The sequence below is a fragment of the Delphinapterus leucas genome, chromosome 1 (genome assembly GCF_059928025.1).
Source record: "Delphinapterus leucas isolate spDelLeu-1000000601 "Yukka" chromosome 1, BTC_Dleu_Yukka2, whole genome shotgun sequence".
Lineage (NCBI taxonomy): Eukaryota > Metazoa > Chordata > Mammalia > Artiodactyla > Monodontidae > Delphinapterus > Delphinapterus leucas.
This window is the reverse complement of record NC_143129.1, coordinates 172,897,223-173,039,156: the sequence shown is the minus strand read 5'-3', so window position 1 is coordinate 173,039,156 and position 141,934 is coordinate 172,897,223. Positions and strand designations below refer to the sequence as shown.

The 141,934-nt window shown below is 52.8% G+C and overlaps 1 protein-coding gene and 1 pseudogene across 1 annotated transcript; both read left to right on the top strand.

Moving 5' to 3' along the window:
- The first annotated feature begins 22,543 nt into the window (after nucleotides 1-22,543).
- LOC149750818 (ephrin type-B receptor 2 pseudogene) lies at nucleotides 22,544-26,101 on the top strand (annotated as a pseudogene).
- Nucleotides 26,102-54,102: 28,001 nt separating this feature from the next.
- Nucleotides 54,103-140,712, top strand: EPHB2 (EPH receptor B2). Its single transcript, XM_089915511.1, has 16 exons — nucleotides 54,103-54,187; nucleotides 55,823-55,888; nucleotides 98,362-98,517; nucleotides 99,667-100,002; nucleotides 114,746-114,870; nucleotides 122,748-122,910; nucleotides 125,181-125,289; nucleotides 126,176-126,243; nucleotides 133,257-133,379; nucleotides 133,962-134,209; nucleotides 135,176-135,391; nucleotides 136,156-136,305; nucleotides 137,360-137,553; nucleotides 139,030-139,185; nucleotides 139,735-139,837; nucleotides 140,593-140,712. The coding sequence occupies exons 1-16, from the start codon at nucleotides 54,103-54,105 to the stop codon at nucleotides 140,710-140,712; spliced, it is 2,418 nt and encodes an 805-aa protein (XP_089771637.1).
- Nucleotides 140,713-141,934: the final 1,222 nt, after the last annotated feature.

Here is a 141,934-nt window from a genome sequence, read left to right as displayed (position 1 = left end):
CAGAAGCTCTGGGGGCCACCTCAGCCAGTCCATTGTACAGCTGGGGAAACTGAGGCTCAGAGCAGCCTCAGGGCTTGGCTGCTGCTCCAGCTCACCGGCCGTGGGAGGGGCGTACACGTGCTCACTGCACATCTCTGTCCCTGTAGGCGCCTTGCTCAGTGTGTGTGAGGGGCAGCAAGTCACCATCTGTGTTTTCCAATAAAAGAAAATGAAAATTGAAGCACATTAAAAATAGCTCAATTGGGATTCCGAGCAGGGCTCTGAGGCCTGCTGTGGCAGAGATGCCCATCCTGCCCCCTCCCACACCTCCCAGCCTGGCAACGATGCCACCAGGAAGTCATCTGAGGCGAACGTCTCCTGGGAGGGGCCGGGGTGCAGGCAGCATCTTCAGAGCACCAAGGGTCTTTGGGGTCCCCCAGTTCTGGCTTCCTGGCTCCTAGCTGCTGGTGTCCAGGGTCTTGAGGTCCTATTGGAGGCCACAGAAGATGGATCTAGAGCCATATATCATCCTACTGGAAAGACTCTGGACCTAGGTCCCCAGGGACCTCAGCTGGGGCCCCTGCCTCCTGAGGAGGTCACAGGAGGGACACCCTGTGGCCGAGAGGAAGGTAGGCTCTGGGGCCTGGAGACCTGGGTTCACCACCCCCCCGACACACACACACTACCCCTGCACTGATTCACTGGGCCTTGAGCAAAAGCCAGGGCCTCTGAGGGCTCATCTCCTCGGCCCAGTGAAGATCTCAACAGGCCGAAGGGGTGGCGTGTAAGTGGGCTTCTGAAGCCCCGTGGCTAGTTGCAAATGAGGCAGGTTTAGGAGTTTCCTCCTGGGGACGTGTGAGAGGACAGCAAGCTCGTAGCTCTGTGCCCGGCACAGAGGAGTCTCCATGAATGGCCATGATGATCACTGTTCTCACGATGTGATGACGAGCTGTAGGAAGCCCGAGGGAGGTCATACGGATGCGAGAGGGCTTGCTTTGCACCAGCTGCAGCTGCTCACCTTGAGGAAGGCCTGGCATCCATCCAGGAGTGCTGGTTCTGTGATTCCCAGAGCGGCTCTTCCTTCTCTGAAGGGTCCATCTATCTCCAGGGCAACTGTGACCTTAGCTACCATGCTGAGACCTCTGTGAGTCAGACAAAGGGGCCCGACTCTCACCCCCAAGGCCCAGAGAGTGCTGGAGCAGGGGGGTCACCCCAAGTCCCCCAGCTCGGCCTGCAGCTGAGGTCCACTGCCCGGTAGGTCTGTCAGATCTGAGTGGCCTGGGGTTGGACAGGGCACTCAGGGAGGGCCAGAGCTGCCCATGCTGGGCCTGTGCAAGCAGAAGTCAGACCACATCATGCTGGACGGCTTTGGGCAACTTGCTCTGAGCCTCAGTTTTTTCATCTGCAAAATGGGACTGATAATAGTTCCCGTGCTTTGGGAAGATTGGGTCCTGGGCAGAGCTTGGCACATGGTAAGCACTAGATAGATGGTATCCCCAAGAGTAGCCCACCCCCATCCTGCTCTCCCATCTATCCTGAACAGAGACTGTTGCTGGGCCTATGGGTGCCCAGTTACCTGGGCCCAGCATCTGCCCTGCCAGAGCCCCAAGCCTCTCCCAGATGGGCACATGGGCCAGCAGGGCAGGAAATGCCAGAGGAGAGGGCTCTCCTCAACCACAGCCATGAACCCCACAATCTCCCACCACCTCCCTTTCTCAGCAAGGGGCTGGGCTTTTTCTCAGTGGCAGGGAGTGAGCATGTGGCATTCTTGAGGGTGGAGCAATTGCTGGGATGCGGGAGGTGACCGTGCTGGCTTAAAACAGCACAGATTTATGGTTACGTTATAGTTCTGGAGGTCAGAAGTCTGAAATGGATTTCACTGGCTGAAATCAAGATGGTGGGGAGCGAGCAGGCTGCACTCTCTCCAGAGGCTCTAGGAGAGTCTCTTTCCTTGCCTTTTCCAGCTTCTACAAGCTGCCTGCGTTCCTTGGCTTGGAGCCCCTCCCTCCATCTTCATAGTGCATCACTGCCACCTCCACCCCCATCCTCACATCTCGGCTCTTACTCTGACCCTCCTGCCTCTCTTAAAAGGATCCTTGTGATTAATTGGGCCCACCTGGGTAATCCAGGATAATCTCCCCATCTCAAGATCCTTAGTTTAATCTCATTTGCAGTCCCTTTTGCTAGGTAAGGTAACATTCACAGGTTCTGGAGATTAGGATGTAGACATTTTCACAGGGACCATTAGTCTGTCTACCACGGGTGGAAAAGCTGCCATCTGCCTTAGCCTCGACCAGAGGGGCCTGGCTAACGTTGATAGTAATGATATTGTAACCTCCATTTATTATTTTTTTAAATAAATTTATTTATTTATTTATTTTCGGCTGTGTTGAGTCTTCGTTGTTGGGTCTTCGTTGCTGCGCACAGGCTTTCTCTAGTTGCGGCGAGCGGGGGCTACTCTTCATTGCGGTGCGCGGGCTTCTCATTGCGGTGGCTTCTCTTGTTGTGGAGCACGGGCTCTAGGTGCGCAGGCTCAGTAGTTGTGGCTCGCGGGCTCTAGAGCGCAGGCTCAGTAGTTGTGGCACACGAGCTTAGTTGCTCGGCGGCATGTGGGATCTTTCCAGACCAGGGCTCGAACCCGTGTCCCGTGCATTGGCAGGCGGATTCTTAACCACTGCGCCACCAGGGAAGTCCGTAACCTCCATTTATTAAGTGACTGCTTTGTGCCAATTTGTGTAAAAATTTGAGTTATATTAACGATAGACAATATTTTACTGAGCACTGTATTTTCCTGAGCCCATGCGCTGGAGAGAGCGCTTTCTGGGCATGATCTCATTTATTGTCACGACCACCTGCAAGGCAGGTACCAATGTGATTCCCATTCCACAGCTCACGGACCTGTGAACTGTCACAGGAAAGGAAGTATCTGACCTGAGTGGGAAGTGGGGTTCAAATCAAGATCTAACTTCTGAACGTACACTCTGCATTCCCCGCAAACACCACAGCCTATGCTGCTTCCCTGCCATTTGGACCCAGCAACACCTGGGTTCCACCACCGGCTCCCACCACCAGGCTCCCGCTCTCCTGCCCATCTCGTCCCACCGCCCAGCGTCTGCTCACTGCTCTGGTGGCGGGTACCAGAACTGCTTGCTCAGTGTCACCCTGGCCAGTCTGTGGTTCCCCCGGCAGCGACTGTGGCTGTAGGTGTGCTGTGAGCGAGTGTGCTGCAATCAGAGCAGAGGACATGGGCAGGGGTGTTGAAGACCGCGTGTGGGAGAGCAGAGTGGGCGCGTATGCCTGAATAATCCTGCGTCTCGGTGAGAGGTGGGAGACTGGGAGCCAAACAATCTGGGCACCAGTTCTGGCCACGCCATTGAGTGGCCGATGCACAGGCTGGGCCCAGACCTTCCTTTCTGAGGCTATTCATCTGTTGCATCCTGTCCCCCACAAGGCCTTCAGAAGGCACCGGCCCACTGAAAACCTCACATCCACGCCTGTGAGCACCGTTACTCTCTGCTCGTCCCCGGGTCCCTTCCCCAGTTCTATCTTTCTCCCTCTCAACGAGCTTTCAGGGGCCCTTCTCTAGATCTGTCTCACCCATACACTGCTGCCTTGCCATGGGATCTCAGACCGATCCCCAGGCTGACTCAGTCTTTCCATCTCTACATCTGGTGCTATCTTTGTGGCTCAGCCCTTGGTGTGATCCTTTCACAGCCTCTGCAGGACAAGGAGCCTGCCCACCCTGGGACAGCCCCTCGCAGTCCCCCGTGCTGGCCTGGTCAGTTCCCTGGGGCAGGGGCAAAGGGGAGAGAGGCCCAGGAACAGGAAGCCACGTGTCCTCCATGCTCATTCAGTCCCAGGCTCAGGGAGCATTCCTTAGAAAGTCGCTGTTCTTGGCATCCTCCGTCAGGGTCTTCCCACCTCCCTGGAGAGCTCAGTTGTAACCAGAGGGAAATGGGACAGATAATTGCAACTTTAAATAAGGCCAAGTTAACGCTCCCTACCAGGCCCAGCATGGGGGACTTTCTGAGCTTTAATGGGAGGCAGCAGGAAGCCCTAGATGATGCTGAGAATCCCAGTGCTGCCACTAACTCCCTGGTGACCCCAGGCGAGTCACTGCCCTTCTCTGAGCCTCAGTTTCCTCATCTGTGAAATGGGGACCAAATGACATCACCCATGAAAATGAGCTAGCACAGTGCCTGGCACATATAGTAGTAGGTACTCAGCTAGAAGTCAGGATGCAGCTGCCCATCCCACCCCACCCCGGAGGTTTCTCTGGGAGCCGTTCTCAGCCCCATTCACCTCTGGGTAATGAGGGCGGTAAAAAATTGTGGTACTAACCCCTCCTGGGCTAAGCCGACCGTGCCAGGCCTGTGCTAGGAGCTTTGTATCCATAGCTGTGAGTAAGCCTTGCTTACTGCTCCCATTCCCCAGATGAGTTCACTGAGGCTGCAGACCCGGAGTGGGTATGGGGAGGATAGGGCCAGCAGGGAAGGGAGTGGGAGCGCCGGCCAGCATGCGGGTGCAGCAGGACCACCCACCACACACCTTAACCCCATCAGAGAAGCCTCCTATCCCAGCGCGGCGAGATGCTTGAGGTTCCAGATCCAATATCTTAATCAGAGCAGGAATTCCTGAGCCGGCTCCCAGCGTCAGCGTGTCTGCCGGGGCTACCCCAGGCTGCTGCCGCCACCACCGGTACCATGGAGTTCCTAGTGAACAGGACCCCCAGTGTGGGCCTGGAGAGCTGAGGGCTGATCAGGGCAGGGAGCTGGGCCTGACTGTGGCCAGTGGGCCTGTGGTCTCCAGCTCCCAGGCGGACCAGCTGAGTGGCACAGCCAGCAGCTTGAGGAGACTGCTCCTTGGCTCAGTTCTGAGGCGGGGCCGGGCCACAGACCACCTGCTTGTCATCTGACATGGCCTCTCCTTGCGTCTGCGGGGAGCTGTCTCCTGGCCACACTGGACACCAGGGGCCACCACGTTCCACCCAGGAGCCAACAGTGCAGGACTCCTGCCCCCATCTAGACACCAGGTTAGGAAAGGGCATCAGATACACTCTGGAAAATTGTTGCCCAGAGAAGGGGCATCTAACCCAGGCTGGGAGAGTGGAGGCGTGGTGTTGGTCAGGAAAGGCTTCTTGGAAGAAGAGATGCCTGATCTAAGTCTTAAGGGTAAAGAGGACTTTTCCAGGTGAAGAAGGTGGGCAGCGGAAGAGGCTTGGGCCGGTAAAGGAAGCAAAAGGAGGTCTAGAATGTTTAAGGGACTCTTCTTTCCTGCCCTGGGCCTCGCTTCTGCTGCCCTGCCTGCCTGCCATGGCCCTGTCTTTTCAGAGAAGGTGTTCCAGGCAGGGGTATAGTCAAGAGCAAAGGCTCGACAGTGGAGACAAGAAGACATGGGCTCTGACAGTGAACAGACTGGCCCCGTGGCATGGAGGGAGTCAGAGGCCAGGGCAGCCCACAGAAGGCCTTGCAAGTCAGGCTAGCCTGGGTCGTCCCCTCAGGGCAGGTGATGGAAGAAGCTGCCTGGCCCATCAGCACCTGGTCAGCTTCCCAGGGCAGCACTGGCCTGGAGGCCTATAAAATCACAGGTGAGAAAGCAGGGCTCAGCCCTCCCAGGACTGTGGCTGACTCCCCCTGGAAGCCTTCTGTGACTCCATGGAATGATCTCTCGCACAGGCAAGAAGTCTCCCCTGCCACCCCCTGCACCCTCCCCAACACGGAAGCCCAGAAAAGCCCACTGCAGTTCATGTGGCTGTCACAACCCACTTCCTGGGGCCGGCCATGCCCTCCTCCTGACACTTCTTAGGCTGCAAAGGCACCCACAGGTTGTGGTGGGAAGAGCACAGGACTGGGTGTCAGGTGGCCTTGTGCCCTGTCCACTCCCCCTCCCTGGGGACAGCCTCCCGCTTCCGGAGCAGACCTTGCCTGCTCCCTGATTCCATGCTGCCATGGAAGCCCCCACTTCCCAACCCCACCACCTGCTTCAACCCTCACCTGAGACTGTGGACTCCCAAAAGGCTTCTTAGGGTCATGAAAGGAGTTGGGTCACACAACCCAGAAATCAAACTCTACCTTCCTCACCAACTTGTGGGGGATCTCGGCCCACTAACTTGTCCTCACTGAGCCTCAGTTTACTTGTCTGCAAAATGGAGACTGCATGCCCCTGGAAGGGGCAGGGGAGGCTCAGATGAACTCAGATGCCCTCCTGGATGTCCCTTGCATGGCACAGTGCCTGGCATAGAGTAGGTGCTCAATACACAGTCTCCATGGTGATGGAGATGCTGCTGGTGGGGGTCATATTCCCTCACCTCCTGGCCAGACTCCTCCCTGCCTCTGACTCAGAGAGCCCTTTCCTTAGTGTCTTCTCCACCCTAAGGACCCTTCATTTCAAGTCCTGTCCCTTCTCAGGCCCTTCCACTGTCATGAACCTTCTGCGCCGTCATGTCATGAGCCGCGGTAGTGAAGAGCTCTCGGGCCCGCCTGGCTCTTTGTCTGGCATCGCCCCTCAGGAAGTCGGGGACGGTAAGGAACGAACGGTAACTGATGACGAAGATGCGGAGGCTCCGATCGTGAAGATGATGGTGGGGAACAGGGGCACATTAGAAAACGCCCCAGCAGAGCTGTGTCTGCTTAATCACCCGAGGGGCCAGGTGCAGCCGGCAAGTGAGCCCAGGCAGAGGGAGCAGGCGAAGTCTCGCTGAGCAGAGATGGCGCCCTGGGAGTTCTATCACCGTACTGGTGCGGCCACCGAGGGCCACGGGGGCAGAGCTGGAGGGGGAGTATTAGCATAGGAGGGATGCAGGCGTTCTGGAAACAGCTCCTCTGAGACAGCAGCTGCTTTCAGGATGAGCGAGGGCTTTGGAGCCATCAGACGTGGGATGGAGTCTTTGCTCTGCCCCTGACCAGCCGTGTGACCTGGGGCAGCCCTCTGCACCTCTCTGATCCCAAGGGTGCAATTTCCTCATCTATAAAATGGATCGGTTACACCAGAGAATGCAGTGACGACTGAATCAGGCCACCCGCCTTCGATGGCTCCCTGCTGCCCTCAGGCTGGTCTTGGCCGTTCGGCCTGGCATTCGAGGCTCTTTGTGGTGTCCGTAGTTCTCTTTCTCCCAGGACTTCCTCCTCCCCCGTGCAGCTCCCTGCAGGGGCCATGCTTGTCCTCTCCTCCCAGCCTTTGCACAAGCTGTTCCTTGTGCCCAGAACACCCTTCCTCCTCTCAGTTCTCCCTTTCCCTCCTTCCAGCCTGGCTGTCTCCTGCTCAGTACCTTGGGGTTCTGAGGTGTCACACACTTGAGAAGTCTCCATTGACTCCCAGGCAGGGTTAGGGTCCCTCCTCTGCTATGCAGTTATGTCTGTTTATGCTCGGGATCCCCCTTCCACACTGTGCAACAGGGGTTCACAGTTGGAGGTGAGGCTGGTTCTGGGCCCAAGTTCTCATTCATTGGGTCCTCTGCGGGGTGTGATGGGCCTCAGCCATATCCATGTCTGATATGATGGGGGAAGCCAGGTCTACAGGCCAAGGGGGGTGCCCAAGTGAAGGGCGTTATCTGGAGGCAGAGGGAAACCAGATTCAGAGGCAGCAGGACAGAACCCAGGATGTCAGCCTGAGCAAGGGGCCAAATTCAGGGGTAGAATGTGGAACTTGGGAAGTCCTTGGGAATTGGGGGTGGGAACCATTAAGGATTTAGAGTTTATCCCAAAGCAGCACATTTAGAGGTCAGTCTGTTTTTGATTTTCAATACTTAGCACAGCCCTGGTACATAGTAGGTGTTCAATAAATGCAGTCTGGATAGATGGGAGGAGATAGATAGGTGGCAGATTTTAGACGTGAGTGAGTGATGTGAATGGCCAGGTAAATGAATGGTCAAGTGGATAGATGAATGAAAAGAGAGAAAGGACAGGTGGGAGGTTGGCTCAGAGGGAAGATGGATGGATGGATGGATGGATGGATGGATGGATGGATAAATGAATAGATAGGCATGCAAATGGGTAAATAGGTAGATGGCTGGGTGGATAGATGGCAGGATAGTTAATGGAGGGTTATAAGGACTGCATGGTTGGAAAGATAGATAGATAGATGAGTAGGTGTGTGGGTCAGTGGGTGAATGAATGAACAGTAAAATTACACGTGGCTAAATGCCCGACATCTTGCCCAGAAGCAGAGGTATGGTTTGGGTTCTGGGATTTGAGTTAATTGTCCTTCACTGGGAGAAACCAGTGCCAGTGAGGCAAAGAGATCTAGTCCCAGCAGGTCTTGCAGCAGGCTTCCTAATTGACTCCAACCTGAGAGTCCCCAGCTTGGACTTACAGTGGCCTGTGTCTCATTGATTTGTAATTTATACTTCACACACATCCAAAAGGATTTGAGGTGACTTATAATGTTAAACCTGCATGCAACAGGACAGTTAAAAGTTAAATGAGGGCTTCCCTGGTGGTGCAGTGGTTGAGAGTCCGCCTGCCGATGCAGCGGACACGGGTTCGTGCCCCGGTCCAGGAAGATCCCACATGCCGCGGAGCGGCTGGGCCCGTGAGCCATGGCCGCTGAGCCTGCGCGTCCGGAGCCTGTGCTCCGCAACGGGAGAGGCCATAGCAGTGAGAGGCCCGCGTACAGCAAAAAAAAAGAAGTGTACCTGGTTCAACTCCTGGATCTGCTGCTTACTAGCTATGTGATGTTGGGCAAGTTGCTTTAACCTCTCTGAAGCTCATTTTCCCCCATCTATAGGAAGAAAAGGAGCAAGAGATGATGGAAGGAAAGGAAGTTGGTTTAATGGGGGAAATGTATGCCTGATGATTGGATACTTAAGTGGGAAGCTTGGTATATGGGCAGGTAGATGAATGGGTGGTAGGTTATAGGGCGAGTGGAATGGTAGACGGATGGTGTAAGTGAGAGCGTGGATGGATGAATGGATAGTTGGATGGATGATGGGTGAATAGGTAAATGGGGACAATAATAATTCTATCTCATAGGGTGTTACGAGCATCAAAGGAGTGACAGCACAGTCATTGGCACTAAGTAAGTGCTTTGAATTATATAATATATGGAGCCACCTTGATAACAGTAACCGTATTTCCTGGAGGAAAAATCCAGACACCCAGATGGTGTAAGCAGAAAAGAGCATTTGATGTCTGGGTAGGCTGTGGGGGGGTCGGGGCGAGGTGGGGTGCACGTGGCTTTAACAGAGGCTGGGGCTGTCACAGTGATCCAGACTCTGCCCTGCCCATGTTGTACTCACAGTCCAGGTGGGCTGATGAGTAAAAGTCTCAGGGCAGGGTGACAAGGGTGACAATGAGAGGTACACATAGGACTGTGGAAACCCCAGTGCTGGGGTCATCAGGAAGGGCTTCTAGGAGGGGGTGACATTTGAGATGGGTCTTGAAGGATGTGTATGAGTGTCCTGGGCAGGTCAGAAGGGTGAGGAATGTTGCGGGGAGAGGAACGCCTTGAGTGCTGGACTGCAGAGTGGGAGGTCTGTCCAAGGGGCAGAGGAGAGACGCAAAATATTTAGCAACCGCTCAGAAGGGGTGCCTACTGTAAACACCTGGGGTGCCTGGGCTCCTGCCTCGCTTAGCCAGCCCAAGGCGGGTCCCGGAAGTAACTGCCTACCTGAGTGTGTCTCCTCTTCTTTAAAATGGCTATGGCAAGGGGGACTTCCCTGGTGGCACAGTGGTTTGCCAATGCAGGGGACACGGGTTTGCTCCCTGGTCCGGGAAGATCCCACATGCCGCGGAGCAACTAAGCCTGTGCGCCACAACTACTGAGTCTGCGCTCTAGAGCCCGCGAGCCACAACTGCTGAGCTCACATGCCACAACTACTGAAGCCCGTGCACCTAGAGCCCGTGCTCCGCAACAAGAGAAGCCACTGCAGTGAGAAGCCCATGCACCGCAATGAAGAGTAGCCCCCACTCGCTGCAACTAGAGAAAGCCCGTGTGCAGCAACGAAGACCCAACATAGTCAAAAATAAATAAAATGCATTTTTTTAAAAAAATGGCTGTGACAGGGACTTCCCTGGTGGTCCAGTGGTTAAGACTCCATGCTTCCACTGCAGGGGGCACGGGTTCGATTCCTGGCTGGGGAACTAAGATCCCGCATGCTGCACAGTGCGGCCAAAAAAACCAAAATGGCTATGATACATGTTCCCAACTAATCAGTCACCGTTAGGGTCTCACGAGATAAAGTCAAAAAGTGCTCAGCACAGACCTGGCACACAGTAGGTGCTCAGTAATGCCTGCTGCCATCACTATATTTTTATTACCTACTTAATAGGTGGGAAGGGTCTGTGGATTTATTTAAGTAAAAGGGCCTTAAAAATTTTAAAGCATTGGGACTTCCCTGGTGGTGCAGTGGTTAAGAATCCACCTGCCAGTGCAGGGGAAATGGGCTCGAGCCCTGGTCCAGGAAGATCCCACATGCCGCGGAGCAACTAAGCCCGTGCGCCACAACTACTGAGCTGTGCTCTAGAGCCGGCGAGCCACAACTACTGAGCCTGCGTGCCACAACTACTGAGACTGCGTGCCACAACTACTGAAGCCTGCGCGCCTAGAGCCTGTGCTCCACAACAAGGGAAGCCACCGCAATGAGAAACCCGCGCACCACAACGAAGACCGAACGCAGCCAAAAATGAGTACAAATAAATAAATAAATTTATAAAAAAATTAAAAAGCATTGGACAAATGCTGGCTGTGAAAGGCAGCCTGGTGTATCAGGAAGGCTCAAGGGCAATAGAAGTGAGTTCAATTTCTGACTCGCTGTGTGACCTTGGCCAAGTCACCTAACCTCTCAGAGCTTCATTTTCCTTCTGTATAAAATGGGACCAGTAAGAGTAACAGGCATCCCTCAGGGTTGTCGTGAGGACTGACTGAGCTCTTCTGTGTGCAGGGCCGTTCCCGTCCCCGCTTCCCTTCTTTCCCTTCCCCAGAAAGCCCTGGTGTTCATTTACCGCCCCCCCCCCGCCCCCCAAGCAACCCCTTCCCAGACCCCCATCCATCATCCTGTCCTTTGCGGAGGTTAAGTGGGTCCCCAAGCAGCGAATCCAAACTCTCCCAAAGCCCCGGCCGCACAATGCGGCCTGCTGTTAGCGAGCACCCCGGCTGGCCCGGAGGATTGGGTTTCAGCCAGGCGGCCGGCGCTGGCGGATGCCCAGGCCAGCGGTGGGCAGGCGGGGGACAGAGTGGAGGAGCCGGCGTCGTGGGGACTCCTCCAGCCAGGCCTGAGAAAACAAGAACAGGATCCAGGCAAGCAACCGAGGCAGAGAAGGGCCTCCGAGCGGCAGGAGGACAAGTAGGGGTATGTGCTGGGAGAGTCGTTGGGCAGAAGGATTTTACATTAGCTGGGTCCCCTTTCCGTGAGCCTGGGGGCGGAGCAGGGGGCCCGAGCGGGAAAAATACCATGCTGCCTCTTGGCAGATTTCACCTTATAAGATCCATAGCCTTCTCAGGGCTGCTCTGGCATCACCACCGCCTACTTGGTTGCTTTGGACCAGTGACCCCAAGACCCTCTTAGCCGCTGTTCCTCACCTGGTTTTCAGAGGAGAGGCCACGGGAAACCCAGTGGGGCTGATAGTTCAAATCCAGCTTTGCTGCTTTTTGGCTGTGTGTCTTTAGGCAGGTCTCTTAGCCTTTCTGAGCTCAGTTTTCTCATCTGTACAATGAGGATAACAGCACAAACCTTGCAGGGTGTACAGAGTGCTCAAGACCTGGCATTGAGGGCATGGTACATAAATGCTCTGATTTTTTCCTCTCCCATTTGCGAGGCATCATAACCTGGTAGTTTCTGGGCTCAGACCGAACAGGTCCCATCCTGCCCTGCCCCTTACTGGCTGTGTGGCCTTGGGGGAGTCCTTGATCTCTCCAAGCCTTGGTTTCTCCATTACTTGCTCTGGGAGGTCAATGAGACAGGGTCAGTGAAGCCCACTGTCTTCCTCTGTGAGTGTTAGTGATTTTCACTGTTGCCTTCATATGGCCCAGCCTTTGCATTTTAGAAAGACCTTTGCACCCAGCTCCTCCTTGGATCCTCTAAGCAACTCTGGGAGGTACACAGAGTGAGAATGTTGTGATCCCCATTTAATAGATGAAGAGACTGAGGCTCGGAAAGGTGAAGTGACTTCGCCAAATTACCTAGCTTATCAATGGCCTTGAACTTTATCTGCTGATTCCTGACTGTGGCCTCCTCTTAGAATTCTAATATGGGTTGTGGAAAGAATGCTCCAACTCCCAGCCACTGATAGCCCAGGTCTGGCCTCCAGGCTGTGGCTAGCATCTCACCAGGCTGTGGTGGGGTAGACGGGCTTGTGTTTGAATCACCTCAGCCTCATTGGCCCCACCAGGGAGCAGCCAGAGCTGCTGGGAAGGGTTCAGAGCAGCATCTGAGGCTTGGGTCATGTGCCAGGCTGAAGGGCTGCCTGGGCTGTGGGCTGCTGGCCAGTCTGGGACAAAGACCCCAGGGAATAGCTACGAGGTGTCTGTCCATCTTCAGGATCGACCATGTCACTACTCTCCTCAGGGACCCTCTATAGCTCCCCATTGCCCCATTTTGGATCTTTGGGACAAGATTCAAACTCCTTAGCTCCACATTTGAAGCCCTACAGATCTGGCCCCATTCCAAGCTACCAGATCCATCCACAAAGTATTTTGCTCCCGTCCCATGGGACAGACACTCCAGCATGATACAGTGCTTAAGAATATGGGCTTTGGTGCAAGGCAGATGCAGCTCCACCACTGCCCGGCCATGAAAACCTTGAACAATCTCTCCTAATTTTAGTTTTCCCATCTGTAAAGGGAGATTCAATAAAGTACCTACTTTATCAATAGTTACGATGCCATGAGATAATGAATGGCAAACCCTTAGCCCAGAGCCCTGCATTGAGACCCCGTCCTCAGGTTTTACTGTTGCCCAAACTGCCCCTCAAGTTTCATACCTCCGTGCCTTTGATTCTTCACGCCCTTTACATGGCATGCCCTTCCCCTCTTCTCCCAGCTCAAATGCCACCTCCTTTGAGATGCCTTCGCTGATTCCCTGGTCAAAGCTAATCCTTTCTTCCCTTGGGTCTCCTGGCTCGCGGCCCGGACCAGCTGTTTCACTCTGCCTCTCCCTGTAGAAAGTTCACGTGTCAGGCACTAGTCTGGAAGCTCCTTGAGGGAAGGACCTGCTCACCTGTTTCTGCGTCCCCAGTGCTCAGCACAGGGCCTGGCTCACAGGAGGTAGAGTAGATGTGTGTTGAATGACCATGATCTTGTTACTTAACCCAGGAGAACTCGGGGACAGCTGCCAGGAAGAAAGAGCCTTTGAGTTAAGTTTTGGAAGAGAAGTTAGCCAGGCTGTAAAGCTGGAAGGGCCAGACATTCCAAGCACGAAAATCGGGAACAGTCAAGTCACCAAGGCCCAAGGAAACATAGTACCTTCTGCAAGCAGAAGGAAATTCAGGATGGCTGGACACTGCTGGAAGTTAATTAGCTGGCCCAGCCAGCAGGGGCCTTGAATGCATTGTTGAGGAGCTAGTACTTTATCTCGCTGACAGTGGGAGCTCTGAAGGGCATTAAGCTCAGTTAAGACATGATAGACATGGGCTTTAGAAACCTCACCCAGCTTCCATGTGCAGATCGAATATATCTACTGTGTATCAGAACAAGTTCTCGGTGCTAAGGTTACAGTGAGGGAAGCAGACACAGCGCTCCCCCAGAATGAGGGCCCTGGGAGACTGGAGATCAACAGGACTCACCTACATGATGTCACTTAATTCTCACGTGACCCATTTTACAGATGGGGGAAACTGAGGCCCAGAGAGGAGGACGATCTTGCCTGCAGTCACACACTAGAACTTGCCAGAACCAAGGTTCTAGCATAGACAGTCTGCCCCACTCCCCTGCTGCCCTCCGGCCTCTTTCCCCTCCTGTCCTTACACAGGGCCATATACAGGGAGAGCATACAAAAAGTCCTGGGGTGTGTGTGTGTGTGTGTGTGTGTGTGTGTGTGTGTGTGTGTGTGTGTGTGTTTTAAGGCTGTAGCTGCAGCCTCCTAAAAATAACACAGAGGAAGAATGAGACACATGTGGGTTCAAATCCTAGCCCTGCCTGTGAGCCTTTGTGTAGGCCGCTTCACTTCTCTGATGTCAGTTTCCACATCTGAAAAATGGGGCTAATAGCATGTACCCCGCTGGTTGCCATGAGCCTGAGGCCATACTTAGAGTGCCCAGCTCATAGCCTAGCACACAGTAGGCGTTTGATGAATGTTCCTCCTCGTGTCTTTGGAACTCTCACCTCCTGTCATTAGTGCAGATGAACGGTATCTGTGGCCCTAGAGACGTATGACCCAAGGGGGAGGTCGGACAGAGCTGACCAGGGGTGGGTCGGGGAGCAGAGGGCGACCACCTACCCCAGCCTGAAAACAGAGCCTCGCGAAGCCACCCTCCTGTTGGCCCAACGCTAACGACTTCATTGTGTCTCCCCTTTTCGCTCAAATATTTCTGAAATGTGCAGTGCTCATTCACACATAGCCAGAGGGGTCTTCGGGCCTCCCTGGCCTGTGCAATTGGGGCCTCCTGATTGCTTCCTTCTGTGCAGTCTCCAGGAAGCAGAGGGGGTGCGGGAGCAGTGGGGCAAGGGCCAAAGCCGCTCCCAGGGCCCAGACCCTGTTTTCCCACCCTGTTTTCCCACTCTGGGCTGGTGGCTGGAGGCCCTGGTTCCAGCTTTCAGCTGGATGCTAAGCACCTTGTCCACAGAGCCTCAGTTTCCTCATCTTTCTACGGGGATTTTTTAATGGTCACTTAGAGCATCCAGGGCTTGGGAACTGGACATTTGCAGGGCTAGCTGGGGTGGGAGTGCCCAGAGGTGAGTGGAAGGGCAGTGTCAGGCAGGATGGGGGGTGTGGATGGCACCAGGGGGGCTGGGAAAGATGTGGGCAGGTGGGTGTGGTCCAGCAAGGGGGCCTCCGAGAGCCACTGACCTTTACTGGGCAGTTCCTGCTCCAACTCTCCAGCTCAGTCCTCAGCTCCCACCACTCCCTGACCCCCACGCATCTATTCCCACAAACCATGCTGTTGTCTCCTCCGTACCTTTGCCTCTGTTGTCCCTTCTGCCTTGCATAACCTTCCCACTCAGCCTCTTCTAACTCCCTTCTAATTCATTCTTCAAACCTTTATCCATGTCACTTCCTCCAAGAAGCTGTCCTTGCATTGTTTGTTTTCTTCTCCTTCTGTACCCGATTCCCATCACACACAGTACCCCATACACATTCCCGTTGCGGTCTTTGTCACATCATGTGGTGATTAATCAATCATCTGTGTACAACAAAAGTGGCTTCCCCTCCACGCGGGATTGTCATTGTCACAGTGGGGATGGGGATGGGGACATTTCCAGCAGTTCACAGGCAGCTTGGTGGAGCCTAGTGGTCCCCAAACTGTAGGAAGTGAGATGATGTTAGCTAGTTTGCAGACGAACATTTTTAATTGTAATGGTCTTATGTTTATTTTCCTTCCTTTTATGGCAAGTGATATTGGTTTACCATTTGTAATAATGATAACTTTTTTCCTCTTTAAAATGCACTTAAGAGAAAAAAAAGAGTCAGAAGAAATTTTGTAATTAAATAACAGTGCAGGCTGTAGGTGGAAACAGCTGAAGTCATGGATGGTGTCCTGATGGAGCATGTGTTCAAGCCGTACAGTTTTAGGGGAGGGAAGGGGATTTCAGCCTTCAACTGAAGACCTACTAAGTGTGAAGCCCTGTGCTGGGTCTCGGGGCAGGTAAAGAAGGTGTAGAAGGGGAGAAGATCAGAAGGAACAGTGTGTGTGAGCGAGTACCAAATAATCTGCAGCTGGAGCACCGCGTGTGAATGGAATAGTTGTGTGACCTTGGGCAAGTTCCTAAGCCTTTTTAAGCCTCAGTTTTCCCATCTGTGAAATGGGACAGTATCAACTATCCCTTGGCATCATTATGAGAATGTTGGTAAGGGTTTCTGGCTCCTAATGGACAGGGTCTCTGTCTCAGTGAACATGAGTTCTCTCCCTCTGTAGGTTTTTGAGATCAGAGGAGCAAAGTCTGGGGTGTTACAGGGAGGAGGGAAGTGCTGGTGATGGAAACAGGGCTTGGCTCTTTGAACCCACCCAGGTTCCTGAGGCAAGAACTACTGACCGCAGATTCCCCGGGAAACTGAGTTTGACTTTGGGGCTTGGTTTGAGAGGAACAAAGAGGAAACCAGGGCATCCCAGGAAAGCAGCATCAGACGGACCAGGAGGGGCTCCCCAGAGGCTGCGGCCCTTGAGCGAGAGGCTGATGTTTGTCAGATGTTGGCAAGCATGGTCTGGGGTGTGGCGGGAGCTGCTTGGACTCGCCTTCACTTGCAGGGGCCACCTAACGAGCCCAAAGGAAACGCTGGGTGTGTGCAGGCGCTGGGTCGGCAAAAAGCACCACACTCAGTCTAAGAAAGAATAGCCGCCACTTACTGATGATCCGCTTTGCGCTGGGCTGCGAGCTAACAGACCTTCCGTCTCCTTGCGTCCTCCTGTCCACCCTCGGAGGGTATTATGGCCATTCTCCAGGTGAGGAAACTGAGGCTTACAAAGGTTGCCTGTCCAGGGTTACAAGGCAAGTGGGTGGCAGAGCGGGTATTGGAATTGAAGTCTGACCTCCCGACCCCAGTTGATATGCTCTGCTTAGCTGCCTCTTTTGCAGAGGGTGGAGGGAGGTGTCGGCATGGAAAGGCAAAAGGCCAAGGGGAAGTTGTAGGGAGAACACCCCGGGGTTCCCTCCTGCCACGGCCCCAGGGCTAACAGCTTTCCCAGAGGCAGCCTTCAAGGCAGAGCCCAGGATCAGCTTGGTGGGAAGGGAGCCCAGGAGGGGCCGGCCTTCTGTGTCCTTCCCAGGGGACATGCAAGCTGGACCCTCCTTTTAGCCCCTTCTTGCTGTGAACCAGCCTGCCCATGGACTTCCTGTCCTTCTGAGATCCTCCCCTTGCTGGTTCCAGATGTGGTGGGAGGCTGAGGGGGGGAGGGCAGTGGAACCCCCAAGCCTGAGCTCCCTGGGAGCCCAGAGTTTGAGGACCAGCCTTTAGCGCGTGACTTTCGGCAAGTCATTTGCCCACTCTGGGCCTGAGTTTCCACCCAGGCGATGGGGATGTCAGTTCACAGGCCCTCCTCTGGGCTGTGGAATCCTCTAGTGCTTGGCCTCTGGGTCAGCCCAAGAATCCAGCCAAGGGGTGGGGCCACCTGCTTGGCGGCTTGCCTCCCCCGCCCGACCCCTTTCTGGTCCCAAGCAGAGTCTCCTCTCTCCCTTGTTCCACACGGCTCCCAGCAGCTGTTCCTCGGGCCCAGGCAGAGAGCCCGGCTTGGCGCGTCTCTGGCTGAGGCCGATGAGAGAAAACAGGTTAAAAGTTCAGCCCTTGTTCTCTCCAGGAGGAAAAATCTGTAGCATTCGGAGTGTGAAAAGGAACCCTTTTTTTCAGCTCCAAAGCAGCACAATACAACTTCCCTCCAATTTGCCATCAGAAAGATGCCCTTGGCACTGGACTCCACCGTCCCTGGTACCCTCCTCCCTCCTCACCAGCCCCCAGTGCAAAGGGACACAGTGACCGCAAACACAAGCCACAGGCGGTCATGAGGACACTGCCACATCCTCCCTTGTCAGCTCACAGGTCTGACTGGGGTCACCTCTGGCTAAATGCTTCCTTCTCTCCCACCCTCCCATCCATACCTCCCCTGCCCTAGTTCAAGAGCTTGTTACTCCCATTTCGACCTTCACAGAGGCCTGGACACTGTGTACCCTGCCCCCACTCTCTCTGCCCTAGTTCATCCAGCCCAGGCCATCAAACTAAGTGTCTAGAAGTTTATAGGGTAGGAAGCAGGAGACCCTCACCTCCCACTCTGCCACCAACTCCTGTGTGATCTTTAGGAAGTCTCTTCCCCTCTCTGTGCCTCAGTTGCCCTATTTCTAAAATGAGGCAGTTAGGCTAGACCAGGGATAGCATCTCAAATGGTGGGTGTTAGTTTCCTGGAGCACTGTGGTGAGAAGCATTGTGTAGCCACAGAGTGTGGGGATTGATTAGTGATGTGTCCTGGGCACAGAATTGGAGCATAGCAGCAAGCATGCCTCTCACTCAGTCTCGCTGATCTAGGTGGTGTGGAAGGTCCAGCTGTGATCCGCTGGGTCTCTCCGCCTCCCCTCTCACAACTATTTGTAGTCATACCCCATCTCCACTAGCAGACTGTGAACCGCTCCATGGTAGGGCTTTGCTAGTCACCATTTTTTCCCTCAGGGTATCCAGTACAGTACTTGGTACATAATGGGCATCAGGATATATCTGGTGATTGAATACTTGAGCAATTTAAATCTTCTCAGTGCATTGCAGTTCAGTTCAAAAAGTATTTTGAATCCCCTGTGGCAGGAAAGGGGTAGAGGGAGGGGTGCTGAGCCTGATCTGGGGGTGATTGGGGATCTCTCTGGCCCTGTGGGTCTCCTTTGTCATTGGCTGTATGGTTCTTTTCCTCCAGCTTCTGGAATAAGGGGAGGCAAGTGGGGCCTGGCTGGTTCAGAAGCTGATCTGAGTTTCCTGAACCCCCAGAGGGCAGGTGATGGTCTGGCCCCACTGGATACAGTGCTCACCCCTTAACACCCCTCCATCCCCAGGGCCCTATCCTAGGGGCAGAGTTGGCTGAACCCTAGGGGAGGGGGCCCAGGGTTGAGGGCACAGTGGAGAACCCCAAGTTCCTGGAGAAGGAGGAAAGGTATCCCTCACAGGAGGTGTGGGCCAGAGGGCCAACGTGGGATAACTGATGCGGCTTGGCTGGGACCCAAGGGAGGCCCCTGTAAGGCCAACATTCCAGTTCTGAGAATTTGATGCAAGTAGAAAAGCGAACAGAACCCTAAGTCTGAAGTTAAAATTTGAGATTTCCTGAGGACTCTCTGAAACCCATCCAGGAGACCCCAGATTAAGACCCTTCCCTACCAGTAAAGGAGCAAAGGGGCAATACCTAGGTTGGAGGGATGTGATTAGCTAAGAGGGTGGGGCATAACCATGTGTGAAAGGGCTGGAGTTGGACCTTAAGGGGTGGAGTCTAGAGGAATAGAATCAGATGATTGGCTGGAGTGTGTGAGTGGGCGGGATTATGGAGTGAGAGGCAGGAGCTAAAGGGAGGGTAGTCTATAGGGTTAGATCCTGATGATTGTTTGGAGCAATGGAAATAGCGCTATGTAGAGCAGGCCCTCAGGAGGTAGGTTCTTGGTGATTGACGGTGCTTCATAGGCAGCTCAGTGATGACTCTTTGCTGTCTCCACAGAAACGCTGATGGACTCAACCACAGCGACGGCGGAGCTGGGCTGGATTGTGCATCCTCCATCAGGGGTGAGTCGGTGGTCCTCAAACCCTGCCTGGTCTCCCAGGATACCTCGGGTTCTGCTGCAGGGCCCAGATGCCCCGCCTCCCCCACCCCCGCCGAATTCCAACCCCTTCTCCTCCTTCAGGTCCCAGGACGTGGCCTCTCATTGCCCCACCCTGCTGGTCCCCTACCATTGATGGAGTGCTAGTTACCATGACAACATGCTGGATGCTTTCAGACTTTAGCCCATAGAATTCTAAACGGGAGGCTGAGGGAATTCCCTGGCGGTCCAGTGGTTAGGACTCTGCACTTCCACTGCCGAGGGCCTGGGTTTGATCCCTGGTTGGGAAACTAAGATCCCACAAGCCACACAGCGCGGCCAAAAAATAACAAATAAATAAATAAATAAAAGCGAGGCTGAGAAGTGGTACACGCACTACCCCCATTTTATAGATGAGGAAGGTGAATTGTCATTTCCTGAGCACCTACTGTGTGTCGTACTATATCAAAGCACCTTTACATCATCTCCAGTCCTATGGGGAGGAATCCCCTCCACTTTACAGGTGCGGAAACTGAGGCTCGGAGAGCTATAGCCACCTGTCAGGGACCCTATGGCTAGTAAGTGATGAGGGCTCAGGTTTGCATCCAGGGCTGTGACCGAGTCTTCTGGGTCCCTTTTCTGGGTCCCCATAACACTAGGCTCCCCCTTCCTGAGCTCTTATCATCCCACTGCCTTGGGTCCAGTGGTCTGAGCCCACGGAGGCTGCGAGCTTCCCGAGAACAAGATCAGGCACAATTTGAGATTCCTCTTTCTTCACATAACAACCAGCCCAGCAGTTACATAGAGACTGTGGGGTCAGACACTCCTGAAATTCTGTCCCAATTCTGCCACTCACCAGCTGTGTAATTTTGGGCCAGTTCCTTAACCTGTCTGAGCTTTAGTTTCCTCATCTATAAAATGGTGATAATAATGTCTTCCTCTTAGGACTGTTGTGAGGTTCTCCTGCAACATGTCTAGCACGGTGCCTGATGTAGAGTGGGCTCCTAGTGACAGGTAGCTATAGTAACTGTCACCGTCATCATTGTCAGTTCTAGTATCATTCCCTCCTCATCCGCCTGGTCTCTGGGGAGGGCTCTGGGCTCCCACGGCCCATCCCTTCCCTTCCCCCCATCCCAGCTCCTCCGCTGGGACTCAGCTGCTACCCCAAGGAGCTGCATCCCCCCACCCCCCTCAGGTCTGTGCTCTCAATAGGCAGGGCCCCAGGGTCAGGCCTCTTTCTGTGGCTCTTTCTTGTCACCAATTTTCCATCTGTGAAGGCGGCTGGGCGCACATCCCCACCCTGCCAGTAATGAGGCCAGGCTGGGCTGCAGGGCCCCCGGACGCAATTATTTGGGGTGTTTAGGCTGCAGGGCCTCTGCATGTTAATTAGAGAGAGGGGAGAAAGGCAGACTGCTCTAATTAAGTGCTCTAATTAAGTTCTGAAGAAGAGCAGTGATTGAAACAAGGGGCTGACTTTGTCACATGGTGCCACCAAAAAAAAAAAAAATTAAATGCTACATAGGGAGCTTCAGAGCCACCATTGAAGGAGCGGCTGGGCCAGCTCAGCCTTCCCCACGCACACTTGCCCTTCACAGCATCAGCCCTCCCTGGGCTGGCAAACACCACCCCGCCCTGTGCAGACTTGGCCTGGAGAATCTGAGGGAGGCAAAAGGACAAAGAGGGTGACACCTCTCCCACCACTTGCCCCCGCCCCCCCCAAAGTCACATTTGGCAGTTGGGGAAATAGAGCCCCAGAGAGGGGCAGTGACTTGCCTAAGGCCACACATCAAGTTAGCAGAGCTGGGACAAAACCCAGGACTCCTGGGCCACTGTTGGGTCCTCATGTTTCAAGACAGTGTGGACAAGCATGGGTCTGGGTCTGGGTCTGGGTCTGGGTCTGTGTGACCTGGGTCAGGTGACCTCACTTCTCTGGTCTCTACTCCCTCATCTAAAATAGAAATAACCCTACTTACCACATGTGATAATCATGACAAAGAAATGAGATCCTGTTACAGCACCCACCCTTGGCCCAGCATAGGTGAGTGGGGTTCACTCTGCTGTTGGATCTACCCCAGACGCAGCCAGCCCAACACCAAGGGGGGCACAGGAGAAGGAGGGGATGGGTGGCTGATCCCAACAAGCTCTCAGTCCCACTGTGGAGACCAGACCAAGAGGGCCAGGGGTGCCCGGCACTTGTCCAGGCAGGTTGTCCCCGAGGGCCCAAGGGAGAGTCGGTGCATGCGAACACTGCAGCTGGAGGGAGAGCCCGTGGCAAGAGGTTCCAGAGGATGGACAGAGAGATGAAAGGTGCTCGAGGGGTCACAAAAGTGTGAACAAAGGCTCAGCCTATGAGTGAGCTTGGCCTGTGAGCGTCTGTGGAGGGAACATGGCCTGTGCCCTTCCATTTCCAACTTTCCATGGCCCTGCCCAGCCCCTTCCAGCCAGGGGGCTTGGGAACTCGCAGCTGGGTGAGAGCCCAGGCTGGGGCCCAGTGAAGCGCCGAAGTGCGGACCCCAGGTGGGAAGGCGGGAAGGTGTCCCTCCAGGCACTGTCTTAGCCACTTAAGGCCCCAGAGCAGAGCTGCTCTCATGGGGGAAGGCCTTGTCTTCCTGTTATGGGGGTGAGGGCTCTTCTTCCATTGGACTGGGAATCCCCAAGGGCAAGGACTGTGTCTCCCTGATCAGACAGGGAGCTCCCATCAGGCAGAATTCCTGTGTCCCCCATCAGACTGGTAGCTCCCCAAGCACAAGCTCTGTCTGCTTTCAGACAGGGTGGGCCTCTCCCTGATTTCCCTTCCAGGTGGGAGCTTCCCAGGAACAGGGGCCACGTCTTCTTTATCAGATTACTTACCCCTGGGGGTAAGGGTCACATCTCCCACGTTGACTAGGGCAATACCAAGAGCAGGGTGTGTGCCCTTCCCATCAGATTGGCATGTCTCCCTCATAGACTGGGGGATTCCTCAGAGCCAAGGCTATGTCTCCCGCTCAGCTTAGAGTTCTCTGATGGTAAGCATCATGTCTCCATCATCAGACTGGAAGCTCCCTTAGCTAGGGTCTGTGCCTCCCCCATTAGACTAGGAGGCCCCTGATGGTAGGTGTTCTGTCTACCCCCATCAGACTGGAGGATTCCCTAGGGAAGAGTCTGTGCCTCCCCTCTTAGACAGGGTGTTCCCTGGGGCTAAGCCCCTACCTCCCCCACCTGACTAGCATTTCACCCGCAGTGGGAAGAGGTGAGTGGCTACGATGAGGACATGAACACGATCCGCACGTACCAGGTGTGCAATGTGTTTGAATCGAGCCAGAACAACTGGCTACGGACCAAGTTCATCCGGCGCCGTGGCGCCCATCGCATCCACGTAGAGATGAAGTTCTCGGTGCGTGACTGCAGCAGCATCCCCAGCGTGCCTGGCTCCTGCAAAGAGACCTTCAATCTCTATTACTATGAGGCCGATTTCGACTCGGCCACCAAGACCTTCCCCAACTGGATGGAGAACCCGTGGGTGAAGGTGGACACCATTGCCGCCGACGAGAGCTTCTCCCAGGTGGACCTTGGTGGCCGGGTCATGAAGATCAACACCGAGGTGCGGAGCTTCGGGCCCGTGTCCCGCAGTGGCTTCTACCTGGCCTTCCAGGACTATGGCGGCTGCATGTCTCTCATCGCCGTGCGCGTCTTCTACCGCAAGTGCCCCCGCATTATCCAGAACGGCGCCATCTTCCAGGAGACTCTGTCAGGGGCTGAGAGCACATCGCTGGTGGCTGCCCGGGGTAGCTGCATCGCCAACGCGGAGGAGGTGGACGTGCCCATCAAGCTCTACTGTAACGGGGACGGCGAGTGGCTGGTGCCCATCGGGCGCTGCATGTGCAAAGCGGGCTTCGAGGCCGTGGAGAATGGCACTGTTTGCCGAGGTAAGGGCCACGGCGGGGCACGTGCCCCTGCAAGTGTGTGGAGTTGGTGTTGGCTGCAGACTTGAACCTGGCAGCTGGGAGGGGAGGCTGGTGAGCACAGAGGCCTGGAGCTGACCATGAGGCCCTCTGTGGCCAGGGTTTCCAAATCTACAGCCGTCGTTCAGCTTCTTAGAGGGAGGCATTAAACAGCACTTCTTGAATGGTGGTATGTGTACGTACTACAGGGGGGTATGCAGGCTGATTTTAGTTGAGGATAAATGGTTCTCATTTTAATTATTATGTAATGATGGCAGGTGGTACTTTATTTCTTCATTTACAAAAGTGATGTGGTTTCCTTTTTAAGAAAATGTATAAGTCATAGTAAATAACATTTATAAGAGAACCTTCATTGAGCTTTTGCTGTATCAGTCAGTATAGGCCAGGCCACGCTGAAGTGACAAAACAATAAAAGTTTATTTCTCACTTAATGCTACATGTACATTGTGAGTCAGCTTGGGATTCCTCCCTCTGGGAGCCAAGCAGATGGAGGCGCCACCATTTGGAATGTTGTGATCACCAGGGCAGAAGGAAGGAGCAAGTGTGACAGATTGTATATGGGATCTAAATCTTCCCCCCCAGAATGGCTCAGATGTCACTCCTATGCACGTTTCAGTGGCCAAGGCAAGTGATGTGGTTACTTCCAATTCAAAGAGATGGGGAAGTGCAGCTCCACTGTGAGCCAGCCCTCCTGATTATCATGCTTACTGTGTGCTGAGCACTTTACATGTCTAACTCATTTAATCCTCATAAGAACCCTATGAAGGAAAGTGCCATTTTATAGGAAGAAATCACAGCTCATACACAGTTCATACAGTGAATAAGTGGAGGTAGCACAGAATCTTACCCAGGTAATGTAATTCCAAACTACCCTCTTAACCACTGTGCCCCTTAAGTTAATTTAAAGAAAAATATTAAGTAAACAGTAGTACAGGTAGTATTTGATTATGGCCAAGAGTCACCAAGGTGGTGTGTAAACATAAGAAGTTTGTACGAGGTACTGCATGGTGGTGAGAAGGCCGTGAAGGTAGACAGACCTGGGTTCAAATTCCAGCCCTGCCGGTTACTAGTTGGACGTCCTGATCCGAGTTGTGAAACCCTCTTTCATAGGGTAGTTGTGAGGATTCAAGACCTTAAGACATGTAAAGCACTTTTGATGGCTTCTAATATACAGTAGGAGGTTAATAAATGTTAACTAAATGAGATGCTACATATACAGCCCAGCGTGGCACAGGTTCTCTGCAGTGTGAGCTATGGTGGTGATGGTGGTGACATAGGAGACTTGAAGCCTGCTTGTGCCACTTCCTCTTGCCTTCCCAATTGGAATTGGGTCCTGGGGTGTTCCAGATGCCAGGCTACGAGTTTGGGCCTTTTCCAGGGGCCTCGAAGAGCCAGTTAAAGTTTAGCCCAGGGTAATTGCAATGATCCTCACCTTTATGAAATTTTGTCGCATCCACCATCCCCATGGCTCCTCCCTCCAGCCCTCTGAAGCAGCATTTTAAGGGTCCTGGGAGGATAAGTGGGTATATAAGAGACAAGAGCAGTGGCCTGTGGGGGAGCTGCTGCAGTGATCTCAGGTGATGATGGCTGCATGGACTGGGCGTCCACAGTGCTGGGGAAGAGGAGGGGTGCAGTCAAGGGACGTTTTGGCAGTGAGTCAGATGAGATGGGGAGACAGATTGGAAAGGGAGGAGGGAGAGGAATCAGAGGGAACCAGGAATTCCAGCTTACAGGGCTGTGATTGTCTTGGAAAAGAAATGGGGGCATTGGGAGAAAAGGCTGGTTTCTTAGGGAAGACAACAAATCTGGTTTCCTTTACTTGAGTGTGAAAGTGCACAGCCCTGGGACATGGCAGGGGTGAGACAGGCCATGGGGAACAGAATCAGTCACTCATTGCTTATTGGTTATTCACTCATCAACCCTGTACCTCCTCTGTGTCAGACCTTGTGCTAAGCACCAGGTAAGACAGAAGAGAATCCAACTATGGCCTTGCCTTCTAGAAGCTCACAGTCTAGCAGAGGAGACCGACTGTAAATGAACAAGGGTGGGAATGCGTTAGACTTGTTTTAATAGGAACTGCTCAGGCTGAGGTGGGCACAGAAAAAGGGAAGGCTTCACAGAGGAGGTGACATTGGAGCTGAGTCTTGGGAGAGGTGTACATTAATCAGGTGGCCCAGTCCTTCTGGAGGTTGGATCAGCATCAGCAGAGACCTAGGGACATGAATCTGTGTGCCTCATTAGGGGGACTGGTCAATTGTTTGGTGTGGCTGTGGCTAAGGGTGCAAGGAGAGATGTAAGAAGAACTGTGGCTGGAGTGGTGCCCAGATGAAGAGGTGTATTAGTTATCTATTGCTGCATAACAAGTTAGCCCAAAATTTAGCAGCTTAGAACAACAAGCATGTATTTATTTATTTATTTATTTATGGCTGCATTGAGTCTTCGTTGCTGCACGAGGGCTTTCTCTAGTTGTGGCGAGCAGGGGCTACTCTTCGTTGCAGTGCACGGGCTTCTCATTGCGGTGGTTTCTCTTGTGGAGCACGGGCTTCAGTAGTGAACAACAAGCATTTATTATCTCAGTTTCTTAGAGTCAGGAACCAGGCACGGCTTAGATGGGTGCCTTTGGCTCAAGGTCTCTCCTGAGGTTGCAAGCAGGCTGTAGGCTGGGGCTGCAGTTTCATCTGAAGGCTTGACCAGGGAGGGATCTGCTTCCACATTCCCTCATGTGGTTGTTTGCAGGCCTCAGTCCCTCCCACGTGGGCCTCTCACACGTGCAGTGGCTTCCCCCGAGCACATGATCCGAGAGAGGGAGCGTAAAAGAGAGAGCACTCAAGACAGAAGCCACATCTTTTTATAATCTCATCTCAGAAGTGACATCTCATTACTTCTGCTGTATTGTCTTCATTAAAAGTGAGTCACCAAATTCAGTCCATGCTCCAGGGGAGGGAATTACACAGGATGTAAATGCCAGGAGGTGGGGCCCCTGGGGCCATGGCAGAGGTGGCCTGTCACAGAATCAGAGTCTGAGCTGCTTCTTGCAAGGGGTGGGCATTCGAGGTAATGCTGGGGCAGAGTGTGTCCAGCGCTGGCTTCCCCCCTCCCCCCAGCCCCCGGACGAGGCCCAGCCCAGCCCAGCTGGCTACTGGATGTAAGTGGAGGCCAGTCAAGGTGTGATTAATGAGCTCAGGGAGCCAGAAGGACACCAGCTGCTGCTGTGGTATGTGTGTAGCCACCCAGATGTGGGGCTGCTTCAGCCAAAGTCCCACAGGCACTGGCCCCGCCAGCCCAGGACGTGTAGGAATGATTATTGCTCACATCTGGGGGTTGGCAAAGTGCTTTCCCCGTCTCCAGCTCAGGGATTCTCAGCCTTTACTATGCCTCAGGATCCGCTGGGAAGTTTACTAAAATACAGATTCCTGGGTCTGGTGCAGACCTATTCCCCAGGTCTGGTTCTGTGCCTCTGAGTTAGGGCCAAGAATCAGCATTTTTAAACAAGCAGCACTGATACTCCTATACCAGGACTGTTAGCTCAGACACACAATGTGTTAGCACATCCTTGGCCAGACCAAGCAGGACTCAAGGCCTGCCCCACCACCACCCCAGGGAGCATCCACCCTAAAGGGTGGGAGGGGACATTAGCAGAATCTCTGGGAGGGTGTGGTTTGGAAAGACCCATTTAATATTGAAACATAACATGATGGGGAAAGAATCCATTGCTTTCTGAGAGAAATACAAATTAGAGAAAACTTGACGGTGGGGAGTGGGGGGCGGGGGGGAGTAGGTGAGTCCTCATGGGGAATGGCAGCGATCCCAGGGGTGGGCAGTGGTGGCTAATGATGGACTGGGCGTTCCCAGTGCACTGAGTGGTTCATGAAACTATGGACTAAACTGACTCATTCAGACCAACTTCCTCTAGTGCCTGTTTGTTGTGTGCAGGGCACAGTGGGGAGGGGAGGGGCTCGGAAAAGCCAATTAACCCCTCAACAAGCATGTATTGGGTACCCCCTGTGTGCATTTAGCCCTCTAACAGATATTGATTGAGTTCCTTCTCTGAGCTAGGCACATGCCAGTGCTAGGGAACACAGATGTGAACAAGAGGGACACATTCACTGCCCTCCCAGAGTTTTGGTCTGGGTGGGTGGATGGGGGAAGATGGAGGAAATAAAGTTAATAAATAAATAAAATAGTTATAAACTGTGAGGAGTGAAAAGAAAAATATAGGGTACAACAAAAGAGATCAAAAGGAGGATCTGCTTTAGCCAGGTGGTTCAAGGAAGGCTTCTTGGAAGAGGTGTCATTTGAGCTGACTGAGGCTGTCCTGGGATGGCTGGAGGAGAGCTCCTAAGAGTCACGGTTTGGCTTCAAGTGGCTCGTGGGCAAGCAGAGCATTCAGACACAAGGGAATAAGGCAGAGCATGGTCCTTCCAGAAATGAAGTCTATCCAGGCAAAGTACTTTGAGAATATGAGGAAGAAGGCAGCTTTACCGACTGGGCATCTGGGAGGGCTTCAAGGAGGAGGTGGCATTTGAATTAGGCCTTGAAGAGTGAGTGGGATGTGGATGGGTGAAGGGAGGGGAGGAATTGTAGGTCGAGAAACTGCATGAATAAAGACCCAAGGTGTGACAGTATAGGGCATGTTTGGTGGGTGTCCAAGGCCCTAGTGGTTGCAGAGCTGGGGTACGACTTTCTCCGCTTCATTCATCTATTCATGGTTCATTGAGTGCCTAATCTGGACCTGCACTGGCCACACAGACACCAGGTGGGAGACTCCTGGGACTTCCTTCAGAGGAGCTCTGCCCCCTTCCCCTACCCCAGTCCCCAGCCTCCTCAGGATCACAGTTCCCACTGGGGCTTGCCACCAGCTGATTTGCTGGGGGGGGGGGGCAGGGGAGTGGCCTTGGAATTCCTCCTCTGTAGCAGCTGCTCCCACCCAAGCCCTGAGTCTGTTTGCCTGACTCTTTCCAGATGTTTATGGGATTTACTGTGAATGTGTCCCTGCCTCAGTTTCTCCAAGTTTGTCTCCGTATCCCTATGCCCCTTGGTCTCTCCTTCCCTAATGAAGCCCCTACTTGCTACTCCCTGCCCATCAGAGGGAGCCCCCAGCCCAGCAACCGCTGGGGACCCGGACCTCCTCTCTCCCCACGGCAGACGTGCGTCTATAACGGATCCAGAGGCAGTTCCACAGTGAGCGTGATTGCCGTGATGCTATTGGGGTGTAATGGGATTTTTAATGTTTAGCTTGGACAGGGAGAGGGACTGCGAGCCAGCGGGTTAGGGGGGGTGAGGGGGTGGGAGGTGCTTGCACACACATGTTGATCCCCTGGCTCCAACTCAGACTTCCCAGTTCCCAGCTGCCGGGCTTCTCCTCCCAGCCTCTCCCTCTCCTCCCCCTGCCCTGCTTGGCAGCCCCTAGCCCTGCTCTCTCCCCCACCCATGGCCTCTCCTTGACCTTGGCCATGGAGACCTGTTTCTTCAAACCCCAGCCCTGCCTCTTGCTAGCTGTGTGACCTTGGGCAAGCAGTGGACCTTCTCCTGGTCTTTGTTTTCCCATCTGCAAAGCAGAGTAAACAGATGCACTGCTGTGCAGAGTAAATGAGAAAATACCTAGAAAAGTGTTAGAAAAATAAGGACTTTTACAAACACTGTCTTTTGCCTGTGGACTTTTTTTTTTCTCCTAATGAGCTTTTTTATTTTGAGGAAAAAATAACTTTTCCTTATCACAAAAGCAATACAGGTTATTTGTAGAATCTTTAGAAATTACTGATAAGCCAAAAGGAGAAAATTAAAATCACACAGAGAGTAACCACTGTTAACAGACTGGTGTGGATCCTTCTAGGTGTATTTAGATGTATTTAAACATATTGATTTTTTTAAAAAGAAAAAATAGATTCCTTCTGAGAATACATGAGGATTTTTGACTTATTAATATTTTGTGGGCATTTTTCCACGTCATGTTGGATCATCATTTGGGAAGGCTCTTAGAATTCCATAATAGATAGACGTACCATAATTTAGTTACCAGTTCTCTAGTGATCCGCATGTAGATTGCTTGCAGTTTTTCACTATCTTAAATGCTGGCATGGACTTCATTGTCCCTCTGCCTTTTTGCACTGCTGCTGGCATCTGTGTAGGATATGTCTCCAGGCATGGAATTGTAGGGTCAAAGGGGATGTACTTTTTTTGAGCTTTTGATGCACATTGCCAGATTACCATCCAGAAAGGCTGGGCTGAATTACCCTCCTGGCAGCAGTCTTCGAGAGTGTCTGTTTCCCCACATACTCACCAGCATGGGATATTATGCCTGTGGCTTTATCTTCTATTTCACTCCCAGAATCCTGTGCCTCCCCAGCCAAGGGAGGGAGGGGCCAGGGGTCCTCTCTGGGCCCTCAGGGTTGGATCCTGGGCCACCCTCAGGGTGGCCTCCTTCCCACCCTGCTCTCAGCTCCAGCCCTTCCCACAGAGGCCGAACCAGTGGCCCAGATGTGTCTGGCAAGCCTCTGGGGGTGGGTGCGGTCAGTCTCGGGGTGAGGAGGAGGGAGGCATCCAGCTGGCAAGGCCTGTGCTGGCTGGGGAAAGGGGGGTGAGGGTTGGAGTGCTGGGTGGATGGAACGGCCCAGACCCCCACACAGAAAGTTCTGCTGCTTCTCTTCAAGGGCAGGGTGGAGACGCCCAGCTTGGGGAGGGGGAAGGGTGATAGATAACCCCTCCAGACCCCAAGGCTCAGGCCAGAGCTGAGACCACACAGGCCAGCCTTTCGAGAAGGGGATTGGATGGGGACCCTGGCCAGTACAGGCTATTCAAGTTTTTGCTCTTAAAAATTAGAAGTACCCCCTCCCCACTTCCCCTTTTCTATATGCTCTCAAAGCATCTATTTTTGTTCACAAATATCTATCCATCTCTCCATCCATTAACCCGTCTGTTTGTCCATCTATCCAGCCAGCTGGCCAGCCAGCCATCAGCCATTCACTGAACTCCAGTTTCTGATTTTTTTGCTTCGTGGAGAGATCAGGTGATGTCTTCATAGAGGACCAAGAAGCTAACACACAGTGAATAAGACTCCTCAGGCACCTGCTGTGCGCCAGTCCCTGAACCAGGTGTGGGGACTGCAGACATGAGGAAAGCCCTTCTTGCCCTCATGGAGCTTCCAGTCTGGTATAGAGGAGTTGGCTCCATCTGTAACTGTACCCTTGGGGCACTTAGGAGGGAGTCAGGAGAGAGCTGGGGAGGCTTCCTGGAGGAGGAGCCATTTTCCCAGGGCTTTGGAGAATGGGAGGAGGTGGAGGCAGGAAAAAGAAAGTCAGAAATGATACTGATTTTTTTTTTTAACCCTGGCCTCTTGCTGACCCTCAGCCATCTGGGGGAGTGGGGGTACAGGAGAAGTATTCTTAGCCAAGGGAGAAGGGCAGAGGGGCTGCCAGCACTCTCAAAGGGCTGAACGAGGCAGAGGCTGAAAGGAGTCCTGAGAGGATTGGAGAAGGCCAGGGCAAAGGTTGAGAGGTACGTGTGCCCAGCTCTGTGTTATATGCTCTGCTCCACTATCTTATTGAATCTCCCGTCGATACGATCAGGCCCATTTACAGGTGATGAGACTGAGGTCCAGAGAGGATCAGTGAGTTTTCCAAGGCCACACAGCCAGTAAGTAGCCGAGGCAGAATACGAACCCAGCTTTCTCCAGCTTGCTGGGACAAGTGATTACCTGGGAGTGAGTGGATATCTGAATGTTCTCTGCCCAGCCCACCTCCCCATTACCCAGGAGCCCCTGAGATGTAAGAAGAGTTTGACAAATAACCAGCTGAGGGGCTCACGTGTGAGTCTGTGAGACCTCAAAGAAAGGAGGGGGCAGCCAGAAGGGCTTCCGAGGGGAGGAGGGAGGCTCACGGCTGAGCCTCGGAGGACACGTTGCTTTCATATCAAGAGATGTAGGGCATAACACACCATTGTAAAGCAGTTATACCCCAATAAAGATGTTAAAAAAAAAAAAAAAAGAGATGTAGGGCAGGATGGAGCACAGTTCCAGGGCAAAGGCTCAGGGGTGGGGAAGCCCCCCGTAGGCCTCCTCTCCTCGTGCCAAGCCGTGAGATGGCCTCGGGGAAGGAGGCCCACCCACCCCTGGCTAACCTCCGGCCAGAGAGAAGAGTCCCCCCCGGCCCCCACGCAACATTTACCAAGTGCTCACGTCATGCTCCCTTCCTGCCCGGTTACCTTCTGGAATCACCCCATCTAATTAGAAAACTGAGACTGAGGGCCAACCGTCACACCCCTCATAGTTGGCAGAGGCAGGTGTACACTCTCGTGCCTCCTACTTCTGATCTCCTCTGCTTCTTGGAGGTGTCAGAAAGGCTTGGTGGCAGGGCCCCCGTGCTTATTCCTGTGGACCAGGCAGCTCCCCACTCAGGGTCTCGCTGACTCCCAGTCACCCTCGGGGTTAGGTATCCTCATCCCTATTTTACAGAAGAGGAAACTGAGGCTCTGAGAGGTGAAGCAGCTTGTTTGTCCAAGGTGACCCAATTAGGAAGGGATAGGATTTGAACTCAGGTCATCTGACCCTGGAGCCCCAGCGCTGCCCCCTCTCAGCCCCAGACTGGCCTCGGACCCTGAAGGCATCAGGTTGATGGGTTTGGTCGCAGACTGCCTCCAGAACACTCTGGCAGGGCCATAAACAGCCGGGGAAGTTCCCTCCCTCCAGCGGCTGCCTTTTCATCTGGCTGGGCTTCGGGATCTGGCGAGAGAAGCCCGTTTATTGAGGAAGTTTATGCATTTAACAGTTTAAGCCTTTCTAAGCCTGTGGTACAACAGGATTTGGGAGCTGTTAACAATTCTGTGTGGTTAAGAGATTTTCATTGCTCTGCGGCAGCTGGCTCAGGCCCCACAGGCCCTGTTCTGGCCTCCACCCCGCCCTGCTGGGCACCTCCTCCCTAGGACCCTTTGTCCTCTGCCCCCATCCTGCTGCTTCTCCCTGCTCCCCCTACTCCTAGTGTCTAGGTATGAGCTTGGACCTCAGAGGGGAACCGAGGCCCAGAGAGGGAAAGGGAGCTGCCCAAGGCCACACAGCAGGTAAGAGGCTTGAACTGAAACCTGCCTGGCAAAGCTCGAGTCCCTTCCCACACCCTAGACTGCCTTCCTTGGGTAAGGGGGATGGTAGGACATTATGTTGTTAATTCTGCACTGGCAGAACTTATAAAACCCCTCTAAAACCAGCATCTGACCTCTACCAAGGCTTTGGAACAGGCCGGGGGTGGGGTCACTTGCCCAGATTCACTCACCCTGTCAGGTACAGAGCTGGAATCAGAACTCAGGCCTCCCGAAGTCCTAATGAGAATTCTTCACACTATACCAAACAGGGTTTGTTTTTTTTTTCCATAGCCTGGCAGGGGGTGGGGGGGATGCCATTTGTAATTATAATGTCTTACATATGTACAGTATTTATTTACTTACACTCTGCCTCATTCCAGAAAAGATTAGAGGCTGCTTTTGTGTAGCATTTGGTCTCACCCCGTGAGATACTTTGATCTGAACGATACCCACGTAAGAGAAGCAAGGCGAAGGTTATTAGCGCTATTTTAGAGGCAAGGAAGACTGAAGCCGAGAGCGGACCAGACTCTCCCATGGTCACAGTGTACTTTGGTGGCAGAGCTGGGACTTGAACCCAGTGCTCCGGCCTCCTAGGCCCAGGGTCTCGCTGGGGCCCCTCGTGATGTTCAGTCAGATAGCCCCCATCCTTTGCCTCCACCTCCGCAGGGACAAGACCCCAGCGTTCCCTGAAACGCCTTAGTCTCCATCCTAGGTGGGGAGAGGTGGCCTGGAAGAGTTCCTGGTGGCCCAGAGGACACACGGTTTGTGTGAAGAGGAAGGCGTGGGTGGGATTGGCAGGATGTGAATCAGCCCCCGGCAACCATACGAGTAAAGGAGCCCGTGGCTGGCGGCCCAGGGGTCACCCTGAGGGCTGGGCTGCCCTTCGGACTCCCCTACCCTCTCTGGTTCCTCGGGCTCTCTGCTCCTTCACCAGGCCTTCCCAGTCTTTTTCCATGGAGCCCCATCCATGGAGGTTGGATGAAGCTGTTGTTTTCGTCACAGGGATTTGTTTCCTGATCACGGTAACCCATCTGCCCAACCCATCAGCCAACCCAGGAGAGGGTCACAAACACGCAAGCACTCCCACGTCACTGGCGTCCAGACGCAGCACATGAACTTTATCTCTTGTCCTCTGCTCCCCACCCCACCCCAAACAAAGGGGCCAAGGCCACTGATCACCAACTTCACACTCATAAAAACTGAGGCCCAAAGACGTTAGATGAAATGGCTTATCCAGAGACCCAGCAATCAAACTCAGGGTCCCTGTACCCCACTCCCTGTACCTCCCGCTGGACTCTGATTATAAATAACAGAGACCAGAGCCCAGCGAGGTAGGGACGCGCATTGGTTGAGTGCCCACTGTGCGCCAGGCCTTATGCCCTAGGCTTGGTGTAGAATACTGGGTCCCTGTAGTCCCCAGAAGTTGGGTACAGTTGTTATTTTCATTTTATAGAGGAGCAAGTGGAGGCTTAAGGAGGTTAAACAACCAGCTCAAGATCACACAGCTAATGAATGGTAGAGCCAGCAGTGAAATCCAAAACCTGCCGTCTTCTCACTGGAATGTTTGTACGTCTCATTGTGAATAAAATTTTTTCACAATCCTTATCTCATTTGTCTCTCGACAACCCTAGGAAGTAAGAGAGATATCATCCCTGTTTTTTTTTTTTTTTTTTAATGTTTATTTATTTATTTATCTTTGGCTGCGTCAGGTCTTAGTTGGAGCATGCGGGATCTTTCACTGCGGCTCACGGACTCTTCTTTGCAGCACGCGGGCTTCTCTCTAGTTGTGGAGCACGGGCTGCACAGCACGCGAGCTCAGTAGTTGTGGCGTGCGGACTTAGTTGCTCCGCGGCATGTGGGATCTTAGTTCCCCGACCAGGGATCAAAACCACGTCCCCTGCACTGGAAGGTGGATTCTTAACCACTGGACCACCAGGAAAGTCCCTATCCCCGTTCTTCTGACAAGGAAATTAAGGCTCAGTGAGGTGAGGTGCGCTGCCCGAGGCTCACCGCTAGGAAGGGTCAGAGCTAAGACTAGAGCTGGGTCATTGTGTCGGTTTGACTCTGACACCCAGGCTGTGACCCTCCCAGCCCCCTTGCTGCTGATTCCTGTTCCGAGACCTCTCTTGAACCCGTTTATATCAGACCTCTGCCCCATCATTCCACTAAATCTGCTGCTAATCAAGGCCATGAGTGACACCCATGTCGCCAATTCAGCGGTCAGTTCCCAGGCCTTGGCTTCCCTGAGGAGCGTTTATCAGAGTGGCCACTGTCTCCTGGTGTCCCTTGTGCCTTGCCGGGTGCTTCGTGGCCAGTTCCCACTCAACTCCCGCCTCTCTACCTCGGAGGCCCCGGTGCTGAGTCCTTGGCCTCCTCTTCCCTCTCCCTCCCTGGGTGGTTCCATCCAGGCCCTCTCTGGTCAGTCTCCAGCCTGGACCTCTTCTCTAAAGTCCAGATTCACATACCTAACTACCTAGTGGACCTCTCCACCATGCTTCCTCCCTGTTCCCTGCCCTGCAGCCAGAGGTCCCTCTAAAATGTAGATCATAGGAATTCCCCTGGCGGTCCAGTGGTTAGAACTCAGTGCTTTCACTGCTGGGGCCTGGGTTGGATCCCTGGTCGGGGAACTAAGATCCCACAAGCCGTGCAGTGTGGCCAAAAAAAAAAAGTAGGTCATGTCCCACCTCTGCTCAGAATCCCCCGAAGCCCCTCGTCTTACATAATGCGAAAGCTGAAAGGTCCCACAAATCCCTCCGTGATCTGTCCCTCCCCTCTCTCGGACCCATCTTTTCCCATTTCCTCCTTGCCTCCTCCGCTCCAGACCCGCTGACCTCCATGGTGGTTTCTTCTGCCTGGAATGTTCTTTCCTCAAGTATCTACATTGATTGCCCTCTCACCTTCTTCAGGTCTCTGCCCGAACGTCACCTTTTCACCAAGGTCCCTCATTGCCCTAGTTTTCCAAAGGGTACATATATATTCACATGCACACATGTGCACATACACACGCGTGCACACAGCCCGTCCCCCTTCCCTGCTTTACTTCTCTCTGTTGCCCTTGCTGCCATCTGACATACTGTTTCTTTGTTCCTTACCTGCTTGTCTCCCCAGCTGAAATGCAGGCTCCATGAGGGCAGATGTTTCTGTTTTGTCCACCACTGTGTCCAGTTTCTAGAATGATGTTTAGCTCATAGAAACTACTCCATAAATGTTAGCTGCAGAGACCCACTCACCCCAGTTTCACGCCCTGTATCCTCCCAACCCTGATGTGAGCGATGATGCTAACAGAGGCCCTTGGAGAAGCCGAGGGCTCTTCCGGCTCCAGAGGGACCAACTTAGCCAGGATGCATAGCAGGTCTGTCTGTGGTTGGGACAGGTGTTTCTGGGCATGGATTGAGGGTTCTTTTTCTTGGGACTCAGCATTTCCTGTAAAAATCTTAAATCCAGGAGCTGGGGACCTCAGGGAGCATCCTTCAGTCTTCCTTGTATTTTCACATCAACAAACATTAATTCCAGCTCTTGCTCCCTTGCCTGCGCTGGCCCAACGGTGTTTGGACTCCCTGCATGGTCATCCTAGACCGGGGCCTGCTGGGGGACCCACCTCTCAGTAGGAGCCTGGGGGAGCCCACCACAGGCCCGGGTCTGTGCAGATGCAGAGCAGGAGGAGACGCCCAGCCCGTCGAGTCTCCGATCTCAGGTTCAGACCCCAGCCCCATTGCCTGACTTACTTGAGGAGGCCTTTGCTCTGAGCCTCAGTTTCCTCACTGTTAAATGGGGCCTGTAGTCCCAGCCTCACAGGGTTTAGAAGAGGCCCAGAGGAGTCATGGGAGCTCAGAAGATAGGAAAGCGATGGGGAGTGGAGGGGGTGCTCCTGCTTCAGGAAAGAATGTTCCTTGGGGGCAGGGGGTCAGCAGGCAGTGCACCCGGAGAGCAGAGCGTGTCTACATGATTAAGGGGCCGGGGCTTGGTTGGTAATCCCCTCTCGGTTACAAGCAAGCCTGGGCACACAGCAGGTGGCTAATACATACTTGTGGCTTGGCATTGTTTTAACCAGACAGGGTGCTTTTATTGAGCGGCACAGAAGCAGCTCCCAGAGTCAGGGTGCCTGGGTCCGAACATGGGCTCTCCCACTCCCCCTGGGACCCTGGCAGAGCACCTCCCCACCCCACCCCATCTCTAGGGCTCAATGTCACCAGCTACAGAATGACTCTTCTGCACTAACACCCTCTGATTCTGTTCTTCCTGGTCCTCACATGCCCCTCGAGAGGCCAGCAGGGCAGCTGTGACCATCTGCGACACCAGGATAGTGACCCCGGGTTACCTGCCACTCTAGCGCCCTCAAGCAGGAAGGTTTAGAGATGTAGGTAAGAGCCAGCTGCCTAGGTTCTAATACTGGCTCTGACATTTACTAGCTGTGTGACTCACTTCCCAAAGCCTCAACCTCCTCATCTAAATAATGGGTGTAATAATAAATGGAATGTTACAGGTGAGTCGTGAGGACTCAGTGCAATAATCAAAGTAAAGCACTGAACACAGCACCCGGCACGTGGTCAGGGCTGATCATAGCCTGGTACTTGCTATCTAAATGCTCAGGGTTGTTACCATCCCCTTCTGCAGATGAGACTGAGGTTCAGAGAGAGCAGGTGACTTCCTTTGCTCCAGGCCACTCAGCAAGTAAGACCCCTTAACCCCTGTTGTCCAGTGGAGCATGGACAGAGGGCCAGGTGGGACTTGGGGGCCAGTCAGAGCTATTTCCCGCCTCTGGCCCCTGTGTCCCCGGCAGATTCTGGGCCCAAAGCCTCATGTTTTGTTGGCTCCTTCCAGGGAACCAGACTCAAGCTTCTTCCCTTAAAGGCGCCACCATCTGATTAGCAACATTTTAAAGACCTGAGAGTGGTCGCTGGCCTTTTTGCGCTGCCTGGGCAGGCCACGAAGCTTTGGGAGCCCCACATCCGTATCCCTGGCAACTGCAGCCCTGGGCTGCCCTCCCCCCACACCCTGCTGTCAGAGCTGTCTGTCTGTGGGAGCTCCCTGGAGGCCTGGGAGGGATGTGCACACACACATGTGCTGGGTCAGTGCATCCGCGACACACCTGCCTGTGTGTGTGCACTGGCCCCGTTAGACGTGGGAGAGTGTGTGCGGGGCCTGCTGGGAGTCTGTGTGCCCGTATGTGTAGAAGTGTGCCCACTGACCCAACATCCATCCACGTGTGTGGTTGGAACATCTCTGGACATAAGAGCATGTGCATACATTTCAGGGGTGGGGCCTGTACGTGCCCTTGCCCACGCAGTTCACCCTGGAGCCCACTGTGAGTCATTACTGCCTTTGTGTTTGTATGTTCCTGTGTCTGTCTGACCTGTCCCAGCACATGTGTGTGCAGGGAGGAGCATACTCACGCATGTGCTGGATCACTTGGACTAGTGCCCGTCAAGGAGCATAGGTGCCACAGAATGAGTGTGTGCACCCACCATTGTATGAGGGGATCCCTGTCCTTGGATGTGTGTGTCCTGGGTCAAGTAGGTGTGTGTATGTTTGTGCATATCCAACCACAGGGAGATCAAGCCAGAGTGTATGTGTTCATGTATACATTGTATCAAACCAGACGCACATGCACTTGGAAATGAGTACTTGTGAGCGTGCGTGTCTGTGGTGCACTGGACCCACCAGTGGGGTATGTGTGTTGGCGGCAGGGGAGGGTGGGGGGGATACACACACTCACACACACACTTTCTGGGGGCCAGAATGTCAGGGCCATTGATTTTCTGTCTCTTAGAAATTCTCTTTGAGGTCCTCTTCATGCCTCTTTCATGAACCAAAGTCAGTGGCTCCAACATCCTTAAAGCAAATCGGGCCCATTTTGCAGCAAGCCTCTATCCCTGGCCTGCCCGCCTTCCCTGCTGGTTGTGTGCACAAACACGTACATGCAAAATGTGCTTATGATTTACAGGAAAGCATGGGGGGGCCCTGGAGGGGTGCGGTGATGGTGCTGGCCCGGGGTCAGTTCTTCACCAGGCTCCGATATTTTCTAGTCAGTGGCCTTGGGCATTGCCCTCACTTCCCAGAGCCTCCGGTTTCTCATCTGCCAAAGAGGCCCAGACGGTGGTAAAGACATGACCGCAAGGCCCTGCCCAGGCTGGGATCGTCATTCCTCTCATATCTGTCTGAGGTGTTTTGTTTATGCAGCACTTTTGCCTTCTTCCTGGGGAGAAAGGCTGTGTCTACACGAGACACCAAAGCAGGGCCAGTGGGGGACAGGCCAGCAGAGGAGCCATGGTACTTCTAGGAGGAAGGGAAGGGGCACATTTGAACTGTGTCGCCCCAGCCCCGTGCACCCCCTCTGTGTTATCCCCACTCCACAGAGGAGGAAACTGAGGCCAGAGAGCTGCAAGGGCCTGCGCAAACCTCCCAGGGGGCAGCAGGGGGCAAGCCAGCATTAGGACCCAGGTCCAGCCGACTCCTAGGCCTTCCCGAGCATTCGGAGAACACTTCCTAGAGCAGATGGGAGCGAGAGGTTAGGCCTCGAAGGATGCGCATTCCCCAAAGCGGGCTGGATGGCATACAAGCCCAAGGCACTGCATGAGTAGAAGTGGGGAAGCACGAGGCGGAGGAAAGCAGGCCCTTCAGCCTCCGCCTCCCAGGAGCCTGCTCTGGCTCTCCCCGCCCTCTCCCCGCCCCGGCGCCCTCCAGATGGGCAGCCCCTCGCTGAGGTCCCTCCCCGCCCCTCGCGCTGCAGTCTTTGTGGCCCGGGAAGAATGCCTCTCTTTATCTCCCGGACGCCCCTTCCCTTTGACTCTCCTCTCCCCAGCGTTTCTGCCAACCTCTGCGTGTTGGGAATCCAATTAGAGGAACGGACAGAGAGAGTGACAGCCGCACCGAATCCCGCCTCGGTCCCTCCGAGCACGCCTGGCGGAGCTGCAGGCAGCACGGGGCCTGCTTGTCATGCCAGGCCCAGCGCTGGGCTTTGTGGGGATTAGCTGCCGGGGGCGGGGGTGGGGGGTTGGGGGGTGGGGCTCTCCCCAGATGGGACCAGAAGTGATGCTGGTGAGTGTCACGTCCCGGTGAGAGTGGAGGGGGCCACTCTGCTCTGTGTGGAACCCAGCATGGGGAAGAGGGGGGAAGGTGCCAGGAGGCACGGTGGCCTTGGCCTGGAGTGGGCTGCCTTGGCCTGGAGTGGGCTACCTTGGCCTATAGGGGATGCCTGGGGAAGTGATGGCCCAGCCCAGTCGGGTTATTTTGTTGCAAAGCTAGACTCAAGCAGAGCTGGCAGCCAAGCTCGGGTCTACCTGCTGTCGGGGAGACACCTGAATTTCCACCTAGGAGGGGCCGCAGGCGTTCATGTGCTTGCAGGGGTGGGATATTATCTTGATGCTTCATTTGCAAAATACTTTACCTATGATTGGGAGGGGAAACCCCAAGGAATGGAAAGGGGGCAGCCACTGCATGATGGTGTCTGAAGAATCGCCCACCACAAGCTACTCCTTGGCCTGGCTGCCAGGTTAAGGCCAAGACCCTGCCCTCCCACACCCACCACCATGAAGTTATCCTCCTGGTTTACTGCCAAGGAAAATGAGGGTCCCAAGGACAGAGGGCCAGCCTGAGGCAGAGCTAGGATTTCTCTAACCCCCTCCTACCCCCGGGTCACCCAGACCCCACCCCCAACTCCTAAGTTGGGAGAGTCCCCGATGCCCCCTCCCCAAGGAGGGATTTGGTGGCTGAAGAAATGGATTTCTGGACCTCAGGGAAAGCAGCAGCCTCATCCCCAGCCCCAGGAGCGCCAGGCAGAATATGGGCCAACAAATGCCCCAGCCTCTCCAGAAACGGCTGGAGCCTACAGTGCACTGGGCCTTGTCCTAGGCCCAAGCACAGAGAGGGATTTGCATCCAACGTGGCTTCCGCCTCCAGGAGCTCACAGTGATGGCATATGTAAAGGGGAAGCTCAGGACCGTGAGGACCCACAAGGGACACGGGGAGGCGGGGATGGGACCACACTCAGCCCGGGCGTCCCAGCGGGCTTCTTAGAGGAAGCTGCACCTGAGCTGAGACCTGGAGGACAAGCAGAAATAGCTTGAGAGGCGCCGGATATTCTCGGCATGAGAGGCAGGGCAGGTGTGGGGCTTCCCGGGGAGAGGCCCCTGCCCACCCTCATCCCCATCCTCATTCCACAGCTGCCTGGGCTGGGCAGGGCTGACCCACCTCCTACCCCAGAGCCCCAGCGGGGCTGCACAGCTGTGACTACCTCCTGGGCCTGGCAGGGTTGGCGGCTTGGGATACTGAGCATCTTCAGTAAGAATCATCACGGAGGTGGGACGGGAGAGCCAAGGGAGGCCACAGTGCCTAAGAGCACACATTAGAGAACCGGGCCTCTTACATACACTGTCTCCTGGGATCCCACATCAACCCGGGGAGCAGGAACCACCACCCTATTTTACAAGTGAGAAAATGGTTCAGAGAGGCAAAGGGGTTGCCCAGACTCAGAGAGTATGTTAATTTATGGGACCAGCATTTAAACTCAGGACCCCATGGACCTTTCCCACCACTCTGGGCTGCCACAGCCAGTGCAGATAGGAGTTTGTTGGGTTTATGTTTTTGGTTCTCCTCTCCCAGCACAGTGCCTGAGTGGTGGGTGGGTGGGTGGGTGGATGGATGGATGGATGGATGGATGGATGGATGCATGGCAGGCTGGCTGGCTGGAGAAAAGCGATCAATCAATTGACCAGTTCTTCCTTACGTGTTACCTTTTTAAAAAATAACAAATTGGCACTCATCCCCATCCTGCCACTAAAGACCATGTTAGTTATGAAGTAATCTTTCAGCTCAGTCCTTGTGAATACAAAATGAGAAGGGTATGTAGACCCAAGAGACCAAGGAAAGACACCCTGATCTGCTTCCCACACCTACCTGGGCCTGAAGACTCGCTCAGTCACACAGACCCACTCACTCTCACATCTTCTCACCCACTCCCTCCCTCACAGCTGATGACCCCCCCCCAGGGACCTCCCCCTCCCCACTCCCCATCTTTCCACTTCCAGGTGGAGGCCTCTCTGGGCTCAGCCCTGGCCCTGCCTGCATGTATGTGCCCACCTCTTCCAGCCCCTCCCTCCTCCCTCCTTCTGTCGCCCTCTCCGCTCCTCCTGTGTTTTCTTTCTTCTTCCATCTCTTGGTTTCTCTACCTTAATGGGGCTCCAGGTCTCTGTCTCATCCTCCATCTGACTGTCTGTCCTCTGGGTCTCTCCTCCCACTTCCTCTGTGTCTCCCCCTCCCCCTCGCACTTCCTCACCTTTTACCCTCCGACCCTAAGGAGGTCCGTTGCCCGTCTTGGACTCACCCGGGGCCTGGGTGAGCTGTGGGCTGGAAAAGTGAAGCCCTTCTCAACCCAGACACAGGGGTCAAGCTGGGGTCCAGAAGCAGCCCCCCAACCTTCCCCCGTAGAGAGGGGCGTGGTGCACATACCCAGGGTGTCTGACGTGGTCTGCTCACCTGCCGACTCGTGGAGTCACCTGGCCAGGCCGTTTGTTTGCTGCCCACACACCCTGACTGCCCACCCGCACGCTCACCCTCCGCCCAGGTGAGGTCGGGGGAAGGCTACAGGTTCACGCAGCCCTGGGTCACATTCACTCCATGCCCTGAGCAGGTGCCTCCACCTCTGAGTCTCAGTTTTCTCATCTGTAAAAGGGGACAGGAGACTTGGCCTGGAAGGGCTGTGTGAGGCTCGGGTGTTCTGCTGGACACAGTAGGTGCTTGGGAATGGCCGTGGAAGACAAAAGAGAAGAGCAGGCTCTACCCTCAGAGGACTCACGGCCCAGTGGAAGGCAGGTGGCTGGGAGAAGTCATCCCTTCAGGCTCTGGGGAGCTGGTAGAGCCATGATCAGAGTCCGTTTGCCCCTGAGGTCAGAACATGAGGGCAGACAGAGGGGCCAGGGTCAAGGGTCACAGGGAAGAGGTCAGCCTCAGTCCTGAGTGACTCTGGGGCCAGGCCTTAGTGGGAGCCACTGCTGGGGATTCAGCCTAAGGCCTGGTCAGCTTCAAGTCTGTCTGTCAGTCTAGGGGTTCTCGAGCACCCGTGGTTGGCCCCTCTCCTCGCCAAGGCTAGAATCCTGCAGGCTTGGGATAAGCCACCCACCTCCGGACCCCACATCATCCACCCATCATCTCTGTCCCATGCTGGCCACAGGGGGCCTGGCCTGTTGATTCTGAAGGGACTTCAGTGGTGCCCCTGTTTAGCATGATCCCATTTGTGTGTCCTTGAGCCACACCCATCCTCTCTGAGCCTCAGTTTCCTCATCAGGGCCTTTGAATAGCTTAAACAAGGGGCTGCAGGCCCAGAGTGGGCTCGGGGTACCGTCTCCCAGCCTCCCGCGGTGCTCCCTGTGGTGGAAATTCCAGACCTCCCCCTCCCCTTATGGCCCAACTTGGGCCCTCCCTTTCAGGAGCTGACCTCCCCTCCCACAGCCTGAGAAGTCTGGCCCCAGGACGCTCTCGCCCTCTGCCCCCTCCCTCCACCTCCCCTCGACCACCCAGCCCAGCCAGCTGGGCAGGAGGGGATCAGAGGCTGTGAGTAGCAACCTCCCTCCCACCCACTGGACCCAGGGTCAGTAAGCCTTCGAGCGTGGGAGGGGGACAGAGACTGAGATTCTATGGGGTGGGGGTGAGGGTGAGAATAAGGCAGGTGTGTGTGTGTGTGCATGCACATGTGTGTGTGTGTGTGTGTGTGACTTTGTGTGTGTGTGTGAGAGAGAGAGGGATTGCCAGTACATATGTGCCTTCTAGGGGGGCTGCAGATGTGTCTGAGGACCCGGGAGGGTGAGCCTGGGGAGAGAAGACAAAAGAATGGCGTGAGCTGAGGAAGCTGCCCCTGGGTGGGAGGCTGAGCCTATTTGTATGCAGCGGGAGCCCAGCAAGGCCGGCTCTTCAGAAGAACCTCAATTCCCAGGATGCTGGAGGGAGCACTGCAGAACCCTCCCTCACACACCATCCTGCCCAGCCCTAATTGTTCAGGTGGGGAAACTGAGGCTGGGGAGCCGCATGGCAAGTGAATGGCACAGCTGGGACTGGAACCCAGCCAGACTCCCAGACCAGGGTTCTTCCCATCCATTGAGTGCCTCTGGGGGCTGCAGCTAGGTACAGAGTTGGATGCATGAAGGAATGAGTAATGACCGTTGATATTTGTCAAGTGCACTGAGCAAACATTTTATGATAACTCAGTGATCCTCACACAACCTCTAAAGTATGTGCTGCTTTTATCATCCCCATTTTACAGATGGGAAGACTGAGGCACAGAAAGGTAAAGTAACTTGCTCCAGATCCTACAGCTAGTAAGCAGCAGAGCCAGGGTTCAATAACAGGCCAGCTGGTATCAGAGTCCATGCTTGCAGTCACTGGACCATGCAGCCTCTTTGAACGTGAAGTTCTTGAAACACAGGGACTGTTACGTCTCTGTCCCTCCGGTTCTGAGTGCTGTCCCGACACATAGCAAGTGCTCAGTGATGCTTACTGAGAGAGTGAATGAGTGTGAGGGGCTTCACCACGAAGACATCTTCCCAGGCCCCAGGAGCCCAGCTCCCTCAGCACGGTCCTACTGCGTGTGCGTGGCCCCTGCCCCCACCCCCACCAGGCAGGTGTTGGCTGTGCCCTCCTTAGGACCAGGCCCCGCGGGGACAAAGCCGGGGGCGCCCCTGGGCGGCCCAGCCCCAGCTCAGGCTGAAGCTGCTAACAGGCTGGAAATCTCTTTTGTCAAAGCCTGTGCTGCCTCCAACCTCCTTTAATTAAAGACAATTAGTGCTTTCAGCCCCTCTGCACAGCTCAGCTCCCCTGTTTGCAAACACACAGCTGCGGGAGCTTTGTGGGCCCCCCTCACTGCCACCCCCAGCCCTGCTTCCCCAGAGGCACACAGAGGTGCCTTTATTATCAGCACTCAGGCTGCAGCACCAAGAGGCGGGCGCCTCTGCTCAAGGAAAGGATGGGAGCGCTTCCCAGCAAGGCAGGGGAGCGAGGAAAGCCGAGGACCCTGGGGTGGCCTGGCACACGTGGGCCGTGAGTCTCACTTTTTGAGGAATAGCCTGTGGGTGCCAAGTCCAGCTGGGGCACCTTGGAGGGACTTGCCGCCTTCTTTTCTCCCCCTCTGCTTCTTAGAATTCGAGCCATCCATGTGTTTTCTCCCAGAACTTTGTGTCTGACATGGGCACCGCAGGGCACAGATGCTGGCCTGAAGTGCTCCCTAAGAAGGAAGGAAAAGGGAGAAATGGCTTTTACTGAGCACCTGCTATTTGCTGGGACCCTAGCTAGACTCTGACTGCACAGCATAATTCTATTATAGACGGAGATGCCAAGGCTCAGAATGGCTCAGTCACTTGGCCAAGCACGACTAGGAAACAGCAGAAGCAGCATTCAAGACGAGGCCTTCTGAGCTGAGCATACTGGTTGGATCTAAGTATACTAGGAGCCCAGCCTCTCAGAGTTCAAAAGCTCATCTGGTCCAGCTCTCCACCTGCCTTGGCCTCCATGGACTGAGCCTGTGCCACGTGCCAGGCAATCTTGGACCCCTCTGGATGTCGAAAAGGGCACAGACACAGCCATGCCCTCCAGGAGCTCCTAGTCGAAAGGAAGCTGCCACGAACAGACCCGTGCACAGTGGCAGTGCCCTGTGATAGCAGAGGGCTTTGCAGACTTCTCTAGCAGCGCAGGGGTGGGAGTGGCTCTTTGCAGGGAGAGGTGGAAACATTTGAGCTGGTGCTCAGGGATGAATAGTTATTCTCAAAAAAGAGGACAGTGGACAAGAGCATTCTAGGCAAAGTCAAGGCATAAGAGAAAAGCCAATTTCAAGAAAGGTGACTAGTTCAGGCAGGAAAGGGATCACTGTGCCTGCTGTGGTTAAGGGGAACAGGAGCCCAGGTGGGCTGAGTGACTAGTCTAAGGTCACACAGCAAAATAGTGCTGGAAAGAGAGCGTGACCGCCCTCTGAATGCAGCACTGCAATCAGCCAATGAAGTTCTTCCCCGCTGGACTCTTTTTTTTTTTTTTTTTGGCGGTACGCGGGCCTCTCACTGTTGTGGCCTCTCCCGTTGCGGAGCACAGGCTCCGGACGCGCAGGCTCAGCGGCCATGGCTCACGGGCCCAGCCGCTCCGCGGCATGTGGGATCTTCCCGGACCGGGGCACGAACCCGCGTCCCCTGCATCGGCAGGCAGACTCTCAACCACTGCGCCACCAGGGAAGCCCCCCACTGGACTCTTGACTCTAGTGGGAAACCGTGTCTGTTTTTGCTCACCTTTGTAGTCTGGGGCCTTGCCCAGTCCTGACCCAGGCAGGAGCTTAATAAATATCTGAGCAAATGAAATGTCCCAGCAAAGGCATGTGAGAGGCTTACTGGCCACCACTCTCCCTTCCCAGGCCCAGGACAGACATCATAAATCCTTCACCACACTTTTCCACTCAGTCCAGAAGGACTCCAGGCAGACTCCTTGGAGCTGGCATGTGTGATGAAATGTATGTGTCACTGAAGAGTCAAGTCCAGGCTCACAATTGCAGATGAGAATTTCCAAGTAAGATGCTTCCAAATGGGGAGGAAGGTATAATAATAATAGCTTAGGGGCTTCCCTGGTGGCGCAGTGGTTGAGAATCTGCCTGCCAATGCAGGGGACATGGGTTCGAGCCCTGGTCTGGGAGGATCCCACATGCCGCATGGCAACTAGGCCCGTGAGCCACAACTACTGAGCCTGCGCGTCTGGAGCCTGTGCTCTGCAACAAGAGAAGCCGCGATAGTGAGAGGCCCGCGCACCGCGATGAAGAGTGGCCCCCGCTTGCCACAACTAGAGAAAGCCCTCGCACATAAACGAAGACCCAACACAGCCAAAAATAATTAATTAATTAATTAAAAAAATAAAAGCTTAACATTTACTGAGTGATATTCACGTACTAGGCACAGTTCTAAGCTCTTAATATGTAAGTCCCACAACACCCCCATGACATGGGTATTTTTCTTCTTCTTCTCATTTTCCAGAGGGGGAAGTTGAGGCACAGAGAAGTTAAGTAACTGACCCTAGAGCACACATCACTAATTTTCGGGGCCAGAATCCAAACCCAAGGAACCTTGCCCCAGAGTCACGCCCTCAGTCGCTATGCCGCACTCCCTCTCCTCCACTGGCAAGGGACCTCCTGGCCCCCAGAGCTGGCCACCCCGAGGGCTCGTGTGCATCCAGCCTCGCTATGAGGCCCTGGCTTCCCCCCCCAACAGTGGAGACCCAATAGCTTAGAGCCAGCAGGGCTAGGCTGGGCCTGGGATCCATCTACCTTTCGGCAGCTCTGGGCCCACTTCCTTCAGCCTGGACAGCTTCCCAGTGGTGCCTCTGCAGGCCCTTTCAAGTCCCCTGGCACCCCCAGCCCCACTTCCTGCGACCCCTGGCCCTGGCCTGACCCGCTCCACTCAGTTTCCCAAGATGAGTTGCAGAAGCTGCAGGGTCTGTGTGCAGAGTCGGGAAAATTAACGAGCTGCTCCCCAGCAATTGGTGGTTTCCAGGCACCAGCTGGCCTGGAGTAAATACTCGGCACCCTCAGAGCAAGACAATTAAGTGGAGCTTAGGCTGGGGTGCAGAGATGAGTACAGATCAGACGGAAATCCTCCTAAGATGTTTTTCCAAGGGATCAGTGCCTGAGAATGAGTTTCCAGGGAACTTGGGTCTTTATTCATTCTTATTAGTGTATTATATAGTAATATGTATATATATAACATATATGTATAGTCATTCATTTTTGTCCTTACCTGGGTTACCATGTTGAATCCTCACCTTTTCTCTGCAAGGTAGACATGGTTATTGTCGTTTTACAGATGAAGAGACTGAAGCCCAACAAGGTTAGGGGACATCTCACAGGTCACCCAGGGGAGCTGGGATTTGAATTCAGGTCTGACTCCAAACTTCTGCTTCTTGCCATAGAATAGGTCTCTTTCCTGGTCTTTGAATGTACGTAGCGCTGTATTAGTCACCAAGGAAGAGCCAGGGGCAAGAGCAGATCCAGTATGTGCTGTGTACCTACTCCATGTCAGGCACAGAGAAGAGTAAGAACCTGAGACCCCATTCCTGCCTTGGGAAGCACCATGTTAGAGGTATGTGCTGTACAGTGCATGAGCCCAAGAAGATCTGGCCAGCTCAAATTGGTTCTGATGATGGGGCAAGGCTTCATGGAGGAAACAAACCTTGTTTTGGGCTTTGAAGGCTGAATAGGAGTCTACCAGGTGAAGATAGGCCAAAGAGCATTCCTGGGGGAGAATTCAGCATGGACACTACAGTGCTTTGTGTGCTAGGGTAGTGTTCAGAGTTCAGTCTGGTGTTTGGTAAGATCGTTGGGTGGGGCAGGAGGCAGAGAAGACAGTTGGGGACAAATGACAAAGGACCTTGAAGGTCTGGCCAAGCAGGTTGGACTGGGCAGCTCTTGTGGGGACCTGGGTACTAGCCAAAGAGAAGAGGCACAGGAGGTGGGAAAGGGAGCCTGATTGCTGATGCCATCCTAGGGCACCCCTCACCCAGTACCACACGGTAGGAGTTCCCCATTCCTCCGGCCCTTTCTCCTGTCCCCTGGGCCTCATTTTGATCTCATGGTGGCTGGCGGGGGGAGCAGTAGCGGGGGCCAAGCTGGTTGCTTGTCCACTGAGTCACCTCCTCCTTGCTGTCTTCCAGGAGCTACAGATCCACCTGTCCTCTCCCAACCCTCAAGTCAGGCATTACTCACTCACTCTGCAACCTGGGGCAAGTCACTTCTCTCTGGCCCTCAGTCTCCCCAGAAGTCTAAGATGGAACTAAACCAGAGGTCTCCAGTGACCCTTAACCTCTGCATCCCAGAGTTCCCTGAGAGAATGAGTGAGGAAGCTCTGCCTCGTGGATATTTCCCAGTGGATGGGGATGGGGGCAGGAAGTTTGGGGACTTCCCATGATGACCGTCCCCAGCAGAGCTGTCAAGGCAGGAAATTTATCTTCCAGCCTCTCTGCCTCCTGTCCCATCCCCATCCAGGCCCCTTCTTATTCCTTGTCACCCTATCTCCCCTGATGTGTCACTTAGTCCCTGTCATCCCACCTCAAAGCTGGGAAACCTCAAATGGGGGACGTTCAGACATCCTGACACACCAAAGAGGGTATATATTTGGGCAGGGGCTCTGGCAGCCCCAAGTTCCCCTCCCCAAACCCACTCAGACCACTGACAGCCCCCGAGTGGCCTTTTATTAAAATGCCCTATCCCCTGCCTTTGGGGTGAGGTGACAGGGCCTAAATTAGGGAGTCAGAAGAAACAGGGTCTGGCCATAGCTTGAAAACCCGCTTGCTGTGTGACCCTGGGTGAGCTCTTTGGCCTCTCTGAGCCTCCATTTTCTCATCTGTACAGCGGTGGGGTGTGGGAGTAGATGAATGCTTCTTAGCCCCAAGAGTATATGAGAATCACCTGGGCCCCCAGTCCCATTTCTGATGCTGTTGGTCTAAGGAAGGGCCCAGCCATCCTGTGCTTGAACACTGCTAGCCTAGGAGATCCCTGAGGGCCAAGTTCAGCTCCAACACTTGTGAACTCTGCTTTTCTATCTGCCCCACGTCTGACCCCTCGCACCCTGATGACCAGGACCACAGAGCAAGGCAGCGTCGGCCCCATTAGCCCTGCCACACTTGGGATGTCCAGGCCATAGTGTCATCTTTTCCCCTCAATATCACTCTCAGCATGCCTGTCCCTAAGCCAGTCTGTCCTCGTGGGTGGCCCGGGTGAGATAGAGGCTAAAAATAACCCAGCCTGGGCACTGGGAGTGGAGGGTAAAAACCACGTACAGGAGGGCGAGGGGAATGAGCCTGCGGGTCAGGTCCAGGCTTAACATCCCAGGCCTAGCCCTGCTTAGCTGTGTGGCCCAGGGCAAGTCAGTCCACTTCTCTGCACCCCTGGACATTGTAAAATGCAGGCGTGGCACCTACCTCTCTGGATATTGAGAGGAGTATGAAATAATGGCAAATTTAGGCACCACCAGTTCAGCACCGCCTTGCCCCAGATGTCCTGCCTGGCGAGGGAGAGAAGACAGCCTTGAGGGAGCAATGAAACTTCAGCCCTGCCAGTGGGGGTGGGGGTGAGATGGGCACACAGAGCTACTGGGGGGCCTTCAGGCCCACCTGGGGATTTTCCGCAAGGCTGCCACTCGTAGTGGCAGCAGTGATGTCGGTGAAATCATGGAACACATTTTGTAAGAAAATTAATAAGGAACGTTTGGAGATGGAAATTATGAGCCCTTGGAAGCTGGGGAGGTGGGGAGATGCATGGTTGGTACTCAGAGGTGCCAGACCCACCCGATTGAGTTGCTGGGGTGGTGGTGGGGGGGGTTGTCTTTCAGAATCAAGGAAGTTGGGAGCAGGGGCTGTGGAGAGTGAAGTGATCATAAAACACATGAGATGGTGTTGCCAGTGAAAGCAGGAGGGGACTTCAGGGCCAGCCAACAGGAGAGAGGGATGTGGCACTGAGGTGAGAAAGGTCTTCCAAGTCCCTGGATCTTGGTCTCATCCCCCCTGAACCTCAGTGTGCTCACCCATAAAATGAGTGGGTGTGAGGATTAAAGGAGGACTGGGAACGAGCCTGGCATCCTTGGGGCTCCATGAACAGAAGCTGATATCAATTTCCATCGTAGGTGGGAGTAATGTTCTCCTCACCCCATCTGAGACTTTGCAAGCACCCTGCACCCAGCAGGAGTTTGACGAGTGTTGGTAGAATGGCCAGATTGATGGATTGGTGGATGGACAGACTTGATGGACAAAGGGATGAGTGAATGACCGCAGACCACACTCACTGGGCACAGGCGCTGGTATCTACATTATATGTTTTTCTTCCATCGCCCCAAAGCCCCCAGTCGGCTGCTGACATCTAGTACCCTTTTGTTTGATTGTTTGTAATTTATGATAATTAGGCATATTTGTTATGTACTTAAGTTATGGTTCAACACTATAATCCATTATAGTTCTTTCATTCAAGCCCATCACCTACCCAGTGCTCTTCTGTTACAAAGCGCGTCCACGCGCATCAGCTCGCCGCCCCATCCTCACAATAACCTGTCAGGCAGGTCCTCTTTTCCAGGAGAGGAAACCCAGGCTCAGAGAGATTCAGTAGCTTGTCGAAGTTACTGACATACATCTCGTAAGTGGCAGGACCAGAATTCAAACCCTGGGTCTTTTGTCTTCAGGGGCACTGCCTGGTGAAGTAGGTCATTCTGGGTGGGGCATTTCAGATAATTTGGAGCCTGGAATGAAGGTTTAGAGGAGGCGTCAGGGGTGGGATCAAGAAAAATGGGTTGAAGTCGGGCATCAGAGATCAGAGACTGGGGGTGGGGACAGCTCAGTGCCAGCTCCAGGGTGCAGTCTGGCTCCTCATGAGGGCCTGAGGGGCCTGTGCCACAGGAGGGTGACCTCCACACTGCATTTGAGGTGCGTGCTGGTGAAGGGAAGAAGAGGGGGAGAGATGGGAGTGCCAGCCGGAAGCAAGGTCAGCAGCAGGCATCATAGGCCTTGGGGGATAGGTGGGCATGCCCAGATTTTCCCAGATGAAGTGCATGAGTGCCGGCATCCCTGTCCCCTGGCCATGTGACCCCAGCAAGTGAATTCACCCCCCTGAAACTTGATTTCCTCCCCTGCAAAATGGAAGCTTCAGTGGGAGAAGTCAGGGAGCCTTCACGTCCAGAGCCCTCCGCAGAGAAGCACACAGGGCACCATGGCTGGTCTTGTGTCAGTTACCAGTCTTCTACTCTACCCTCACCACCTCCACCCCCCACCCTGAAATATGCCCCCTGGCACTCCCTAGACCACACCCCTAGACCTGAGTTTCAGAAGGGATCATCACCACGTTTATTCGTTTGTTCTTATTTATTCATTGAGGACCCGTTGAGTGCCAACCATGAACCTGGCTCAGCGAAGATAGTAGAGCGCAGTGTCAGTTATTCAAGCTTACCTGGGAAATAGGTAAACAGACTGTTGCAGTTCAGTGCGCTGAGTCCTGTAATGCAGGTGGACATTAGAGGGTGCCGTGGGAGCAGGAGGAAGGGGCCCCTGACGCTGCCAGGAGGAGGTGGCCCTATGCACCTATGCAGGGGTGATGCTGAAAGGCGGGGATGGGGGGCAAGTGCAGGGAAACCAGCACCTACTTTGCACCATGCTATGCCCTTTCTGTCCATCTCAGTCAGTCCTCCTTACAGCGCGTCTTTGTAGCCTCCTCGTGCCCACTTTAAGGGTGAGGACACTGAGGCTCAGAGAGGTGAATGCACTTGCTCAAAGTCACACAGCCAAGAAGCCGAATCCAGCGAAGGTGCATCTATTTCCAAAGTTACCATGGTAGGGTAGATGGGCCTGAGTAGGGCCCCAGGATACTGGGAGGAAGCAGGAGCACCAAGCGCAGCAGCCCAGAAACCGTGTTCCCCAGCCCAGCTGAGGCCACTGGCAGCTGTGGTTTACAAGGCATGGGGCTGGCCTGAGATGTTTTGCTTCACAAATGCACGCCGGCTCATCTGGGGTAAGTTTGCGCCTTTATGAGCGTTCTTCAAAAGCCCAGCTCGGCTCTGTGCCCGTCACCATGGAGACGGCTCTGGGTGGCTGAAAGCGGCCGCCCTCTGTGGCCACGCGTGAAGGCTGCCAGGTGCTGGGGCCGGCGCCACGCTGGGTGGGGCACCCACAGAGGCCTTTCCTGAGGAGATAGATGCTTGTTGAGGGCAAGGAGTCGGGGGTTTAAATCCACCTCCCATGGAAAGTGAAGAGGTCGAGTCCACTTCATTGGCGGCAGAGCTCTGTGGGCTGGGGGCTCCTCTCTCAGCCCCCCATGTGCCTGCTTCCCACCCCCCCACCCCCGCCCCACCACTGTCCCGATGAAGCAGTGCTTTTCCCCAGCCCACCACCCTTGGAATCTGGACAGCTAAAGCCGGGTGGTGGGAGGGCTGGATTTGCATCCCAAAGATTGGTTGCACACCCGCAGCCCTAAAACTCTCACACAGAAATCCCATTTTGTAAATGGCCCAAGGCCCGGCGAAAGGTGATTTGCCCAAGGTCACCGAACCAGGTAGAGGCCAGGTGAAGCCTGATCGCCCCCTACTCTGAGCCCAGTGCTTATGGGCTACCAGGAGGCAGACCCAAGGTGTGGCTGGGCCCCACTTCAGGCCAAGGCTGGGTGCAGCCAGCCCGCATTTGGAGGAGAGCTTGCGGGCTGGGAAGGCGGCCTGAGCCCTGCCTTGGCCCCAGGCCCTCCTTGGCTCTCAATTTTGGTCCAAGTCTCAAGGGCTGTTTAAAGATTCCAAAGGCATTTGAACATTTTGGAAGCAATTTGTCAGTCCTGGAAGCTGTTTGGAAGCTCCAAAAACTATTTAAAGGTTCCAGAATCTGTTGCGTTTGCAAAGACAGATTTCCAGAGTGGTTTGAGGTCCCGGCTGATGTCCCCGAGGCAGTGTTGGGGCCTGGGGCGGAAGCATGCTGAGAGCCCTGGGTAGCACTGGAGGTGGAGCTCCTGGCAGCGTGAGCTCCCAGCTTGCTCTCCAAGGACTCAGCCTGGGAAGCCGCCAAGCCCCTCAGGACATCTGCTGTTCTGAGGAGCAGAAGGTGTGTGGGTGCTGGCAGCAGGGGGACGGAGTTTAGAACCCAGCTTCACCACTCACAGGCTGTGTGACCTGAGACCAACTGCTTAACCTCCCTGGGCCTCCTTTTCTGCCATCTTCTGCAGGCCCGATTGTCCCCCTCCCATCTCGCCTCAGGATTAGTCAGAGAACATCCCCCTCTAGGGCTGGTTAACACTTTCCCTACTGCTCCTGGGTGTGGATTTGGGGGTCTCTATCTGGGTGGAAACCTGACCTGCAGTAATTGGCCTGCCAGCCCTCCTCAAACCAGACCATCCTGACCCTGAGGCCCAGCCCTGCCGTGTCCGGTCATGGGGGAGGGGCCATGGGCTGACCAGAATGCCCATACCTGCCTAGGCCCCCATGGAAAGTTCTCTCTGGTCGAAGTCCAGTCCTGCCTTTGCCCTTTCCATACATCATTGCCACCCCTGGCATTTTTCCCTCTAGCCTTTATCGGCCAAACTACCCTATCCCCACCCACCTGTACCTTTTGTCTCAATTTGCTATTCCCTCTGCCTGGAATGTCTGTACACACACACACACACACACACACACACACACACACACACGCACACCATGGCCCTCCTGTATCCCCTTGGCTCCTTTCTAGCCCCCACTGCCTTTTTCACGTCGCTGACCAGAGTGATACAGTCCGGGTGTGTCACCTCCTGGGCTAAAACTCTTGCTACCCAGTGACTCCCCATGGCACCTGTATGGGGTTGGCCTGGGGTGAGGAGTCAGACCCCAGGCTCGGCTAGGCCTCTGCCCCATACTGTGACCTGGGGCAGGCTTGTGGCTGAGCCCTCTGAGCCTCAGTTTCCCCCTCCATGAAGTGGGAGTGATAAATCGTGCTCTGCCTGACCCCCAGGGTTGTTGTGAGGGTCAAGTGAGATGATGCATAGGAACAAGGTGCAGAAACTCTAAAGTAAGGGGGCCGATGGTGGCTGAGTGATTTGCCTGAGGTCATCCTGTGGACTCGGGGGCCAAATAGGACCTTAATCTTAATCCAAGGCTCCTACCAGGGTATTGTTGAGGGCTTCCTCCCACCGGAACCCCAGACCATCCAGGGGGCCCCTCTGAGAAGTTTTACTTTTCCTGCAACTCCCTGACCCACTTGCAGAGCTGCAGGCGGGCAGGCTGGCTCCCAGCTGGGACCATCTACCGGCAGCCAACTGATGCGCTAAATGCATCACGCCTTCCTGAGAGACAGGAAGATCGATACCGCTGTGGACCGACAGCTTCGCTCGATGCCACAGCCAGCCCCCAAGGGTGAGAATGGGCCAAGAATAAATATAACCAGGCCTGCTCCCTCCACAGGGTCAGTCCAGGCCAGACGAGCACGACGTGGGTTTGACGTGGCCACCTGTGTCATCATGATACCAAGCCATATACGTGTGCTGCGCTCTGAGTGTTTTTAGCATATGAACTCGCTGGTGATCATCATCCCAGCCACCCTGTAAGGCAGGTGCCGCTAGTATCCCCATTTTACAGATGAAGTGTGACCCAGAGAGGTTTAGTGACTTGCCCAGGGTCACAGAGCTAGAAAGTATCCCACCAGGATCAGAACCCACACCTTCCTGCCTCAAAGCCCATGCTGTTGGCAAGAATATACTGCTGCTTTTTTAGTCGTACAGAACGCTCTGTGGCCCACACAACCACACGCTCCTTCCCTCGCAGAATGCCCACTTGGGGCCTCGTCCCCAGCCCCCTCTGTGCTCTGGGCACTGGGGCTTTGGCTCCTGAGCTGCATTTTCAGGGCTTGGCATGTGCTTTGGCCAGGAGCTCCTTGACAGGTTGGGGGAGGCGCCTACCCAGCAGGTACCCATGCTCAGCTTCATCCTGCCAGAGCTCAGAGCAGGCAGGTCTAAGGTGGGCCTGGCCCCCACGGTCACTCTGGCCATGGGAGACCCCCTGGCTTGCATGAATCCTCAGGGGGCCTAAACCCTTGGCCTGGAGTGGTCCCGGCCTCACCGCCTGTCGGCCAAAGATGACATACCCATAGCCAAGCATGGGCTGGCCCGAGGTTTGGCCAGCTCCACACCTTACAGGCAAAGCAGGAGAAACCCCAGCCTCAGGTGGGGTTAGGCTGGAAGGTGGGACAGGTGTTCAGGGCACAAGATGTGGAGCTACAAGGTGGGCCCAGGCCTATGATCTTCTCCCTAAAGGGCAGCTTGACTGGTAGGAAATGTGTGGGCCTTGGTAAATCCTGCTGGATGCCTCCTAGCTGTGTGACATTAGATAAGACACTTAACCTCTCTGAGCCTCAGTCTATCACCTCTCTTCCACTTTTCTCCGAACCACGTGGTCCACCTGCATTCAGGATCATTGTGCTCATCCCTTCTATCCCTGAAGCCCAGTACACATGGCCAGTCCCCCACTGGCCTCCCTCCAGCCCGCCCCCAAGTCATCCTCCAGCCCTCCCTCACCCTTGTGCCTTCCAGACAATCAGACACCAGATCCTGTCCATTTTCCCTCTAAATATCTGAGCAGTCACTTCACCTTCTGGCCTCACTGCCTCCCCGCCCTGGTCTAGGCCTTCTTTCTCCTGGATTTATGCAGCAGCCTCTTAACTGCCCCCTGCCTTCCCCTCCTCTATCAACCCATTCCCCTACGGCAGTTCCAGAACCATCTTTCTGGAATGGAAATCTCGTCATGTTGTGAGTACCTGAGACGCAGCCTGAGTGCACACAGGATGAACCTTCAACTCCTTCCCATCCTAGGAGGCAGGCCCGTCACCAGCTGGCCCTACCACCTCTTGCCTTAGCAGCCCTGCACCTCCAGTCGTACTTGATGCATGAGCTCGGGCCGACCTCTGAGGCTTTGCACACGCTCTTCTCTTGGCCTGGAGTCCCCTCTGTCTTCACCCTCCCCCTCACCGTTTGTCCGACACCGTCTATCCTTCAGGTCTCAGTTTTGACAGCACCTCGTCCATGAATCCTTCCTTCGCTACCACTCCCCAGGACTGGGACGGTTGGCCACCCTGAGCGCCCACACCCCCGTCGTAGCAGCTTTCCCTCTGAATTCTCATCATCTATTTACATGTCTCCCGGTCCACTAGTTGGGGGTCCCCATTTCCAGACTCAGAGTTGGCCCCAGTAAGTGAGAGTAAGGGACCCCCCACCCCAGGCCCTCCCGTCCCAGGTAACCTCACTTCTCAGCTCACTGGACACCTAGGCAAGGTCTAAGACCCAGCTTCCCCAGGGCTGCACTGGGAGCGTGCCTTCCCCTCTCTGTGCCTTAGCTGCCAAGGATCTATAAAAGGCAAGTCTGAACTAGATGGCTTCTCAGGGCTCTGCCAGCTCTACCATTCCACAGCTTGGTCTCCCAGCAGAGGCCCCTCTCTGCTGATCTTTGTGCCTTTTCATTCTGTCTCAAAACTTCGTCTCCAACCACCGCTTCTCACAAGCTCTGTTTTGGCCTCTCCGCAACACTTCTCTCCCTCTCTGCCCCCAGACTTCCTGTGAGGACTGAGACCTCCTTTATGCAACTCCAGATCCAGGTCGAAGGGCAGGCCTGGAAGCCGCCCCAGTCCCTTACCCATCCTCCTGTCATGGGACCCGCCATCTGCACAGCCCCAGTAGGGCCATTAACTAACCATGAGTCAAATGAAGCTATAAATAAGTAAAGGGACGAGGGTCCCGGGGGGCTCAACCCCAGCTGGCTGCCCCATCTCTGGCCAGGTCTGGGGTCTCAACTGCCCCAGGACGGACTCAGCCTGACAGATCTTGACGTGTCATCACTGTCCCCAGAGAGTGACGGGGAAATCACCAGGCCTCTCCGGCCCCCATTAGTGTCAGTAACTGCCAGTCAATTTCCTGGGATCCCGGTGGGGAAAAGGCCCCTGGGTGTCTCTGGTGGGGAAGCCGCCTCTAATGGCTTTTATTTGGATTGTTGCAAATTGATTGGGTTTTTTTTTTAATGGAGCTTTGGTTTTTTCCCTTGCATCCTAACTACCCCCTCAAGGCCCCTTAGGCCGAAAGATGAGTGATGGTATGACTTTACTCCCCGGAAGAACTGAGACCAGAGCTGTTCATACCCGCATCATTCATGTATCCTCCATTCAACAGACACTTCCTGAAGCCACAGCCACGGCTCCCATTTCCCTGGTAGTAACCCCACCCCACGTCCTTCCCAAGGTTACCAATAACCCTCATGTGATTAGTATCACCATCTCCAGGAAAAGGTGAGAAATGTTGAGGCAGGCTCAAAAAGGTAACACGGCTTGGCTAAACTCACAAAGCTAATGAATGGTGAAGTGGAGATTTGAACCCAGCTCTTTCTGGCATCAAAGCCTTGGTTTTCCTATTCTTACATGGACCTTCCAAAGAGTCACATATAAAGTGATGGTGGTTCCCTTAAAAGCTACAGAGCTACAGGAGTTACAGCTTTCATGGAACTCCCAGGGAAGGGATTAGCTGATGATAATAATAACGGCAACAACAAAAGTAGCTATTATTTACTCAGCCCTTAATTATGAAACAGAGACTATGCCAATAGTTTTAACATCTGTATTTCGTTTCCTCCTTAGAAGTGTGCTGAGAAGATCATATTATTATAACCATTTCATAGGTAGGGACGCCGAGACTCGGAGGTCAAGTGACTTAACACGAGGTCACTCAGATTGTTAGTGGCAGAACTAGGATTCAAACTAGGTGTGTTTTAATGCACAGCATGCATGCTTCACCAACTGTTTCAGTTTGGATTGGAAGCTACACAAAACCAAATAAGAGTGACTTAACCACGATAGGAGTTTATTCCTCTCTCGACTAAATGAAGTCCAGAGGTAAGTAGTCCAAGGCTTCTGTGGCAGCTCCGTGATCACAAAGGTCCTAGGCTCCTTCTCTCTTGATCTCATGATCTAATTTGGCTTCTAGAGCTCTAGCCATCACATCCACATTCCAGCCGATTGGAAAAAGGAAAGGATAAACCGACATGCACATTTCTTTTAAGGACACTTCCTAGAAACAGTACCTACCATTCTTGCTAACATCTCATTGGCCAGAACTAAATCACATGACAAAATCCATCTTCAAGACAGGCAGGAAATGGAGACTTAACGCTAGGAGGCTGTGTGCCCAACTAAAACTCAGGGACTATTATTCAGGAATGAGAGGAGACCAACTATTGGGACGGTCGTCAGTGGCTTCCATTCGCATCACTGCAAGCTCCCCTCCTAGGTATATAGAAAGAATTTTCTAGTAAGTCACCAGCCTGGCTTCCTGGTATCTCAGAGGAGGAGCCTGAGGTCCAGGGAGGGGAGATGAACAAAACCTGGAGCAGAGCGAACTTTAGAAGCCTGTCTTAGTAACAGAACTCACGCTCTTGGCACACCTCTGTCCCACCAACATTCTGAGACCTTTATTCTGGTTCGTGGATTTTTCTTCTCACTTTCTCATTTTCCCCCTCCCTTTTCTGGGCCTCATGTTAGGTGGCACTTTGGGGCTTCTTTTAACCCATGGATTGAGTAACAGAGGATCTGATTCCGTTCCCAACATCTATACTAAAGTCTGACCTTGGTTGTTTGTATTCTCGTCTGAAGACCTTGAAGGTCTTTCTTGCTCTGACAGTTGAGATACTCGGAAGCTAAGGGTAGCTTTTGCTTAGCAAATGTAACCCTAGTGCCAGTAGAGCCATATATTCCTTGGCATGTGAGGCTCAGAGGTGACCCTTGTGGGAGGACTGGGCACTTGTGGAAGGGACGATGGACAAGGGATGAGAGGCAATGGATAAGGTCGTTGGATGATGCTAGGAGGAAAGAATAATTTTTTTTTTTTTGGCTGTGCCACACAGCATGTGGGATCTTAGTTCCCAGACCAGGGATCAAACCGGTGCCCCGTGCAGTGGAAGCGCAGACTCTTAACTACTGGACAACCAGGGAAGTCCCAGGAAAGAAATAATCTTTGTTAGGCATTTACTCTGCACCAATTACAGTACCAAAATAAATATGAATAGGTTATATCTTCTTATTAAACACAGTGACTCTTAGATGAGGTTAAAAATTAGAATAAAGCCAGCTTCCTGCTCTTTAAAAAAGGCGCATCTAAAGCAAAATGATGGAGGATTAAAAATAAAGGCATGGGAAAAGGCCTACCAAGCAAGGCTAAAAGTAAATTATAAAATAAAGGCAGGGAATGAAAGCAGAAGTGGCAATACTATTATCATCCCTATTTCACAGCTGAGGCTCAGATTAGTAAGGTGACTCACTTAAGGTCATGTTGCCCCTAAAAAGACAGAGGTGTGATTTGAACCCAGGTCTTTCTCTCTCCTAAATTTGCTGCTCCTCTAGGAACGTCTAGTTGCCTCCAGTGAAGCCAACCAGTGGGGTAACCTTGACCTGATGGGGTACTGAAATGCAGCCGGGTACCCACTGTCATAGAACAAACCTGCAGCAGGTGAGAGTAAAAGGCAGGACGAGTTGGCCCGTAGTTACTAGCACTGGGCAAGGCACGCACAGCCTCTGCGCCAGAGCCTGACTCCTGCCTGCTGTGCACTCTCTGGCCTGATCTCAGCTGGTTCCAGCATAGCTCCAGGCCTAGAGCCCACAGAGGCTTCTGCCCCTCCTTCCCACTTTCCAGCCTCAGATAGCGGCTAAGATGAGGGAGGACCTCTCCCACAGAGCCACGTGGCTGAAGTTCATGCCTGGAAGGGAGCTCCCTCTGCCTGGCAGAGGACAGCAAGCCCAGGGCCCTCAGGAGACAGTCTGGCAACAGTGAGGGCCCAGCCCCAAGCTGAAAGCCCCTGAGGCCTGCTGTACCCCAGCCAGTCCCAGAGGCAGGTCCTCGTTGTTTCATAGGAAGAACAGAGCAGAGGACCTGGATCCAAGTCTTAATTCCATCACATCCACTGAACACAGCAGGATCCAGACATGTATCGGCCAGCCGCATGCACACAGTCCCCAGAAAGCACCCTGATCCGTCTCTCTCCTGTAAGCTTTGTGCACACAACGGAACACGCGAGCAGAGGTTAGCTAGCCTCCACGCAGCTAACCCTGCCCATCCTTCACAACTCAACTTGGGTATTACCTCCTCCAGGAAGCCTTCACTGCCCCTCCTCACTTCCCTATTATACTGTATAGAAACACCGGGTTTGGCATTCCATTTTCTTGTGAGACTCTCCAACCCTCATCATGGATTTGACCTGAGGAGTGTGGATGGACCTTAAGGAGGTTTGTAAATTCACTAAGATTGTCCACAAAATGTTTTCTGTGTGTGCATGTGTGAGTTTGGGGGAATAACAATGATGCCTTCCATCACATTCTCTTGAGGATCACTGCTGTAGACTGTGATGCTCTTATAGTTAAACACTGTGTCTGTCACTGTGTCCTTGAGTGTTACGTAATCAGCAGGCGGCACAGTAAATATTAATTGAGTGAATGTTGGGCGAGTAATTTGATGGATGACCTTAGGGAAGTAACTTCACCTCTTTTGATCCTGGTTTTCTCATCTGTAAAATGGGGTTAGAATAGAGATTCTGCTCTCTAAGCTTTTCCTCGTTTCTGTATTTCTCCTCTACCCTAGTACCCAGCACAGTGGCTGCTGGCACAGTAGGTGTTCAGTAGATGGGTATGCGAGGAATGGACAGATGGGTGATTTCGTAGGTAAATGGAAGAATCATTGTTTTTATGAATGAATGGTGGTGAGTGAGTGAATGGGTGAATGGCTGCTGTCTGCTGAGATTCAGCAGACGTACTGGTAGGTTCGTTGGACAGATGGATGACTCAGTGGATAGGAAGATTGGTTGATGGGTGGGTGAATAGAGTGAACAGATGGATGAATGTCTAGATGAATGAATCAGCAAAGGGAAGGATTGATATTTGGGAGGAGGTAGACAAGCAGGTGAGTTTTTGATGGAAGAATCAGTAGATAGATGAAAATGATGAATACGTGACTAGATGGATCATAGATGTATTTGTGTGTGAATGGGTAGGTGGATGGATGGATGGGAGGGTGGATGGGTGGATGGATGGATGGAAATTGTACACCAAATTTTTATGTGTGCACATAAGGGATTATGGGATGCTTGGACGGATGAACTGATGGACAGTTGGATGGCTAGACTGATGACTGGATGAACTAAGGGATGGATGGATGAAAATTGTACGCAAAATGTGTGTGTGTTTGTGCATATAGGGCGTATAGAATGTGTGGATGGAGGGACTAGAGGGTGGATAGATGTGTGGACAGATGAATGGAAGGAAGGGAGGGAGGGAAGGACAATGGCCTCCATCTAACCCAGGCCAGAGAGTGACGAGGCAGGGACAGAGGGTTTCCTGTGCATAAGGCGGGCTTGCAGAGCAGATAAGCCACCTTTCCTCCAAAGCCTCTGTGTGTGGGGCCCCAGCTGAGCTCTTCCTTCCCATGAGTCCAGGGTCTTGCTGGCAGTGCCGGTGCTCAGAAACTGATGTAGGAGGGAGACAAAGGGAGTGGGCAGGTACCAGGGCCAGAGGGAAGGAGGGAGGGAAGATGGGCGGGGGCTGGGGCTGCCATTGGGCAGCTGCCCCTGTTTACTCAGCTCCGGAATGAAGCCCCTGAGAAAGGCTGTTCATATTTCTCTCTTGAACAGGGAGCTGACATTAATGAACAGCTCATTAACATCTTGGAGTGCGATGGTTCCAGTGTCAGCGTCCCTAATTAGTCTTGCGCTAATCTGCTTTAATTAACTGTCCCTGTCGTGGTTTTAATTTAATTTTCAGCTCCAGCCCAGGATGGCAGCCCTGTGAGCATTCTGTCCCAGGGCACCCGTGGCCAGGGCAGGGTGGGCTGGCCGAAGCCGGGTTCCCAGGGGCACTGCCAGGCAGCCCCAGGTTGGGCAGAGCCGGTAACAGAAATCTTGCCTCCTCCCTGGCCCTGGGGGCAGAAAACTTGGGGACAGGACACTTTCCTCCCCATCTCAAGGGAACATTCTCAGGCCACCAGTTGTTCCCAGAACATTCACGAGTCAGGGGAAAAGTCTATGACTGCCCCTTGGACTCAAACAGCCCCATAAACTGACCACACTTTCTGGACATGGGCTCTGGGTTCAGATGGATTCATGTCCTAGTTCTGGTACTTTCTAGCTGTGTGGCCTTAGGAAAAGCACTTGCTCTCCCTGAGGCCCTGTGAAATGGGGCTGATCATCTAGGTGTGGCACCCTGCCCCGGCCAAGGATGCGGTGAGTTCAGAGTTGATCCGCACGCCCAATTCCCTCATGGTCGGGGCAGAGCAAACACTGTGACGGCCACCCTTCAGTCAGGAGTGGAGAGGGCTGCGGGCGAGGGGTGGGTTGCAGGGGGAGCCTGTATCAGGGAGTGAAAAGGGCACGGGACCGGGAGTCAGGATACCCACGTCCCAGTTCCAGCTCTGCTACTATCTCTAAGTCTCTCAACCAGTCTGGGCTTCTGTCCCATTCCCACGCGTAAGGTGGAAGAGGAAGGTGAGGGGAGAGCACGATACTGTCGGAGGGCCACCCCCGCCCATGCTCCGGTGGGGACTGGAGAGTGGATGTGCAGGTGGCTCAGAGAACCCAAATCTGGAACACGAGGTCTAAGTGAGAACTGGGCACTGGGGCCAGTCTGGGGGTCAGGTGAGGCCTCTGCATTTTGCAAGGTAAAGTAGGCGTTACCAGGAAGGATACAGCTGCCTTGGTTACAGGGTCCTGCTGCAGGTGGGAAACAAATCCACATGCCCGCTCCAAGGTGGGAGCCAGAGAAACAGTTGTCAAGGTAGTTAGACAAATGAGGATCGTCGGAGGGGAAGCGGGCTGGTGGCAGAAGGTGGGGAGAGGAGAGCCCAGAAGCTGAGTCAGGACCCCTTGTCCAAGAGTGCAGGGAGCTAAGAGTAAAGGGCAGGGGTGAGGGCTGAGGCTCGAGGAGTAAAAAGGCCCTCTCTGAGGCATGGATGCCAGCTAAGGAGTTTAGCTGCAGCCCTGAGGGCACTGGGGAGCCATGGCAGGGTTTTGAGCAGGAGTGCGGCCTGATCTGGTGATTGGCAGCTGGCAGGCGGTGAGTGAGGTGAAGTGAGGAGACAGAAGGAAGGAAAGGCTGTGAGGGGGCTGCTGTCTTACTCAAGGTGGTACAGTCTCGCAGAGGTTGAACAGGCTCAGCGAGACTTCCAGAAGCAGTGAGCTAATGTATGTAAAATGTGTGCTCTTTAGAAAAGGGAGGTGGGGTGCACCTCCCTCTCCCTATGGCCTTGGGCTTAATGAATATGTTTGGAGTTTCTTTGCGACACCAGCTCCAAGGCTGTATCTCACGCTTTCTCAAACTGGGTCTGCAAACCCGGGATTTAGCGGGGTGGGGGTGGGGGGGTGGGGGGGGTGGGGGGGCGGTTTCCCAGGTGTATTTTCAGGGCTCCAGGAATTCTAAGAGAATCTACAATTTCTGTATTTAGATTTTAATGCTGATTCCAAAAAAAGGAAAAAAACAAAACAAAATTTTGACCACCTCTAAAGCAACACTGATTTCTCAGTGGTTTCACAGAGGGGAGCATCCTTATTTCCCAGCCTGATATCTGAGGTCTGGAGAGAGTCTTCAAGGTCCACAAAAGGACGTTTCTCTCTCCAAAGGACCCGAGCCTGAGAAATGCTGTCAGACCCGCCTTCCCCCAGGACGGCGAGCTCTTCCAATATTGGATCCATTTTTGGATCATCTCAGCATCCCCACTGCCCGACTGAACCCAGGGAAGTTTTGTGAATTGAGGTGAATTCTCTCTCTGAATGCCCCACAGGCCCCCTCCCCCTGCCTTTGACCTTCAGTTGATCTTTGTTTTCAGTCCAGAGGAGCCAAACCAGTTTTTCCTGAAATTCTCAGTTAATTAGTGTGGAATTCAGAGCTCCAGACCACCACCCCCCGTCCCCCCTACACACACACCTCCACCCACACACTGGTGCACAAAACTCCTATGAAAGGAGGAAAAACCTCACATTTCTCTACTCCTGTCCCCCGCTCCATGGCAACCCTGCACAGTTCCCCAGGTCCAGTTCAGACCATGCCACTGCCAGAGAGCCCTCCGTGATTTCCCCAGGTGAATATGTCAGTCAGACCTTGGAGCCCCTGGAGCACATGCCCCACCCTGGGCCCAGGTCTTCTCTTGCCTTGTGTTCATAATCACAGCCAGGAACTGCACTGCTGGCACACAGTGTCTGTGTCCCTTACTCCCACCCACCCAGTGCCTGGCTCATAGCAAGGGCCTGCAGAAGAGACTTACCCCTCACCCCCAGGCTGGTGGATAGACATGGTCCCTGAGCTGTATTCTCCACAGAAGGGCCAGTGGCCGCCAGCCTGGCCTCTAGCATGGTAGTCGTGGCAGTGGCTTTGCTGTCCATCAAGCCTAGGTTTCAACTGCAGCCCCACCCCTGATCCACTGGTGACTTTGGGCTGCATCTCTTGTCTTTCTTTTCTCATCTGGAAAACGGGTAATGATAGCACTTAACCCATGGGGGCTCTGTGAGGACTTAAGTGAGGGAATCCATGTAAAGTGCCTGGGACATAGTAAGTGCTCAGTAAAATGAGCTGACGCCAGTGGTGGCGGTGATGAAGTGCCAGAGCCTTACGCCAGAGCCCCTGCACCCCCCGCATCTGGGGCAGAGCAGCTCACACAGACACAGCATGCAGTTAAAAGAAGCCTAGTTCTCAGTTTAGGAGTCGGTCCTGTATGAGAACTGCTGACCCTCCTTTTCCCTCTCTCACTCCCACCAGGAAACAGCTAGGCCAGGGCTCAAGCTACCGCAGGGATGACCGGCTGAAAGGTGACCAGACCCCTGGTCTCAGCTCTGTGGGGATTTGGAGGGACTGCACGGTGGTTTGACTATTTCTGCTTTGGGGCTCATGAAGGGGTGCCCATGCCCCTCTGTGCACCGTGTGAGATGCAGCAGCAGAGCCTGGGCTGCACCACAACCCTTCCAACCGTAGGGGCAGGGAAGCAGCCGAGGCATCCGGGAGGCCTCCAGAAGCCCCATGCCTGCCACCCCCACCCCAGAGCTCCTGGGGCCCCTTCTGCATCGGCGCTGGTGAATATTTAGTTGCCCCAATCTGTGCTCTCGCAGGACGAGGCCAGAGGGTCCAGACTCTAAAGAAAACAGAAAGACCCTTCTGAAGGAACTGTGTGTCTTGCTAGAACCGCCAACAGCCAGGGGCTGGCTGTGGGGGAATGTCACGAGGTCAAACAACCCAGGCTCACGGGCTCCCAGGATGTTACAGTCACCACCTGTTACGGCCACAGAATTGTGCAGTGTTAAAATCACAGTCAAGCAAGAATTTTCGAATGATTCAGGCCTAGAAAGGTTATAATCATAGAATTATAGAATGCAATAGTCATGCAATTATAGTAGCACCAAGAGGAATAAGCACATAGAAGACTAAGAAGCTAGAGTTTGAGAATGTTGCAGGCGTGAAAAGGTCATAATCCTAGAATTATAGAATTTTATAACTGTAGAATATTAAAATTTTAGCTTTACAAGCAGGAGTTTTAAATGTTACAGCCATGGAACTGTGGCCTGTTACAGTGAACTCACACACACATACAGAATATGCACTTGTAGACTTAGAGGCAGGAACTATAGAATGCTGTAGTACAGTAGCAGAATGTCACAGTCAAGAACTGTAGAATATTTCAGTCTTCAGGTGTTATAATGTCATACTCAAGAATCAGAGAATGTGAGAGCTGGAAGAACATTTCTTCCAGATAGATTGTGCCAGAGCCTATGCAAAGCCTGTGACGTCAACTAACTCATTACTCCTCACGACGGCCCATGAACTGGGCCGCTCCAAGATGGGCAGGGAGGGCTGGGAGGCAGAAGCCACATGCCAGCCCCCCCAGGTCCTGGAGCCTCGGCAGGAAAGGTGGGAGCAGTTGGCTGGGCCTGTGCTGGGCCCTTCCCCACCCCCAGCACAAACCCAGAGGAGAGAAGCACAGGGCAGTGTTTCTCCTTTTGTTAACTCACGTCTTAGGGGCCTGCTGGATCAGCTTCCTGGGTGTGGGAAGAAAGCCTGCAGCCTCATGGGGTCAGCTCTGCAGGCCCCACCCAGATTCCTAGCCAGGGTGTGAGGGGCCGTGGGTGCATGATTCCCAGAAGCCTTCCCCCACCTGCCCTGACCCTCACCTGCTTGTCTGGTGCACGGGTGACCATGCCGATTTTCACCAAACACCCTTCATTCATTCCGTCAGTCGTCATTTTCAGATCACCTTCTGAGAGCCAGGCCCTATTCTGAGCCCTGGGCAGATGGATATGAAACAAGGAACAGAATCGTGGGGCTATTTGTGGATACAGAGAAAGTGCTGTGGGGTCACAGCAGGGAGAAATGGCCAGGGCAACATGGAGGCCTTCCTGGAGGAGCTGGGTCTTAGAAGTAGGCAGAATTGGTATATCCGGGTTTCCCCTGCTATCTGAAAGTAGAGTGTTCCTATGAAACCTTTCATAAGCTGAAATGGCATAAAGCAAAGAAGCAATTTTCTTTATCAGAAAAGTGAAAATCCTCCTCGGATTTCTTTCTTTTAGCAAAAATAAGTACTAATGTTTGTCTTTTGTAAAAGTAAAGTGACATAAAGCGCACTTTTGAAAAGCAGGAGATACCTGCGTAGGGATGGTGGGAAGGGCATTCCGGACAGAGGAAGCAGAAGGAGCAAAGGCCCGAAGGCAGCCGCGTGTGGGATGTGTTCAGGAATTATCAGAGAGCTTTAGTCGGGCAGCGTGAAAGGTGCCAGATGATGGACGTGGGGCGGGAGAAGTGGGTTGAGGCACTGGGCCAAGGCTTTGGGAGCCAGGCTAAGGAGGTTGGGATTTGTAAATGGTAAATGGCCGGGCAAGTTCATGACGATGCTTGAGTTTGACTGGCAGGAAGGGGGGATGAGGAGCTTACAATTTGCTTTCCCTCCTTTAGAAATGAGAAACTGCAAATTCCTTCCCAGGACTGGTGGGCCAGCCCCGGGCTGGGTTCCAAAAACACAGAGAAAAGGCTTTCGCGGGAATTCGAGGGCCATGTAAGGGGTGCTGGCTGCATAGCCTTTGTCCAGGGAGACTGGCAGCAGACAAGGCTCTGAGGACAGGGGCCGGGGAGGTGCTCAGGCAATGAGCGGGACCCACGCGGGGACCACACAATTCCTTCTGGTTCTTCGCAGTGTCTGTAGTAATCTTCTCAGAGCAGGAGGCATGAACACCAGGAAAAGGGCCAGACAGGTCTGCGCTCAAATCCCAGACTGGCCTCATATTGCTGAGTTAGTTGAGCAAATGACTCAGTTTCCCCATCTGTAATATGGGACTGATAACAGGATTCCTGGGAGGGAATGGATGACTGTCCCCAGTAGGTTTGCGATTCATGTTTGTTCCCCTTATGCCAACAGTCTTAGGCTCAACAAGAAGCATTTAGTCCAACCACCTATTTTACAGGTAGACAAACTGAGCCTAAAGTCTACAGCAGACATCTCAGGTAGAACGGCCAGACGTTTGGTCACCTGGAGGTGGGGAGCTAGGTGAGTTCAATGTTGACTGTAAAGTGTGAAGCCCAAAGTCTGAAACTGGGATGACAGGCTAGGTTGCAAACCCAAGGGCTCCCTGGATAAGCTCAGCAGGCGCTGACTGCGGCTTTGAAGGTCCACACTGACGGCCTCACCACAACACCCTGTCGAGGGGCAGGGCAGCAGCTCCACTGAGGGTGAGGGACAGCTGCAGGGCTGGCGGTGGGTATTAAGCAAGGCGGTTTCAGTAAAGCTCCTCACAGCGTGTCCTGCACATAGCAGGTGTCCAGGCTCTGGGAGGGATGATCTTCAGGGTGTGTGAGCGCTGGATACAAACCAAAACTGGGATGGGAGTGACTGCCCCCTGCCAACCCTACCCTGCAGAGTGGCAGCATTTTGCACAAAACCTCAGCTATAGACACTACGCACCTTCTTAAGAATAATAACAGTTGTCGATGCAAGAAATAGTTATTGAGTTCCTACTATGTGCCAGGCAACCTACTAGGCCCTTTGCATGAATCATCTCATTTAAACCCATCAACCCTTATGAACAAGTCTACTATTATTTCCTTTTTAGAGACGAAGAAACTGAGGCTCAGGAAGTGTTTTGCCTAAGGTCAGACAGAGCAGGGCGGGAATCCAGGGCTTTCTGAATCCAGAGCCTTAACCCTACACCACACCACGCTGGCATAGATATCCAGAGCTGCCGACTGAGATGTTTGAAAGGGTAGGTCCAAAAGAGCACTGAAATCAAATCCCCGTGGTAGCTATTGGTGGGAGATGCTTACCTGGCCTCCCTCAGGAAGGTGTGAAATGTTGCCTCCCCTGGGCTCTTCAAAGGCTCAGGAGGGGTTGTGTTAAGCTGGGCTGGAGACAGAGGGCTGACCGTGGTGGGCTCCAGAGGGGGCTACACCCCACCCCCACACTAGCCAGAGGCAGCCAGGGTTCCATTAACCTGATTCTCTGCCCCACATAAACCTGCAGAGGGAGCCCCGGGAGGGAGGGGCGCTGGGGAGGGGAAGAATTGGGCTTCCCCAGGCCCCCAGTGGAGCAGCCAATGGCATCAGCTTCCTTTCTTGCAGTCCGGGAGGGCCTTCGAGGCCCCTGGCTCTTTGAGGAGGGAGTGGGGAGAGGGATGGAGAGCCAGGAAGTAGGGACAAGGGAATCCAGGCTAGGGAGCACTGCACGGGCCATCAGAACACAGAGCCCTGAGTCGCAGTCCCTGTCCCGCCCCCGCACATGGCCTTGGACAAGTCACGTCACCTCTCCGATCTTTAGATTCCTCCTCACTAGTAGGGGCAAACCGATGCCACCTCTTCATGTTGCTGGGCAGACTAGCGACACTGTGCCTGACACATAGTAGGTGGGACGCCCCCATCTCCCCACACATACGCAGAAAAATATTAGAGATGATATAGACATAGCTTGGAAGAAAGGAAAATCTTTGGGTGATTTTTTTTTTTTTTTAATTTAGGGGATTTTTTAAAATAATAGGTAGAACAGGCTTCCCTGGTGGTGCAGTGGTTGAGAGTCCACCTGCCGATGCAGGGGACATGGGTGTGTGCCCTAGTCCGGAAAGATCCCACATGCCGCGGAGCGGCTGGGCCCGTGAGCCATGGCCGCTGAGCCTGCGCGTCTGGAGCCTGTGCTCCGCAACGGGAGAGGCCACAACAGTGAGATGCCCGTGTACCGCAAACAAAACAAAACAAAACAAAAATAATAATAGGTAGAACAAAAATAGACATAAAATAGAAGATAGGAGGAATGAGATTGGAAAAAACACATGCTAAGATGGTTTGAAGGTCGATGGGGATGTCATTTAACTTTTGACTTGGTTGAGACAAATGTGCATGTTAAAAATGTAAGGGTGCAATCTTGAATACTTTATTGTCGGATCTTCATTGGTAAACCCCTTCCCTATGACAGTACAGTGTATACTCAATTTTGGAGCATGGAAAATACATGTACTTGTTTTCTACCTGTAGTTTGGATATATAATTGACATCTTTGTGCTTTGGTGTTTGTCAAAAAATTTAAGGCTGTAATGAGGAGTCACATTTACAATCATCAATATATTCTCTACAATGAATACGCTCCCTTAATTAAATCATGATGCTGGAAAAACACACCAAAAAAAAATAAATAAGGGTGGTCGTAAAAGACTAGACTACATAACTCTGAGCCAGTAGAGGAAGTAAAAAGGCATAAAGAAAATCAAGTCAACTCCACAGAAGGCAAGAAAGGAGAAAAAAGTTTTAAGTGGGTGATAAATAAAACCCATACTGTAAGGTAGTGTAGATAAGTTCAAATATATTAGTAATCACAGTAAATGAAAATGGATTGAACTCAACTGTTAAAACTCAGAGATTCTTAGTTTAAATGGGGGGAAAAGGTCCAGCTCTGTTTACAAGAGACATACCCAAAAGACAATGACGCACAGACGGTTAAGTAAAGGGATAGAAAATGATAATGATATATCAGCAAATATTCTCTATAATAAAACAGGTAGGGCTTCCCTGGTGGCACAGTGGTTGAGAATCCACCTACCAATGCAGGGGACATGGGTTCGAGCCCTGGTCCGGGAAGATCCCACATGCCGTGGAGCGACTAAGCCCATGAGCCACAACTACTGAGCCTGCGCTCTAGAACCCGCAAGCCACAGCTACTGAAGCCTGTGCACCTAGAGCCTGTGCTCCACAACAAGAGAAGCCACCGCAGTGAGAAGCCTGCACACCTCAACGAAGACCCAATGCAGCCAAAAATTAAAAAAAAAAACGGTAGCAAGATAAATATCAGGGAGTAAAAAGACTTTAAGACAAGAAGCATTACTGAGGACAGAGAAAGTCATTACTTAATGACAAAATGAATAATTCACCCAGAAGATATAATAATCCTGAACTTGTATGCACTTACAACAGTCTCAAAGCACTTTAAACAAAGCCAATTATCTGCGAAAAGAAATTGTCAAATCCACATTCTCTTTTAAATCGAAGTATAGTTGATTTGCTATGTTGTGTTAGTTTCAGGTGTACAGCACAGTGATTCAGTTATAATCTATATATATTCTTTTTCGGATTCTTTTCCATTATAGTTTATTACAAGATATTGAATATAGTCCCCTGTGCTATACAGTAGGTCCTTGCTGTTTATCTATTTTATATATAGTCATGTGTATCTATTAATTCCAAACTTCTAATTTATCCCTCCCTCCCCCCCTTTCCCCGTTGGTAACCATAAGTTTGTTTTCTATGTCTGTGAGTCTTTCTGTTTTGTAAATAAGTTCATCTGTATCATTTTTTTAGATTCCACATATAAGTGATATGATAGTTGTCTTTCTCTAACTTGTCAAATCTACATTCTTAGTGAGACGTCTTAGGATAGCTTTCTCAGAAATTTATTGACTAAGTAGACACAAATTATTAGGTTCAAATGACCTAATTAATAAGTACCCTATTCTCAACAAATAAAAACTGCACTTTTTTTTTTTCTGATTATGCACACAGAGAGGGTCATACAGACACACAGAACTTCTCCCAGGCATATAAGCACATAGGGACAGAGAGTGACAAGTATGTAAGCACAACTGCAATTAACATCCACAAAGACACCCAGAAATGTGAGCGGGTCTGGTGGCCAAGTGTTTGGCTAACTAAACATTTACCTGGTGCATGACCTTGGACAATTAGATACCCTGTTTGAGTCTCAGTTTCCTCATGTGAAAAAAAAGCAAATTAGCAGTCAGCAAACTGTAAAGATCCAGAGAATTCATATACAACTCAACTCTGCTGTTGTAGTGTAAAGCCAGCCACAGACAATTCATACAAAATGGTTATGGCTGTGTTCCAATAAAACTTTATTCTCAAAAACAGGTGGCAGGTCAAATTTGGCCCCTGGACTATAGTTTGTCAACTCCGATGTAGATAATACCGTTTGCCTTGTCAGGATTAATGATGACATAAAGAATGGTAATTAAAACAAAGCATCTTACACGGAATGAACTCGATGAATGGTCTCTATTGTGAAATAAGGACATAACACAAGGGCGTGGACACACATATATGTGCATGTATGTACAAAGGCCCAGACCTGAAGATCTGTTTGCATCTGGATATATAGAGAAAGACTGAGGTGTCCATACGAGCACATTTTGTGTACACACAGACATCCACGTGTAGGCAAATCCTCTAGAAAATGGGATAATGGAACATAGACGCCATTGGGTTGTGAGGATAAAATGAGGTGATGCTTGGTGTGCAGCCTGGCGCGTGGCTGGCACTCAGAAGTTAGCTTTTATTATATATGGGAACAGGTTCTGGAGACAGCGAGGGGCGCATGACACCGCACACGTTCACACACGTACCCATAATGCAATTTTTGTGCACTTGTTTCCAAAGGAAAGCCAGGCTAATGAGGAGGTCGTCTTCATAGCCAGCAGGTGCCCAGAACAGCTCTGACGGGGATGCAATTTAGCTTTCTCCTGAGATGTTGGACATATGAGGAGAAAGGGTGTTTTAATCCCTTGTCACGTCTCCAAGGGCTGGAGGACATGTGCTGAGTTGGAATTTTTCAACTTCAGCCTTTTTTTTTTCTTGACACATCCATCCCAGAAACATCTGTGAGATAAAACAGAGAAGGTCTTATGAATTCAGCTCATACTCGGCCTGTGCTCCCACCCTGGGCAAACGAGACATGAATCACCGGCCCGGGGGCCCAGCAGCCCCGCAGAGCAGCCTCTCCAGCAGGGCCCTGGCCTTTCCTGAGTAGCTGCTTTTGATTTCCCTGAAGCCTTCTGATCGTCTACACTCCACAGAACCTGTGTGTCCGAGGGGAGGCGTGCTGAGAGCTCAGCTCATGTGCTGGGGTTGGGGGGTCAGCCACTCATTCCCCGGGCTCAGCTAAGTCCTGCTCTGCACCAGCCACTCGGGGGTGCAAAGATGAAGCAGACAAGGAGTCGAGGCCCCTTGATTGTCCCCATTTTCCCATTATTTGAAAAGACCGTGGAGGAAGACCGCTATTGTGGTTTTGTGATAGGTGCCTTACTGACATGTTGATCCCTAGAATATTGTGCATTGGAAGTTTTTATCCTGCAAGCAGCTGGGGAGTGCATGGTGGCCGCTGCTGGGTCAGGGATCAACTGGCTAATGTCTTATAGCCAGCCGTTAATTGAACGGGACCTTCTAGGGGCCCTTATGCGCCATCCTGCAGCCTTGGATTCCATGATAGTTGAAAACCTGAGCCCTCTCGGCCTGGGCTCGCATTTTGTCTCACTTCTTCTGTGTGCATCAAGAAAATGCATGGATTTCAGAGCTGTGGTGCCCCCTTGGCCTTCTATAACTTGTACCCAGGGCCAGGGAGGGCTGTGACCGGCTCTGTTGCTCATTTCTTCTGGCTAGTGAACAAACCCATGTTGGATACCTGCTATGCTGTAGGCCCCGTGCTGGGCACTATGGCAGCTGAGAAGGATAAGACAGAGCCCTGCCTAGGGACTTCCCTGGCGGTCCAGTGGTTAAGACTCCACACTTCCACTGCAGGGGGTGCGGGTTCGACCTCTGGTCAGGGAACTAAGATCCTGCATGCTGCACAGTGCTGCCAAAACAAAAACAAAAACAGAGCCCTGCCTTAAAGAGCCAGCAGTCCCAGGGCACCAATAAGAAAGGCAGAAAGCTTTTCGTGTTCTCAGAGAAGGAGACCAAGTCAATGGGGTTACGGAGGTGGGAAGAGAGGCTTGTAGTTCTAGAGGGCTGGGGCAAGACCAGGGGAGGCATTACAGAGGAGGGGGCCTCTGAGCTGGATTTGAACATGAGGACATGGGGACGCTGGGTAAGCAAAGGCATATAGGTGGGAAAGTGTGGAGTCATTCAAAAGATGTCCCGACCTGAAGGGGCTAATTATCGTCTATCTCCCAGGTGTTGTGAAGAAAGCAACCGAGGCCTAAAGAGAGGAGGTGGATTTCCCATTGTCAGAGGGGCCTTTGGGATCCCCAAGTCCCTGTCTGGGACCATTTCCACAGTCAGGGGCGAGAGCCTCACTGGGGTGACTCCGCTGCACACACGGGCACCGGCTTTCTCTGCTCTGGTTAGCTGTGCTTTGGGGTGGAGATGATGGGATGTTTACAGTGTCACAAGTTTATAGGAGCTGCTCCTCCTGGAGGGACAGGGTCTCTGGAAAAAGGGTACAGATGGGGAAAAAAAGAGTTTCTCTAGTCCAGAAGTATTTGTCCCTAGGTCCATTTTACAGGTGGAAAAGTTGAGTCACAAGAGACCAAGTTAAATACCCAGGGTTGTAAAGTATTTAGAATAAGATGAAACCAGGCTTGTATGGAGCAGGAGAGAGGGAAGAGGGTGGATGCCAGACCAGGTCTAGCCATTTTCCCGTCTGTTCCCAGGTCATCCCTGTCTTCCTAAGGACAGTTCCAGACCAGTCCTTCTGGGTGGCTGCTTCTGGTCAGCTTCTCACCTTAGCTTTCCCTGCCTCATTCCCAGAATCCTTAGCAACAGACAGGCAGTCTGAGAGGGGCAGGAATGCCCCCCGCCCTTGGTTGGGGCTGGTGCCTGTTTACCCAGCTGGTGTGAGCCCAGGCTGGGGTCATGGAGAAGACCCGGGAGGCCTGTCGTCCAGCTGGTGCCCCACTGCTCAGGTCTTCTGACCCCTTCTCTCCCCTTCAAGGTCCCCCTTCAAGAGGTGGCCCAAGGTGGGGCTTGGCCTCCTGGGAGAGGGGAGCTTGGCTCCTGTTACATCCTCTTCATGGCTCTGCTCTTTCATCTTTCCTGAAAAAGCAGAGGTGGCTGTGAGGAAAGAGGAAGCGCAGTGGAACATAGGAGCTGGTTAGTAAGGGGCAGGTGGCCGGAGCATGGGGTTTAGAACCAGAAGACCTGGTGCATCCCAGCTCTGTGAGACCTAGCAAATCATGTGCCCACTCTGAGCATCAGTGTCCCAATCTGCCAACTGAGGGCGATGTTCACCCCTCCCTTGCCAGAGTCCTTGAGAAACTCAAGTACAATAATGAATGTGAAAATGCTCTGTGGAGTCAAATGCAATATGGCTGCTGGTTGGCGCCATTATTTGATTGATTCAGAAAGGTACATGCAACTGACTGGGTGCAGGGGTCAGACGACCCCGGGACTGGTGTGGGCACTATGTGGCTCCAGGCACGAATCTTCAAGTCCTCATATTGAACTGGGATAATAAGTCCTCTTCTGCCTACGGGGTCTCACGATAACCAAGGAAGATTGTTCATCCAACTAGCATTTACTGAGCACCTGCTGTGCGCTAGGCTCTGGGCTAGGCTAGCATGTGGCTCCTGTCCCCAAAGAAAAATCATACTAGAAGAGGATGTGGGACTCAGAATCCTAGAGTGTCAGATATAATTGAGTCTAGTCTCCTCGTTTTACAGATGGGAAAAACAAAGCCTTAAAGAGGACCACAACCTTTTCCAGGATATCAGAAATGAGGAGCACCTGTTGCCACTCCTCCTGAATCCATGGCAGGCATTGCAAATCAATCACAGCACTCTTTCCATTAAACCCGATGCTACTTCAGGATCCTTCTCAACACAATGCTCCAGGCAGCTACCAACCAATTGACTGAAGTTGGAGGGTGAGACGAAGCTATTTGTATACCAAGCCTAAATTCTAACCGTGGGCTTGTCCAAGGCCATTTGGCCAGAATTAGCAATGCTGGGACTCAGATGCAGGTTTTCTCACCCACTCTGCCTCTCCATTTGTTCCCGAAACCAGCTTTTGTTGAGTAACCACCCTCTGCTCAGCTTTGTACTAGATTTAAAGATGAGTAAGCCCTGCTTACAGGCTCACAGACTGGTGCGGAAGAAAGTCAAAGGGAAACTAATTATGATCAGCACTCAGCCAGCAAACGAATGACAACCAGTGAGTTCCAGTATAGGGTCGAAATACATTGGGCTTCTCTGGGGATGAATGACATCTGTGACCTATGAGATGGTGTGAGGTGTCATAGGAGGGGCCATTGACCCTGATGAATGGTAGCTTGCAATGCTGAGAAGGGGCAAAGATGGAACTTAGGAGGAGTGGCTTAGGAGGTGGTAGGAGAAATTTCTAGGCTACTTTCCTCCAACTACATGCACTGGCAGGCCCCTATTGAATGCACTTATCATACCCTGCACTCCTTCACTCAGGACCTCATCGTGCTGCTCATTACTTAACGCAGTCAGTCTTCCCCAGCAAGACCAGAAGCCCTGATAGGGCAAGGACTGGGTGTCTTTTGTTACCAGCTGGAACTTGAACCTAGTCCTGGCACAGTGACTGCCTGGCTCATAGTAGGTACTCAGAAAATCTTGGATGGATGGATGGATGGATGGATGGATGGTTGGATGGATGGGTGCAGCCTCTCTAAGCCTGTTTTTTCCTCTGCAAAACAGGGGAAACGGTGCCAACCTCATCAGGATGTTGTAGCAACTAAATAAGATGATGTGGCTAAAAGCCCTAGAACAGTGCCTGGCATTCAAAAAATCTTTATTGAAGGAATAATGATGACTATTTAAGCACAAGTGCAAAGACACTCTCGACAGATAGCTCCTGACAAGTGCATTTTGCATACTCTCTGCCAGGATGCTTAAAAGAGGAGGGAGCCTGGGACATGATTGTTAGAAACAAAACCCAGCAGTTCCCATCAGGACAGTAAGAGCTCGCTTGGGAAATCCTACACGTCCTTAAGAACGTGGAAGGACAGAGCTAAGCATTAACTCTGTGTAGACTCACCTTTCTAAGCACTTTATACATATTAACTCATTTACCCCCGACAGTGACCTTGGTGGTAGGCGTTGTTATTACCCCCATTTGTCATCTGGGGAAACCGAGCTACAGAGAGGTGAAGTAAGTTGCCAAAGGTCACACAGCCAGGATGTGGTCTGACTCCCAAGGCCACTCTCTTAACCACTTGAGAAGCTCCCAGTCCAGTGGAAGAGACAGAGCTGTATTACTGGGTAGCAGTTGCCCAGGGCAGGGACTGTATCTGACAACTTTCTGTCCCGGCGAGGTGCCTGCAACATAGCAGGTTCTCAATCAGTGTCTGTGGAATGAATGGGTGAATAAACAAACAAATGAATGAATGAACCTTAGAGCAATGTGCCAGGCTCTAATCATGGTATTAGTAGACAAATGGCAGGGGTTAGTGCCTAAATCACCTGAGTGACCATGTCATTTCTCAGTAGATGTCGTGGTCAGTTTTAAAGCTCACCTAAGACATGCGCTTTGCTGTCCATTCCTGTCTGTCACTACCCACTAATGGCCTTGTCGGTTATCCCTCCGATCTTAACCAGAGCCCTCTGCTGTCACTTCCGTCCTTGTAAGGCAGGAGGGAATCCGGGTGGCAGAGAGGGCCTGGTGCCAAGGAGACCATGCTCGACTCAAAGCTGGAAGTGGAGACTTTGGCCCAGGCATCCGTTTGGCCCTGGGCAGTCACATCCTTCTCTGAGCCTCGCTTTCCTCATCGTCACGAGGGGGATAATAATCACACCTCATCACGGGCTGTCGTGAGGTGCACCCGTGGCCACGCTTAGGAAACAGAAGCAGGTTGTTCTGGAAAGTTGCGACTTACAGGCTGATTTCAGGAGCAGGTGGGTCAGTCTTGAAGGCGGGAGCGGCAGGAGACCATGGGAGGTATGAACAGCAGCCTGGTGCCCTGTTGGCCCCACAGTCCACCTCCCCTCCCGGACACGCTGCCTGAACTGTCCCCATTTGATGAACTCCCGGGATGAAGGCCTCGTGTCTTCCAGGAGGGAGCCTGCTTTGGTGCACGCAGGTGCAGTGTACATTTTGACTCCCTGGCAAAGACGCATCCTTGGCCTCTCCCAGTGTGAGCTGAGTTCAGAGGGAACGAGACGCAGCTGGGGCAGAGGGCAGATGCCAGGAGCTGGGCAAGATCTGAGACCCTGAGCAGGCATCCTACGGGGCCTTGGGGCAGCTCGGGGAGCCACATGCCTGGGGCTGGGTGAGGGCAACAGGAGGACCCTAAAAATGGAGCAGGGAGCTGCCCGGAGCAGGTTTTTTCCCTTTCAACTTTCTGCCAAGGAGCAGCATGGCCATGGGCTCCACACGGCCCACAGAGGAGGTGCTGCCAGCCCACCGGGCACCTGTCCCAAAAGCCTAAATACAGGCTCTCGATGGGCAGTCAGCTCGCTGACTGAGAGTCCTTGGGGAGAAGGCGCTGCTGAAACAGTGGAATACTCGGAAGGAAACACTGTTACTCCTTCGCAGAAGCAGAAGGCTCTCACCCCTCATGCTCACGCAGGGCTCTACGGGGGGCAGAAGAAACTGCTGGCAGGTCCTCATTAAATCCAACCTCCTCTCTCCACCCTCACTGTCACCACCCTGTCCAGCCACCATCACGTCTGCCTGTTCAAATCACAGGCCATTTCACAGCCCTGCCGAACACCCTCCATGGGTTTCCCGTCTACTTTCTGTGTCCACGGGCCTGAGGCTCAGTCTCCCACTCTTTTCCCCTTGTTCACACCTCTCCGGCCACAAGGGCCTCTGCACTCCTCAGACACACTAGGCTTCTTTATTTACTCCTGGGGAAGGGCTTTTGCACGTGCTGTTCCCTCCGCCCGGAATCCCCTTCCCTGTGCTCTCCCCATAACCAACTCCTTCATGTCCTTCAGGTCTCAGCTCACATGTCACCTCCTCAGAGAAGCCCTCCCTGACCACCCCAGCTAGAGTTGTCCCCCAACTCAGCACCCTCCAGCACATCACCCTGTACTTATTTGATAACTTGTTTATTATTCATATTCCTCATCTGATTTTAAGCTCCACAAGTAGGGACCTAGCTTGTCTTATTTGCTGCTGTGTCCCCAGCAGCTAGAACAATGCCTGGCACATAGTAGGGCTTCGTGTCTGTTGAATGAATGATCCCTACTAGGAGGGATCTGTAATGCAAGCAACATTTCTTTTTTTTTTTTTAACATCTTTATTGGAGTATAATTGCTTTACAATGGTGTGTTAGTTTCTGCTTTACAACAAAGTGAATCAGTTATACATATACAAATGTTCCCATATCTCTTCCCTCTTGCGTCTCCCTCCCTCCCACCCTCCCTATCCCACCCCTCTAGGTGGTCACAAACCACCTAGCTGATCTCCCTGTGCCATGCGGCTGCTTCCCACTAGCTATCCACCCTATGTTTGGTAGTGTATATACGTCCATGCCACTCTCTCACTTCGTCACAGCTTACCCTTCCCCCTCCCCATATCCTCAAGTCCATGCTCTACTAGGTCTGTGTCTTTATTCCCATCCTACCCCTAGGCTCGTCATGACATTTTTTTTCTTAGATTCCATATATATGTGTCAGCATACGGTATTTGTTTTTCTCCTTCTGACTTACTTCACTCTGTGTGACAGACTCCAGGTCCATCCACCTCACTACAAATAACTCAATTTCTTTTTATGGCTGAGTAATATTCCATTGTATATATGTGCCACATCTTCTTTACCCATTCATCTGTTGATGGACACTTAGGTTGCTTCCATCTCCTGGCTATTGTAAATAGAGCTGCAATGAACATTTTGGTACATGACTCTTTGAATTATGGTTTTCTCAGGGTATATGCCCAGTAGTGGGATTGCTGGGTCATATGGTAGTTCTATTTGTAGTTTTTTAAGGAACCTCCATACTGTTCTCCATAGTGGCTATATCAATTTACATTCCCACCAACAGTGCAAGAGTGTTCCCTTTTCTTCACACCCTCTCCAGCATTTATGGTTTGTAGATTTTTTGATGATGGCCATTCTTACCGGTGTGGGATGATATCTCATTGTAGTTTTGATTTGCATTTCTCTAATGATTAATGATGTTGAGCATTCTTTCATGTGTTTGTTGGCAATCTGTATATCTTCTTTGAAGAAATGTCTATTTAGGTCTTCTGCCCATTTTTGGATTGGGTTGTTTGTTTTTTTGATATTGAGCTGCATGAGCTGCTTGTAAATTTTGGAGATTAATCCTTTGTCAGTTGCTTCATTTGCAAATATTTTCTCCCATTCTGAGGGTTGTCTTTTCGTCTTGTTTATGGTTTCCTTTGCTGTGCAAAAGCTTTGAAGTTTCATTAGGTCCCATTTGTTTATCTTTGTTTTTATTTCCATTTCTCTAGGAGGTGGGTCAAAAAGGATCTTGCTGTGATTTATGTCATAGAGTGTTCTGCCTATGTTTTCCTTTAAGAGTTTGATAGTGTCTGGCCTTACATTTAGGTCTTTAATCCATTTTGAGTTTATTTTTGTGTATGGTGTTAGGGAGTGTTCTAATTTCATACTTTTACATGTACCTGTCCAGTTTTCCCAGCACCACTTACTGAAGAGGCTGTCTTTTCTCCACTGTGTATTCTTGCCTCCTTTATCAAAGATAAGGTGACCATATGTGCGTGGGTTTATCTCTGGGCTTTCTATCCTGTTCCACTGATCTATATTTCTGTTTTTATGCCAGTACCATACTGTCTTGATTACTGTAGCTTTGTAGTATAGTCTGAAGTCAGGGAGCCTGATTCCTCCAGCTCCATTTTTCTTTCTCAAGATTGCTTTGGGGACTCCCCAGGCGGTCCAGAGGTTAAGGCTCTGCGCTTCCAATTCAGAGGGCGCAGGTTCAATCCTTGGTCAGGATCTAAGATCACACGTGCCATGCTGTGTGGCCAAAAAAAAAAAGAAAAAACAAGAGAAAAAAAAAGATTGCTTTGGCTATTCGGGGTCTTCTGTGTTTCCATACAAATTGTGAAATTGTTTGTTCTAGTTCTGTAAAAAATGCCAGTGGTAGTTTGATAGGGATTGCACTGAATCTGTAGATTGCTTTGGGTAGTAGAGTCATTTTCACAATGTTGATTCTTCCAATCCAAGAACATGGTATATCTCTCCATCTATTTGTATCATCTTTAATTTCTTTCATCAGTGTCTTATAATTTTCTGCATACAGGTCTTTTGTCTCCTTAGGTAGGTTTATTCCTAGATATTTTATTCTTTTTGTTGCAATGGTAAATGGGAGTGTTTTCTTAATTTCACTTTCAGATTTTTCATCATTAGTGTATAAGAATGCCAGAGATTTCTGTGCATTAATTTTGTATCCTGCTACTTTACCAAATTCATTGTTTAGCTCTAGTAGTTTTCTGGTAGCATCATTAGGATTCTCTATGTATAGTATCAGTAAAGCTGTCATTGTTAACATTTCTAAGGTCATGCAGAGAGCAGGAAGCAGAGACCCAGGTCTGTCTAAGTCCCCACTGTAACGTCTGTGTTATTAAAACAGGGGTTATAATCCTTGTTTTACATACAAGAGAACAAAGACTCAGAGAGGTGTGCTCCTGTGCCTAGAGACCTCAGCCAGGAAGAGTTGGGGCTGGGGTTTGAACCCAGAGCGCTGCTTTCTCTACAGAGACAGGGCTGACAGGAGGCCTGGGCAGCTGGGAGGTTGGCCAGGCCAGGCAGCGGTCTGTAATGCAAGGGGCTTTAGGGATGGACAGAGGCTGTTTGGTTTGGCAGCAGGGTCCAGGGTGCAGGGCACATCCCCAGAGAGAGCAGACCATAGTAATAATAATATCTAATATTTATTGAGCACTTACTGCACGTGTGGCAGTGTTCTAAGTGCTGTATGTATATTAACCATCGTTTCAACAACCCTAGGAGGGAGGTAGCATTATTATACCCATTTTGCAGATGACAGAACTAACCGCAGAGATGTTATGTGATTTTTCCGAGGTCACCCAGCTAGAAGTGGTCCATCTGGGTTAAGCTCGTGAGCTAACCATTACACGTACTGCCTCTCTGAGAAGACAAAGCCAGGCAGGGCTTCAGAGCCCTCAGGTTCAGGAAGGGGCTCCAAGCCCAGCAGAGTAAATGAAGCCTGCAGCCTGGGGCCACCGGATTCTGATCCTTGGGACCCTGACTGATCCCAGTCCCTTGGGACTCTAAGTCTGGTCAGATCTGGAGGCTGAGTCCAACCTCCGTGCAAGGTGCCCAGGCCCTGGAGCCAGGCATCGGGGGTGAGATGGATCCCAGCTCTGTGATCCCCCTGCTGCGTGCCCTTGGCCAGGACAATCGACCACTCTGAGCCTCACCTTCCTCGGCTGTGAAACAGGGCCAGGAGTTGATCAGGATGTTGTAATGGGAGGAGAGGAGATGACGGACATGAGCCAGGCTCCACCCAGCCTGGAGCCCGACCCCTTGATGAGCTAGCAGTGGGTGAGGGAAAGCAGATGGCTTCCATCTCAGTTTAAATCCCTGCTCTGCCACTCACTGAATCAGTGATGTTTGGCAAGAGACTTACCCCTCTGCCTTATCCCCTGTAAATGAGGATAATTATAGTATAACTTGAGATTATATAAATTAATCCACATAAGGTACTTAAAATAGTACCTGGCCCAGAGTAAGCGCTAAGTGTGAGCTGTTATTTATCAGAAGATTACAGATGTTAAAATAGTAGTTCTGGCCTCTCTTGTAACCAAGGAGACTCTCTCCAACTGGGTTGCCTTGAGGTCAAAGTAAGTTAGGAAGCTGTGCTCTCAAACCCTCACTTGGTGACAGCGTGGGCCTTCTCTGCAGGCTGCCCTTCCCCAGAAGTTGCCTCCCCTCTCTTCATCTCCAGTTTTCTCAAGGATTAGAGTCCTTCCCTCTGGGTGCTAGAACTAAGGGCTTGTCAAGTTTATGAGTTTTCTGAGCTGCTTTTCGTGACAACCAGGCCTCCCCATTTTTATAAGGACTGAGATAAGAGGAGAGTTGATGAGATTAGAGGGTTGTCCTCCTCTGCTTTGATGTCCGTCTCTCTCTCAGTTTCCTTCTCTTTTACAAAACCAAAGCACAAGGTGGGAACAGCAGCTCCAGGCCCCATAAACACGCCGTTCAAATAAAGGAGACATTTAGAGGAAGGTCGAAGTGCCATTTAAAGGTGTTCGCTCTAAAATGACCACGTCTGGGCAATTTGTCATGAAGTATACCGGCTGCTAGCCAAAGATCACTTGTTCTGCAAATCTTGCTGTTGGCTCATAATTTTCAACTTTTGACCCGTTAAAATTGAAAAGGTGCGGGATTTTTGTAAGCTTTTGGGATAGGAGTGTTTTAGAGTAACTCTTAAGGAAGCCATCTATCTCTGGGAAGGTTTGGGATCAGTTAGCCTTGGAGGGCCCTAGTGAGCAGGCTAGTCTCCCCAGGTCCCTGCTCTGCCGTGGGGGACTTTATGATCCAGGAATGTTCCAGTCCAGAGACTGAGCAGGCTTCTTCCTGATTCTCTGTGGGTTCACAGGCTGTCAAGCCGTAGGCAGAGCTACTTGACCTGCAGGCAGTGGGCACGGGGCATGGGTGGTAGGCTTACTGCTGTCCGCCCCTGCCTGCCTGTCCAATTTCATATCCTTTACCCCTGCACTCACAGGCTCAGGGTTCCAGCTGCAGGTCTCACATCTCTACACCTTTGCATGGGCTATTCCCTCTCTGCCCAGCATGCCCCTCTTTTCATTCTTTTGCCTTGTCCTTCTTTATCTTCCAAGACAGCTCAAGTGTTTACACCTCCAGGAAACAACAGTGTTAAGGTCCTCTCCTCTGGGCTCCCAGGCCCAGCACTCCTCCCCCTACCCCACACGTCCCCTGGCACTGGTCACGCTGTTTGGAAACTGCCCATTTACTTGGACATCTTCCCCACCAGGCTGGGAGCCCATTGAATCTTGGGTTCCTGGGCCCAGCCCAGGTCCCAGCCTGGAAGAGGTGAGGCCATGAGATACCTCATCTTTGGACTCAGAGGTAGTGCTCCACTGCTCCCCTCCCAGCGCTGTTACTGGCTGTGGGTGGATTAGTTATCCTCACAAAACCTTAACTGTCTTCTCTATAAATGGGAATGTCACTAGTACCTGCCTTGTAGGATTGCTGTAAGAATTGTTGATGAATGTACACTCTACAGTATTAACTCTGAATTTTCCCTACAAGGTGAGTCCTATTGATAGACCCATTTTCCAGATGAGGACACTGAGGCACAAAGAAAAGTTAGGTAACCTGCCCAAAGTCAGTGGTAGAGCCAGGGTTCAAGGCCAGCTGGACCCTGACTCCAGAGCCTGTGCCCCTAACCACAGTGATGCACAGTCCCGCCCCCATAACTTCCATGAAGCCGTCAGCCTGCCACATAATAGGTGCACAATAGATGGTATGAATGGTTGTTGTTAATAGCTCAGTTCATTTTTAATGATGCAAGAGGTGGAACTGGTTTCAGCAAAGGAGGAAAGGTTCGAGAACTAAGGAAAACAGAGAGGAGATGGGTCAGAATTGAGACAGGGGAGTGGGTCAGCTGAGGCCAGAGCAGGAGCTGCAGTGCGAGGAGGCAAGGGCCCAGGAAGGAAGGTGGGAGGGAAGGACTGAGGGCACACGGCGACCATTTGAGCACTGGCACAGGACCACCACTGGCTTCCCTGCTTTTAGAGAATAAAAACCCAGACTCCGTCAGTGACCACATACAGCCATTGTCACCTTTCTTGTGTTGTGTCCCCACCTTTCTCCCACGCAGCCCATGCTCCAGCCACCCTGCCCTCCTCGCCCCTCCGTGCCTTTGCACACACCGTTCATCTGCCTGGAAGGTCCTTCATCTCTTCTGGCCCTGACGGACTCCTACGTATCCTTTAATACGCAATTGAACTGGCCCTTCCTCTGGAAAGTCTGCTTTGATATCCTAGCTGATCATAATCACTCCCCCCTTCTAGAAGTGATCATCAAGGCCAGGGACTGTCTTATTCCACTCTGTGCCTAGTGCCCAACAGGGGGCTGGGCACAAGGTCATTACTTAGAATGTTGGGCTTTTTTTACTGAATAAGTCTGTCCTTAATTGAGGGCAGGCCATGGTGAGACCACACACGTGATCTCAAATCCCCCAGTATACAGGAGGGCTAGGACATGGAGGTAGAAACTGAGCAAGGTTAAGGAGAGAACGCATTACTTCCCAGAGATCCGGGCAAGGGGATGCTCCAGGGCAAGTCAGGCTCCAGAACTCTGCTGTGTGCCTAGAAAATGCTGCTTGGAGAGTTTGAACCTGGGACTCTACTCCCAGCCCCTCCAGCACCATCCAAAAGGGACTGCAGATAGAAAACCAGCTGGACGCCTCAGATATCCTGTCCAGTATCACTCATTGGACCTCCTTAAAACGTGGAGCTCAAAACTGACCCTGCCTGAGCAGCAGGGAGGATGCTGGCCTGTCACTCTCCTTCTGCTCTTATAGCCTAAGACCACATTGGCTTTTTCAGCAGCTTTGGCTTATGGTCAACTCAAACCCCCAGATCTTTTTCACTGGATGGCTGCCAAGCCACATCTTGTGCATTTGATTTATGGCTTGGGTTCACTGAGGCTCACTCCTGCTCCCCAGAAGCCGACAGGAGAGGGGCAACGGTTTCTGTACCCCTAGGAGGGAGAGCGACTGCAGGCTCCCCAACCCAGGAGCCTCAGTGTGAATGTGGGCAAGCTCCCCTTCTCCCTGTTTGTGTTTCTTAGTCCCTTCTCCTTGAGGCACCAAACGCTGGGACCTCTTGAGTGGGGTTTTCTTTAGCATCCAAGTCACAGGCCACCAGGGCTTGAGAAGACCAGTCTTCTGGGTTACTGGGGTGAAGCAGTAGTTCTGGAAAGCACCCAGAAGGGCAGACAGAGAGGGGCAGGTGTTGGAGGCCCAGGCTCCTGAACTTGGTGTCCGTGTGTCCTGGGGAAGGCAGTTCATTGCTCTGAGCCTTATTTTCTCATCTGCAGAACAGGGGTGACAAATCCTGACCTCATGGCATTCTTAGGACAAAAGTGCCCAGGCAGCAAGTGCGTTCGCAGACGTAGTGGTGCCTGTCTGGGGTCAGAGACAGCTGGGGCCAAGCAAATGGGTGTCAAATTGGTGATGTCCTGCTCTTACCTCATTACATGGAGAGGAACCGAGGCCCTGAGTTTGTACCATCTTTGCAAATACTGTGCCCGCTCATTCCTCTCCTCAGGGATTGCCTTTTAAATGCTACCTTTCAGAAAGGCCTTTCCTGACCACACTCCCTAAGGTGACCCGCTGTGGTCCTGCCTCAGCCCCCGCTGTCTCCTTCGTGGCCATCGCAATTCGAGTAGAGTATTTGTGTTTGTCCACTGCTTCTTTCCCTCTGTTCTCTCACTAGACCCTCAGCTCCATGAGGGCGGGGACTGCATCTTCCTCGCCCACCACTGTCCCCTCCGGCCCCAGCACGTGGTCGGGACACGGTGGAGTGTGAACAGGGACCATCAGGGACTTCAAAGATGTTCCTTTGGACCCTGGCTGCAGACTCTGATTGTGTTCAGCGAGCAAGGGGATGCGTACAGAACCCAAAAGAGAAGCACGTGTACATTTCCCTCTGCCACGAACAAGGTCACTTCCCCTCCCGGGGCCTCAGTTTCCCCAGCTGTAAAATGAGAGACTGAACTAACTCCTTTCTCTCAAGTCCTTCAAGCTCTAAAAGACTCAAGTCGACACAGGAAGGGGGAGGAAATTACATTGAATTGTATCGCCTGTTGGGTTGAAAAAAACAACTTCAGCCAGGAAATCTCTCGTACTCTGTCACTTTCTCCACTGGCCTGGAAAACACAGCCGTGCACAGGCCCAGGCCTGCGGAGCCCACACCGCAAAAGTCACAGGCCCCCTCCTGACCTGGGCCCGGGCAAAGGGGGCCCCTGAAAGGTGTATGGCAGCTGCTTCCCGGGGGGTCCTGGGGTTTGTTGCCTTAACCGAGCTCGCAGAGCAGGTAAAAAATTCCAGACATGTTCTCCACTGACAGCTAATTGTGTCCTTTATTAATGACCATGGCTTTCTTGGGGCAGGTGGGAGGAGGTAGGAGCCCAGGGGGCTCCCTCAGGTGGAGCTGATGACCACGTTTCTGGATCCCATATAAGGGGAAGTGCTCCATGAGGTGACCCTGAAAATGCACCTCCCCCCCCCCCCAGCTGGAGAGGAGAGGGGGCTTTCCCAGGCTCCCCAAGCCCCAGTAGGGGCGGCTGGCGCCAACAGGATGATGCAGGGATTTTGGAATCTGGCGGCCCAGGTTCTAGGTCCTAAGCCGGCCTCTCAGAACACAACACCAAAGTCCAGTGGATGGCCTGAAGCAGGGATCCACAAGGGGGGGGCTATGGCCTGCAGGCAGCTTGGGAGATGCTCCCAGCTCCATCCGGCCATCACCCCCACTCATGGCATGAGGACCCGGCCTGACAGGCCCTTCCTCAGTGACCTACTACACCACCTGTCAATACAGCAGCCAGATGTGCCGGGGGACTCAGGCCTGCCCTGCCAGATGTGTCAAGCTCTCCGAGCACATCCGGCTTCCCCTCGGGCACATCGTGATTATTATTTAACACTCGCTTTTCCAGCATGTGTGAGTCCTGAGGATTACAGGCTGGGAAGCTCCGCCATGTTGATCCAGCTTAAGGTCTGGGGGCCTGGAGCCCCACTGCTCGTCTGTGGGGCTGTTTTCTCAAGGACCCAGTGAAGACCTTTACAAGCCCTGTTGCAGTAATAGTCTCGAGCTGGAGGGAGGGCTTTTGTGGAGCTTTATTTGTTCCCCATTTTCTCACTAGGATCCCATGTTAGCCTGGGGAGGAAGGTGGGGAGTACAACATTTACCCCAATTATAGATGAGGGATGTGAGGCTCAGAGAGGGATGTAGTGAAGAAGTAGCTCAGCTAGGACTTGAACCAGGCAAGGGAACCGCACGTACAAAGGCCCTGAGGCTAGAGGAGGCCTGATATACTCCAGGACAGCCAGGAAGCTAGTGTGGCTGCAGTGGGGTAGACAAGAGGGAGGCTTCTAGGAGTGAGTTCAGAGAGGCAAAAGAGATACAATTACAACAAAAAGAATAAAAGGCCTAGGGATAGATTTAACCAGAGAGGTAAAGGGGGGCTTTGTAGGCTATTGTTTTTTACTCCAGGTGAGGTGGGAGCTGCGGAAGGGCTTGGAGCAGAGAAGCAACACACCACTGATTCCTGTTCTCCAGGATCCCTCTGGCTGGTGTGTTGAGAGCAGGCTGCAGCCAGGGGAGAGTGGGGAGGTCGGAGGGCAAGGACAAAAGCCAGGAAACCAGTCGGGAGGCTACTGCAGTGAGCTGACAACTACTGCTCCTCTGCCCCTCTTTCTTCCTTTCCAGTCTGGGTATCAGGACTCCTGGGCTGCAGCCCCAGCTCCATCAGCCACTAACTTGCTGTGTGACCTTAGGCAAGTCACTGTCCCTGTCTGGGTCATGTATTCTGTAGTCATAAAATGAGGCGCTTGGACCAGAAGATAGTGAAGGTCCTTCTGACTTCCAGTGACCCAGACCCACCTGCTTCTCCAGGCTTATCTCCCACCTCTCCCAGACTTGAACTTCATGCTTCAGCGACCCTGAACTATTTGCAGCTACACACACACGCACGCACACACATACGCGCGCAAGCGCACACGCACCATACTACTTCAGGCCTCCATGCCTTTGCACTGGCTGCCCCTCTGCCTGCAGTGCCCTCTCCCACCGGCCACCCGGACTATGGAGAGCCTGTGTTCTTCAGCAGCTCTCAAGCTCGCTGGCATCTCCTGCACAGCCTCTCCCTGACCCACCCCTGACACACACACCCCCACCTCACCCCACCCTGCTTCCTCAGTGTTCCAGGGCACTTCCACAGGCCATGCTGTTCTTTAAGAGACAGTTGATGGGGGCTTCACTGGTGGCGCAGTGATTTAGAGTCCGCCTGCCGATACAGGGGACGCGGGTTCGTGCCCCGGTCCGGGAGGATCCCACATGCCGCGGAGCGGCTGGGCCCGTGAGCCATGGCCGCTGAGCCTGCGCGTCCGGAGCCTGTGCTCCGCAACGGGAGAGGCCGCGGCAGTGAGAGGCCCGCGTACCGCAAAGAAAAAAAAAAGATGAAGTGGATGTGGACTCGGAACTGGCTTCAAATCCCAGCTGCATCTCTGGAGTTGCCTAATGTTTTTGAGCCTCTGTTTCCTCTGATAATTATACTTCCTACTCCCAGGGTCAAGGTGAGGATGCAGGAGAATTGCAAAGCGTGTACGTAACCCAGCGCCTGGCACATGGTAACTGTCTGGAATCTGGGAAGCCAGATTCCAGCTGAAGAAAAAGAGCCGTCACGTGAACAGAGGTGGCGGCAGGGGGGGTGGGCGTACCCTGGACAGTGTGGCCCCAGATCCCTGGAATAGCCCTGGTCAGGAGCCCAGGACGGCCTCCAGTAGCCCCATGACCTGAGGGCACTCCTGTCCCCCTCTCCGCTCACCTCCTACATCAGGGTCTGGTCAAAGCTGCCTGCCGGCAGACACACCACACTTAGAAACGTCCTTAATTGCTTCACCGTAGTGGGGAGTCACCCTGCAGGCAGATAATTAAAAAGTTCAGAGCTTGATTAATTGGGAGGAAATTGGAGGAATGGGGCTGCCTGCTGGGCGGGCGGGAGCCCTCAGCCCCCACCGTGAGGATGGCAGGAAGGGAGGTGGGCCAGAGCCGGGACTGGCGGCCTGACGTAGTATCCAGGGGCTGGCGAGCCGGGAGTAAATCGCCCTTAACCCACCTTCATGGCCGTGGGGTTCAGGGTCTGGCTCCTGCAGGCGTCTGTGAGCTCGCCCCTCCGCACCTTGGGGCCTTCTAGCCTGCTGTCGAGTGAGGGGTTACAGAGGGCCTGCTCTGTACCAGGCAGTGAACAGGGCAGGCACGGGGGCTGCCCTCATGGAGCTCACACTTGGGTAGGTGGGATAGTGGGAGGCGGGGAGACAGACGTTAACCAAATGCCAAGAAGAGAGCCCGCTACTGGGGGCCCCGGATGAGCCCTGGAGTCTCTGACATGGTCCAGAGGCCTAGAACACAGTCTCCAGTCCGCACACAAGCTGGGTGACCTTAAGCACAAGATTCCACCTTTCTCAGACTCAGTCAGTCAGTCCACAAACACTTCCTGAGACCCCCTGTCCATCACCTCTCAGCCAGACCCCGGGGCTGAGAGGTGCCAGACGCTATGGGCACCCACTGCCACCGGGCTCAGGGCCTTGTGCAGGGGCAGTCACGCCTGTATAATCATGCAGGAGCAGAGGCGAGGGGCTTCAGGAGCACAGAAGGGAGGCCCTAAACCCGGCCCTGGAGAGGGTGGCATCCCAGGAGAAGGACCCAAAGGAGCTGGAGCTGAGATGTGAAGGGCGAAGAGGAGTTAGCCAGGCTGGAGCTGGGACCGCGTAGCAGGCAGAGGTGACACCGAGCACAGCCCGTTGGGGAGCCGGAAGCTGCCTCCTGTGACCCGAGCCCAAGGCACGGCTGGGAGGCTGTGGGAGCTGAGGCCGGCGAGGTGGACCCTGACGGGGAGGCTGAAGCGGGCGGGACGCGCCACAGGCACAAGGGAGCCACTGAAGGGTCTTGAGCAGGGAAAGGACTCAGCAGCCGGCCGCGTGGAGGCTGGCCTGGGGGAAGCCCTGGGTTCCCCTCTCAGGCAAAGAGGAGGCGTGTTAACACAGCTCCTGCCTTCTGACTTCTGTCGTCCTGCCAGCTGCTGGCAGGGATCCACAGAGCCCGGGTCCCAGCAGGGGCAAGTGGGGGGAGCCTGGGCATGTGGGGGAGGGGGACAGGATGACTGACATCCCCTGGGTGGTCCCAGTAGGAGCTGCCACAGCAAGGGGATGACCCTGAGGCACTTCCTGGACTTAACCTGGAAGGGCAGGGCCCCCTTGAGGGAGGAAGGGCTGGTCAGGGAGGGGCCCCCTTCATCAAGCTGGAACACTGAGGGCCTCGGAAGCAATGTGAGAGCGTGGACTGTGGGGACACAGGCTCTGCCCCTATGTCTCTGAGTGACTTTGGACGAGGCACTTCCTTTCTGTGAGCCTCAGTTTCCCAATCTCTAAAATGGGAATAACACCTCCTATTGCACAGGGTGATTATGAGGACTGATGAGGTTATGGGCTCCGGAAGCTCCTGGCCCAGCACCAGCAGGCACATGTAGACACACAGTGATCAGAAGCTCCTCTTTCCAGCCCAGGAGCTTGTCGCCTGCTTCCAGTGTGGCTTTGCCCCGGCACAGATCAGCACCCTTGCCCAGCCCAGCTCAGGGGTACTGACTCCACTGGCTTAACTTCAGCAGCAAAAGCAGGAAGCGTGCAAAATGCAAAAGACACTTTGCATGAGGGAGACCCCAAAACCCCACCCACTCAGCCACAAGAACACCACAAGTTCAGCCCTGACAAACACTCAGCATAAGCCCCTAAAAACACGCAGATCAGTTCTTTCAAAGTTCAAGGAGAATGCAGGGCCCAGGGCTGGGTGCCTGAGCCTGTCCACAGCCAGAGTCCCGAGCCTGGAAGAGGCCACAGAGATGGTCCCAGCCACAGCCAAAGTAGGCAGGAAGTGGCCTGGACTCACAGAGCAAGGGGCTGAGGGGGCAGCCGAGCCCTGGCCTCCGCACTCTGGGCCTAGGACTCTTTTCTCTGTCCGAACTCCTCTCCCTGACCCACATCCAATACTACCTGGAGATCCCAAGGCAGGAAAGTAAGCCAGCTGCCCTTCAAACCTGGCACTGCTGAGCCCAGGGCCCCTCCGCCCACAGTGGCCAACAGTCAGCCCTGGTTGAAGACAGGTGTCCCAGCCTCTTGCTCAGGTGTAGCCTCTAACAGGCAGGGCCTGGGCCTTTTGTCTGCATGACTCAGTGCCTAGTACACAATAGGGGCTTAATAAGCACCTCTTGAAAAAATTCATAACTCACCATCTCCCCAACTGGACCCACACTCCTGAGGGCAGGGACTACTTCTTCTTTGTCTCTCTATCCCCAGGTCTTAGCACAGAGCAAGTGGTGGGCCAAGAAAGAATGTATATAATAAAAGCAAACACTTGCATAGCCCTTAATATGAACCAGGCAGGCACTATTGCAAGTGCCTTCTGTGAATTAACTCGTGTAATCTTCCCAGCAAATATAAGAGCAGTGTCATCATTCCCCCCATTATATAGACAAGGAAGCCAAGGCACAGAGAGTTAGGTGACTTACCCAGAGTCACACTGTTAGCAAGAGGCAGGCTTGGGATTCTGCCCTGGCAGCCAGCTACACAGTTCATGCCCAGGTTCAACTTCATCAAGTTCTCGGGAGCGGGAGCTAGACTGTGGTGAGCCTGCCTCTACTCAGAGCCACACACAGAGCCCTCTGGTCTACAGGACCCCCCAGGAAGATAGAGAAACTCCTTGCCCACCCTGGAGGCCTGGCACACTGGGCCTGACAGCATCTGAGTCCACTGTGGCACCAGGCATTCTGGGGCTTAATCCGGAGTCTCTGGGAGGCGAAGGGGGAGCACAGCCACAGGCCAGCCAAGGAGGCTTCGAGGATCACCCGGTGCCAATTAGCAGCCCCGCCGTGCCAGGGCCAGATGGAGCCCTGCCTCGGCCTGACTCATGGCTCATTCGGTCAATTATCACCTATCCCCGGAGCCCAGGGGGAAGGCCAGGAGAAAATCTGTTTCCCCGTAATCCTCTCTCCTCCTCCCGGCCGACTGCCATCCCTGCCTTCGGTTGCCTGGCTATGGGCTCTGGGCGTCTGCAGAAGGCAGGTGCTGGTTGGCTGCTTTGGCTCCAAGTCCTGGGTTTGGGGCCCAGGCTTTGGCTCTACCTTGCTGAGTGACCCCAGCAAGCCCTGTCCCCTAAGTAGCCCTGACAAGATGGTCTCCACTCAGCAACTTGATAATTTTGTGTCCTGGAACCACAAAGACCTGGAGTCAAACCTCAATTCTGCCATTTAGTAGCTGCGTGACCTTGAGGCATTCACTTCACCCCCTCTGAGCCTCACTTTCATCACCTGTAAAATGGGGGTGATAATGGTACCTACTTCCGTGGGTGGTCATGTGGATTTAGTGAGAGAACCCATGTAAATCACTTGCACTGGGCTTGGCACCCGGAAAGCTCATAATAAGTGGGAATTTTTATTGTCCTTGCATGCTGGGTGAGTAATAATACCTAACATCTATATAGCGCTTGCTGTATGTTCTAAGCACTTTATGTATGTTAACTTATCAAACCCACAGCTCCTGCCCTCAAGTTGTTCACTGTCCAGTTAGGAAGACAGACCTGCCTTCATTCGGCAAACTGAATTAACTGAGCACCTACTATGTGCCATACCCTGTACTAGGTGCTCGGGGTGTAGAGATTAAAGCCCCAGCCCCTACTTAAACCAGGGTTCACCAACTAGTGGGTGGTTACATATGGGTGAGGTCCAGTGGTGGGATGGGCTGTTTTTTGGTGGCTTGGATCACAAGAACTGACTCTGGGCATTTCTTCCCAACTCCGTATTCAGTTATCTTAGATTGGTAGCATGAAATTTGCCCTGATGGGAGCATCTTCACCATAGAAATTGGCAAACACAACAAATCAGGGCTTCCCCCCCCTCCCCAGCCATTTACCAGCACACAGCCGTCCATGGAGTCTGAGTTGTGTGCTGTAGAGAGTGGAGGGCAGGCCTCCCAGAGGTACACATGTCAGATTCACCAATCCAGCAGGGCAGGAGGATGGGAGAGAAGGACATTCAGGCATGGAGAACAGTGCGTGTGCAGCCAGGGCATCCAGAGAACTGCCAACAGAAGAGAGAGGTGACAGATGGGGCTGAGAAGCATTCAGGAGGGTTGTCTGGGACTGAGGGCATTTCTGGGATGCAGAACTTCCAGCTTGAAAACTGGGGACAACTTGGTCACCCTGGTGGACAGGCTGACGGGAGGACCCGTGGGGAGAACATTGAGAGGTGGAGAGGGATCTGAGCATCAATGCAGCCTGGTGAAATTGACATGATAACAGCGGTAACAACCTGGCATTTACTTGGCCAAGTATTTTCTACCCCACTTTCTCATCTGATTCTCACAAAACCCTATAAGGGGTATATTCGTTCACTCAGCAAATGTATATTGAGCACCTGCTATGTTCCCACTTCTCCGCCAGGAGCTAGGGAACCAATGAGAACCAGACAAACCCGGTTCTTCTTTTCCTCTCCAGGTACTTCCAGTGCAGGGTGAAGACAGATGGCACACAAGACAGACGTAATTGTTTTCTAATACAATTACAAATTGTGATGAGGCTCAGCGAAGGAAACAGAGACTAAGACTGAGGGGAGTGGCAGGAAGGGTCAGGAAGACCCCAGAGCCGCCCTTGCAGGGCTAGGTGTATGCATTCATTCTAAGTATGCGGGGAGCCCCTGGTGACTTTGAGCTCTGATTCGTTCTCGTCAAATCACTCCAACCACTGCGGAGGATTGGCGGGGAGGCAGAGGTGGAGCAGGCTAGCCATTCAGAGGCTCTCACTGCGTCTGCACCGCGCAGGTATCAACAGCTACCTTCCCAGAGGAGGAGGCTGAGTCCCAGAGAGGGCGGGAGACCTGTCTGAACCCACACACCTGTCAGAGGTGAAGCCACCCAAGTCTGTGACTGCAGCTCTCATTGTTTTCTTAACACTTCTGTACAGGAGACTCAGGTGTTGGCAGGACGGGGTGCCTTCCCAGCTGAGAAGCTAGGAGCAGCGTGACCCCTGGGCCCCGGGCAACGTGGATGGGGGAGCTGCCCCGGACCCCTCTTTGTGGGAGAAGAGGTGGCTGATGGGAGCTGAGGCCCTGGCACACCCTAGTCACTCGGTACACCTGGGATCAGAATCCGCCTCTGCTGGTAAAGAGCCATGTGCGTCTGCTCGTCTCTGGACCTCAGTTGCCTCAAATGTCAAACAAGGTAGCTGAGCTGGATACTCCCAGCTCTCACTACACCCATCCATCACTCACTAGGTACCTGACCTTGTATTCACAGTTTACAGTCCAGCCAGATAATTACAGATTTGTAAGTAATTAAAGTGGGAACCTCAACCCTTTGTGGGGGCTGAGGGAAGACTTCCTGGAAGGCGGTGTACCTTCACTGTCTTAAAGGGGTGTACGCGTTTGCCTGATGACAAAGGGAGGGCATTCCAGGTAATCAGGGCAGGAGAGACACAGGCCAGAGGTGTGTGTGTGTGAGCCTGGGTGGCACCATATGTGGTTGACTGTGGAGCATCAGGCACAAGGCTTGGGGTGGTGGGCACTGAGAGGGGGCAGGTGCCAGCCTTGGGGTCCTGAGTACCCGGAGGAATTTAGGGAGCTCTTGTGGATTTTTCTTAAGTAGGAGTTTTATTGTGATATAACTCACATACCATACAATTCACCTATTTAAATTGTACAATTAAGTGATTTTTAGTGTTTTCACAGAAATGTGTAACCATCACCACAGTCAACTTTAGAACATTTTCATCACCTCCGAAAGAAACCCCATACCCATTAGCAGTCAGTCCCCATTCTCTGCTCTCCCCAGCCCCTGGCAACCACTAATCTACTTTCTGTCTCTATAGATGTGCCTAGTCTAGACATTTTCATGTAAATGGAAACGTACACTATGTGGCCTTAGTGTCTGGCTTTTTTCATGAAGCACAGAGTGTTTTCAAGGTTCATCCATGTTGTAGCATGTATCAGTACTCCATTCCTTTTTATGACCGAATAGTATTCCATTGTATAGCATTGTGGATTTTTAAATGACACAGAAAGGTTTGTGCTTTAGAAAGCTGGCCCTGGAGCGTGGGCAGGAGGAGGCCAGATGGCCGTGAGGGGCTGAGGAGTGCGTGGGAGGAGCTTTCTGGATGCCCACGGGGGTGGGAGGGCCGCAAAGAAGAGCCAGGACTGGGCCCTGCTGAGGAGGAAAGACCTGGTAATTGATGGGCTGCAGGGGGTAAGGGGAAGGACGAGGCACCCAGGGTTCCTGGTGACCGGGTGGAAAACGACACCGCTTCTCAAGACAGAAGAGCGGGTTTTATGAAGCACAAAGATACAAAAGATACAGAAAGCGTAGAATGCCCGGTGGGAGGGCCGAGTGATGGCCGGGCAGTACACCTAGTGGAAAGAGGCAGCCTGGGGAGTCAAAGAGGGGCCAAGACATGGCGATGGGAAAGGACGGTCGGGAAGGTGGTCCAGATGGAGGGGCTGGAACAGCGTAGAGGGGAGAGTGGGCAGCCACCCACCAGCCAGGCCCGCGGAACCGCCAGCAGATGGAAGAGGCGTGCTAAGCTGGGCAGGCTCTCGCCTGAGAGGGAGCCAGGAGGATCCCAGTCTTGGGACCAAAAGCTTCTGGCATCTATCAGGATAGTCCTAGACCCTCACAGGATCCCTGTGTCCCCATTCTACAGCAGAAGAAACTGAGGCTCAGAGAGGTCAACCGCTCAACTAGAGCCAGGGCTGCAGCCTGCGTGTCTTAACTAGACAGTGCCGAGATGGTGGGCTGCCCCTTCGTCCAGCCAGCAGGGAGAGGTTGGTGCCTAAGAGGGAGGGCAGGCAGGAGGACTCCGGGGCTCCAGGGCCAGCACGGCAGAGTGCAGAGAGCCCTGGACAGGCGCCCGGAGCAGAAGCAGCCAATCCCTGCCCGGCACTCATGGACTGTTGGCCCAATGCAAGTCTCCTAAGGGCAGAAGAGTGGTGGCTAGGGAAGTGGCCTCTGCAGTCCGACCACCCGGGATCAAATCCCAGCTCTGCCACCGTAAGCCCACATCCTCGGAAAGTTGCTTCACCTCTATGCTTTCTTTCCCCCATCAGAAAATGAGGGTGACAACATTACCTCTGTCATAGGGCTGGGTGAGGCATCGATGAGTTACTATGGGTTAAGTCCTTAGAACAGTGCCAGCATTTAATAAGCACTCAATAAATGTTGTCCATTCCATATTTACACTCTGAGCCCTGGTTTCTGTACGATGGATGCCCGAGGCACTCACTGCCATCCTCCTCTTTGGTGTCACCATAGCCTGGTTGGTTGCATCAAAGTACTGTCTTTTCCTTGTCTGGCGGCTCCTTAAGGACTGGGCTGAAGCCGAGATCTTCTCTGAGATCCTGGCAGGGCCTGGTCAGGGTGGCATCAGCCAGGGCTGCAGGGTTAGGAAGGGTGCCACCTTCTGGAAACTCCCTCCAAAAGGCAGGCAAAGTAGGGCCCCAGGGGGGTGGGGGATTCTGTCTTCTAGCACCCTAGGGGGAACTGTCCTTGGCTTATTTACTGGAACTTCCCTGAGATTGTAACTGCAACCCCTGCCTGACCCTGAGCCAGGCCCTGTTCATCACATACAATCCTCATGGCTACTCTATGGGGTAGATGCTCTCTTACCGATGAGAAAACTGTAGCTCAGAGAGGTTGAACTACCTTTCTGAGGTCACCCAGCAGACTGGTACGTGAGCCAGATACAGTTTAATAATGCCAGGAATTGTTTAGGCAGTTTTGCCTGAATTAACCAATGTAATCCTCATAACAACTCTAGGAGGTAGGTACTATTGTCCCCATTTTACAGATGAGGAAACAACTTAAGTGACTTGTTCAAGGCCAGATGGCAGGGACAGATTGCTAGGATGGGATTTGCTAGGCAGCTTGCACACTAACCACCATTCCTCACTGCCTTTCTACTTATGTGATCCCCAAAGCCCAAGCTCCTTCCACTTCAGCAGGCGGCTTCAGGAAGTATTTATGGAGCGCCTGCTCAGTGCCAGGTCTATGCTAGGCACAGGGCAAGGAGCTGTGGTTCAGACAAGGCTCCGATCCTGGGGGAGCCGAGGGCATGGCCAAGAGATCCCCTTGATGAATAATTATGGCAGGGGGGTAAAGTACCCTGAACTCAAGTCATGTAAGACCGAGGAGGGCAGCATCTCTGAGGCTGGAGCTGGTTGAGGAGTTGGGAGGAGGGTGAGTTGCTAAGACTTGGACTTGCAAGATAAGCTTGAAGACTGGGCCTGGAAAAATGATTTCAGGAAATCTGTGTGAGCCATTTACACGAGGAAACTAACACTCAGAGAGGTGGAGTTGCTTGCCAAAGGTCACACAGCACATGAACATGGAATGCAATCCAGGTGAGAGCCCCCGGCCCGTGGACAATTCAGCCACATTTCATCCCAAGGAGGAACTTGTCCATTGGAAAGCTCTTCCCTCTCCACCTCTCACTTACCCCTTGCTTGATCCCCCACCTGAGGCACCACAACAGAGCTGAGATTATGAACCCCAGTAAGCAGAAGAAGGCCAAGAAAGGGGCAGGGCCTACACCCCAGGCCTCCTGATTCCCAACCCAGGGCCAGGAGGAAGGGAAGGGTGGATTTGCACATAGGCCCACACAGGAGTGGTCACCCTAAGCCCTGAGCTTTAGAGCCTGAATCCAAATCCTGAGCATCCCCCCAGAGCAGGGAAGAAGGCCAAAGCCCAGGGGAGAGCCCAGATTGCTGAATGCCCACCAAGTGTAAATACTGCCCTCCCCAGGCTGTCCCTGGTACTGCAAGCCCTCTTTATCTCAGTAAATTGATCAAACACCTGCTCTAATAACAGCTCCTACTCCCTGGGCACCTGTACTTTGCAAGACCTCATGCCATGTGCCTTACACACTTATGCCAAGTGCTCACAATAGACTGCAGAAATGGGTCTTAACATCATAGTTTTCCTAATAAAGAAACCAAGTCTCAGAATGGTTAAGCCACTTGTCTGGGCCACACAGCTAGAAAAAGGCCAAAGCAGCAGACCCAGGTCTGTCTGCTTCCAAAGCCAGCGTTCTTTCCTGCTCTACCACATCACCTCTCTACATGCCCCGTGCTTAGGACTTTTTTTTACTGTAATCATTGCTATCATCTGGAACCCAGGAATCTAGTTACAAGAATCAGAGCCCAGCCAGCCATTAGTAAACAAGACTGGGCCATGAGCACTGCCCTAGACCTCTGCAGAGCCTTCAGACTAAGTCAGGATTGGTCCTAGAAGCTGTAGCACAGCCAACCTGGAGTAGACAAAGGATGATCGCTAGGGGCACCAGCTGAACCCGTAGATAGCTTCAGAGACAAGAAACCAGGTAGCCTAAAACCTTCTGGGCGCAGCTAGGACTGCCATGTTGGGGCCTGGAGACCCCCAAGAGCTTCAGGAGATGGGGTTCCCCATCAGTGACACTGTGTGGCTGCTCTGTGATCCTGTGTGGACATTCCGTGACGCTGCACCGTCCTTCCGAGCCTGTGGCCTGAGTCCTCATATGGTTTCCCCAGTGACTCTCCTTGTCTTCTCTCCAGGTTGCCCATCTGGAACCTTCAAGGCCAACCAAGGGGATGAGGCCTGTACCCACTGTCCCATCAACAGCCGGACCACTTCAGAAGGGGCCACCAACTGCGTCTGCCGCAATGGCTACTACAGAGCAGACCTGGACCCCCTGGACATGCCCTGCACAAGTACGTCCGGGGCCCCAGAAGGGCGACACCTGACCGAGTCCCGAGGCCACCCGCTGAAAAGCTCAGAGCGAGGGTTGGGTGGCTCTCCGGCTATAGTTTCCTAAGTGAGGAGCAGCATCCAGTTACTTGGTGGGAGGGGAAATGGAAAACTGGCTGGAAAGGACCATCCTGGGGTAGTCATGCTGCCAACATGCAGACACCGCAGAGCTGGCATCTGGCTCCTTATCCCCTTCTGCTAAGTCACATGGAGTATGAAGTCAAGGTCTTGATTCACAAAGGGACAGAGAATGAGAAGTTGGCAGAAGAAGAACCAACACAGGTGGTGTCTGTGGTAGAAAAGGCTTCCTAGTGTTCTTTCCTGGCAGCAGCTGCCTGAATCACAAGCCAAGATTCTCCAAGAACAGGGTGACTATGAGGGCAATGTCACAACCCTGTATCAGACGGGAATGGCAGTCAGCTGCAAGTAGCAGAGAGCTGACCCCAGTGGCTTAAACCATAAGGATTTATTCTCTCACATAATAGAAACCCAAAGATAGGCAGCCCTGGGAGTAGTGTGGTAAATCCATGAACTTCCCTGAGACCCAGCACTTTCTTCTGCTCCTCCATCCATAGCATGTGGTTTCTACCCTTCAGGTCACATCATAGTCCAACATTGCTGCTGAAGCTCCAGCCATCACACACATTCTCAGCAGCAGAAAGAAAGGGACAACAGGACATGCTGCAGCTGTCTCTTTTCTTAAAAAAAAAAAAGTCCTAACCAGCAATTTCTGTATATCAGTGGCCAGCACTTAGTCACAAGAGGCTGGGAAATATAGTCTTTAGCTGGAGGTGGTTGCCACCCTGAATAAAATTGGGTTATAAGGAAAAGGGGGAAATAGATATTGAGTGGATATAATCCCCAACACAAAAAGACTATCCCTAGCGAGGAACACCAAGGAGGGTGGAGTCCGGGGAGAAAGGTTTAAGTAGATGTGTGTACCAGGATGCGAGTTATATTCTAGAAGGCTGTCTGTTGGGTGGAGAGGAGAAAGGATTTGGAGGAAACCTTTTGGGAGGCCTAAGCTGGAGCCAGGGCAGTGGGCACAGAGGGATCTCTTGGGGAACGTACCCCCAGAGCCCCCACTGACCGACACCTCTCCCGCTCCCCAGCCATCCCCTCCGCACCCCAGGCTGTGATCTCCAGTGTCAACGAGACCTCACTTGTGCTAGAGTGGAGCCCGCCCCGGGACTCCGGAGGCCGTGAGGATCTTGTCTACAACATCATCTGTAAGAGCTGTGGCTCGGGCCGGGGCGCCTGCACCCGCTGTGGGGACAACGTACAGTACGCACCCCGCCAGCTGGGCCTGACCGAGCCTCGCATTTACATCAGTGACCTGCTGGCCCACACCCAGTACACCTTTGAGATCCAGGCCGTGAATGGCGTCACCGACCAGAGCCCCTTCTCACCGCAGTTCGCCTCTGTGAACATCACCACCAACCAGGCAGGTAAGCACTTCAAATGCAAGCGCCTGGGGCAGCTCCGTGCCATGCTGAGCCAGATGGGTATCCTGCCAGCCCTTGTTAAAGACTCCTTCACATCTGTGGAGTCGTGTCCTCTTTCCCAAGGCTGTCCGTGTGATCCAGCCGCCTGGGAGAGTAAGTGTTGCCTCTCCACTGTAGTGGCATATATAATAATTGCAGGCATTTGTTGAGCATGTGTTATTGAAGGTGAGAGTAAAGCTGCTGTAACAAAAGGGCCCACTGTTCGGTGGCTTAAAGAACACAGAAGTGCATTTCTCTCTCATGTAAGCGTCCAGGGGTGAGCAGTCCAGGTAAGCAGGGTAGCTCTGATCCACTTGGAGATTCAGGGACCCGGGTTCCTTCCGTTTTGTCTCACCAGCCTCCATGCTCCTTGTCTGCTTGGTTGAAGCTGAGTTGCAGTTTTGTCTGCGCTCTAGCCTGCAGGAAGGGGAGAGACGGAAGACCCAGGGCAGCAATATGTTTTAAACAAGGTAGGCAGAAGTGGCGCCCGTCGCTCCTGGGCATGGTCCACTGGAAAAACGTGGTCACGTGACCTCGCCGAGCCACAGAGGAGGTTGGGAGATGTAATCTCTCCCAGCCTAGCTCAAACCTCCATCACAGCAGAAGGTGGGGAGACAGACTTCAGTGGACACCTAGCAGTTTCCACACGTGCTTTCTCTGAACCTTCAGCCCCCTCCAGTCTAACTCCACCAAAACTCCTCTGCCCAGGCTCATCTGTAATAATCCTTTCTGTGACCCCATGTAGCACCCCATCACCTGCCCCTCTTTCCTTTACAACAAAAAAAGTTGCCGAACAATGCCGTCTCACTACCTCCCCCCATCCCCTCTTCACTCCACTGCACTCAGGCTTCCGGCCCTACCTCTCCACCAAAGCCACTATCCTCAGGGTCACCTGGGACCTCCAGATGGCCAGGTCCAGGAGGCGCTTTCCAGCCTCATCCCCACCCAAGGGCCATGTGAGATTTTCAAGAACCTTATGGTTCCTGTGGTTCCTGCAGAAGACTCTGTGGTTGGCATTGTGAGTGTGCCCCCCAGTTACTCACTCAGCAACCTTTGCCAAGCCCCTGCTGTGAAGCGTGGTCTGGACCCCATCTAAGTAGAGCCAAGGGAAGTCAGGCTCCAGGACAGAAAGTGAATGGGCTGCCCAGCTTACCTTTCTGATGCCAGGTGGGGCCCACACAGTAAGCACTCAGGACATCCAGAGATGGAGGTCCAGGAAGGCTTCCTGGAGGGGGCAGGATTTGACCTGCAGTTTGAAAGACTAACAGAATTTTGAAGGGAATGATAGAAATAAGTGGAATTTGAGAAGGAGGAAGGGCATGCATAAGGACACGGAGGGGGATGGGGAGCCAGCTCTGCCTGGTTGAGGAGTGCTTTCACACATGACCTCACTGCCACCCCCCCGGCCTCCTGGAGTAGGAGGAACCTGTGTCCTCATTTCACAGATGACGCTCAGAGAAGTTGAGTCACTAAGCTAGGCAGGGTGCAAGGCAGGACTTGACTAGGTCTAACAGACTCCAGTACTCAGCACAGTCTACGGTGCATCCAAGGAACCATGGACTGTGGGTCTGATGAGCGTGTGTGAGTGTGCATATTTGTGAGAATGTGTGGTGTGTCTTTGGATATGTCCGAGTGACCATGTGTTTGTGATTGCACGTGACTGGCCATGTGGCTTCTCACATATACGTGCATTTGTGAGCATGGGTGTGTCTGAATCTTAGGGGCTTGAGTTTGTATATCTGAAGGTGGCTCAGCCCGTCCGTGTGTTTGTGTGTGGGAAGGAGTGTGGTTTTGTTTGTCAGCGTTCGTGGTGCTGCTGGGCCAAGAGGGTGCGGTTACGAGCGTGTGCTGCAGCACTTGCAGGCCCGTGGGTACATTTAAGCCCCCCTCAGGTTGGGGTTGGGATGGCACTGACTCAAGGAGGGCAATCTGAGAGAACTCTCCAAAGCCAGCAGCTGTTGGCAAACACACCTGGCTGTGAGTCTCTCCAGCTTGACAAAGCTCTAAGGGAGGGAAGCCAGGCTCCCAGTGGGGGTGGAGGCGAGGGAACTCTCTTCACCTGGAAGGAGCTAGAGTTCCCCAGAGCCCCTGGAGTTCTTTCCCTAGCTGTGGAGGCCTCCCCTGCATCCATTTGGGAGCCCTGAGTGTCAAACTGCCTACTTAACCAGCTCAGCTTATTAGCAGCAAAGGCTTCTGGGATGGACCCCTCCTGTCTGGAGCTGGAAGTTCCCAGAGAATAGAGAGATGGGGCAGAGTGGAAGTGAGGTCTCCCAGAGAGGAGGGTGCAGGGGGAGCCCTCAGGATTAAAAGGCAGAAGCAGTGAGGAAGAAGCCCCGGGTTAGGAACAGGGGACCTGAGTTTGAATCCCAGTTTTGTCATTCATTTGCTATGTGACTCTAGTGTATTGGTCAGTTACTGCTGCAATGATGCTGCATAACAAAACCACCCCCAAACCCAGTATTTTACAATAATATTTATTTTCTCACTCACTAGTCTCTGGGTCAGCTAGGGTTTAGCTAATCGGCACCAGGTCCTCTGAAGTGGGCAGAGCTCCAGAATGTGGGCTGGATTCAGTCTGTTCCATATGTCTGCTCATTCTCCTTGGACTAGCAGCCCCCCAGGCTTATTTCTCTTGTGGTGAACGGTGTGAACACAAGTGGCCGAGCCAAGCCAGGCCACATAAACCCATGCCACTGCCTGTGGCACAGTCATCCACAGTGAACGCACCCTGCAGGGCTCTTTGGCAGAGAGTGTGGGTGCGTGATCCTGTTACAACAGAGGCAGAGCTGAGATCACCCATCCAACCTATCACACTTGAGAAAAATCAGTTCCTCCCTCTGGGCCTCAATTTCCCCACCAAATTGTGCATGAGAACTGTATGAGAGCTTTTTCAGAACACAGGTCCCCTGCCCCCACTCCAGACCTGCTGAATCAGAACCCCAGGAATAAGACCTGGGAATCAGCATTTTAAACAAGTGGCTCAAGTGTTTCTTAGCATCAGACAAATTTGGGAAAGTCAGGTCTAAGTGAGTCCAAGCCCCTGTAAGCCCTCAAAGCCCTGAGGCTTTCTGGGTCATAACCACCCTTTCCCCCTCCTCTTTGTTCCAAGCCCCTTAACAAGCCCCCCTCTCTCATAGATGCCCAGAGCCCAGCTGGGGGCTGTGCAGCCACACACACCCTCACCGCGCTATCCCCCTTTGCCAGAGGAGGAAACAGAGGCCCAGAGAAGTGGAGTCATTTAGGCGAAGTCCTGCTACTAAGTGGGCTCAACTAGGATTTAAACCCAGGACCATGAAACTCCAAGTCTACACTGTAGAACAGACAGTTCCTGCCATTGAGATTTATGCCCTGGTTGGGAAGATAAGACATGTACAGAGTTTACATATTAGATGGCATAAATGAGGACCCAAGGAGGGGTCTGGGAGGTGAGGGAGATCACAGGCAGGAGAAATCATTTCCTCCTGGGGAATGGGAGAAGCATGCCATGGAAGACTTCCTGAAGAGGAGGCATTTGAGCTTAGCTCTGAAGAATAGAGAAGCTTCTAATAAGCAGAGATGAATCATGCGGAGAAGAAGGTATCCTAGGAGAGGGAAGTACAAAAGGCAGACTGGAGGGAGAGTTCTCTTTTCTCTTCCTCCAAGGCACCAAGCTTCTCTGCCACAGGGTTTTTGCAAATGCTGTTCCCACTGCTTGGAATGCTTTACCCCTTTCCCCCTTCCTTTTTTTTTTTTTTTTTTTTTTTTGCGGTACGCAGGCCTCTCACTGCTGTGGCCTCTCCCGTTGCGGAGCACAGGCTCCGGACGCGCAGGCTCAGCGGCCATGGCTCGCGGGCCTAGCCGCTCCGCGGCATGTGGGATCCTCCCGGACCGGGGCACGAACCCGCGTCCCCTGCATCGGCAGGCGGACTCTCAACCACTGCGCCACCAGGGAAGCCCTCCCCCTTCCTTTTGACCTAGGTCATCTTCATTGACCTTCCTGACCTGGTCACATGCCCCCAGCACCATGGCCCTCAAGTTCCCGTGGCTGAGATTTTAGCTTCACGTCTTTGATCATTTCATTCCTGTCTCCCCACCATCACCACGGATTGGTTCACAGTGAGTCTCCTTTCCCTCACTGTGGTTCTCCTGGAGCCTAGACAGGGGCACACCACCATGTATGCTTGGTGAGCAGTTGCCGAGGGGTCCAGAGAAGCATGGAGTGAGGTGGGGTGTGGAGAAGTACGATGAGGCTGGAAAACAAGACTGAGGACTTGATTTCCAGACAAATGTATTCAGTCCTCGGTTTTAATCGGACCCTAAAATTCAATATATAAATATCTAGCTCATGGCCTTATAAGGAAAAAGTATTTCTTTTGGGCAAGTGACTGGGCCTTGTTCGCTCTCCCTTGGCATTCACCAGGGCCAGAGCTGTCGTCTGACTTCATAAAGCCGTCACGCTGCCTTCGAACTATACTCCGCCACTCCAGAATGCGTTTCCGTCCGTGTTCACGAGTCCTCTCAGGGCCCCCCAGAGACAGGAGGCCAGGCTGGGCTGCTAAGGAAACAGGATTGGGAGAGGTCAAGCACATGCCCGGGCTCACTCAGCTGGGAAGGGGCAGACGCAGGGTTCAGTCTGGCTGTGCAGAGTCCACGGTCCCCGACACAAACAAACAAGACAACATAGAGATGGACGGGAGGGGGAGGGCGAGCCTCGGCAGCATCAGAGGATCAGAGGAGAGCCTCTCTGAGGAGGTGGTATGTGAGCTGAGATCCGAATGACAAGGCGGAGGCAGCCATGCAGACCTAGGTGCAGGCAGCATTTCAGCAACGTGGGGCTTGTGCTAGGGGCTGGCCCCAGTACTCCGGGCCTCCCTCCAGGACTGCAGCGGACACACTCTCACCCCAAGCAAGCCCTGAAGAGCTGCACCTCTGCCTGGTCCCAGGGGTGGAGGGAAGGGTCTGGGCTTTGGAATCAGGCAAAGAAACCTGGCTTTGAATCAAGCCTAGCTGCTCACCGGCACTTAGCCCCAGACAAGTCACTTAGCCTGCGTCCGATCGCATCCTCCTTATGGGCATTACCACCCCCTCTTTGCGGGATGCTGTGAGGCTTTGAGCTCATGTTCTCAAGGTACCTCACAGGCTGCCTGGGATGGCAGGCACTCAAAAAGCAGAGATCGTCCTGTATTCACTCGGATCATACAATAGCACACATTTGGCAAGTGGTTTACTATTTTTGCCAGATACCAAGTCCTGAATGATGAACCTCCCCAACCTCAGTGGGTTCTGTTATTCTCCTATCTTACAGGTAAGGAAAGCAAGGTGTTAAGAGTTAAATGACTTGCCCACCAGGTAAGTCACTGGCAGAGCCTGAATAATTACATCACTGCATACCCAGGGCCCAGTGTTGGCTGGATCCAAGCCTTCTGCACAGGCAGGGCAAGCTGTGTACCTAGACCTGCCACACCACAGCCTGGCTGAGCAAATGACTGACCAGTTAGGAAGATCCCCCGTCATCCTGTCCTAGGGGGTCCTGTGGGGAAAAAAAGTCATCAGTGCTGAACTTGACAAACTCCGCCCTCATTCAGCACGCCCCTTTCCAAGCTATGTGATCAGGCTGTCTAGGGAACCTTACTTCTCTGAGCCTTAGAGCCCTCACCTTCAAAATGGGCATGTTTCCATCATCCCAGCTTTGCAAGATGGTTGCCAAGTTAGTAATAATGTGGACAAAGCACCGGGCACAATAGACGGCTGCTAGACTTAAAAATGAAATCAGAAGATATGTTAGTTTCCTATTGCTAGTACAACAAAATGCCACAAACTTAGCAACTTACAATGACACGCAGTTCTCATCTTACAGTTCCGTGGGTCGCAAGTCTAGTCTGGATCTCATCAGGCTAAAATCAAGTGTCAGCAGGGCTGTGTTCCCTGCTGGTGGCTCTAAGGGATGACCTGTTTCCTCGCTCACTGGGGTGTTTGCAGAATTCAACTCCATGTGTTTTTAGGATTGAGGTCTCCGATTCCTTGCCAGCTGTCAGCTGGGAGGTCCCCTAGCTCCCAGGGGCGTCTCTCCGGTCCTTGCACGAGGCCCCCCTGCATCTCAGAAGCAACAACAGGGCGTCGAGTCCCCCTCCCGCTCCCGCTCTCTCGTCTGACTCTCATCTGGGAAAGATTCTCCTCTTTTAAGATCTCAAGTGATTGGAGTGGATCTACCTGGATAATCCGGGATAATCTCCCATCTCAAGGGCCATAACCTTAATCAGATCTGCAAAGTCTCTTTTGCCATGTAAGATAACGTATTCACAGATTCCAGGATTAGGTCGTGACATCTTTGGGGGCCGTTATTCTGCCTATCACATGCACGCGTAAGTCAGAGTACATCAGCATTCATCCAGTGCAAACACCTCCTTTTATAGAGAGCAAAACTGAGGCCCAGAGAGGTGCCTAAGTGGCTGCCCAAGATCCTACAGCAGGCCCTTGGCGGAGCTGGTCTCTAACACCCTCTCCAGGTGTCAGAGTCTCTGTCTGTGACACCACTCCACATGGCTTTCTCATGGAAAATTTTTCGACTTTCCAAAGCCCTTTCTGCCAGCCATGTTCTCCTCTGATCCTTTTGCCCTCCTGTGGAGCGGGCACACAGTGGCTGGTCTCTAGAACTGGCATGATCATGTACTCACCTACTTCTCTCCGTGGGGGTGGAGAGGATCAGAGAGAGATAGGACAAGAGGGCCCCCAGTGAGGCCCATGCCTGGGGAAAGGAAGAGAGAGGGGGAGGGCGCGTCCCTCCCTGGGCTGAGGGCTCTAAATGCGTCGTCCTCTTTCATCCTCCCAAGCGTTCTGCAGGGAAGGCACTGCCCGCCTAGACTATCATCTAAGATTGGTTCAGCTTGCCTGTAACAGGAAGAAAAATAACAGATAGCCGCTGCCACAGTAATGCTGTTTAACAATCAACCGCAAAAGCAATGGCGTAAAAGCAAGAAGCACTTATCTAGCTCGTGAGTCTCCTGGTTGGATGGGTCTTGGCGGGGAGCATTCATATGTTTGCGCTCCAGCTACTCTGGGTTGCTCAGCAGCTCTTCTCTTTGGATTTTGTCAGGGATCTATTGCATGTTTGGGGCTGAGTGCGGTGGGCTGGTCAGGAATGGCCCTGGTGGGGACAACTGGGGCAACAGCTCCGCTCCATGTATCTCATCCTCCAGCAGGTCGGCCTGGGCGTGTTCTCGTGGCCATGGCGGGGCACCTAGACGGCTGGCAGATACATGCGAGGGCTTTTCCAAGCCTCTGCTTATATCGTACTTGCTTATATTCTATTGGCCGGAGCACGTCACACGGCCAAGCCCAGAGCCAGGGTCAGAGGCTGATTATACAAATTACAGGGCAAAGGGTATAGAGACAGAGAGGCGAGTAATACAACCAGCCTACCATAGTCGCTTAGACCAAATGGAGATTTCTTTTTCTTACGTGTAAAGGATGTCAGAAGACAGGAATTAGGGCAACTCCATGGACTCAGTAGGGATCCATGCCCTGAGGGGGAACGAGGCACACAGAGGGAAGGCTACTTCCCCAGGTCTCAGCTGGTGAAGAGATTGGAAGCTCCCCGAGGGCTCGCTGGGGGCAGCAGGGCCCCTGACCACCTGCTCCCGCCTCCGAGCAGGCCCTGCCTGGCCAGCCTCCCCTAACCTCTGGACCACAAGCCTCTTTTGTGCTTGCTCCCTGGGGCTCCATCTCCTGGCAGGGGTCACGGGATGCCACTGATCCCATCCCCCTGCCAGTGTGCCCCGGCTGGTAATTGAAAATACCAGAATTCCCTAAAGACCAACTTACAGGGAAACCCGACACCTCAGGGTGGGCGGTGGGCAGCAGGAGGGATGGGAGAACATCCAGCTGTTCCCTTTTCTCTGCCGTTAATCCCCCTGGATTCCAGGAGAAAGGCCAGCCCTGCTTGGCCCTCACTGGCCCGCCTTGATCATCTTCCCAGCAAATGCCTCCTCCTTGCCACACCCAGGGTTACGGGGCTTATGGGATCAGAGCCTGGGTTAGCTGCCTGTAACCCAAGCCTGCCAGCTAAGCCCGCCGAGCCCAGACCCCCATGGCTGTGGGGGACCTGCCTCCACCAACAGCTGAGCGCCCAGAGCCAGGGCAGCCGGGTGGGTGGTGGGTGAGGGGAGTCAGCCAGAGCCGGACCGAGTTAGCTTTGCAGCAGCCCTCTGAGGTCCACTGGTTTCAAGACCTCTGTGGTCAGCCTGCATCGGCCGCAGACAATGGAGGAGAGAGGAGATGCTGGACTTTGGTGGGCCTGGGTTCAAATCCCAGCTCCACTGCTTGGTAACTTTGGGCAAGTTACCTCATACTTCAGTGCCTCCGTTTCCTCACCTATAAAATGAGTATAACCGTAATACCAGCCTCTCAGGGTTGCTGTGAATGTTAAATGAGTTAATTGACGTAAAGCATTTGGAAAAGTGCCTGGTGTAGAGCGAACAAGGAATTGTTAGGTGTTAGCTGTGGGGCCTTCTCTTTTTTATTTTTTAAGGCATCATGGGGCATCCAGAGGTTGTCCAGATGACAAGCTTGCGTTTTAGTTAAGGAACAGGTTGCCACCCCTACCGCAGTCCTTCTGTGGCTCCCCAGTGCCTTTGCGACAAAGCAGCTCCTCGGCCTGGAGGTCTGGCCCCCACCTGCCTTGGCAGCCCCATCCCTGTGCCTCTCCTGAAACTACTTGTACCACTGTGTCAAGACTCTGAGTTCGTGGGCCCCGGAGGAATACTCTAGCCTGGGCAGATGAGAGGGGCAGTCTCGGGCAGAAGCTGGGCTGGGAGAAGCAGCATGGTGGGTAGAAAATATACTAGACCAGGACTCAGCTGATCTAGGCTCTAGTCCCAGGCCCACCTCTACCTGCTCTGTGACCTTGGACAAGTTACTTCCCTTCTCTGGCCCTGAATCCACTACTCCTCAAAATAGGGGCCACAGGCCAGCAGCATCAGTATCACCTGGGAGATTGTTAGAACTACAACTTCTCAGACCCCATCCCAGACCAGCTGAACCAGAATCTCTGGGGGCGGGAGGAGGGGCCCAGTAATACGAATTTTAACAAGGTCTCCCGGTTATCTCCTTACTTCCACTCAAGTCGGAAAAGTCCAGTAATCTCTAGGGACACATGCTACCACTTTCACCTCCATTATTGGGAGGTGAAATTGCAGGGAGAGATGTGGAAGGAGCAGCTTCACCCCTGCTTGGGAAAGGATCACCTTGGCCGAGTTCCAAAACGGAGGCTTGGGTCCAGGAGCTCCACACCAAGTCCAAGTCTCATGGTTTCTCCACTGCCTAGTATGGTGCCCAGCCTGGAGCAGGCACTCATTGGGCTGAAACAAATATGCCTTCTCCATTAGACTGTGCCCCCTGGAAGGCAGAGACCCTGCAAGGTTCCTCTCTTGAGCCCCAGCACCCAGCATCGTGCCAACATCACAGTGACTCTGAATTGAAATATTTTTCCAGCTTTCTTGAGATATTATTGACATAGATCATATGCAAGTTTAAGGAGTACACTGTGATGTTTTGATACACATGTATATTGCAAAATGATTGCCTTAGTAAGGTTAGTTAACACCTCCATCCCTTCACATAATTACCTGCGTGTGTGTGTGTGTGTGTGTGTGTGTGTGTTGATAATATTTAAGATCTACTCTCTTAACTTTCCAGTATATAATACAGTATTGTTAATTATAGTCACCCTGCTGTAAATAGGTCCCCAGAACTTATTCACCTTATAGCTGGGAGTTTTTACCCTTTGACCAACATCTTATTTCCTCCAACCCCCAGCCCTGGGTAGCATTCTACTCTATTGAAATATTCTTAATAATATCTCCCTCCTGATGGTGCTGGGCATCACACTTAAACCTTTGCCTGCATTTCTCCTTTCATCCTCACAGCGTCCTTGCCAGGTAAGGGTCCCCATTGGACAGGTATAGAAACTGAGGCTCAGAGAGGTTAAGAGAACTTGGTCAAGGTCACAGTATTGGGGAGTGGAGGAGTAAGGAGTTGCATGCAGGTCTCTCTGACTCCACCTCTGGGCTCCCAGCCACTAACCTAGACTGCCCTTCTGGGGGCTGGATTGGAATTTCCTTAGCTAAGCATTCTACAGTTCTCAGCAGGAAGCACTAGGTAAATGCGCGTAGTAGCGGCTTAATGAGAATACTCCTCACCTATCCCTACGGGCTCAGTGCATGTCTGATGCTCCACAGACATGCGGTGGCAGCACACGCCCCCCACGACATACATACCCCTCCCACCTTAGTGAGAGATCCCAGCATTCCAAGGAGCCCTGAAGATGACCTCATCCAGCCCCTCACACCAGAATTATCCTCAGACCCTTGGAGGCAGGGTCAGGGCATATCCCTCCTCGAATCCCTAGTGGCTGAGTTTAAAGCATCCTCACTGATTTTCCAGTGCATGTGAATGCGTGCACATGAGCGCACGCGCACACACACACATACACACACACCCTGAATGGTCACACTGCCCTGTGTTTTGTCTGAGAGGGGCTGAGAAGCTTAGGGGAGGCCTGGGGGCGGGGTGCTTCCTGGGCCAGCAGGAAGGGTAAGCCCCCAGCCAGGATCCCCCAGATTAGCCCAGATCTGGGAAACTCCAAAAGGGACTAATTTTGTTGTTTTCAACGGGGAGCTGACTACGACAGGCTGGAGAGAGGGACAGACAGCCCGGGCCTCACAGAGGAGCCAGGGCTGCCAGAAGTCCAGGAGAACAAGCTCTACACAATGGTGGCGCCAGAGGGAGGGGTGGGGCTGGGACTGGAGACAGGGTCAAGGAGGGAGGGGACAGAGAGTAGGACCAGCTCTGAGGGACAACAGGGAAAAGAGCTGGGGCAGGATAGTTCAGCTTCAGGCATAGCTCAGCTCCTCACTAGCTGTGTGACCTTGGGGAAGTCACCACACCTCTCTGAGCCTCAGTTTCCTCTTCTGCAAATTGCAGCTATTTACCCCCATCCCACACTGTTGTTGAGAGGATCAAACAAAATGATGCAGGTCAGCTGCTCAGTGCACAGTGGCCAGTGCCTAGTGATACCCGTGAACACTCACAGCACTGACCACGTGCCAGGCACCACACTGAGCACCTGAAATGCTTTCATTCATCTGTCCTCACAACAGCCCCCAAGGCACGTTACCATTAGGCTCACTTTACAGATGAGGAAACCAAGACACCGAGAGCTCTGACCACTCCTCCACAGGGATCTAGCAATTTCCTCATTAATTTCCGGTGAGCGTTTACTTGGAACTGGGCTGACCGCATGGTAACCAGGGCTGCGCTGGTAAAGAGCCTGAGCCACCAGGTTCAAGGGCTAGCCCTCCACTGCCTTGCCGCATGAGCCTTGAGCAGGTCACTGAACAGCTCCAAGCCTCAGTGTCTCCATCTATAAACTGGGGATGTTAATAGCCCTCAGCTCATAGGGCAGTTGTGAGAATTCTGTGTTACACCTGTGTTAATAGGTGTTGAGTACCTGGAACAGGGCTTGGCACAGAATAAGAGCTCAGTAAGTGTTAGGTCAGTGGCTTTTTCCTTGTTATTATTATACACATACACACAACCCTGAAAGCTCTTCAAGTGACTTCATGAAGCATGAGAATATGTTGCTTTGTCCAGCCACTTACTATCTGTGTAGCTTCAGGCAAGTCCCTTTACTGTGATTCTCAGTTTCCCTATCTGCAAAATGGGCTGAAGGAGGTCTGCTTCACAGGTTGTTGCGAGGATTAAATGGGTGCATGTGTATTGAGGACATAGCCCAGTGTTAGTAGGTGCTCAATAGGCAGTGGTTGGTGGGGCCCCTCCTTTGGATTGGGCCTTCTTGATACCGTGGCAGGGAACAAGGAAGACAGAATCTCCTTGTTTGACTAAGGAGGAAACTGCTGGGAGCCGGGTCCCTGATCTTCCCAGGAGGCCCACTGCCCCTGGCAGGGCAAGGAGCCAAACTGAGGGACAGGCAGCCCTCCCTTGGGGGGGCGGTGGGGGGGGCGTGGCAGAAAGAACAGAGGCTCTTCAGGGACACCCAGGCCAGGGTCCAAGTCCTTCTTCTGGGTGCTGCCATCCCATCTGGGGTGTCTTGGGCCAATTTTCCACAGCTCCTTGGGGTGCTGGAGGGAAGCCTAGACCCTTTTGGCCCACGCTGGCCCCTGGGCTGATCCAACTCCAGGACAAGGGCTAACCAGGAGGGACAGGCAGGGAACATTTGAGCTGCAAGATCACAGGGATCTTCCAGCTGTGCCCATGGTGCAGAGGAGGAACCAGGTCCAGAGAGGGGGGTCACTTGCCCAAGGTTGCCTGGGCAATTAGTAGCAGGACAGAGAGCAGGGCCTGGGTCTTCTGACCAATAGACAACTCCCTCCACGCTGGGGACAAAGGAACAGAGACAGAGCAGGAGACAGATGAGGATCTCTAAGCACTAACCCTCCAGGATCCCCTACCGGTCCCTGATCCACGCTCATGTCAGTGTGGTCAGAGCCCCTAGAAAGCAGGATTTGGGTGGGAGGAGAAGGGTCAGCCTCAGCCTCCTTCAGGAATCACCGTGATGGTCAAGACAGGGCATCCGCTTGTCACGGACCTGCCCAGGAGCCAGGAGAGACTGCAGGAGGTGCCCCTCTCACCCTGGTGAGTCCTCAGCCCCTCCTGGGACCATGAAAACCTCAGGCCCAGAGAGGCAAGGGGGCTCTGCTCCAGTCACACAGTAGGGAAGGACCGGGTCAGGACTCATGGACAAACCCTTCTCTGGACAGTGGCAGACCTGGGTTCCAATGCCAGCTCCCCCACTGACAGGCTGTGTCATCTCAGGAAGCCCTGTGCTGCTCTGAGCTTCGGAGTCTGCACCTGTCGGTGGGGCTAATACTGCCCCCTCACTGACAGTCAGCTCAGGACACACACGTGTGAAGGGCCCAGGGCCATGGCCAGTACGTTGTAGGTGCTTTGTGCAGGTCTGTTTCATTTGAGAAGAAGGCAAAAAGCACAGGCATGGGTGCTCTGTGAAAGAAGGAATCAAGGAAGGGGCAGCAAGCTTGAACTCACTGCGACCTTGGGCAGCTCACAACCCCCTCTGGACCTCAGTTTCCACACCTGTAAAATGAGGGGATGGGATTAAATTATTTCTAAGGGTCCTTCTAGCACTAAACACAACCTCCCCTGACATTTTTTTTTTTTTTTTTAATTTTTGGCTGTGTTGGGTCTTCGCTGCCGCGCGCGGGCTTTCTCTAGTTGTGGTGAGCGGGCGCTACTCTTCGACGCGGTGTGCAGGCTTCTCATTGCAGTGGCTTCTCTTGTCGCACAGCACGAGCTCTAGGCACACGGGCTTCAGTAGTTGTGGCGCGCAGGCTTCAGTAGTTGTGGCATGCGGGCTCAGTAGCTGTGGCTCACAGGCTCTAGAGCGCAGGCTCGGTAGTTGTGGCGCATGGGCTTAGTTGCTCCTCAGCACGTGGGATCTTCCCAGACCAGGGCTTGAACCCGTGTCCCTTACATTGGCAGGTGGATTCTTAACCACTGCACCACCAGGGAAGTCCCTCCTCTGACATCTTGTCTCCTACATCTAACCACCCTCCACGAGGGCACTAGCAACGCTGCTGGGAGGGATGGGTGAAATTCCGTAACATGCAATTAACCATTTTAACGTGTACAGTTCCATGGCATTTAGTACATTCACAGTGTTGGGCAATTACCACCTCTATCCAGTGCCAAATCATTTTCATCACCCCAAGGAAAACCCCGTGCCCAGCATTCCCCATGCTCCCTCCTCCAGCCCCTGGCAACCACCAATCTGCTTACTGTCTCTATCACCTTACCTATTCTGAATATTTCATATAAATGGGACCAGACAATATGTGACCATACAGTTTGCATCTGCCTTTCACTTAACATGTATCTGAGCTTTATCCTCATTGTAGTGTACTTCATTAGTACTTCATTCTCTTTTATACCTAAATAATATTCTGTTATATATGTATACCACAATTTGTTTATCCATTCATCTGTTGATAGACATTTGGGTTGTTCCCACCTTTTAGCTGTTGTGAATAGTACTGCTATAAATATTCATACACAGATATTTGCTTGAGTACCTGTTTTCAGTTCTTTGGGGTATATGATTAGGGGTGGAATGGCTGGATCATATGGTAATTCTATGTTTAACTTTTTAAGGAACCACCAAACTGTCTTCCATGGTGGCTATGGATTTATTTTTATATATTTATTTTTCGCAGTCCTTTTTATTCACTGCAGTATCCCTGCACATAGGAGGCACTCAGTGCACATTTGTTGAAGAAATGAATGAATCTCCCACCGTCTCTGCTTCCCTGTCCCAGAGCCCCGTCACCATGTCTAGGGTCTGTATGTCCCCTGCTTCAGTAGACTGTAACCTCCAAGAGAGAATGAATTAACATTTCGTCCAACCCACTTGGGGCCGGACCAGAGAAGGGGCCCAATGCATCTGTCTTGACTTGATGTGGCTGAGCTTCCCCAGGGATGGCTGGAGCTGTCGGTGTCTGTAATCTGAAGGTGCCCCATGACAGCAGCACCTGTGGCCCTGCACCCTGTCGGCTCCCCAGGCTGGCTGTGTGGCCTAAGCCAGACGCCTTCCCCTCTGTGGTCCCACAGCTCTCTGTCTGGGCACCTTTGAGGCTGGGCCAGAAACTGCACCCTCTCATGCCCACCCCTGACCCCTGACCTCTGACCTCTCTTCCAGCTCCATCGGCCGTGTCCATCATGCACCAGGTGAGCCGCACCGTGGACAGCATTACCCTGTCGTGGTCCCAGCCCGACCAGCCCAATGGCGTCATCCTGGATTACGAGCTGCAGTACTATGAGAAGGTACCTGTGCTCCTGGGCGCTCTCCCCACTCCCACCTCCCGCAGGGCCCCCTTCCAGGCTGGGTTCTGGGGTTCTGCCATCCCGCAAGACTAGGCAGTCTGGTGAAGCAGAAAGAGCACTGGCCTCAGCTCCACTCCTGCCCAGCTGTGAGACCTCAGGCAGTTGCCTTGACCTCTCTGAGTCCTGCTTTTCTGGTCTAGGGGGTCAGGCCACAATCTCAGTGAAATGTAGCGGTCACAGCCCTTTCCCCACCAAGACCCCTTTCATCTTGACTTTGATGGGCCTGATGTTCTGAAAAAACTGGTTTTCCCAAAAGCTGCATTTCTTAAGTAATAATTAGTCATTTACCCATTCTGAAGCAGAGATTTGAAACTGCTCAAGAGAGCTTCTGACGGGGTGAGAGGGTGAAGCTTCCTCCCCATGTTGCTCTGATTCCAGCTAAAACACTTGGTTTTGTTTGCCTGAGTGCCCTTTGTGTGTATGGGGAGAGAGTGATTTCTCTTTGAGCTTTTAAATCAGACCTTTATTACTCCCTCAGGGACCTAGGGTTGGAAGCCACTGGTGTAGAAGAAGGAGCATTGGACGAGGAATGAGAAGCTGTAGGTTCAAATCCCAGCTCCATCCATAACCAGCTGTGTGACCTTGGGCGGGCATCTTTCTCTCTCTGAGCCTCAGTTTCCCCCTGTGTCAAATACAAATGAGACCACCTCTCTCGCGTGGCGGCTGTGAAGGTTAGGGAGAAAAGGCAGGTGTAGTGCCCAGCATTGCCTGGCCCTCAGCAGAGACAAGTGTGCTTTCCCTTCCTCCCTCTTCTGCGCTGCCTGCTTCTCGGTGGGCAAGAGCTACATGATGTAAGGCCAGGTGAGCTCAGCACGTCTGAATGTGGGGTCTGCACAGTACAGAGACAGCAGGGGACAGAGCAGCTGGACATCAGAGGCCCAGAAAACTCTCTCTTTGGGATGATGACGTTTTTAACTGCTCCCTGAGCCACCAAATAGCCACAGAGGCGGTCCCTGGGAAAGGGATCACTGGGCTCCCATTCAGACTAGGTTGTAAATGACGACAGGAAGTACATTAGTTGAGGGTAAGCCCACTGGGAAACAGAAAAGGATGGAAAAGCTCTCCCTAACGACTAAGAGGAAGAGAGGGGGAGTCATTTCCAGCCAGCCCTGCTGGGGCCCGCGTTCTGAGGCCCAGCCCAGCCCTCCCACTCTATTAACCCCTGGATCGGCCAAACTCTGGTGAGTCTCAGAGGTCCAGCCTCCCCCAGCCGGTTTGTGATTGCTTCCTTGCTCATCCCCTCGTCTAAGCAGTGCGCTCCGAGAGACCAGGAGCCACGTCTGTCCAGTACACTGCCTGCTCCCAGCGCCCTGGGCCTGGCACCAAGGAGAAACTTGATAAGCATTGGCTGATCCCTTCCCGTGGCCTTGGTAGACAGTGGAGACCTTGCCTTATCTCCGCTGTGTCCCTCGCCTGGCACACAGTAGGTGTTTGAGGTGTTGTTGGACAGCCTGAGCTGGGATGAGGTGAGGGAAGCAACTCCACCCTCGCTGGGCCCTGGAGAGCCTGAAAGTAGCCGGACACCCAGGGTAGCTGGACCAGCTGCTCCCAGGCCCAGGAAGCCCCAGGCTTTGCAGAACATTTCCACCCCCTCTGGCAGGGACAGTTTAGCAGCTCAGAATTAAAAAAAAAAAAAAAAAAAAAAAACTAATTAAGAAGCTTTATGATTAAATGAAACTGAAAGCATTTGTCCCCAAAGATTGGAACGGAAATGAGAAATCCCGGCGCGGGTCCTGCCTACGACCCATTTCCTACCGAGAAGGGAGGGGCTGGGGAGGCTGTCGGAGGTGTGAACCAGGAGGCAGCACTGTCCTACTTTCCGCCGCTACCTGGGCATCCCCAGGCCCCTGCCAGGGGTGGCAGGACCAGCAGGCCCTGCAGCAGCCATAGTTATCACCTGCTCACATTTCCTGAGTGCCCACTATGGGCTGAGCACATCACCTCTGTTACCTCATTCATCCTCGCAGCAGTGCTATTCGTCTCACTGGACAGGAGGGGAAACTGAGGCACAGGGAAGTTGTGTAACTTGTCCAAGAGCACCCAGCTGCTAAGTGGAAGACTTCACCTGGCCCTCCTGCCTCCCAGTTTTCTCCCAGGGATATTCTGGGATGACTGTTAAGAGGTGGACAGGAACAGGCCCTGTTGGAGAATTGTAGGCACAAATGGCAAGAGAGGGGCAGACATGAGGTACAGCTCTGATGAGACGTGGCCTTACTTCTGTCAACCCCTCCTCCCAGGGCCTGGGTGCAGAAAGAGACAGCTTGGCTCTGCAAGTGGGCAGATGGACTCTGGTTTGTTCAACATTCACTGTCACCAGCTTTGGGCTGGGCTGCTGGATGCCAGGAATACTCAGAGTAACCAGACGTGCCTGAAGGCCTCAGGGATTTCACAGTCCAAGGGAAAAGACAGGTTCAGACACAAATAGCCATTAGACAAGATGTGCTACAGGCCACAGAAGGGCCAGCAAAGGTTTCATGGGGCCACCATAATCCTGGCATGGATGAGAGGAAATCTTCATTTAGGTTACATTTGAGCTGAGCCTTGAAAGATGCTAGGAGTTAACCAGACAGACAAGTGATGAGAGCAGGGTCATTCCAGATGGCAAGAACAGCATGTGCAAAGGCCCTGGGGCAGGAGTGTGCTAGCTGCATTCAGGGAACAAAGAAGGCGAGAGTGGCAGGAACGATCAGAACAAGGGAGGGATTGGTAGGGGAGGAGTTTGGGGAGGGAGGCGGGGTGGGGTTGTGGTGGGACTTCCAGGCCGTTAGAGTCTGGATTCAATTTAATGGAGTATGATAGGAAGCCATCAGGAGATTCTGGAAGGATGTGATCTGACTCCTATTACTTTTAAGATTCCTACTACTTGCCATGTGGAGAATAGACTGCAAGGGGGTCCCAGGGACACCATAGACCCAGCACAGGGCTCTTATGGGACGCCAAGAGAGAAATGATGGTGGCATGGAGTTGGAGGGCTGGCAGCAGAGATGGTGAGAAGCTGACAAATTCAGACAATATTTTGGAACTCAGGGGACCAGGGAGATGTGAAAGATGACTCCCAGTGGATGGTGGTGCCTTTTCCCGGGGGCACATGTGGGTTTGTGATTTGCAGAGGTAGGTGCAGTGCTTGCCAGGGGTAGGGAGATGGTAGCCAAGAACAGACAAGAGAGGGTGCCGAGGAAACACAGAAGTGGAAGGATAGGATCCAGGACAAAGGCAGGATTTAAGGAGAGACAGAAAAAGTTGTTGATGAAAGTGTGGGAGAAGACACCAGCAGAGGGTGAGCAGGAGAGCCAGACGTGGCTTCTATCCCTGAGCTCTGACATCCCAGCCACCACCTCTACTTTTCTGAGTCAGCCCCACCCTTGGGGAGGCAGAGCCGGGCTGCTCGTGGTGAGATTTGTTTCTGGTAAGCCCACAGCCAGCTCTTACCCAACACTCCAGCATCCTCCTGGTGCCTGCAGTTGATTTCTTTAATGAATGCTCCAGATCCTCCCAGGTGGGGAAATTCGGAACTGAGCCCTGCAGTCCCCTGTGGGCCCCACCCCCCCATCATCCTTCCCACTCCTCCTTTCCTTCTTTAGAAAGGGCTCTTTTGGAGCAGCCTCTCCGTTTGGCCTTTCCCCAGCTCCACTGGGATTTCCCAGCCTGCCCGGAGCCCGGAGCTGACAACCACGTTGCTGGAAGGTTTCTGGATGCCGTTGACGAATGGTGTTAGCCAGACCGTGGTTGGCCGTTTCCATTGGTTCTGGCATCCCAGGGGAGGTGGCCTCCTTTGGCAGCTGCCCTGAAGCACACAGGTTCACGCTCCCTTTGGCTCCCCAAGAGCTCAAGAAGAGTCATTTGTGAGGCGGATGGGCCCTCGTAGGCCACATCGATTTATGTGTTTATTCAACAGAAACTTCTACTTGGCAGAAGTGTAGGGAAAGGATATTCCAGACAGAAGAAACAATGGTTGGGGGAGCAAGGAGTGAACTATGAAAGTCCAGGCTGCATTCAGGTTGTTGCCCAGTGTACATGGAGTTGTATCTCATTCATTCACTTTTGCAGTCGCTCATTCATTTAATGACCGTTGGTGAAGGCCTACTCTATCACGTGTTGATGGTAACAGTGATGGTGGTAGCCTGCATTTACTAAGTCTTTAGGTGTCCTAGAGACTATGGTAAAAGCTTTCCCCTCGGGCTTCCCTGGTGGCGCAGTGGTTGAGAGTCTGCCTGCCGATGCAGGGGATGCGGGTTCGTGCCCCGGTCCGGGAAGATCCCACATGCCGCGGAGCAGCTGGGCCCGTGAGCCATGGCCGCTGAGCCTGCGCGTCCGGAGCCTGTGCTCCGCAGCGGGAGAGGCCACAGCAGTGAGAGGCCCGCGTACCGCAAAAAAAAAAAAAGAAGCTTTCCCCTTTTTTTCCTATTAAATCTCCACAATCACCCTGTATGGTACATAGTGGTGTTATCCCACTTTAGCGATGAGAGCACCGAGGCTGAGAGGGCTTAAGAAATGCAACCAGTGCCTCATTGGTCCATTGGGTAAGGATCTAAACTGAGCACTAGTGGATTTCATACTAAATTTCCTCCCATAATCTGTTGGTGCTTAACCTTTATGCAGATAATGGGACTTCAAAGAGAGGGGAGAGGGAAGGGAATTGATGGCTCTTGAGCATCTCCAATGTGCCAGGCACTACCTGATCAAATTTGATCTTCACAACAACCCTGAAAAGTTGGCATTTATTGCTCCATTTTCCGGAATAGAAAACGGGCTCAGGGAAGTGAAGGGTCTTTCCCAAGGTCACAGTGCAAAGAAGTGGAAGAACTGGCATTTGAAATGACTTTCAATCCCATGCTCAGTCCTGTGCCTAGCTTTAGAGGAGGGATCCACTCAGGTTAGTGCCTAAATTTCCCGAGGCACCTATGCCACCAACAGTTTCCTCCCATCTCCTCATACAATCAGAAACTTTAAACTTCCAGCCTCTAAGCGGGCAGCCACCGTCTGCAGAATCCAATTCCCCTTTTCAAGCCGAGCCCATCCCGTGCTGGACAGCGGCACCTAGTGGCCAACTGTGGGACTGCACCCCAGGTTCATAGAATGAATAGTTTAACATTCACTCATTCATTCATTATGTCAGTAGTTAGTGAGCACATACTACGTGCCCAGCCTGGGGGTCCCAGAGATGAACCAGACAAGGTCCCTGCCCCAGGGAACCCACAGGCTTAGAGAAGACACATTTATATCAGAACAGTGGGTGGGAGAGGAGACAATGGACCTGCAGTCTCTGGCTGGGACATCTGGGAAGTCTCCCCAGCCGAGGCGATACTTGTGCTGAGTCTTGAATGATAAGTAGGGAACTGCCAGGCAAATGAGTAAAGAGTATTTCAGACAGGGGCAACAGCACTTGCAAAGGCTCAGAGTGTCCAGGTAAGGTCGGATTGCCAAATAAAATATAGGACACCAGGTTATATTTGAATTTTTAAAAATATATTCTTAGTATAAGTATGTCTCAAAGAATGCACGGGACATACTTATACTAAAAAGTTATTCATTGTTGAGCAGAAATTCAGATTTAGCTGAGCATTCTGTTTTGTTTTGTTTTTTCTAAATCTGGCAACCCTACTAGGGAAAGGGGAAGCAGTTGCATATAGCTGGAGCCTGGAGGACCCTGGGGATGTGGCAGGAGAGACTGGCAAAAGCCAAGTCATGGAGAGTCTGGAATGCCAGGCTAAGGAGTACAGCCTTCGCCCTGTGGCTGTTGGCAAAGGACTTTGCATGCAGGCCCCTATGCTTGGTACAGGGGAACGAAACACAGCCCCTTCCCTCCGGAGTTTACAATCAAGGGAGTGAGATGAGCATGGGCCTAGGGTGACGGGACATAGCTGAAACCAGACAGCAAGTGCTCCAGGGCTCAGAGGAGGGGAGGCACATCTGGTGAGGAAGTCAAGGAGGCTTCCTGGAGGAGTAGGCAGGTGATCTGGCTCAGGAGAAGAGACTGCCTATCCGCTACTGCCCCCACATCCCAAGCTCTTTCTCACCTCCTTGCCTTTGCACCTGCTGCTTCTTCCCAGCAACACCCTCCCGCTTCTTTGCCTGCGTGACTTCTATTTGTTCTTTAAGATTCCGTTCCAGTTGCCCCCAGTCTCCAGGGAGATTTCCTTGACATCATCTGATATCCCCCAGCCAGGCCAGGTCACATGCCCCTGGGCTCACTGCGCTTACCCTACCCATGTAAGCATTTCATACATATTAATTCATTTCATTCTCTGAACCCTTTGAGGTAGCTATTATTATTATTATCCCCATTTTACAGGTGAGGAAAAGGAGGCAGAGAGAAGTTAAGGAACTTGCCCAAGGTCACAAAGGTAGTAAATAATAGAGTCAGGATTTGAACCGAGAAAGCCTGGCTCCAGTTCCCTTTAACCTATACACTATAATAACATTGTAATTACATGATTACAGGGTAGTTGTGTAATTACATAATAGGATTGTAGTTACCATTATTATCTGTAATAACATTGCTCACACTGAATTTAATTGTTTCATGAGAGTTTTCAAGGGCTCTGCATACCCGGCCATGTACAGGATTAACATGTACAATCAGGTGTGCATTTTTCTACATAAGGGTTCATAGCTTTTCATCGGTTTCTCAAAGGGGTTCATGATCCTCAAAGGGTTAAGACCTCCCCACGATTTGCTTTACTGAACTGAGCTCTCCAAGGAGGCCAGGGCCTCTGCTTTACCTCCTGTGGGTCCCTAGTGCCCAACCCAGGGCCTAGTGCAAAGAGGGTATTTGGGGAGGGTTTGCTGGGTAGCTGACAGACACCTGAACAAGCATCGTGTAGGCTGGTAAACATCTGCATCAACTCAAGCACTTTTCCACTCCCACTGCAGCAGCTGGATCTTTGTCCTGTCCCAGACTCCTCAGGTCACCCTGGGCAGTGATCAGGTCAGAATTGGCATTCTCCTCTCTCAAAGGAGGGAACGTCAGGTCCTGGGTATCCAAAGGCATGGGTATTAGAGGCGGCTCCATGCAGGAGACTTAGTTTGAGTCCCAAAGCAGCCACCAACTGATGCATGTGACCTTGAGCATCATTTTCCCTTTCTGGGCCTTAATTCCTGCCTCACTCAAATGTGCTGAGGCTGAAAGGGGGTCCGTCCACTTAATCCGTAGAGGCATGAGGCAGGAAGAGGGATGCAGAAGTGAATAAGTTGGGCCCTCTCCCTGCTGTCTCTAAGAACCCACAGTCTAGTCTTCAGGGTCTGCATACAGTGGCCACTCAGCATATGTGTATTAGTCAGCTGTTATTGAGATGATGCTGCAGAACAAACAATTCCAACAATCCAGTGGCTTACAACAACAAGTGGCTATTTTTCTTGCTCATAGGTTTTTGTCTGTGGGTCAACTGAGGTGGTGCTGTTTCAGCCTAGGAGTTAGGTCAAGGTCTTCTTCACAAGTTTCTCCTTCTAGAACCAGCTGTTACCCAGGTTAAGCCTCACCATGGCAGATGGCAGAAGCATAAGAGACCAGGTCAAATCAACAAGCACATGTAAAGCCTCTACTTGCATTACGTCCTTTAGAATATTCCAACAGCCAAACCAAGTCACATGAACAAATTCAACATCTGTGAGGCAAAGAAATATGCTCTGCCTTCTTTTGTGGGAAGTGTTGCAAATCATACGCAAAAGGTTTGGGTATGTGATTCTGTTACAGGAAAGGAGTGAAGAATTTGGAACCGCAGATGTTTGTCCAGTAGCCAGACCTGCCCCAAGTGGCAGGAGTGGATGGTGGACTCTGGGCTGCAGCCTCACTAACTGTTTTCTCTGTTCCTCGGCAGGAGCTGAGTGAGTACAACGCCACAGCCATAAAAAGCCCCACCAACACGGTCACTGTGCAGGGCCTCAAAGCCGGCGCCATCTATGTCTTCCAGGTGCGGGCACGCACCGTGGCGGGCTACGGGCGCTACAGTGGCAAGATGTACTTCCAGACCATGACAGAAGGTAAGCAGGGTGCAGAGGGCAGGAGGAGGGTGTTGACTCTACAAACAGAACAAGGACCACCTCCTACAAAGTGCCTTTGTGCAAATTAGAAAAGGCACCCCCTCTTCTAGATGTCAATTCTCCCTCCCTCCCGGGTGAGAACATTTGTGCACTGTACAGACCGCACAGCCACATATAGAGGACTGTTTCTGTGGCCCGGAAAAGATATGAACTCCTCCGTTACCATCGTGTCCTTTCCCAGGACCGTTGGGAGCTCAGCCCCAATTTGCAAAGCCACTCTGAGCAAGCCAATTCCATTCCCTGGGCCAGTTTCTTCTCATCTATGAAATGAAAGTATCATATTCCATCTGAGAGAGCAAACATTTTATCCATACATTGCTCCAGTGACTTGCGGTTGGTTTGAGAAGAATTCTGAAGCCACATCTGAGCTCAGCAGGGAGAAGTGCAGGGATGGATTAGTAAGGTCTTCCCTGGGCAAGAGAATGGAAGGTTGTAGCCCATGTGCTTTGTGTCTCCAAGTTTGGGACCACATGGTCTCTAAGCACCCTCCCTGCTCTAATAATCTTTGAGAAGCAGCCCAGTTATAGAATGCAGACTCTAATGCCTGACAGTGCTAATTCAGCTCTAGCTGTGTGGTCCTGAGTAACTCACCCTACCACTCGGAGCCTCAATTTTCTGATCTATAAATGGGGATGATAACAACTAACTCATTATCATCATTATCATCAAGCTAGGGCCAGGATGGGGGATAAAGGTACAGGCCGTAGCACAGGGTTGGCACTACATCTCACGTACTTAGTGCTCACCAGATAGTGGTTAAGGTCATAGTTGTCATTGCTGTGAGTCTGGGGGCCCTTTCCCCAACCAGCCATTCAACCACTGGGCATGGGCCTCAGCCTTTGCCTGGTTGAACATTTCAGAGGCTCCTGGACCCCTGAATTCTTATCACAAAGTCTTATCACAAAAGTCCTCCCTTATAGCTCCACCATCTCTTCTAGTATTCACCTCCTCTGCAAAATCCCCCTTCCTCATGGCCAGCGTTTTTCACCTCTCTAGGTCCTCTTGCATGTTGGATGAGGGTCACTGACCTGGGGATTGGGGAACTGTCTCAAGACCTTTCTTTAGTAATTCAACAAATATGTGTTGGTTCTAAGGACCCACAAATGACCTAGTCCCTGACTTCAATAAGTTCCTGTCCGGTCATGGAGGCAATGAGTAGTAATAATAAAATTTTAAACAATGAAGATGTTGATGACATTGAGAATGCACCGAACGGTTTCCAAGAGCCAGGGCCAATGCTGGGCACATTTTACACATTATCTCACTTAAGCCCATGGCCTTGGATCAAACAGACGTGGGTTCAGATGCTGGCACTGGCCACTTTCTAACTGTGTGACCTTAAGCAAATCACAATTTTGCTAAGCCTTAGTTTCCTGATCTGTTAAATGGGATAATTATAGGCAGTACATCATAGGACTTTTCTGAGAACCACACAAGATGCATAACATACTTAACCATGACAGACACTTAAAACACTTAAAAACAATAGTAGTTAATATTTACTGAGTGCTCACTATGTGCTACAAGTTATGCTAAGTCTTTTACACGAAAATCCCATGAAATGGGAATTATTCTTCTTCTCACTTTACGTATGAGGAAACTGAGCCATAGAGAGGTAAGTCACTTTACCAGAGATCACACAGATAGTAAGTGGCACCATTGGGACTCAAACCCAAGGAGTTCAGCTTCAGAGCCTGTGCTTTTTTTTTTTGCGCTACGCCGGCCTCTCACTGTTGTGGCCTCTCCCGTTGCGGAGCACAGGCTCCGGACGCGCAGGCTCAGCGCCCATGGCTCACGGGCTCAGCCGCTCCGCGGCATGTGGGATCTTCCCAGACCGGGGCACGAATCCGTGTCCCCTGTATTGGCAGGCGGACTCTCAACCACTGCGCCACCAGGGAAGCCCGAGTCTGTGCTTTTAACTGCCTCTGTATATGTGCCAGATAATTATTATTATTGATTTTCCTATCAAATTGAGATGCAGGCATTATTATGCCCATTTTATAGATGAGAAATTGAGAGTTGGAGCAGTTCACGGACTTGTCCAAGGTTACTTGTGAGGGAGTGAGGGCCAGTTCTCCACCCGAGTGTGACAGATGCTCTGCCAGGAGCGGAACAGACCTGGGACCCAAGGAGACGCGGTGTGGTGGGGATGCAGGGGGTTATGACCCCCAGAGCCAGGCTGAGAGCACCGTGCTATGCTTTCTCCCCAGCCGAGTACCAGACAAGCATCCAGGAGAAGCTGCCCCTCATCGTCGGCTCCTCGGCAGCTGGCCTGGTCTTCCTCATTGCTGTGGTTGTGATCGCCATCGTGTGTAACAGGTGGGTGGTGTCCCCCGGCCTGGTCCAGGCCTGGCTGTCCGCCCATTCTGCCATTCCTGAACAGTGTCTGTGAACAGAGGGGACAGGTGGGGCTCGGGTGGCCTGGAGACCCACAAGTGGCCTCCCACTGCCTAAATGGCCACCGTTGGCAGTCCATCCCTTTGAGTCAAGCATTGCCCTGGACAAGTCCAGTATTCGAGGAGGTGGCACATTGAGACACTAATACTCCAGCATGAAGGGACGTCTCAGAGCAGTGGGTGGGAAAGACTGCAGGATGCCGGGAGCCAGGGATGGTGGAGAGGGAGTACCAATCACCCTACTTTCTGCTCTAGTAGAGGCCCCTTCATGAATAGGGCCATAAGCAGGCTGAGGAACTCGGGCAGGCCCCCCTGGCTGAGGTGGCTGGAAGGAAGGGGAGAGGACACAGACAGGAAGAGGTGCAGGAAAGGGCATCCCAAGTGGCTGGCACAGCACAGGCAAAGGCAGGCGATGGGACCGGTTCCTGGACTTCTGCTGGGCTTAATGCAAAGACTCTCCCTTCTTCCTTAGAGCTCCCCACTTAAGAACAGACTAGGTCATAAGGTCAGATGGACAGAAGCCCCTGAGTTTCTGGGGCCAGGGGCCATGGCCAGAGATGACTTTGCTCTTTGAAAGGGGCTCAGCTGGTGAGGGGACAGGGGAAATCGTGAGCCTGGACTTGAAGTAGGAGAGGTGGCAAGAGCTGAGTGGGACCAGGGTGGGTGAGGCTGCTCGGCCAGGGGCCAGCAGGGCATCCTCTGGCAAGGGGGTGGTTTCAAGGGCCTGCCCACCCTCTCCCTATCACCTACTGTGGCTCCCAGCTCCCCGGGTGCCTCCAGGTGGCTCCAGCCCTCTGCTCTTGTTCCAGAAGACGGGGGTTTGAGCGCGCTGACTCGGAGTACACGGACAAGCTGCAGCACTACACCAGTGGCCACAGTATGTATACCCGAGCGGGGCCAGCACCCCGGGCCCTCACTGCCAGTGCCCAGCAACCTGTCCAGCCTTCTTTCACTGCCTCCACCCTTGCTGCGGTCAGACCGATGCCCAGCGGTTCCCCGAACGAACGTGCACATGCCACTCCCTCTGCCTGAAGCACTCCCCCTTCTCTTTACCTGGGTCCCTCCCTCTCCCTCAGGCCTCATCATATACAGACCCCTCTGAGAAGCCTTCCCTGACCCCACCCTGGATTTAGGGCCCTCGTCTGTGCTTACACCGCGCCCCCCTACCTGGCTGCGCGGTGACGGCCGCTTCCTTTCTCCCCGCCATTACGCTGGGGGCACGTGGGGACCTGAAATTGTCTGACACTCACCACTGCTTCCCCAACGCTAGCTGGCGGCCCTGCACACAGCAGGCACTGGGTACAGCCTTGCAGAATAAACACAGGAGTTGAGTGAGATGGTGAGAAGCCCAGGCTCTGGCCTGGGAGGGGAGAGAAGGGAGGCAGGAGGCCCCCTGCTGTGCCTGCTCAGTGCCTCCATTTCCTGCACCCTCCCACCCCACCTTCAGCCAGGTCTGGGGGCACGTGAGCCACACACTCCCAGAGCAGATGCCCCTCCTGGGGAGCGGATCAGAGAGAAGAGCAGAGCAGAGATTCCTCTCCCTCTGACCCTGGCAGAACCAACAACCTGTGCAGGGAGGGGACATGTGGGTCCTCGCTTCGGTTCACTCAGCAAACAGGAATTCCAAATGGGCTCAGTGGGGTACCGCAGGGCTCCTCAGTTGGCCACCAAGTAAGGGGGGGTCATCAGCACATCGCTTCATTTGTCACATATTTGTTGTGGCCCATGATGTATGTCAGGCCCTGCTCTAGGTGCTGGGGACACACAAGTAAACAAACCAAATATCCCTGCCCTGGTGGAACTTATATCCTAGTGGGAGGCATAGGGAATTTTTAAAAACACATGCAATAAATGAATAAAGCATATGGTATATCAGAAGATAAAAAGTGCCATGGGAAAAAAAGCAAAGTAGAACAGGGTGATTGGGAGCTGCAGGGGTCAGCGCTTCATTTTTAAATAGGGGAGAAGGGGTAGGCCTCAGCGAGAGGGCTTCCTCTGAACAAAGGTGCAGAGGAGCTGCGGGAGCGAACTGTGTAGAACCTGAGGGAAGAGCATCCCAGGCAGAGGGAATAGCCAGTGCAAAGGCCCTGAGGCTGGAACGTGTCTGGCAGGTTCAGAAACAGCCAGGAAGCTAGTGTGACTGGAGCAGAGTGAGGGGGCAGGAGCAGGAGGTATGAGGGTCCATGACATGCAGATTCTTATCAACCGTTGCAGGACGTTGGTTTTCATTCTGAGTGAAATGAGAAGCCTCTGGAAGGGTCTGGGCAAAAGACTGATGTGCTCTGAGTTACAGTTTTCACAGGATTTCTCTGGCTGCCGTGTGGAGAATGGACTGAAGGGGCTGGGCTGTGCCAGGCAAGGACAGAACAGGGGCCGTGAGGTGGCTGCTGGGATAATCCAGGGAAGATATGATGGTGGCTGGACCAGGGTGGCAACGGGGGAGGTGGTGGGAAGGGGTTGGATTCTGACACACTTTGAAAGTAGAGCCACCAGATTTGCTGCAGGATTGGATACAGGGTATGCAAGAAAGAGCAAAGCCAAGGAGTTCTAGATATTAAGCCTCTGGGTAAGACTTAACTTGAAGTAAAAGTTCCTGGGCTTAAAAATCATTTTAGACATAAATGTAAAAATAATTAAACCATTAACATTTCCAGAAGACAATTTAGGTAACTATTTAACTGATATGTGGATGGACAAGCACCTTCTAAGCACAAAAGCAATGGAAGGACCATAAGACAAAGGTGGACAAATTTAACTACACAGAAATAAAAATCCACCTGTATGTTAAAAATAAAATTCATAAATTCCATCGCCCCATCCTATTCCCCAAGTAATAAAATCATGATCGTAGATGTAGCTTAAACGTGTTCTTTGTGCCAAGAACTCTTTTAATGCTTAACGTGTGTTTATTCATTTAATCCTGATAATTTCCCACTTTGAGTATGAGGAAGCCAGGACACAGAGAGGTCCCACAGCTGTGCAAGGCAAAAACTAGGGTACAAACTCAGGGTGTCTGGCTCCAGAGCACACACGCTTAGCCACGCTGTGCTACCTACACCCTTCTGAGCTAGAATAAGACAGGCTCACATGCTCCGTCACCTGGAACCATTTGGGAGCATCACTATTTAGAGGGTGAGTCAGTAACAAGGAAACAGGTGACAGCAGGGATTTGTTTTCAAAATAGACCCCAGAATAGAACGTGTTGTTCACAGATCAACACATTCTCAAGCTCAAGCTCCTACGCCCTGCATCTGAGCAGGATTTTGTTTTTTGTTTTTGTTCTCAAAGCCCTGCCAGCCCTGTGATCGCATATCCACCAGCAACCCTCTGTGGCTGGGACAGAGGAGGAAGCTGAGGCCCGGGTATGTGTGTGATGGCTCCAAGTCACCCTCACGGGCTCATGTTTTCCATCGTTCAGCAGGTGCTGAATGAGTACCGAGGGCTATGGTGCCTGGATGTGGAGCCAGGGGGACTCACCTGGTTTCTCAGCCATGCTCTGCTGCTGGCCAGCTAGGTGACCTTGGGGAAGCCATCAAACCTCTCTGAGCCTTGGCATCTTTATATGGGAAGCAGTAGGAATGATACATTCACAGAGTTATGAGGATTAAAGGATTTAATGGATATTAAAGTGCTTTGTAATAATAATACTTAACAATAGCCAACTCTTCATGATAACAGTTAACAATTATTCAGTGCTTTCTATTTGCCAAATACTGTACAAAGCCCTTTAAAAAGATTCTCATTTAACCTTTGCAACCCCCTTACAAGGTAGGGGATTTGTTTATTTATTATCTCCATTTTGTAGATGAAAGAAGTGAGGCACAGAGAGGTTAAGTAACTTGCCAAAGTTCACACAGCCAGATCAATACAGTGGTTGATCTTGAATTCAAACCCATAAAGCGGCTTATTTGTGACCATCATTACTGGCAGATCCAGAATTCAAATCCAGGTCTCTGGATGCCTGGATCCTCCTTCCCTCATCCGGAATTTCCCATGTGGGTTCAGGATGGCAGTTAGTGACCCTGACAGTCATAAATCATCCAAGAGTCCAATATTTTCTGAAGACTCTTGCCTGCAGGGGTCCTCATCCAACTTCAGTTCAGCAAATGCCCCTCCCGGGAGCATTTGGCCTTGTGCAAGGCTCTGGCCACAAGGAGCTCACATTCTATCCCAAGACACAGGCTGGGGAAGCACCCAGAATAAACTGGTAGCCTGGCAGTTGTAAGTGTAGATTTTGCAGCCTGGATTCAAACACCACTTCTGTCATTTATTAGCTGTGTCCATGTCCTCTTGGACAGGTCATTTAACAATTCTTATACCACAGTTTCTTCATCAAAAATGGGAAGGATAATATTATGTTGGACCAAATGAAATTGCCATTTCTGTAGGTCAGAAGCAGTCAAATATTGACAGTTCCATAGAGCTCAGCTTAATAATACTATTTACCTGGGAAGATTGTTAGGGAGGATTAATTGGGTCGATGCCTATAAAGTACATAGAGAAGGGTCTCGTATGTGGTAAATCCATGCTAAACTGTGAGCCAATAGTGTTATTAATTTTGGTGAGGCGAAACCAAAGGGTCACCAAAGCAGGGATGGCTGTGCTCAGAGCCGTACATTCAAAGGCGTTTATTAAGCACCTACTTTATACCACCTTCACATATACTCCAGAGGAAACAGTCTAGAGCAAGAGCTCACAACTTGGGGTTCACAGACTCCTAGAGCTTCCAGGGCCTGTGAACATTCCAGAATTATATGCTGACTATGGGCATGTGCACATACACGTGAATACTTTGCCAACAAGCAGATTCATAGCTTTCATCAGGCACTCATGACCCCAAACAGGTGGAGAGAGAAAACCCGGGCATGTCAATGAGTAATGCTGTTATTCTTCCAGCACCCTCTATGTGCCAGGCCCTGGGATTTAGCGAGAACGAGATAGACATGGCTTCTGTCCCTCTGGGGGAGGGACGGTAAAGCAAGCACTCTCACAGCAGGAGAGTGTTCCAGAAAGGGGTGGCAGGAGGCTGTGGGCCTGTGAATCTGGGAGCCCTGATACAAGGTAGAAAAGCCATACAGACATCCGGGGGAGTGGGTGTGGAGACAGGGCAGCAGGAGCCTGAGGAGAAGGCATTGGCCTCCACTGAAGGGATCCAGGCAGGCTTCACAAGGGAGGTGGCGTTTGATCTGGACACAAAGGAGGAAAAGGGTGTTCCAGGTTGAGAGAACCACATGAACAAAAGCATGGAGGCAAGCAATTATGAGGTGTGTCTGGGACCTCTGGGTAAATAATTCCTTGTGCTGGCATATAGAGGAACAAGGGAGCTGTAAGTGGAGCCCCTCACGGAGCACTTGGAATGCCAGGTGAAGGCATGCACCTCTGTCCTGTAAGGGATAGAGAGCCCTCCTGACTAGCACTCCTGACCAAGGCTTGGGATGGCATCTGATTGGTTGGCAGCGCCCAACTAGGCTTTGAGCTCCTGCCGTGCTTCTCCTTAGCTCCCTGAGCTGACCCATTCCTGTCCTTCCTCCCCAGCTGGCCTGGCAGGAAGGGCTTCTCCCAGTTCTATTGGGAGGGAGACTGAAAGTCAGTCGCCAAGAACCACAGGCCAGACACCGAGTCTGGGCAAAAAAGAGAGCATCTCCGGGGAGCTGATGCACCCTCTCTGAGGAGGGCTGACTTGGGGAAGGAGTCACAGCTGAGTACTCCAGGAGGAGGACGCATGGACCAGATCTGGGTGGATTTCCTCCAGAGGCAGTGAACATGGTGATTAAGAGCCCCGGCCCTCAGCTCAATTCTGACAGACCTGGGTTCAAATCCTGGCTGTGTGGCCTTGGGCAGATTACTTGGCCTCTCTGAGCTGCAGTTTTCTCTCACATGTGAAATGAGAATAATGATCCCTTCCTCCAAGAGTTGATGGGTGGAGAAGATGAGATTATGCATGTAAAGAGCCTGGCACAGTGTCGGGCACAGACAAACAGCTAAGAAAGTGGAAGCTGGTATTATTCTCTTCTATCTCTATCATCTGGATTCTGTCGTCTGACACTCAGTGTCTGTTATGTGCAGAGCGTTATGCAGTATGCCAGGGAGAAAGGAGTGAGAAAAAAACATGCACCATCCCCCTCTTCCCCGGCTCCCACAGCCTAAGATGGTGGTTCTTAACTTCTTTAGGGTCTCAGACTCCTCTGAGTCTGTTAAAAGTTTTGGATCCTATGGCCGGAGAAACACAAATGTGCATATGTGTGTATATAAAATTATAAGACAGAAAAATCCAGAAAAAAAATCTATACTCAGGGATAGATTTTTGGAGAGCTTTTACTTTCAACAATATATATTTACGTAAATTTTAAACTATTTACAAGGAGCATAAATTACTTTTCTAATTCAAAGAGACAATAATAATAAATGCATTCCATTTCAGCAGCTCCACCAAACCCATCCTGGGACTGCCAAGTGGTTCACAGACCCAAATTAAGAAAACCCTGACCTAAAGGGCTAGACAGACACCCACACAAATAATCCAAAATGAGAATAATGTATTAGAGCAGCGGCTGGCAAGCTTTTCTGTAAAGGGTCAGACAGTAAATATTTTAGGCTCTGCAGGCCTTATGGTCTCTGTTGTAACTGCTCAACTCAGCCACTGTAGCGTGAAAGCAGCCACAGGCAAAGGAATGTGTGTGGCTGTGTTCCAATAAAACTTTATTTATGATACTTTATTACAAAATGGGCAGTGGGCCATTTTGCCAACCCCTGTGTTAGAGGTTCCAGCTCTTGGAATACTGGAATGTCTGAATTAGAGGCTGAGAGTGGTCAACTAACATGTCCAAGATCACACAACTGAGCAGGGCTGTGGCCTCACTCACCAACCAGCCAAGCCTTGCTATGGCCCAGGGACTTCACCTCCCAACTCCCAGAGCTGCGCCTCCAAAGTCACAACTCCTGAAGCTGTGGGAGAATGTGGGCAGGGAGCTGGGGAGCCAGAGGGAGGCCCAGGCTGGGTGAGGGCCAGATGGTCTGGGAAGTGGAAGACTAGTTATCTGGGAGGGGGAATGAGGGATAGATCATCTTTCCCTTCCTTCAAAGCATTTTGCTGACTCAGTGCTGGGGTCAGAATTGGGTCTTTAACATCCAAGTTACAGTCTTCCCTTCTGCATCAAAAAGTAAAAACCCACATCAGATCAGGAATCAACTTCATATGCCCCATGGCCAGCCTCACACTGATCACCAGGGAATTTGAGATCCAGAAAGGTTTAAGACTTGGCTAGCGGGGGGACCTGGGAAGTGGGCCCAGGAGCCATGGGTACTCAGACCCTTGTGAGGCAGCCGTTCCAGTGCCTGGGAGGGCTAAGGCAGCCAGGAAGTCTCCTGAGGGGAGAGGAGGCTTGAATGAGGCCTTGAAAGCCAGGGAGATCTCCTTAGCAGAAGCCCAAGAACATGGTCTGTTGCCTGCTCTTTCTATATTTTTGTTCCAATTCTCTCTCTTCCTTCTTGACTTCCCCTTCCTTTACTTTGCACCCCCTGATTGTCTATCACAAGAGTGATAAGCCTATCTATCCTTCCATGCCCACACTCATAACAGACATTGTTAATCAATCTTGACAGTCTTTTAGCTGCTCCAGGAAGCCACTATTAATCAATTAGAATTGGAACAAAAACTAGAACCTATTTGCTATCCCTGCTGACCTCTCTGTTCCCCTCACCCTTCTCCTCAGCTCAGTGCCCATCTGCTCACTGAGACCCAGAGCGGTCAAGTGAAATGCAGGGGCTTGCCCCATTCATACAGGGGCCACATGGGAGTGTACTTCCCTCCACCGAGGGACTGGCTCTCACTTTTCTATCTGTCCACATCTTGTGTCTGCGCACATGACTGAGCCTGGTCTTCTGTCCCAGTAACCCCAGGCATGAAGATCTACATCGACCCTTTCACCTACGAGGACCCCAATGAGGCAGTGCGGGAGTTTGCCAAGGAAATTGACATCTCCTGTGTCAAAATTGAGCAGGTGATCGGAGCAGGTAGGTGACTGGTACCCTCTCAGGTACCATGGCCTCAGCCACAGGCCAGGGGACCACCCCAGTGTGTACTCCAGGGATAGAGGGCAGGATGTGGGGCAGGAGCCTCAGAGGACCCTCCAAGGCCTGAAGACTCAGAATACCCAAGGTGGAAGGGCCCTCAAAGTTCGCCCAGTAAAACTACTTCATCACCAGATGAGGAAACAGGACTGGGAAGGAACTTGCACATCACATCAGAGATTGAGCTAAGTCTGGAACCCAGGTCTCTGGACTTAATCTAGTGCTTTGTCCTTCCCACAATTCATCCCAGGTCCCTCGCTCCATCTGCCCAGGTTCCCCTACATCCTTACCCCACACCCAGCCAAATATCACAGGATGGCCATGAAAGGTTTCCTCTTACTCCCAAAGGTGGCTGAGACTCTTCTGGGCCCTTGCATTCTATAAAGGGGTTCTGTGTCTGGGAGGATGAGCTGACCACTGAGGAGGAAAAGCTCCTGCAGGTCCCAGGATCAGAGGGAACAGGGAGGGAGGTGGCACTTCCACCTGGTAAGTGACATCCTGCCTCTTTTGGTGTGTCTGTCCCAGGGGAGTTTGGTGAGGTATGCAGCGGCCACCTGAAGCTTCCAGGCAAGAGAGAGATCTTTGTAGCCATCAAGACGCTCAAGTCGGGCTATACTGAGAAGCAGCGCCGGGACTTCCTGAGCGAGGCCTCCATCATGGGCCAGTTCGACCACCCCAACGTCATCCACCTGGAGGGTGTTGTCACCAAGAGCACACCTGTGATGATCATCACAGAGTTTATGGAGAATGGCTCCCTGGACTCCTTCCTCCGGGTAAGGGAAGCCAAGAATGGTGGGGCAGGAAAAGGAGTGGTAGACATAGCTTTATACTGTCAGAGCCTGAAAGGGTCTTGGCAAGATCTAGGTCAAGAATGGCTTGCTTGCTGCCACTTTCCATTCCTTTACCCATGCCAGGCATTGCTAATAAATCCCAGACTCTGTCCCACTAAACCCAGAAGCAATCTCAGAGTCCATCTCAATCCAGGAATTCCTCAATCCGGGAAGCCACAGCGAGTTGATCAGAGTTGGCATACAACCTGAAATCTGTTCCCTCCAAGCTCTTAGCCAGCCTTCTCACTATGCACAAGAGAAAACGGAGGCTCTAAGAGAAGTAGAGTTTGCCCAGTGTCACCCAGAGGGTCGAGATGAGAGCCAGGACTGGAGCAAGGTTTCTTGACCCTGAGTCCAGAGTTTTTACCAGATTTGGATTTTCCCAAAGCTGTACAGGGAGAGAGTTCAGAGCACAAGGCCAACAGAGGAAAGTTTCTAGGCACCCCAAGAGATCACAGTCAACCAGCTAGACAAAGAGCACTGACTAGGAATCAGAAGTATGCCATCAGACTAGGTGCTATTTAATAAATATTTATTAAGCACCTAGTACGTGCTAGGCACCTTCCATGCACCTTCTTGTTGAACTCTTGACAGCCCTAGAAGGTGGGTGTTAGTTATCCCCATTTAACACGCAGATGAGGAAACTGAGACTCAAGAGAGGTTAGGTCACATGTCCAAGGTTGCACAGCCAGCAAGGGGCAGAGCCAGAGTCAAACCAGCTCCAGAGTCCATGTTCTCTCCACCACCCTGAAACTGGCCTCTCTGACGTCTCTGAGCATCTGAGTCCTTCCCACCGAGAGCCCAGGCCAGGGCAGCAGGGTCCTGCTCCGGTTTCCCATTCTGAGAATGCTCCAGAGATCTGACTCATGCCCTTCCATTTACTCTGTGTTTCCTCCACTTCTCCCGAAGCAAAATGATGGGCAGTTCACAGTCATCCAGCTGGTGGGCATGCTGCGGGGCATCGCGGCCGGCATGAAGTACCTGGCAGACATGAACTACGTCCACCGCGACCTGGCTGCCCGCAACATCCTCGTCAACAGCAACCTGGTCTGCAAGGTGTCTGACTTTGGGCTCTCACGCTTTCTGGAGGACGATACCTCAGACCCCACCTACACCAGCGCCCTGGTAAGATGGAGGCAGGGAACAGTGGAGTCACAGGGCCAGGGAGGAGGACGAATATCCATCTCTCCCGTTTTCACCAACACTTGCTCATGCCGAGCGCTGTGCTGGGCCCTGGAGACGTAGAGACATAAACCATGTTTTCTGCCCTCTTGGAGCTCACAGACTGGTGGACACAGATGTGCAGAGCACCAGAGAGTGACGGGGCTGTGAGTTAGACACCAGCCTTGGGAGGCAGAGGAAGGCTTGCCAAGAAGGAGTGATAGCTGAGCTGAAAGCCAGGTGCCAGTAAAAGTTTGTCAGATGCCGTATTCTCATGGGGAGCTGTGACTGAAACACAGGCTGTCGGGGAAATTGGTGGGCACCCATGCCGGAGAAGTCGGCAGGGCCAGATCGCGGAGACTCTTGACTGCCCCAGCTCAGGACTCTCTCCCGAAAGCTGTTGGGGTTGTTGAAGAGTTTTAAACAGAAAGGAATAAGACACAATCCCTAGCCTCAGAGGTGGTTCAGATGGGACTTAGGGAAAGATTTGCAGAGGGACCTCAAGGACGAGAAGGAGGTTACCAGATGGCAGAGTGGGAGAAGGCACTTCATGCAGAGGGGAAGGCATGTGCAGACGCCTGGAGGCCCAGAGCCGCAAAGGTGAGTCTGGGGAACAGTGAGATACCTCGTGTGACTGTGCAGCACAGGGTACAGGCTGGGGAGCTTTGCGAGCAGAGGGCATGAGGGTAAGCCTCCCACCCAGTAACCCTCCTCATTCTGTTCCCCAGGGTGGGAAGATCCCCATCCGCTGGACTGCCCCAGAAGCCATCCAGTACCGGAAGTTCACCTCGGCCAGTGACGTCTGGAGCTATGGTATCGTCATGTGGGAGGTGATGTCCTATGGGGAGCGACCCTACTGGGACATGACCAACCAGGACGTAAGTCTCCAAGGGGATGGGCAGAGCCTCTCTGGCCAGCCAGACAGGAGGGGAAGATCCAGAACTTCTGGCCTTTTGCGTGTCTCTCAGGGGAGTGGGAACAAGGTCTCTGAGATCCAGCCCAATGTTGGTTGATTCAAACGTCTGCACGGGACCCTGGACTCTCCAGGGGTCTCAGGAGTAGGAAAGGCCTACCCATCCACAAACCAGCAAATCTTCAGAATGCTGTCACCTGTGACCAACCCTGAATGAGACCATATCTGCCCCTCAGGTGTTTACCACCCGTATGGGAGACAAGACAGTCATTCTGGGAACCAGATGTAGTTATCAGGTGCTATGTATGATCAGGTACTAAAGTGGAGGAGGCAGGTGTCCAGCCCTGTAGGTGTTGGAGCAAGGGCAGTGTGGGCAAGATGAGCCAGGAAGTCTTCACAGACAGGTGGGACTCACACAGTAGTGGGACTTGGAGACGCGAGGGCTTCCAGTGGAAAGAACAGCCTGTGCAAAGGCCCAGAAGTGGGACGATGAGGGGTCGTGTCGGGGAGCATGGAGAGGAAAGTTGATCCGAGAGGTCGATGAGGTTCAGTGATGGGGTGTTTGAAAATCGATCCGAGGAATTCTGATCTGCTGCAACGCCAGAACAGGGAATGCTTGAGCAGGGAAGGTACCCACAGTCAAGCTGGGGAAGATGAATTTGGCCCTGGGGGCAGGAGAGTTTGGAGAGGTGTTTGGGCTCTTTTCCCTGACAGAAGAGCCAGGTGGGGTTGCCCACAGGAGGGTCAGCCCGGTGGACCCTGAGGCAGAGGGTATCTCAGGGTGCTGGGTGGGTGAGTGAGGGGAGCAGAACACCCAGCTGCCAGGCCAGACCGAGGCCACAGATGGTGGGAACCCAGGTGAGGCACATACTGGGGCTGCCTCCAGGAAGTGGAGGTAGTTGCCATGGCAACCAAGCAAGTCTGTCGTGCCATGTACTGGGGGCAAGACGGGCCAGGCCAGAGGGCAGATGCTCTTACCTCACCCAGCCAGCCCCACCCGGCCCCTGTGTTGTCCCCAGGTGATCAATGCCATAGAGCAGGACTATCGGCTGCCACCGCCCATGGACTGCCCAAGCGCGCTGCACCAGCTCATGCTGGACTGCTGGCAGAAGGACCGCAACCACCGGCCCAAGTTCGGCCAGATCGTCAACACGCTGGACAAGATGATCCGCAACCCTAACAGCCTCAAAGCCATGGCGCCTCTCTCTTCCGGGTACCGCCTCACCTGTCCCGCCCCTTTTCCCAGTTCTGCCCTGGCCCCGCCCCCTCTGGTAAAGCTGAATTGGGATGGGGAAGGACAGCGCTAGTGTTTGTTGGAAAGATGACTACCTTGGGGTGCAGAGTGCAGGACACAGACTATCTTGAGAAGGAGAAGGAAGCCCAGTCTGGTAGAGGAAGCATCTTTTAAAGCATGGTCGGAGAGGACAGCTTTTAAGAGAAATCGTCAGAATCTTGGTGAATAGATTTACTCCTCACTCAGTTTCCTCCTCCACACTTAAACCTGGACCCTCTGACTCGCATTTGCAACCTCCTCGACATGGCCAGGCTCACACACACACGCATGTACACACATAAATATAGTCCCGTACATGTACGTGAACGTACAGCTGGGCACAAACGCTCATGCTTGTGCTCACACACAGTCTCACACACATGGAGACACCCATTCTCAGGCTCTCACACCTACACACATCCACAGGTCCCTGAGCACACACGTTCAGAAGTACATACTCACCACACAAACACATGCACGCGCGCCCCGCACTCGGGTTGCCATCCTTATATCAGAGAGACTGGCTCAGGAGGTGCGCTAGCTCCAGTGATCCCGGAGCTTTCCTTCTCCCACTGGTCCCAGGGTGCCCTCCATCAGGTCTGCAACCACAACTGCCTTGCCCGGGCAGCTTCAACAGGCCAGCCCTGGCCCTGCACACTCTTACACTTCAGGACTCTTGATCACACAAGGTTTCTGAGCGGCATCCGGCTAGATGTCCTCGGGGTCCAGGGCTGGCTGTGGCCAGAGACTCTCTGGGCCCAAGTCCTTCACCTGCCGAGTTCTTAGGGCCAAGAGATTTTCGTGTTTGCCTCTGCCCATCCCTCCTCACCATGACCCTGCATCAGCCATTCCTGATTCTTCGGATAAAAATCACTCTGAGCTTTTAGCCTGAGGGTCACTTCACACCTCGCCTGCCAGGAAGTCATTCCCACTAGCCCCACCAGCTCTGTCTGGACTTTGGAGAGGCAGTCCACAAGATCAGCTTCCTGTAGCACAACCACGGTAGAGAAGGACAGAATGGCATCAGGGGAGGAAACAGCAGATAATCAGCACAGTTAGTCCAGCTGAAATCCCTCCTCCTCAAAAGAAGAAGCATGGAGAAGCATCTCCCGCATCACCACTGTGGTCCAGCCTCTCTGCAGTCCCTGTAGAGGCTTCCCTAGACTTTCCAGGTAACCCCAGCTTTGAGTCCTGCACACACTCACTCTCGCCTACTCACACATATATGTGTGCACATTTACGTGAGTTCAAACTCCTGCTCTCACACAGAAATGCTCACATACATACACGCTCACCTGCGTTCACACACGTGGATGCACGCGTGCAGGTACGCACATAGCCTGCAAGTGTAGTGCTTACCTTCACCCCCAGGTCAGCGTGTGCCCTGACCGTCCCCATTGCCCACCCCACCCCCAGAATCAACCTGCCGCTGCTGGACCGCACGATCCCCGACTACACCAGCTTTAACACAGTGGACGAGTGGCTGGAGGCCATCAAGATGGGGCAGTACAAGGAGAGCTTCGCCAATGCCGGCTTCACCTCCTTCGATGTCGTGTCACAGATGATGATGGAGTAAGTGCCCAGCCGCTTCCACCCACTGCCGTTAGCCCCCCTGCCCACCCATCCCACCACGCAGGGGGCTCTGGAAAGTGAGGAGTAGACAGTGTCCCAGCAGGGATATGGGGGACCAAGGGGCAAGATGGCCAACACGGACTCACGTTCATATCGACACCCAGGTCTCCTGCCACCCACTGTCTGCGACCTTGGGCAAATCACAGAACCCTTCTTAGCCCCAGTTTTCTCTTCTGTAAACTGGGGAGTGGTAGGAAGATGAAAGGAGATATAAAGTGAATGACTGGGTACTTAGTAAATGCAGGTTCCCTTCTCCTCCCCCGAAGCAGAGGAGACACGTGCACCTAGGCACCCTGATTCCTAATCACGGGCTCCTCCCATCTCAACATTCACTCACTCCAGCTCCAGACGCCCACCCATTCCCCCAGGTCCTTCACCCCCTCCCTTGCCCTCTCCAGCAGAAAACCCCTGGAAAAGCCCAGGCAGCTCTACCTGGAAAGAGTCCCTCCACCCCCGCATTTCCCTAACACGTGTGCTTCTCTCCCAAAGGGACATTCTCCGGGTTGGGGTCACCTTGGCTGGTCACCAGAAAAAAATCCTGAACAGTATCCAGGTGATGCGGGCACAGATGAACCAGATCCAGTCTGTGGAGGTTTGACGTTCACCTGCCTCGGCTCACCTCTTCCTCCAGGCCCCGCCCCCTCCGCCCCACATGCTGGCCCCCGGTTCTTCATCCACCGCAGGGTCAGCCACCTGCCAGGAGGCCACGGGCAACAGGAAGAACCAAGCAGCGCTCCAGCCATGAGACGTCACCAAGAACAACACGTGCAACTTCAGATGATGGAAAAAAGGGAATGGGGACAAAAGAAAATAGATCCCGGGAGGGGGCGGGAAATACAAGGAATAGTTAAAGAGGATTCTCATAAGGAAAGCGATCATTGTTCTTGGAGGAAAAAAAGGGCTTGGGAGATTCATGCAGTTTGTCCAATCGGAGATCAAAAGCAGTTTCTCTCCAACTCCCTCTGGGAAGGTGACCTGGCCGGAGCCAAGAAACACTTTCAGGAACACAAATGTGAAGGGGAGAGACAGGGGCCACACTTCTCTCCCGTCCCCGGGGCTGCTCTTCCAGGTCTCACTCAACAGCCATGCGCCAGGCGGATGAGCGGGCGATGGGCAACCAACCCCGGAGCCGCTCTTGGAAAATCCAGTCCTGCGGCCTCTGGGCAAACAGAAGAATTTTTCTGTCTCTGGAGAATATTCTAGAAACTCCAATGAAAGAGACTTGTTTCTCCTGTCAGCTCCCGGGGCTGAAAAGGGACTTTTGTCCTCCTGGGTCAGGGAGAACGTGGGGACGCCAGAAAGGTCAGCCTTCCTGAGGTTGACTATCCCCCTCCCCCCGGTCTGCAGCTCACGTCCACGTCATGCACACAGCTCGGCGGCCATGGCCCAGCTGGGCACCCGCTCCTGCCAGTCCACACCTGGAGGACTGATGCTGCAATGACTGCCATCAGCTACGACTGCCACTGAGAAGGATTGCTCCCGCATCTGGGTTTGTTTACAGCAATTTGTGGACTCGGGGGTATTTTGGTCAGGGGTGGATTTGGTTTGGGGGGTTGGGGTTTGTTGGTTGGTTTTTTTTTATGACAATGAAGTGACACTTTGACATTTCCTACCTTTTGAGGACTTGATCCTTCTCCAGGAAGAAGGTGCTTTCTGCTTACTGACTTAGGCAATACACCAAGGGCGAGATTTTATATGCACATTTCTGGATTTTTTATATGGTTTTCATTGACACCCTTCCCTCCTCCCCCCTGCATAGAGTTCCCACCTGCTGCCAGGCCTCACCAAAGCCGACTGCCACGGGGCCATGTGGGCCATTCAGAGACTGAGTGAGATTTGGGTGGAGGGTGGGGGCCAAGGTGGAGGAGCATCCCACCCCAGGACTGTTTCTGAAAGCAACAGATTGAGGAGGAGGCTGCAGGGTCAGAAGCCTCTGCCCACACCTCCATCTCCTGTCCCAGTCTATCCAGTACTTCCCAGGCAAACAGGCCCCTTCGAGGTTCCTGAGTGCCCTCGGATGGCCAGAACCCAGTTTTGTCTCTGGGAGCCTAAACCAGGCTGCATCCGAGGCCAGGACCCAGGTCATTCACTGTGATATCCCAGCCCTCCAGAGCATCACCCTCAGACCGTGTGCAGGCGTGCTCCTCTGCTCCCCTTGCAAGAAAGCATGTGATTTCTCTCCCACCTCCTTCCCTCCACCAGACCTTTGCCCAGGTCTGAAATTCTTGGCCGTGGGAAAATAATCAGCCAAGTGGTCTGGCCACAGGCTCTCTCCTATGAGCAAATGCAGCTACCTGAGCAGAACAATCGGTTAGTGAACTGAATGGAAATAAACACTTTAGTTAGAAAATGACCCCTGTTCTCTGTCAGTTCCCACAGAGACCCTGGCACCTTTGGGACATGTCAAGTGACCCATGATGCTCTTCTAAGGGACTTTTCCTACCTCAGGGTTCCCGAAGGCCCAGGGCTGAGAAAACACATGGAGGACACTAGTTGTCCATGTGGCCTTTCTGGCTCTGGCTTGTCAAAAGCACAGGCAATGAAAGAAGTGAGTCGGAAGTGGCTCAGAACTTGGAGTCTGATGCCCTGCAGTTCAGTGTGAACCACTGCAGGACGCATTAGGAGCAGGGAGGTGACAGCAGTGCACTCGCTCTTTTGGGCCAGAGAAAGGGGGCCCAGGTATTAAGTG

Excerpts from the sequence above, each read along its gene's own strand:
- EPHB2 (XM_089915511.1), top strand. The coding sequence starts at position 54,103 with ATGCATCACGCCTTCCTGAGAGACAGGAAGATCGATACCGCTGTGGAC. Across the intron at positions 100,003-114,745 it reads CATCACCACCAACCAGGCAG|CTCCATCGGCCGTGTCCATC; the intron begins GTAAGCACTTCA and ends CCTCTCTTCCAG. Across the intron at positions 137,554-139,029 it reads ATGGCGCCTCTCTCTTCCGG|AATCAACCTGCCGCTGCTGG; the intron begins GTACCGCCTCAC and ends CCCCACCCCCAG.